At 38.8% G+C, this 144179-nt stretch overlaps 6 protein-coding genes across 6 annotated transcripts; 5 read left to right on the top strand and 1 right to left on the bottom strand.

Annotated features, from left to right (window-relative positions):
* Positions 1-8070: 8070 nt before the first annotated feature.
* LOC100672114 (olfactory receptor 6C2-like) lies at positions 8071-8965 on the top strand. Its single transcript, XM_064285144.1, has 2 exons — positions 8071-8401; positions 8502-8965. Exons 1-2 carry the CDS (start codon positions 8071-8073, stop codon positions 8963-8965), a joined length of 795 nt encoding a protein of 264 aa, XP_064141214.1.
* Positions 8966-39754: 30789 nt separating this feature from the next.
* On the top strand, positions 39755-40806 carry LOC100662071 (olfactory receptor 6C2-like). The gene has a single exon (XM_064285251.1). The coding sequence runs from the start codon at positions 39755-39757 to the stop codon at positions 40691-40693; it is 939 nt and encodes a 312-aa protein (XP_064141321.1). The 3' UTR covers positions 40694-40806.
* A 30587-nt stretch (positions 40807-71393) lies between these two features.
* Positions 71394-72406, top strand: LOC135231378 (olfactory receptor 6C2-like). The gene has a single exon (XM_064285250.1). The coding sequence runs from the start codon at positions 71468-71470 to the stop codon at positions 72404-72406; it is 939 nt and encodes a 312-aa protein (XP_064141320.1). The 5' UTR covers positions 71394-71467.
* Positions 72407-85255: 12849 nt separating this feature from the next.
* LOC135231311 (olfactory receptor 6C2-like) lies at positions 85256-121570 on the top strand. Its single transcript, XM_064285143.1, has 4 exons — positions 85256-85384; positions 86569-86773; positions 120308-120426; positions 120869-121570. The coding sequence occupies exons 1-4, from the start codon at positions 85256-85258 to the stop codon at positions 121568-121570; spliced, it is 1155 nt and encodes a 384-aa protein (XP_064141213.1).
* A 17118-nt stretch (positions 121571-138688) lies between these two features.
* Positions 138689-139085, bottom strand: LOC135231377 (copper transport protein ATOX1-like). The gene has a single exon (XM_064285249.1). The coding sequence runs from the start codon at positions 139083-139085 to the stop codon at positions 138876-138878; it is 210 nt and encodes a 69-aa protein (XP_064141319.1). The 3' UTR covers positions 138689-138875.
* A 3217-nt stretch (positions 139086-142302) lies between these two features.
* LOC100671248 (olfactory receptor 6C2-like) lies at positions 142303-143456 on the top strand. Its single transcript, XM_064285248.1, has one exon. The coding sequence runs from the start codon at positions 142303-142305 to the stop codon at positions 143173-143175; it is 873 nt and encodes a 290-aa protein (XP_064141318.1). The 3' UTR covers positions 143176-143456.
* The last annotated feature ends 723 nt before the right edge of the window (positions 143457-144179 follow it).

Raw genomic sequence — 144179 nt, 5'->3', positions numbered from 1 at the left:
TTATAAGATAAACATACAAAAATCACTTGGCTTCCTCTACATCAACAAAAAAGAACATCGAAAAGGAAATAACCAAATCAATACCATTCACAGTAGCCACCAAGAACATGAAATACTTAGGAATAAATCTTACCAAAGATGTAAAAGACCTATACAAAGAAAACTACAAAGCACTACTACAAGAAATTAAAAAGGGCCTACTTAAGTGGAAAAACATACCTTGCTCATGGATAGGAAGACTTAACACAGTAAAAATGTCTATTCTACCAAAAGCCATCTATACATACAATGCACTTCCGATCCAAATTCCAATGTCATTTTTTAAGGTGATGGAGAAACAAATCACCAGCTTCATACGGAAGGGAAAGAAGCCTCGGATAAGCAAGGCATTACTGAAAAAGAAGAAGAAAGTGGGAGACCTCAGTCTACCTGATTTCAGAACCTATTATACAGCCACAGTAGTCAAAACAGGCTGGTACTGGTACAACAGACACAGAGACCAATGGAACAGAATTGAGAACCCAGATATAAATCCATCCACATATGAGCAGCTGATATTTGACAAAGGCCCAGTGTCAGTTAATTGGGGAAAAGAGAGTCTTTTTAACAAATGGTGCTGGCATACCTGGATATCCATTTGCAAAAAAATGAAACAGGACCCAGACCTCACACCATGCACAAAAACTACTCCAAGTGGATCAAAGACCTAAACATAAAGACTAAAGCAATAAAGATCATGGAAGAAAAAATAGGGACAACCTTAGGAAGCCTAATACAAAGCATAAACAGAATACAAAACATTACCAAAAATGACGAAGAGAAACCAGATAACTGGGAGCTCCTAAAAATCAAACACCTATGCTCATCTAAATACTTCACCAAAAGAATAAAAAGACCACCTACAGACTGGGAAAGAATTTTCAGCTATGACATCTCCGACCAGCGCCTGATCTCTGAAATCTATATGATTCTGTTAAAATTCAACCACAAAAAGACAAACAACCCAATCAAGAAGTGGGCAAAGGATATGAACACACACTTCACTAAAGAAGATATTCAGGCAGCTAACAGATACATGAGAAAATGCTCTCGATCATTAGCCATTAGAGAAATGCAAATTAAAACTACGATGAGATTCCATCTCACTCCAACAAAAAAAAAATAATTTTTTTTTTTTCCAAGGCTGGCATTAATCCAAAAAACACATGGTAATAAATGTAGGAGAGGCTGAGGAGAGATTGGAACTCTTATACACTGCTGGTAGGAATGTAAAATGGTACAACCACTTTGGAAATCTATCTGGCGTTATCTTAAACAGTTAGAAATCGAGCTACCATACAACCCAGAAATCCCACTCCTCGAAATATACCCTAGAGAAATAAGAGCCTTCACACAAACAGATACATGCACACCCATGTTTATTGCAGCTCTGTTTACAATAGCAAAAAGTTGGAAGCAACCAAGGTGTCCATCAACGGATGAATGGGTAAATAAATTGTGGCATATTCACACAATGGAATACTACACATCGATAAAGAACAGTGACGAATCTGTGAAACATTTCATAACATGGAGGAACCTGGAAGGCATTATGCTGAGTGAAATGAGTCAGAGGCAAAAGGACAAATATTGTATAAGACCACTATTATAATATCTTGAGAAATAGTATAAACTGAGAAGAACACATACTTTTGTGGTTATGTGGCGGGGAGGGAGAGGGGGCAGGAGAGGTTTTTTTACTGATTCATTAGTAGCTAAGAACTGCTTTAGGTGAAGGGAAGGACAATACTCAATACATGGAAGGTGAGCTCAACTGGACTGGACCAAAAGCAATGAAGTTTCCGGGATAAAATGAATGCTTCAAAGGTCAGTGGAGCAAGGGAGGGGGTTTGGGGACTATGGCTTAAGGGGACTTCTAAGTCAATTGGCAAAATAATTCTATTATGAAAACATTCTGCATCCCACTTTGAAATGTGGTGTCTAGGGTCTTATATGCTAACAAGCGGCCATCTAAGATGCATCAATTGATCTCAACCCACCTGGATCAAAGGAGAATGAAGAACACCAAGGTCACACGATAACTAAGAGCCCAAGAGACAGAAAGGGCCACATGAACCAGAGACCTACATTATCCTGAGACCAGAAGAACTAGTTGGTGCCCGGCCGCAACCGATGACTGCCCTGACAGGGAGCACAACAGAGAACCCCTGAGGGAGCAGTAGATCAGTGGGACGCAGGCCCCAAATTCTCACAAAAAGACCAGACTTAATGGTCTGACTGAGACTAGAGGAATCCCGGCGGTCATGGTCCCCAAACCTTCTGTTGGCCCAGGACAGGAACCATTCCTGAAGACAACTCATCAGACATGAAAGGGGCTGGACAGTGGGTAGGAGAGAGATGCTGATGAAGAGTGATCTATTTATATCAGGTGGACACTTGAGACTGTGTTGGCATCTCCTGTCTGGAGGGGGGATGGGAGGATAGAGAGAGTTGGAAGCTGGCTAAATTGTCATGAGAGCCTGGAAGGGCTGACTCATTAGGGGGAGAGCAAGTGGGAGTACGGAGTAAGGTGTATATAAACTTATATGTGACAGTCTGACTTGATTTGTAAACGTTCACTTGAAGCTCAATAAAAGTTAAAAAAAAGACTAGACTTAATGGTCTGACTGAGACTAGAAGGACCCCAGAGGTCATGCTCCCCAGACCTTCTGTTAGCTCCAAAGAGGAACCATTCCCAAAGCCAACTCTTCAGACAGTGATTGGACTGGACTATGGGATAGACAATGATACCGGCGAAGAATGAGCTTCTTGGATCAAGCAGACTCATGAGACTATGTCGGCATCTCCTGTCTGAAGAGGAGATGAGAAGGTAGAGGGGGTCAGAAGCTGGCCGAATGGACATGAAAATAGGGAGTGGAGGGAAAGAGTGTGCTGTCTCATTAGAGGGGGAGCAATTAGGAGTATACAGCAAGGTGTTTATAAGTTTTTGTATGAGAGTCTGACTTGATTTGTAAACTTTCACTTAAAGGACAAGAAAAATTTAAAAAATAATAAAATAAAATAGAATAGCAAAAATAAGAAAAATAATAATAATATGGCCTTTCTTCAGATGAAACACACAGTGAAAAGGGTTATGGCAATAGATATTACAAAAAGTTTAAGGGTGAAAAAATACTAATCTTACATGGATTCTTCAAAATAATAAAAAGTAAAATAATTTACACACTTCTCGGCTAATACTAGAAAATTTGTTTCACCTAAACACCAAAAGCTGTGAAGGACAATACAAAGAAGAAAGTATTGAAGGCAATCTTGCACTTTAGCACATATGAGCAGAAGAAAGGAGGCTGTCCAGAAATGGCAGCATAGATAATAAAAAAATAATTTTATTCCAGCTAGCTGGGCAGTAATAAGCTTTAACAAAATGTCAAACATGTCCTGAAATCAGGCAATTATTTTTCCAGTTCATGGGATCCAAAACTTTCCATTGGTTCATATTTCCAAGAGTAATTCATAGAATACCTGAAAAAAGAAACCTAGAAAGAGAAAGGATGGAAACACAGACCAAGTCATTAGGAGAACATCAAGTCTAGAATTTAAATACTGATAGTTCTCTTAAATATTGGGGAAAGGAACAAGTTTAGTGTGAGGGAAAAAGCAGGATTTCTGTACTTAAATAAAGTTTTGTTCAAAACCTACAACCCCACCATGTGACATCTGACTGGCCAATTTTCTGCTTCCCACTTTGCTCCTCTGTAAAGTTAGGATGATTATTTTTTAGACTATATGAGATTTATGTCAAAGATAGATAAAATGTGTTAAGTGCCAAGCACAGTATCTAATCCCAGGGGAAATATAAAGATTCAACAAAGAAGACGAAATGGAATTCACATGGCATCAGACCACCTGCAGTGTCTGTGAGGACACGGTTCCCACTGCCACCTATGCTGTTGCATTGTTGATTCCACTGTTGATTCATTAGTAACATTTTCAATTGGGTCACCAAGGACTATTTTGTTGTTCAGCACAGATGCTCCCTATGAACTGGTAGCAAACTAAACATATAAAAGTTGCTACTGTAGACTATACAGGTAAACCTGTCTCCCTGCCCAGGGAAATCAGATGTACCTCTCTGCCAAACCCAGGGAGAAAAGTTCCTTTTCCTCTGCACCACTCTTTTGTTCCTTTTGAACTAACAGAGTACTGGCAAATCAGGAAATCAGGTGCCATTTTAGATGTGACAAGGGAAGAGGAGGCTGAATCTTGATGTATTAGGAGCAATAAATCTAGGTGAACGCTGTCTGATGTAAGACTTACTTGAGAGAGAAAGAGTGTGTGTGTGTGTGTGTGTACATGTATTAGGAGCAATGAAATCTAGGTGAACGCTGTCTGATGTAAGACTTACTTGAGAGAGAAAGAGTGTATGTGTGTGTGTGTGTGTGTGTGTACATGTGTCACACGTATTGAAAGAGGTCAGGGCAACAGTGAAGAGAGGTGAAGTGTAAGTTGGGGACTGAAGAAACTCAAAGCTCCTCACCAGCATAATGCTCTTCAAATTTTGGCTCCATCAAGGACCCCTGATGAAGCACTGTCAGAAAAGTAAGTATGCAATTCTCATGACATGTTTTTCCATGTTCTTTAAACAGGGAGGGTAAGAAATGTGGAATTTAGTTAATTACAATTGTTACTGCAAAAATGGAATCAACAGTTATTTTCAACTTCTTGTTCTTCTGAATAAACCTGATATTAGAATTTTCCTGCCATCATCACTTTATCCTTTGAAAGGGCCACACATAAATATCAGTTGAGGAGAATTTAATATTTAAGAGGCAAAATATGAAAGACAGAGGCAAAGACACTTCTTCCCAATAATATTCTCTATTGTTGTTTTGGTTAGGTGTCTACCGTCTGATTTCCAACTCATAGCATACCATGTGAAGGAGCAGAGCTGCCTAATGAGGTTTCCTAGGCAGTAATCTTTATGGATGCCGATCACCAGGGTTTTTCCCATGATGCTGCTGACCGGGTTCTAGTCATGAACATTTCAGTTAACATCCAAGTGCTTAACCATTGCACCACCAGGGCTCCCTTAAAAATATCTTCTAGTGTCGTAGAAATCAAACAATACAAATTACCTTACAGAGAATCTGGCCTTATTATCGACCATTTACTTTAATACCTTCTGCCACTTTGGGTAGCTAACCAATAGGTGAGCAGTTCAAATTCACCAGCCCCTCCCTGGAAACCCTATAGGGTGGTTCTGCTCTGTCCTATAGAATTGCTATGAGTCCGAATCGGAATCGACTCCATGGCAAGGGGTTTGTTTGTGACTTTGGGAAGGGAGGGCGGTGGCATTCATTTCTTGAATTTGAAATGTTCCGGACCATAGGACACCTTCTTCCAAGTGAAGACTGAATGAGACTTGTTCCAGACACACGTAAGATCAAGGTGTCTGAAATAAATAAAGGAACTCATTAAATAGGGAATCAATACAAGAGAAAAACTGAACTCAATCACTCTTACAGCTCCCAAAGGGAAAGGGACAGGAGGTAGTTTTGCATAAGTTAAGTCTTCAAGGGCTGCTTAAAGAAAAACACTGCCTATGGGAAGGTGGTAAAACGTGTTGCTTATTTAATGAAATTGTTGTTTCTAATTCTGACCCAAATTTAAAAAAAAAAAAAAATGTGACTTTCTACTCTCACAGCAACCTCTGCTAATTAAACCAAAGGAGACCATGATATGGATGCAGGAGGACAAAGCAGCCTTAAAGCCAAATGCTCTGCCACTACAAGCGTAGCTTGTTTTTAGAAGTAAAGTGGACTGAAACACTTCAGGAATTAAAAGAAGGTTATATTAGTTGTTTAACACATTCAATTAAAGGACACTCAAATGCTGATGTCATTTATTTCACAAGTCACTTCCCTCAAAATTAGAGATTAAAACCAAACCTAATCTATTGCTGTTGAGTCAATTCTGACTCATAGTGACCTTATAGGACAGGGTAGAACTGCCCCACAGAGTTTCCAAGGAGCACCTGGTGGATTTGAACTGCCAAACTTTTTGTTAGTAGCTGTACCACCAGGGTTTCCAAAATTAGAAAATAGTTGTTTAAAAACTGGTAATAGGTGATAACATTAAAACCTAAGAACTTTATAGCAGAGGGAAGGTTGAAGGAAGAACATCAATAGCCAGTATAAGGATAGAATGTACAACTGTTAACACAATCAGCTGCTAAAAAAAAGGCTGGCAGTTTGAGTCCTCCCAGAGGCTCCTCAGAAGGAAAGCCTAGCAATCTACTTCCGATGAACTTTTGGTTAGCAGCCAAGTGATTTGTCCACTGTGCCACCAGGGCTCCCACATAATAGCCTACAACAACTGAGAGAAGACAGTAAAATACAAATCACCACTAAGAGAGATTGCCAAGGAAAAGGCATGGAGTAGTTATTGCCCTAAAACCAAAGTTGCATTTTCACCGTTATCTCATCTTACTATATCCCTAAGCACGCACTAAAATGAAATATTATCTCCCATCAAAAGACAGAAAGCTCCTTGGGGGACACACTTATTCATGGTTAGTTCTCTAGTCTCTGATATTAAATATTTATCTGAATAAGTGAATTTTTATTATTTACTTGAGCAGTAGAAAGGAAGACAAAAGAACTTGAAGCATTTTAATTCTCAACTGGGAGCACACACACTGGGTAGTACTGGGTATATAGGGTTTCCCCAAAAACCCTGAGTTATCCCTAAAATTGTTCAATTTATAATAAATTTCACAAATAAAACACAAAGACATCTTATGAACCAATATATTATTTTTAAGTAACTGTAATCCGAGAAAGAATGCATTTACCACTCCTTCTTTCGCAGAATGGATACTTGAAGCACCTTTTTGCAACTTGAATCGCACCAAAGGCAAGTTTTGATTTGAAGGGGAAGAGATCTCCCTGAGCCATCCTCTCTCACAACTAATGGGATTCCTGAAAAAACATGTGCAGGGAGGCATGAAACTCCTGGGAGTACCTGAAAATGGTAAGCTTTAAGGAAAATGTGAGTTTTACAAAACCTGTTAATAAAAATTAGTCCATTTGACCAGTTTGTTACCAGACGATTCTTGGGCAAGTTACGTTTCTCAAGAACTCAGAGAATATAAGCAGCAGGGTTAGATGGCTGGTGGGAATTTAGTGGGGAGAGGCGATTTGAAGGGAGGAGCAGCAGCAATTGTTGAAAGGAGAGGTCACTAAGATATTCAGAGACAGATTCTGAAGACTGAGTGCTGCTCATAAGAGCAGGGAGGTCGATCTCACTGGCAGGGAGAGCAAGTAGCACAGACCATTCCCTCTGGGATCTGGCCACGCCCCCAAACTCCGTGACAGGCTTCCTCAGGTTTGTTCTCAGGACCCAGGAAGATGGTTCTTGTAACTCTTCAGGAAACCCTATACCTAAAAAATACTTTCACTGGTTTAAAAGTGCTTTCATGTACTTAAAAGCAGAAAATACACAACAAAGATACACCTTTGTATTTTTAATTTTTTGTTCCCAATTAGGAATAATTCTAGGTGGAAAGCTGTTATCCAGCCCTTTGCAGTTGTTTTATTTCAAAATACAGTCAGAGACCAGAATAAAATACTCCTTGACAAATTCTGCTCTGTTACAAAAGTGGAGCAGAAAAGAAGGTAGGGAAAAGCAAAGAAGAAGGAGGCAGAAGAAAAAATGTCAAAAATAATGGAATAAACTGTAACATTGATCAGACTTATGTCCCGAGGCAATGATAATGAGAAACAGCATAGGAAATGAGATGCATGATTACTGCTGTTTGTTTTCATTTGACATCTGTATAAATATCGTTTCTAATAAGGGAATTATAAGCCTTTGATTCATATTTAAATATTTCCAGTAAAATTCCAGAATCCAAATGCCAAATGCATTACATTAACACTGATTGCATCTTTACTTCATGCTCCATGCTGGCTTCTTATGTCGCTTGTGTCTTCAAGTCCAGTCATTTTTGACTTGACACAGGAGGTCATGACAAATCACACAGTGATAACAACATTCGTCCTGCTGGGGATGACGGAGGACCCGAAATTACAAATCGTGCTTTTGGTATTTTTATTTCTCACCTACTTTTTGTGTGTGGCTGGGAACATGACAATTATCACCCTCACACTTTTGCATTCCCATCTTCAAACTCCCATGTATTTTTTTCTCAGAAATTTCTCTTTCTTAGAAGTCTCATTCACCTCTGTCTGTATTCCCAGATTCCTGTACAGCCTGACAACTGGAGATAAAACTTGTACCTATAACGCTTGTGCCACGCAATTGCTTTTTGGTATCCTCTTTGGAGCAACTGAGTTTTTTCTCTTTGCTGCCATGTCCTATGATCGCTACGTGGCCATCTGTAAGCCCTTACATTACACAACCATCATGAACAACAAGTTCTGCACTACACTCCTTCTCTGCTGTTGGGGTGCTGGCCTGTTGATTATTGTCCCCCCCAGGCATGGGTCTCCAGCTGGAATTCTGTGACTCAAATCTCGTTGATAGTTTTGCTTGTGACGCATATCCTATCCTACAGATCACCTGTTCAGACACAGAGCTTATAGAAAAAGTTGTTTTGGCTTTTACTGTGCTAACACTGATTTCTACCCTACTGGGTGTGCTTCTCTCCTACACATACATCATCAGCACCATTCTAAAATTCCCTTCTGCCCAACAAAGGAAAAAGGCCTTTTCCACCTGTTCTTCTCACATGATTGTGGTTTCCATGAGCTATGGCAGTTCCATCTTCGCCTACATTAAACCTTCAAGAAATGAAGGAGTAGCCCTTAATAAGCTGGTGGGGCTGCTCTTTACTTCAGTTGTCCCTATGCTTAATCCTTTCATTTATACACTACGAAACAAGCAGGTAAAGGAAGCCTTCAAAGACACCGTAAAAAGGATTGCATTTCTCATAAAGAAGTAACAGATTGTTGGTGTTTTGAGCGTAAGTTATGTTTAAGTCTGAATAATCCATGAACATTTTACAAGAATTTGCCAAATATAAAGTTTCTTTCTATTCTGTAGATTTGTCAAACTACCTATCCCCATGAACATTTTTCTCTCATAAGTAGAAAAAAAAAAAATCGAGGTACTCAGTTCTCTTTCATGTCTATTCCCTATGGTTTTACCATTAATGCATTTATCTAAGACTAGGTTCTCAAGGTACTCTATTTTGTAAAATGGAAATCAAATGATAAAATCTAGTTCTGTGGATTCTAAAACCCAATAAACATTTTCCATTTGAGAACACTTCAATGTCTAACTTCCAATTTTTCAAGAGTAATTAAAAAATCTCTACTGAAACTTAAAATGTGATACAGGACAAAATTTTGTACTCCAGAGCTCTTCTTTCATTTTAAAATTTTCAGGATATTTCTGGATTATTTTCTGGTCCATTTGCAGGATTAAATAAAAGGAGTTAATGGGACAATCATAAAGATTGTGCAGAGAGCTTTCATCTTTCTTTTCAACGAATTTATTCACAAAAAAAGTTTCTACTGACTTACGTGAAAATTATTTGGATCTAGTTCTTCCTGACATATAATATCAGTAGAGAAGAGAAGGAACCACTTTCAAGTGTTAGATGCCTTGTACTGACAGTGACAGTGTTTACAAGTCTCAAGGAGAAAAAGCCCTGAATTTGGAGGCAAGATGTCTAGACCTTCATTGAATAATTTCTTCAACTATCCAGAATTCCATTATACCTTGTGTTAATGAAAATGTTCAGAGTCAAGAAGATTAATAAAAACAATAGATATTTTTCCTAATTTGAGACGAACACGTAAATGGGCATTTGGTTGGTTAGCATAGGCTGACTTCTGGAAATCAAATCCAAGCATAGTGTGAAAAAACTGAATGAACCTAAAGATGAAGGAGAAGAAAAGATAAGGAGGGAGAACAATATGAGTAACTTCGACCTACCCATTGTCATCAAGTCGGTTCTGTCTCATAATGATCCTATAGGACAGAGTAGAACTACCCCATGGGGTTTCCAAGGAACTGCCGAACTTTTGGTTAGCAGCCAAACCCTTACTTAACCACTGCACCACCAGGGCTCAACTTGGACCTAGTGACTATTCTTTCCATAAGATAATAAAAGCCTCTGTACATTTTCTAACTTTCCAAAAATATTGTTTATACTTCTAAATACATATCCGAATGTTATTTATATTTAATGAATATCATCTCATTGCTCAGATATACTTTATAACTTCATAATGCTTTCACAAATTCATAATAAGTCATGTCCATAGACTGTGCATATGTGCCATACACTTCAAAACTCTGGAGGCAAAAGGGCTTTGTTATCCACAAAGTTTCTCATTTTCTCATCTAAAAACCAAGAACACTTCACTAAATGTGTTAATTTCCTTTTTGATAATTGATCAAATATGCGTCTATAATATGTGTATATTCACTTAGCCGTTGGGTTAATTAATTATTTTGCCTGAGTTGTGACTCTATAGCAAACATACTCTATATACATAAATCTCATTTTTTGCAATATCTAGCTGTGTGCAATTTGTAAAAGCCCACTTTTTTGGATGATGGTAGACAAGGTTGAATACCTTCTGGACTTTCAAAGAGATAAGCCTGCCCCATTGGCCTTACTGGGCCTAACTGCAGTTGGATAGAACCAATATGGCAAATACAGGAGGTTCATGAAAGATAACCATTCAGATTCCATTCTGGATAATGAGCTTATCACCTCTCCTTCCTTCACTCACCTCACTAAGAGGGAACACCAGGGGGCGGCATTTTACAGGTCTTTCAAGTTTCAGCAGCAGTAAGAAGTAGCACAAAAATAAATGAGGTCACTCCTGGATGCATCTTTGGTTCCTAAAAATTACCTCAGGTTGTACTGGAATTGATCGTGGCTTTTCACCCTCCACAGGTTCATCAGAATATAGTAAGAATTCTGTCATTTAATTGTATGTGTAGGGTGGAGAAATTTCTCAAGGAGGGGAAAATACCTTAGACGTAGACAATATTAAAGAATTCCTTCTTGAAGAAGGGATGCCTATCATCATCTCTACACTAGCTGTCATTGTGCAATCAGATTTCACTGTGTGACCTGCACTCTTTTTGTAAGAAGTCTCCAAAAGATCAGCAACATAAAACTGTGCATGCTTTTAATATTTATAAATTATATCCTCATTGTACCCCAGAACATTTTCTCCAGCCATTATTGTGAAGTCACCTACCTCCTTTATAATGAGATATAACCCAGTTTGGTGTCATAGAGCTCACTGCTCACTTGTGATTGTTATCTGAACTATTAAGGAAATGAAAGCGTGGCCATGAAGATCCTTAAGGCACATGGTGAGAGAAGAAGTGAGAAGAGAAAATACATAGTTAAGGGAAGGAGGAAAAATATTTCTTCTGCTTCCATACTAGGCCTGTCACCATTCCTTCATTTGTTCATTCAGGAGTTATGTGCTGAGTGATTACTATGTGCCACAGTGTGGTTTTAGCACTGGAATATAGCACTGAACATATGGGACAAAATTCCTGATGTCATGGAGGGTATGTTTCACTATCAGAAGAGAAAAAGTGGATACTGAGAATGCAAGCAGGGCCTCCTTGTTTCATCCCTTTCCCTTGGGCCTTAAACCCTGCTTTGGTTATGGGCCTTGGGAAATCAAAATAAATACAAATCCTCAAATTAAATGACAATGATTTTATCACGCTGACTAAATTCAGGGCTGCTTGAATGATCGATTTGAATGGAAGCTTGGAGATCACTTTTGCAGTCCAGTCCATACAACGATTCCATTCAACCCTATGTTCCACGTCTCCTTATTGACACAGCCTACTGTTGTCCTGTATTGGATGCTACCATTGCCCCATCCTCACCAGTCTCTCTGTGACTGCTTTTCTCAAAAATGTATTCAACTTTTGTCCCTAAAGATGGCAACAAAAGCAACATTATCCCTTCAGAATCAAATCCCCCAGGAAACATACTGTTTGTCTGCACAATAGGCCCTGAAGTGGCTGCTCTGCAGAGAGACATAATCTTTATTTTTTGGATATTTAAAACCCTGCAAAAAAGAGAATGTATCATGCACTGAGTAATCAGCATCATTTTACTGAAAATAGAAGAAGCCCTAGAAACTCTCTGACATTCAAATTAGTTTTTGTGTATCATTTCATAAACAACTCTTCAAAGTATGGCTAATATTATGCATAGTAGTATAGAAAATTCAAAGATGTAAATCTGCCTCATAATAACAACTTAATATACATGATGTACACCATGGAAAGTTAACAAAACAAGAAATTTCACAAGGCAACAGACATTGAAGGGCTACATATAGGACACAGATCATGAGTGTTTTCAATACAGAAAAAAGGTCCATGTGGCCGAGGGAAATAATGACAGCTTTTATGTTATTTATTATGTGCCAGACACTGTTCCAACATGCAAGACAATAATAGAATACGATAATAGAAACAATTAAAAATCCTATGCATTGTATATTATTATCAATGTCAATATGTCATTATTAATAATTATACTGATATGCTATAACAATTATCCCCATATTACAAACAAAGAAACTGAGGCACAGAATCAAGCTCAGACACCTAATAGAGGGGAAAGATAAGTGTCGAACCCAGGTAATCTGGATCCAGAATCTATGCACATAACCAGAATACCATACTGCTTGCTAGTTTGCCACGTCCTATGAGCAGACAGGTGGAATTCCATTTACACTTGGGAGAGATTTATAGGGACATGAAAGCAAGCAGAGAACATTCTTGAGAAAGAAGTGAGTCAAGGAAACACATAAATCCTTACTTCGGAGAAAAATGTTCATCTGAAAAAGATATACAAGATATAATAATTGATAACATACAATAACAGATTAGTAAGAAAAATAAATGAACCCTGAGTGTGGACAAATGAAAATATACTACCATTGACAGAAATATGTAATTCTGTCATTACTCTGAGAAATTTCGTTGCCTAGAAGATATCAAAGAGCCAAGGCTTGGCAGTTTGGAACAGGTTGACTAGGTTACAGGAAAAACAGGTCTCCAGATGGAGAACTAGTATTGTAACTTTTGGTCCTTTCTCAAAATTGGTCTCTCTCCCTTCCGACGGACTCATTTCTTAAATTCACTACTCATATCCTTGCACGACCACCTAAAAATTCCTCTAAGGGTTTTTGTTTGTTTGTTTTTCTTTATAGGCATCTTCAAAGGCTGTCTATTGAGGAGAGATTAAAGTCAAAGTTCCTTAAAATAGCATTCCAGGACTTCTGTAATCTGACCTAAAAATTTCATCACACTTTTTAACCTACTCTAATAACCCCTCATATCTTTTTTTTAACCCACATGAAACCAGCTCTTTGCCTGGAAGATCCTTCCCCCTATTGTCCATTCTTTAAGGTAAAACACTTCAAAGAGAACTTCCACAAAACCCACCACCACCCCTTCCAATCAAGTTGACATCTATGCACATTTACTTTCCTTCCTGTTGCTACAGAGGGAAACTGATAGATAAATTTGCAATAAATGAGGTAGGATTGCCAACAAAAAAGCAGTGACAGGCATTATATAACAACAGATATTTATTCCAAGGCTTTTTAGATAATGTATTTTTCAAGCTTTTTGAATAATGAGAAAATATCTGAAATTGTTTTCCCCAATAACTGAGCTAACCTGCCAGGTGGCAAGAAATATGAATGGAGGATATATAGAGTAAGAGTGTTTAGGGAGGCAGAGGAGCCAGTTTCAAGAAATAATAACTGTAACACTACTTCTCCATCTAAAGGTGTGTTTTTCCCTATTACCTACTACTCAATCTGCTTCAGGCAAACTGCTCAAACTGGCCTTTTTGGTAGCTTCCAGGCAGCGGGATAACTCAGAGGGGAAGTAAAATCCACTCCTCCCTGACTCTCTGTATGTACTTGGGTATTTTTTTTGTTTGTTTTTATTTCTGCATTTTTTCCTTTTGTCTTTATTCCCACGTATTCAAATATATTTCTGTGGACATAACTGAGTAGGCCAAAGTAATTCTTTGATACACTAAATGAGCTAACTGAGCTCCTATCAAATGGATGGCAACCGGTTTGGTTTGCTTTTGGATCTAAGACCATTCCCTCACCCCCACCCTGCACAATAGACCTGACATCCAGTCACAAAGGCAATGCACCCATTTATTTCCCCATCTCTTCTGCACCTTACATCTGTCTATTAGGCCATTCCCATGACCTTACAAACATGCATGTAATTTATTCTAAAATTGCACTCTTATCTTCACCAATACTTGACCTACTCTCCCATACCTCTGTGGGATTTTTCGGTAATATTTCTATAAACAGTTATTTTATTACCTGTATTGCCTAAAAGTATGACATCAGAAGATAACACATTAACATTTTTTAAATGCTGCAGTTGTACAACATAGAATTTCATAGCCAGGGAAAATATCTCTCAAATACAAAAATAAACTTAAGATATTTCCAGGCCAAAAAAAAGAAAAGAAAAAAACAAAAGGCAGAGAACATGGATGGCTAGCAAACCTGTAGTAAAAGACATGTTAAGGAAGCTCTGCATAGGGAAGACAAATTACACCACGTGAAAAACTGGAATTACACAAAAGGACGAAGAGTGCATAAATGGTAAATATGTGTGTAGTTTCCCATAGGTCGGGGTGATTGATGATGCTGTTCTTGTTGGTAGCTGCCATCAAGTCAGACCCTGACTCATAGAGACCCCATACACAAAGAGATCTGACTCTTGGGATCCATTAGGGTTTTCTTACAGATTTTTGAAGGAGAACACTGGGCCTTCCTTTTGGGGATGATTGGTAAGGCTGAAATGTACCAACATACCAATTCCAAACAAACTGGCATTGTTTCGGGACTATGAACAAGTATATATGTAGTGATTAGTACAGTGTTTTTAAATAAAGAATCGTAGAGGAAAAACATGACCCTTTAGCAACTACCGTAGCTATTTTTGCAATGTTATTTGTTATGGTCAAAAATTCTCTCACGTTATGGAATAAATAGATCTATTGAAGTCCTGAGATGAATAGTGATCAAAAATCCTGTTTAATGTATAAGACTTTTGGGTGGTGGCTGCTAACTGAAGAGTTGGGGGTTCAGGGCCACCTATATGTACCTTGGAAGAAAGGCTTGGCAATCAACTTCCAAAAATGTACGCACTGAAACCCTAAGGAGCACAGTTCTACTCTGACACACATGTGGTCACCATGTGTCAGAGTCAGCTTGAGGGCAACTGGTTTCTAACCACTGGTGGATGGAAGAATGTTTTTTTCATTACCTGAGTACAGTAGAGTGAATTGCTTTTATATGGCCTTTCCAGCCATGGTCTTGTAACTTCCACAAAATAATTGACTGGGATAATGCAAATGAGGTGTGTAAAACACTTGCAGAACTGTGCAAATGAAGTGACTGTTCCCTACCAAGAGGATTGCTTTTGCCATTCAGCTAGGCTAAAAAGGGCTAATCCCATACAGATTCAGGGAAACCTCCCTACCATCAAGAAGTCTGGAGCAGAGCATGTAGTTTGGACCAAGGAGCCAGGGTCCCTGCTATGAGAACCTCATAGACCCAGAAGAAAGAGGAAATGCTGAAGACAGTGAGAGACAGCAGCTGTGAGCCTTCCTCATGCATGGAGAGGGAATTGAGTGCCTTCAGGCAAGAGGCTTGCTGGTGGAACCAAAAATTTCTAACACTTACTTCTGCAGGGCAAGAGGGGCCTAAGTGTGTCCTGTATAGGGGTGGCATGCACCTACTCCTGGGCAGGAGTGTCTGCGATAGCATGGCAGCAAGATAGCCCCACAGACCTGGGATAGCATGGTGGGGCCCAGCAGCAGAGGTTCAGGAGATCCTGTGCAGGGGTTTTCCACCTGGCAGCGAGGACCCATAAGGCCCAGAAGTAGAGTAGAAGCCGTGCTGATATGAGCACTGCGTCTGACCTGAACAACCATGTGCCTGTCCAGCTATGTAAGAATGGACATGGATAATTAGAGGAAGGATAAGAGTTTCCTCTTTGAAAATCTGTTGTTGTTTACTGTCTGTTCTATAGATAATAATAATGGAGTTCACTTCACCAACACTGTGAAACACTTTCATATGTCTTACTCGATCACAGATGAATGTAGCACCCACAGAATGTTTGATGCCAGTGGGTGTATGTGCCTCATTCCTAGCAGTCTAATGACTGCCTAGAAGTTTGAGGCATAGCTTGTCTGCATGTGCAATGCACACAGACAAACATGTACATACACTAACCATGTTATTTTCCCTCTATTTTGTTATATGCTGAAGTGTAGTTAGATTTCTTTTGGGATACAGAGCACAACTCTGTGATATTTTTTGATGTATGGATTATTAATGCTAGACACAAAGAGGCAGCACTCAATTCTATTTCTGCTTTCTTTTTCTTTTAAAATATTATTCAGAGATTAAAAACATGAAAAAAAAAACTCTCAGGTTTGTATAGTATTGAAAACCTCCTGAATTCACGACCCTAATACTTCACATGACCAATTCCTTGTTTTCTCTGAACTGTGAATTAATGACTTATAAATACAGCTATGGATTAATGATGGAGCATACGAAATGAAGCTGTTGCTGAAGTGTGAGAAATTGGTTAAGATGACAAGACTATACACAAGAACTAATAAATACCATCATGTTTTATCCACAACATATAAGTAAATTCCAAAGACACATATCCGGGGATTGTAATATCTTGGAAATATGAGTCCTTCAGGCCTTACCCCCTACAGTGTTTATGTAAATGCAATATTATCAAACAGGCAATTCTCCTGAGTAGTAAATTTTCTGTTTATTTTGGAGCACAGCAACATTTGCCTCTATCTCCCATTGTGAAATAGAAAGAGGGTGCTTGTCTCCAATAAAAGTCATATGATAGAAGGTGTGTCAATAGAATCATTTGGAGAAACTGGGGATATTTTCAAAAGGGGAAAATGAAGTATTACTAACTAGCTGAATGTTTCCTGGTCAGCAGAAACTTAAGCCCTAAAACTATAGACTAAAGTGAGAGAATGCTTGAAAGTAACTTACCCAAGTTAGTAACGTACAAGGGCAAGGACTCTGTCAGAGGTTTTTGATGAGGCAGGAACTGATCATGTATTACATGAGTTATGATGGAAAAGAAATTGAGAAGAATGAAAGAGGAAACAACAGCAGATGGACAGACATGTCCTTCTTCCCCACAACACGACTCTAAGCCACAAAACCTGGCCTAGTAAGAAGTATTGAATAGACATAACACTGAAGTTTTGATCTTGATCTGATGAACTTTTAATATCTGATAATGAGATACGGTTACAAAATGAAAATAACAAGAGCTATGGTATCCGCGTAAGAATTCATCAGTCAACTTTAGGGAACAAAGTAGGTTTGGAGTTAGTAGGTAGGTAAAAATAAAAAGATTTTTGAAATCTTTAAACACTTCAATCAATAATCAGATGAGAGAAAAGAATGATATGAAATAGATGGAAAATACTCATACGTTGGGATGTGGTTCAAATTTTTAAGTGCTATTAAATGAAACAGTCACCAATCATCTGTCAGTTTGTCCTACTGTTGTGGCTTGTGTGTTGCTATGATGCTAGAAGCTATGCCACCAGCATTTCAAAAACCAGCTGGGTCAGCCGTGGTGGACAATTTCAGGGGAACGTCCAGACTAAGATAGACTAGGAAGAGGACCTGTGAGACTACTTCTGAAAAGATTGGCCAAGGAAAACCTCGTGAATAACAGTGGGAAATTGTCTGATATAGTGCCGGAAGGCACTGGAAATGCAACTGCAGAAGAGATGCCTCCTCAAATTAGAGTCAACTTTAATGACATAGATTGAGTCAAGCTTTCAGGACCTTCATTTGCTGATGTGACATGAATAAAAGGAGAAGAAAAAGCTGCAAGCATCCTTTAATACCTGCAAAGTAAAATGTATGAATTATGAATCTAGAAAAGTTGGAAGTCATCAAAAATGAAAAGAACACATAAACATCAATATCCTAAGCATTAGTGAGCTGAAATGGAGGGGCATTGACCGTTTTGAATCAGACAATCATAGGGTCTGCTATGCCTGGTCTGCTATGCCTGGTCTGCTATGCCTGGAATGACAAATTGAAGAGGAATAGCGTCACATTCAATGTCAAAGGAAGGTTTCAAGGACTATCCTAAAGTACAGCTCAGTCACTGAATGTATAATATTCATACACCTATAAGGATGACCAGTTAATAAGACCATTATTCAAATTTATGCACCAACCACTAATAACTATGATGAAGAAATTGAAGATTTTTACAAATATCTACAGTCTCAAATTGATCAACTATAGAATCAAGATGCACCGACAATTACTGGCAATTGGAAACAAAGAAGAAGAATCAGTAGCTAGAAAATACGGCCTTGATGATACAACTGAAGCTGGAGATCACATGATAGAATTCTGCAAGACCAACAACTTCTTCACTGCAATTAACTTTTTCAACAACATAAAAGGCAACTATACATGTGGAAGCCACCAAAGAGAATGCACAGGGATCTAATTGGCTACATCTGTGGGAAAAGATGATGGAGTCAGAACGTGGCCAGGGGCCGACTGCGAAATAGACCATCAATTGCTCACACGCTTTTTTTTTTTTTTTTAAGATCAAGTTGAAGCTAAAGACTATTAAAACAGGACCACGACAGCCAAAATACAACCTTGAGTATAACCCACCTGAGTAATCTCAATAATAAATTTGACGTGTTGAACACTAATGACCAAAGAACAGACAAGCTATGGAATCACATCAAGGGCATAATACATGAGGAAAGCAAAAGTCATTGAAAAGACAGGGAAGAAAGAAAACACCAAAAGAGATGCCAGAAGAGACTCTGCAACTTGCTCTTGAATGTAGAGTAGCTAAAGCAAACAAAAGAAAGGATGAAATAAAAGAGCTAAACAGAAGATTTCAAAGGGCACCTTGAGAAGACAAAGTATTATAATGGAATGTGCAAAGACCTGGAGTTAGAAATAACAGTAACAACATAACAAACACAAATTTCAAAAAGGTAGTCTAAAAAACAAGTATTCTTTTATGGCCCTTTGGGGTATATAGGAAAATATATGGAGATCATGGGCTTATGGAGGAAAAATAAACCATGTTACCATCCTGTAGGTTTAAGAGCCATACACATAAAAGTCAGTGGAAAATTTTCCTATACATGAGTTTTTCCAAATTTGGTGTACTTGTTAACAATCTTGGGCAGCTGTTTAACAATTTACTTCTTATGCTCTACCAACTGTCATCAGTGGAGAAACGGCAGGAAACTCATACCAGCCACAAATTCAAGGCAGACTTTGGATGCCATGAGAAGGAAAGGTAAAGATGCTGAGCAAGTCCTACTTCCAGGCACAGAGGTCTGACTAAGATTAAACCAGGACCTCAAAGAAATCCCTGCCCCCATCACAAGTTGAGTATGCTTAACATCAAATTGCTGGAGGAGAGTGCAAGAGCTTTAGAGAGACAAACTCTCTGTGTCACAGGTGTGCAAGGACACCTGAAAATAGAACCGAGAGCATAACACTGAAGGAAATTCTCTTGCACACTATCCCACACCTAGGAAAATGGCAACAGCACCCCATTACTAAAAAAAAAAAAAAAAAAAAAATTCAAGCCTGTGGTTCACTGAAGATAATAGCAATAAGAAAACAAAAACCATGCTCAACTCCTGACTAAACTCACTCAGCCCTCTGCACTAACTGCCTGATAAAATAAGAGCATGTGGATTTCCACAGTTAAATACTATGTACCTCAGTAGCGAATCTTCTAAGCACAAAATGTCTAACAATCTAAAAAGAAAAAAAAAAGAGATGGAGGACGTGAGAGAGAAAGGATAGCGAAAGAGAACAAACGGCAAGAACTAAAGTAATTATCAAAGTCACAATTGATGATGAGTCAAATTTTGGAACTCTCACGCAGAAGCTTTAAAATAACTATGTTTAACATGTTCAAGGAACTGGTGGAAAATACAGACAAAACCCATGAGAAGAATGGAAACTTCAGCGGTAAAATGCAGATGATAAAAAAAAATAAAGTATAATGTTAGAAATAAAAAAAAAAAAAATTACCACAGTTGTAGAACTCTTTCAAATCTTTTCTTAACCAATTGGACAGGGCTTTAATGAAATAGCTAAGGAACGGGAAGACTTGTTGTTCTTGCATGTCACTGAGTCCATTTCGACTCATAGCAACCCCACGAACAAGAGAACGAAATGCGGCCTGGTCCTGTGCCATGCTCATACTCCTTGCTATGGTTCAGGCAGTTGGTGCAGCCACTGTGTCAGTCTATCTCATTGAGGGTCTTCCTCTTTTTTGCTGACCCTCTATTTTAACAAGCATGATGTCCTCCTCTAGGGACTGCCCCTCCTGATAACACACCCAAAGCACATGAGATGAAGTCTTGTCATCCTAGCTTAAAAGGAGCACGCTGCCTGTACTCCTTCTAAGACAGATTTCTTCATTCTTCTGGTACTCCATGGTATAGTCAATATTCTCCCCCAACACCATAATTCAAAGGCTTAGATTCTTCTTTTCTTTTCCTTATTCATTGGCCAGCTTTCAAATGCATACAAGATCATCGAAAATGCCATAACTTGGGTCAGGCTCAACATACTCCTAAAAGGGACATCTTTGCTTTTTAGCACTTCAGAGAGGTCTTTTGCAGCAGATTTGCCCAATGCATTACAACATTTGATTTCTTGACTGCTGCTTCTATGTGCATTGATTATGAATCATGTAAAAAGAAATCTTTGACCAGTTCAATATTTTCTCCATTTATCGTGGTGTTCCTTATTGGTTCAGTTGTAAGGATTTTTGTTTTCTTCACGTTGAGGCGTAATCCATACTGAAGGCTGTAGTCTTTGAGCAGTAATTGCTCAAGTCCTCTTCACTTTCAGTAAACAATGTTGTAAGGTCAATGTTCAACCATTTCAAGAGGTGGCATATGATTAGAAACCTACGGTACTGAAGGAAGGCATTGGTGAAAAACAAGGCTCCAGGAATTGATGGAATATCATTAGAGATGTTTCAACAAACAGATGCAGCGCTGGAGGTGCTCACTCATCTATGCCAAGAAATATGGAAGACAACTTCCCAGCCAACTGACTGGAAGAGATCCATACTTATGCCTAGTCCCAAGAAAGGTGATCCAACCAAATGTTGAAATTGTAGAACAACATCATTAATATTACACCCAAGCAAAATTTTGCTAAAGATTATTCAAAAATGGCTGCAGCAGTATATCCACAGGGAACTGGCAGAAATTCAGGCCAGTTTCAGAAGATGACATGCAACCAGGGATATCGTTCCTGATGTCAGATGGATCCTGGCTGAAAGCAGAGAATATCAGAAGGATGTTTACCTGTTTTTTATTGACTATGCAAAGGCATTCGACTGTGTGGATCATAGCAAATTATGGAGAACTTTGCGAAGAATGGGAATTCCAGAACACTTAATCCTGCTCGTGAGCAACCTTTACATAAATGAAGAGGTGGTTGTTTGGATAGAACAAGGGGAGACTGATTGGTTTAAAGTCAGGAAAGGTGTGCGTCAGGGTTGTAGTCTTTCACCATACCTATTTAATCTCTATACTGACCAAATAATACGAGAAGCTGGACTGTATGAAGAAGAACAGGGCATCAGGATTGGAGGAAGACTCATTAACAACCTGCATTATGCAGATGACACAACCTTACTTGCTGAAAGTGAAGAGGACTTGAAACACTTACTAATGACGATCAAAGCCCACAGCCTTCAGTATGGATTGCACCTCAACATAAAGAAACAAAAGTCCTCACAATTAGACCAATGAGCAGCATCAAGATAAACAAAAAAAGATTGAAGTTGTCAAGGATTTCATTTTACTTGGATCCACTATCAACAGCCATGGAAGCAGCAGTCAAGAAATCAAAAGACACATTGCATTGGGTAAATCTGCTGCAAAGGACCTCTTCAAAGTGTTGAGGAGCAAAGATGTCACCCTGAAGACTAAGGTGTGCCTGACCCAAGCCATGGTATTTTCAATCGCATCCTATGCACGTGAAAGCTGAACAATGAATAAGGAAGACCGAAGAAAAGTTGACACCTTTGAATTGTGGTGTTGGCGAAGAATATTGAATATACCATGGGCTGCCAAAAGGACAAACAGATCTGTCTTGAAAGAAGTGCAGCCAGAAAGCTCCTTAAAGGCAAGAATGGAGAGACTGCATCTTACATACTTTGGACAGGTTGTCAGGAGGGATCAGTCCCTGGAGAAGGACATCATGCTTGGCAGAGTACAGGGTCAGTGGAAAAGAGGAAGACCCTCAATGAGGTGGATTGACATAGTGGCTGCAACAATGAGGTCAAGCATAACGATTGTAAGGATGGCTCAAGGCTAGGCAGTGTTCTGTTCTGTTGTGCATAGGGTCGCTATGACTTGGAACTGACTCAACGGCACGTAACAACAACAACAACATCATCTGTACATCACAGATTGATAATGGGTCTTCCTCGAATCCTGATGCCACCTTCTTTATATAGTCTGGCTTCTTGGATTATTTGCTCAGCATAAAGATTGAAAAAGTATGAGGAAAGAATATAGAACTGACATATACCGTTTCTGATTTTAAACCAGTCAGTGTCCCCTTGTGTTGTTCTAACAACTGCCTCATAGCCTAGGTACAGGTTCGGCATGAGCACAATTAAGTGTTCTGGATTTCCCATTCTTCAAAATGTGAATAGCAGCAGAACATTTACTGGTACGGTGCTGGAAGATGAGGCCTTCAGGTTGAAAGGCACTCAAAATAAAACTGAGGAAGACATGCCTCCTCAAAGTAGAGTTGACCTTAATGACATGGACGGGGTAAAGCTTTTGGTACCTTCGTTTGCTCATGTGCCATGACTCAAAATAAGGAGAAAGAGCTGCAAACATCCGTTAATAATTAGAATCTGGAATTTGCAAAGTATGAATCTAAGAAAGTTGGAAGTCATCAAAAATGAAATTGAACGCATAAACATCAATATCCTAGGCATTAGTGAGCTGAAATAGACTGGTATTGACCATTTTGAAACAATCATTGTCTGCTATGCCTGGAATGACAAGTTGAAGAGAAATAGTGTTGCATTCATTGTGAAAAAGAATTCAAGGTCTACCCTGAAGTACAACGCTGGCAGTGATAGGCTAATATCCATATGGCTACAGGGAAAACCAATTAATAAGACCATTATTCAAATTTATGCACCACCCACTGATGCCTATGATGGAGAAATTGAAGATTGTGCAAACTTCTATAGTCTGAAACTGATCAAATATACAGTCAAGGTACACTGATAGTTACTGGTGATAGGAATGCAAAGATTAGTAGTTGGAAAGTATGGCCTTACTGATAGAAATGATGCCAGAGATTTCATGATAGAATTTTCTTTGCAAATACCTTTTTTCTGCAATATAAACAGGGTCCTCTCGGACCACAAGGACCTCCCTGGAGGGAAAACACAGAAATCAAATGGACTACATCTGTCCTCCTTTGCTCTGAATTGTGGATTAATGGGTAATAGATATAACTGTGGGTTAATGTTAGAACACAGGAAATGGAACTGTTGCAGAACTGTGAGAAATTGAATAAAGTATCACAGACTACAAACAACAACAGATAAATATCATAAAATTTTACACAGATCATCTAAGTAAATCCCAGAGACACATTTCCAGGTACTGCAAGATCTTAGAAAAAGAGTACATCAGCCCGTAATCCCACTATGTGTCTCAGACATAAAGGCAGCGTGGTTGAAGAGAAAGTTTCCTGCGTAGTAAGTTTTCAGCTTACCTGGGATTACAGTAACAGTTCCTTCTATGTCTCATTGTGAAATAGGAAAAGACTGCTTATCTCCAATAAAAGTCAAGCCATGGAAAGTATGCCAAGATAACTGTTTGGAGATACTGGAAGTATTTGTAAAAATGGGACAATGAAGTATTATTAACTAGTTGAAGGCTTGTCCATTAGCAGAAAACCAGGTTTAAATACAGTAGATTAATGTGAAAGAGCAATTGAAAGTACCTTACTCAAGATGATAACTTTCCAGGGCTGGGGAAGTAGGCGGTTTATGTGGGAAGTAGGAACTGACCATATGTTACAAAAGTTGAGAAGGAAAAGAAATGGAGGGGAATGAAAGAGAAAGAAACGATAAATGGGTAAATATGTCCTTCTTTGCCACAGCAGCTCTCTAAACCCCAAAAGAACCTACTAAGAAGTGTTGACATTATTATGGCATAAAAGTTTGATTTTCATTTCATGTGTTTTTCATATCTGATAATGAGATACAAGTGCCAAAATTAACTAACCAGAACTATGAGATCGGCTTAAAAGTTATCAGTCAACTTTAGGAAATATAGGACATTTCTGACAGTAGGTGAATAAATGCAAAGGCTTTTTTTAAAATAATTTATATTGTGCTTTAAATTTTTTTAAGTGCAAGTTTACAAATCAAGTCAGTCTGTCACATATAAGCTTATATACACCTTACTCCATACTCCCACTTACTCTCCGCCTAATGAGTCAGCCCGCTCCCTCCTTCCAGTCTCTCCTTTCGTGACAATTTTGCCGGTTTTTTAACCCTCTCTACCCTCCTATCTCCCCTCCAGACAGGAGATGCCAACACAGTTTCAAGCCTCCACCTGATACAATTAGTTCACTCTTCGTCAGCATCTCTCTCCAACCCATTGTCCAATCCCTTCCATGTCTGATGAGTTGTCTTCGGGACTGGTTCCTGTCCTGGGCAGAAGGTTTGGGGAGCATGACCGCCGGGATTCTTCTAGTCTCAGTCAGACCATTAAGTCTGGTCTTTCTATGAGAATTGGGGGTCTGCATCCCACTGTTCTCCTGCTCCCTCAGGGGTTCTCTGTTGTGCTCTCTGTCAGGGCAGTCAGAGGTTGTGGCTGGGCACCATCTAGTTCTTCTGGTCTCAGGACGGTGTAAATCTCTGGTACATGAGGCCCTTTCTGTCTCTTGGGCTCATAGTTGTCATGTGACCTTGGTGTTCTTCATTCTCCTTTGATCCAGGTGGGTTGAGACAAATCGATGCATCTTAGATGGCCGCTTGTTAGCATTTAAGACCCCAGACGCCACATTTCAAAATGGGATGCAGAATGTTTTCATAATAGAATTCTTTTGCCAATTGACTTAGAAGTCCCCTTAAGCCATAGTCCCCAAACCTCCACCCTTGCTTCGCTGACCTTTGAAGCATTCAGTTTATCCCGGAAACTTCTTTGCTTTTGGTCCAGTCCAGTTGAGCTGAACTTCCCTGTTTTGAGTATTGTCCTTCCGTTCACCTAAAGTAGTTCTTATCTACTAACTAATCAGTAAATAACCCTCTCCCCCCCTCCCTCCCTCCCCTCCTCGTAACCGCAAAAGTATGTGTTCTTCTCAGTTTGTACTATTTCTCAAGATCTTATAATAGTGGTCTTATACAATATTTGTCCTTTTGCTTCTGACTAATTTCACTCAGCATAATGCCTTCCAGGTTCCTCCATGTTATGAAATGTTTCACAGATTCATCACTGTTCTTTATCGATGTGTAGTATTCCATTGTGTGAATATACCACAATTTATTTACCCATTGATCCGTTGATGGACACCTCGGTTGCTTCCAGCTTTTTGCTATTGTAAACAGAGCTGCAACAAACATGGGTGTGCATATATCGGTTCACGTAAAGGCTCTTATTTCTCTAGGGTATATTCCGAGGAGTGGAATTTCTGCGTTGTATGGTAGTTCTATTTCTAACTTTTTAAGAAAACGCCAGATAGATTTCCAAAGTGGTTGTACCATTTTACATTCCCACCAGCAGTGTATAAGAGTTCCAATCTCTCCGCAGCCTCTCCAATATTAATTATTTTGTGTTTTTTGGATTAATGCCAGCCTTGTTGGAGTAAGATGGAATCTCATTGTAGTTTTAATTTGCATTTCTCTAATGGCTAATGATCGAGAGCGTTTTCTCATGTATTTGTTAGCTGCCTGAATATCTTCTTTAGTGAAGTGCGTGTTCATCTCCTTTGCCCACTTTTTGATTGGGTTGTCTGTCTTTCTGTGGTTGAGTTTTAACAGAATCATATAGATTTTAGAGATCAGGCGCTGGTCGGAGATGTCATAGCTGAAAATACTTTGCCAATATGTAGGTGGTCTTTTTACTCTTTTGGTGAAGTCTTTAGATGAGCATAGGTGTTTGATTTTTAGGCCTCCCAGTTATCTGGTTTCTCTTCATCATTTTTGGTAATGTTTTGTATTCTGTTTATGCCTTGTATTAGGGCTCCTAAGGTTGTCCCTATTTTTTCTTCCATGATCTTTATCGTTTTCGTCTTTATGTTTAGGTCTTTGATCCACTTGGAGTTGGTTTTTGTGCATGGTATGAGGTCTGGGTCCTGTTTCATTTTTTTGCAAATGGATATCCAGTTATGCCAGCACCATTTGTTAAAAAGACTATCTTTTCCCCAATTAACTGACACTACTAGTCCTTTGTCAAATATCAGCTGCTCATATGTGGATGGATTTATATCTGGGTTCTCAATTCTGTTCCATTGGTCTATGTGCCTATTGTTGTACCAGTACCAGACTGTTTTGACTACTGGGGCTGTATAATATGTTCTAAAATCAGGTAGAGTGAGGCCTCCCACTTTCTACTCTTTTTCCGTAATGCTTCACTTATCTGGGGCTTCTTTCCCTTCCATATGAAGTTGGTGATTTGTTTCTCCATCACATTAAAAAATGTCATTGGAATTTGGATCAGAAGTGCATTGTATGTATAGATGGCTTTGGGTAGAATAGACATTTTTACTATGCTGAGTCTTCCTATCCATGAGCAAGGTATGTTTTTCCACTTAAGTAGGTCCTTTTTAGTTTCTTGTAGTAGTAGTTTGTAGTTTTCTTTGTATAGGTCTTTTACATCCTTGGTAAGATTTGTTCCTAAGTTATTTTATCTTCTTGGGGGCTACTGTGAATGGTATTGATTTGTTGATTTCCTCTTCGATGTTCTTTTTGTTGATGTAGAGGAATTCAAGTGATTTTTGTATGTTTATCTTATAACCTGAGACTCTGCCAAACTCTTCTATTAGTTTCAGTAGTTTTCTGGAGGATTCCTTAGGGTTTTCTGTGTATGAGATCATGTCATCTGCAAATAGAGATACTTCTACTTCCTCCTTGCCAATCCAGATGCCCTTTAGTTCTTTGTCTAGCCTAATTGCTCTGGCTAGGACCTCTACCACAATGTTGAATAAGAGCGGTGATAAAGGGCATCCTTGTCTGGTTCCCATTCTCAAGGGAAATGCTTTCAGGCTCTCTCCATTTAGAGTGATGTTGGCTGTTGGATGCCCTTTATTATGTTGAGGAATTTTCCTTCAATTCCTATTTTGGTAAGAGTTTTTATCATAAATGGGTGTTGGACATTGTCAAATGCCTTTTCTGCATCGTGTGGTTTTCATCTTTTGTTTTATTTATGTTGTGGATTACATTAATGGTTTTTCTGATATTAAACCAGCCTTGCATACCTGGTATAAATCCCACTTGATCAGGGTGAATTATTTTTTTGATGTGTTGTTGCATTCTATTGGCTAGAATTTTGTTGAGGATTTTTGCATCTATGTTCATGAGGGATATATGTCTGTGATTTTCTTTTTTTGTGATGTCTTTACCTGGTTCTGGTATCAGGGATATGGTGGCTTCATAGAATGAGTTAGTCAGTATTCCATCATATTCTATGCTTTGAAATACCTTTAGTAGTAGTGGTGTTAACTCTTCTCTGAAAGTTTGGTAGAACTCTGCGGTAAAGCCGTCCAGGCCAGGGTTTTTTTTTTTTTTTGTGGGGAGTTTTTTCATTACCATTTCAATCTCTTTTTTTGTTATGGGTCTATTTAGTTGTTCTACTTCTGATTGTGTTAGTTTAAGTACGTAGTGTTTTTCTAGGAATTCATCCTTTTCTTCTGGGTTTGCAAATTTGTTAGAGTACAATTTTTCATAATAATCTGATATGATGCTTTTAATTTCAGTTGGATCTGTTGTGATGTGGCCCATCTCGTTTCTTATTTGGGTTATTTGTTTCCTTTCCTATATTTCTTTAGTCAGTCTGGCCAATGGTTTATCAATTTTGTTAATTTTTTCCAAGAACCAGCTTTTGGCTTTGTTAACTCTTTCAATTGTTTTCTGTTCTCTAATTCATTTAGTTCAGCTCTAATTTTTATTATTTGTTTTCTTCTGGTGCCTGATGGATTCTTTTGTTGCTCGCTTTCTATTTGTTCAAGTTGTAGGGACAGTTCTCTGATTTTGGCTCTTTCTTCTTTTTGGTTGTGTGCATTTATCGATATAAATTGGCCTCTGAGCACTGCTTTTGCTGTGTCCCAGAGGTTTTGATAGGAAGTATTTTCATTCTCATTACCTTCTATGAATTTCTTTATTCCCTCCTTAATGTCTTCTATAATGCAGTCTTTTTTCAGCAGAGTATTGTTCAGGTTCCAAGTATTTGATTTCTTTTCCCTGAGTTTTCTGTTATTGATTTCCACTTTTATGGCCTTGTGGTCTGAGAAGATGCTTTGTAATATTTTGATGTTTTGGATTTTGCAAAAGTTTGTTTTATGACCTGGTATATGGTCTATTCTATAGGATGTTCCATGTGCACTAGAAAAAAAAGTATACTTTGCAGCTGTTGGGTGGAGTGTTCTGTATAAGTCTATAAGGTCAAGTTGGTTGATTGTAGCAATTAGGTCTTCCGTGTCTCTATCGAGCTTCTTACTGGATGTCCTGTTCTTCTCCGAAAGTGGTGTGTTGAACTCTCCTGCTATAATTGTGGAGGTGTCTATCTCACTTTTCAATTCTGTTAAAGTTTGTTTTATGTATCTTGCAGCCCTGTCACTGGGTGCATAAATATTTAATATGGTTGTATCTTCCTGGTCAATTGTCCCTTTAATCATTATGTAATGTCCTTCTTTATCCTATGTGGTGGATTTAACTTTAAAGTCTATTTTGTCAGAAGTTAATATTGCTACTCTTCTTCTTTTTTGCTTGTTGTTTGCTTGATATATTTTTTCCTTCCTTAGAGTTTTAGTTTGTTTGTGTCTCTAAGTCTAAGGTATCTCTTGTAGGCAGCATATAGACGGATTGTGTTTCTTTACCAGACTGAGACTCTCTGTCTCTTTATTGGTGCATTTAGTCCATTTACGTTCAGTATAGTTATAGATAAGTATGTGTTTAGTGTTGCCATTTTGATGCCTTTTTATGTGTGTTGTTGACAATTTCATTTTCCCACTTACTTTTTTGTGCTGAGATGTTTTTCTTTGCAAATTGTGTGATCCTCATTTTCATAGTATTTGACTTTATGTTTGCTGAGTCATTATGTTTTTCTTGGTTTTTATTTTGAGTTATGGAGTTGTTATACCTCTTTGTGGTTACCTTTATATTTACCCCTATTTTTGTGAGTAAAAACCTGACTTGTATTGTCCTATATCGCCTTGTATCCCTCTCCATATGGCAGTTCTATGCCACCTGTATTCAGTCCCTCTTTTTGATTATTGTGATCTTTTATATATTGACTTCAATGATTCCCTGTTTTGAGCATTTTTTTCTTTTTAAAATTAATCTTAATTTGTTTTTGTGATTTCCCTATTTGAGTTGATATCAAGATGTCCTGTTTTGTGACCTTGTGTTGTGCTGGTATCTGATATTATTGGTTTTCTGACCAATTTCCTTTACTATTTCTTGTAGCTTTGGTTTGTTTTTTGCAAACTCTCTATGCTTGTGTTTATCCCTAAATATTTTAATTTCACCTTTATATTTCAGAGAGAGTTTTTCTGGGTATATGACCCTTCGCTAGCAGTTTTTCTCCTTCAGTGCTCTATATATGTCATGCCATTGTCTTCTTGACTGCATGGTTTCTGCTGAGTAGTCTGAACTTATTCTTATTGATTCTCCTTTGTAGGAGCAAAAAAAAATTTTTTTTTTTTTTCTAGGAGACCATTCTTTTATCCCTGGCTGCTTTTAAAATTTTCTCTTTATCTTTGGTTTTGGCAAGTTTGATGATAATATGTTTGGTGATTTTCTTTTTGGATCAATCTTATATGGGGTTCGATGAGCATCTTGGATAGATATCCTTTTGTCTTTCATGATGTCAGGGAAGTTTTCTGCCAACAGATCTTCAACTATTCTCTCTGTATTTTCTGTTATCCCTCCCTGTTCTGGGACTCCAATCACAGGCAAGTTATTCTTCTTGATAGGGTCCCACATGATTCTTAGGGTTTCTTCATTTTTTTTTAATTCTTTTATCTGATTTTTTTTCATCCATATTGGTGTCAATTCCCTGGTCCTCCAGATTTCCCACTCTGCATTCCAATTGCTCGAGTCTGCTCCTCCGACTTCTTACTGAGTTGTCTAATTCTGTAATTTTACTGTTAATCTTTTGGATTTCTGAATGCTGTCTCTCTATGGATTCTTGAAGCTTATTAATTTTTCCACTATGTTCTTGAATAATCTTTTTGAGTCCTTCAACTGCTTTATCAGTGTGTTCCTTGGCTTTTTCTGTAGATTGCCTTATTTCATTTCCGAGGTCATCCCTGATGTCTTGAAGCATTCTTTAAATTAATTTTTTATCTTCTGCATCTGGCAATTCCAGGATTGTATCTTCATTTAGGAAAGATTTTGATTCTTTACTTTGGGGAGTTGTAGAAGCAATCATGGTCTGCTTCTTTATGTGGTTTGATATCGACTGCTGTCTCCAAGCCATCTCTAAGATATGGTAGTGATTTATTCTATATTTGCTCACTGAGTCTTATCTTGTTTTGTTTTCTTTCAATATACGTAGATGAGCTACTAGTTTGCGCTGTCTTGATTTTTGTAGCCCTTGAATCACTTATGTCCTATTACCAGTTGGTTTGGGCTGTTACCAGATATATAAGCCTGAGAATCTATTCACTATTCTTGAATAGAATCTGATTTTGGGTCATCAAGTGTGTGGTGCAGACTGTCACCTATCCACCTAGAGAAGTGGTGGTGATAGTTGTGTGCACCAGATTCTAGTAGCAGCTGGGGTTCACACTCCAGGGGCGCAGGATGCTGACAGGCTTCCCCCAAGTGCCAGTGAGGTAGGTGTGTCTCTATTCCTAAAGCACTTTTGTGGGTGGGCTCTGCAGCTGTACCTTAAGCACCCAATGCAAGTACCTCTATAGATTGGTAGGTGTCACCCTCCTTAGACCCCTAAGGCAGGAGGCTTGGTGGTCTGGGGGAGCTTCAGCCCTCAGTTCCCCATTGTGGGTCAGTGAGGGCTCTGTTGAATAGGCAGAGATATCAGACCTGAGAAACTTGTCTTTCCAGTAATCGGCTAAAACAATTACACTCAGATCCCTATCAGTATTGCCTTTGCCACCTTGTTCCCTGCAGGGATGAAAGCCCAAGATTGTGGATCATGTATGTTTGGCTAGAGCTGGTTCTGTGTTTTTAGTCCAATTAGGGAAGGATTTTTTGTCCCTGGGTTTTTTGTAGCTGCTTCTCTCAGGCCAGGAGAATGGGTTAGGAAAAGACCAAAAAAAAAAAAAAAAAAGAAAAACCACAGCACACTTCACTCTCTGGCTCAGGAAATTCCAATGTTAATGAAGCCACCTGGGAAGGGGAGGGGAGGGTTCAGATGAATACGAGAAAGTAGCACCCCGGAATATAGTCAGAGTTACTTGTCTTGCTTGGGATGACTGTTTTATCTGAGATTCCCGAAGGGTGGGTCGACTGTGTGCGCTGGCTGGGTAGAGATTGCCCCTGAGTGTCAGGTCTGCATCCCATGCTTGCACTGTCTCAGAAGCTGTGGTCAGTTCCTCAGCTCTCAGTCCAAAGCCCAGCGCCAAGGTTCCCTGGCAGGGACGCTGCACTCCAGGCTCCAAAATCAGTCGCTGCCTCCTGGTGACTTCTCCTCCTGTCAGCTGCGTCGCTGCGCTGCCTGCGTGCACTGGCTGGGCTTCCCCCGAGGTCACTTCTGGGGGCTAGGGCTGCATCCCATGTTTGCGCCGTCTCAGGATGCCGTGCTCAGCTCCCCTGCACCCAGTCCAAAGCCCGGCACCAAGGTTTCCTGACTGGGACGCTGGCTCCAGTCTCCGAAAACAGTCGCTGCTTCCCCGTGATTGTTCGTTCTCTGTCTCTGTCACTCAGGTCAACTCTTTAGATCTGTGTCTGATGGTCAGGGTTCATAGATTACCATGTATGTGATGGATTCACTTGTTTTTCCGAGTCTTTGTTGTAAGAGGGATCCGAGGTAGCTTCTACCTAGTCAGCCATCTTGGCCCCCTAGACATTTTAAAAAACACAAAAAAATTCAATCGATAATCATGTAAGAAAAAGAAGCATATAAAATACATGGGAGAGAATGTATTCTCACATTGGGATGTGGTTCAAACAGTTCAATGCCACTATAAGAAACACAAATTTAAAAAGTTAGTCTAAATGACAAACTTTTTTATGAGACTTTGAGGTATATAGGAAGATATGGAGGAGATAATCGGAGGAGACAACTTGAAGAAAATAAACCATGTTACAACATATAAATTTAAGAACCCTATTTATAACGGTCAGTGGAAGGTTTGCCAAGACATGAGTTTTAGCAACTTTAGTGTGCTTGTTATGCTCTACCACCTGTTACCACTTGGGAAAGAAAAGGAAACTCCCACCAAACGCCAACCACAGATTCATGGCAGAGTTTGGATTCCATAGGGGGGTGGGGAAGGGCAAAGATCCTGAGAAAACCTTATTCCCAAGGCCCAGGCACAGAGAGTTGACTAAGATTAAAGCCGGACCAGGGCCTTAGAGACACTCCCTGTGCCCACCACAAGCTAAGCATGATGAACAATAAACAGCAGTCTATTGCTAGAGGAGCGTACAAGACCTTTAGAGCGACAACTTCTCTGTGACCCAGGTATGAAAGGAAAGCTGAAAACTGAGCAAACATCGCGCTGTTGTTGTTAGGTGTCTTTGAGTCGGTCTGACTCAGAGAGACCCTACGTGCAACAGAACGAAACACTGCCCAATCTTGCACCAAACTTACAATTGTTGTTGTGGTTGGGCCCATTGTTGTAGCCACAGTGTCAACCTATCTCATTGAGAGTCTTCCTCTTTTTCACTGACCCTCTATACTACCAAGCATGATGTCCTTCTCCAGGGACTGGTCCCTCCTGATAATGTCCAAAGTATGTGAAAAGAAGTCTTGCCATCCTCCCTTCTAATGAGCATTCTGGTTATACTTCTTCCAAGACAAGAGAGCAGAGGTGCCATCCCGGTGGACCTGGAAGGAAGAACTGAAGCCCAGGGCTAAGGGACCTCCACCCAGAATCTACAGCGTGTGACCAGCACCCAGAATCTGGAGGGCAGGACCTTTGTTTAACAGTCTTGGATAACAGAGGATACTTTTCAAGATTTGAGAGCTAACATACTGTGTTCTGCTGGCTTGCTTGGTGCCTGTTATACCTACTTTACTGTCAATTTCTTCCCTTTGTACTGGAGATGTCTACCTTGTGCCTGTTCCACTATTGTAACTTGGAAGCAAATAACTTGTACTCCAGGTTTCAGAGATGAAGAGGAATTTTCCTCCCATGACGGAATTTTCATTTAAGCCTTTTGGGATATATGATGGAGTGAATGTGTTTTACATGTGGGAAGGACATGAATTTTGGGGGATGTTAAAGATTGGAACTTGTCTCCCCAAAATATGTGTCAACTTGGCTAGGCAACGGTTCCCAGTATTGAGTGGTTGTCATCCATTTTGTGATGATGTAATTATCCTATGGGTTCTAAATCCTAGCCTCTATGCCTAAGATTGTGTTAATTTTTGGGAAGTTAGCTGTCTGTTATCTTAATGAGGAAGGATTAGAGGCAATTATGTTAATGAGGCAGGACACAATCTACAGGATTATGTTGTATTTTGAGTCAATCTCTTTTGAGATATAGAAGAGAAGAGGGGGACCTCATTAACACCAAGGAAGAAGAGCCAGGAGCAGAGTACATTCTTCGGACCCAGGGTTTCTGCTCTGAGAGGTCCTAGAACAGGGGAAGATTGATGACAAGGGGATTATCCCAGAGCGGACATACAGAGAAAGACTTCCCCTGGAGGTGGCATCCTGAATTCAGACTTTTAGCCTACATGGTGTGAGAATGAATTTCTGTTTGTTAAAGCTAGCCACTTGTGGTATTTCTGTTATACCAGCACTAGATAACTAAGATGCTGTATTCATGATATAGTACATTTATGATCATGTGTTTTCTAACTAAATATGATATATATCAAGAAAATGTTTATTAAAACACAATAATACGGCCTTCCTTCAAATGAAACACACAGTGAAGAGGGTTGTAACAATAGATTTTACCAAAAGATTAACAGTGGAAAAATATTAATCTTACATGGATTCTTCAAAATAAAAAAAGTAAAATAATTTACACACTTCTCAGCTAATATTATAAAATTTGTTTCACCTTGATACCAAAAGCTATAGAGGACAATACAAAGAAGAAATAATTGAAGGCAATCTTGCACTTCACCACATATGAGCAGGAGAAAGGAGACTGTCCAGAAATGGCAGCATAGACAATAAAAACATAATTTTATTCATGTTAACAGGGCAGTAATAAGCTTTATCAAAATGACAAACATGTCCTGAAATCAGTTCTTGTGATCCAAAACTTTCCATTGATTCATATTTCCAAGAGTAGTTCATAGCATACCTGAAAAAAGATAACTAGAAAGGGAAAGGATGGAAACACAGACCAAGTCATTAGGAGAACATCAAGTCTAGAATTTAAATGCTGATAGTTCTCTTAAATATTGGGGAAAGGAACAAGTTTAGTGTGAGGGAAGAAGCAGGATTTTTGTATTCAAATAAATTTGTGTTCAAAACCTACAACCCCACCATGTGACCTCTGACTGGCCAATTCTCTGCTTCCCACTTTCCTCCTCTGTAAAATTCGGATGATTATTTTTCACACTATATGAGATTTATGTCAAAGATAGATAAAATGTGTTAAGTGCCAAGCACAGCATCTAATTCTAGGGGAAATAGAAAGATACAACAAAGAAGACGAAATGGAATTCACGTGGCATCAGACCACCTGCAATGTCTGTGAGGACACGGTTCCCACTGCCACCTATGCTGTTGCATTGTTGATTCCACTGTTGATTCATTAGTAACATTTTCAACTGGGTCACCAAGGACTATTTTGTTGTTCAACGCAGATGCTCCCTATGAACTGGTAGCAAACTAAACATATAAATGTTGCTACCATAGACTATACAGGTAAACCTGTCTCCCTGCCCCAGGAGATCAGATGCACCTCTCTGCCAAACCCAGGGAGAAAAGTTCCTTTTCCTCTGCACCACTCTTTTGTTGCTTTTGAGCTAACAGACTACTGGGAAATCAGGAAATCAGGTGCCATTTGAGATGTGGCAAGGGAAGAGGAGGCTGAAACTGGTCACAATGTATTAGGAGCAATGAAATGTAGGTGAACACTGTCTGATGTAAGACTTACTTGAGAGAGAGAGAGTGTATGTGTGTGTGTGTGTACATGTGTGCACTTGTTTTGAAAGAGGTCAAGGCAGCACTGAAGAGAGGTGAAATGTGAGTTGGGGACTGAAGAAAAACAAAGCTCCTCGCCAGCATCATGCTCTTCAAATTTTGGTTCCATCAAGGACCCCTGATGAAGCACTCTCAGAAAAGTAAGTCTGCAATTGTTGTGACAGACTTTTCCACATTCTCTAAACAGGGAGGGTAAGAAATGTGTTATTTAGTTAATCGTAATTGATACTGCAAAACAGGAGTCAACAGTTATTTTCAAATTGTTGTTCTTCTGAATAAACCTGATATTAGAATTTTCCTGCCATCATCACTTTATCCTTTGAAAGGGCCACCCATAAATATCAGTTGAGGAGACTTTTAATATTTAAGAGGCAAAATATGAAAGACAGAGGCAAAGACACTTCATCCCAATAATATCCTCTGCTGTTGTTTTGGTTATGTGTCTGCGATCTGATTTTTAACTCATAGCAATACCATGTGATGGAACACAGCTGCCTAATGAGGTTTCCTGGGCAGTAATCTTTATGGATGCCGATAACCAGGGTTTTTCCCATAATGCTGCTGGCTGTGTTCCAATCATCACCATTTCAGTTAACATCCAAGTTCTTAACCATTGCACCACAAGGGCTCCATTAAAAATATCTTCTAGTGTCATAGAAATCAAAAAATACAAATTACCTTACAGAGAATCTGGCCTTATTATCGACCTGTTATTTTAATACCTTCTGCCACTTTGGGTAGCTAACCAATAGGTCAGCAGTTTGAATTCACCAGCCTCTCCTAGGAAACCCTATGGGGCAGCTCTACTCTGTCCCATAGAATTGCTATGAATCGCAACCGAGTCAATGCCAAGGGGTTTGTTTGGCCACTTTGGGAAGGGAGGGAGGTGGCATTCATTTCTTGAATTTCAAATGTTCTGGACCTTAAGACACCTGCTTCCAATGAAGACTGAATGAGGCTTGTTCCAGACACACGTGAGATCAAGGTGTCTGAAGTAAATAAAAAAAAAAAAAAAGGAACTCATTAAATAGGGAATCAATACAAGAGAAAAACTGAATCTCAGTCACCCTTACAGCTCCCAAAGGGAAAGTGACAGGAGGCAGCCTTACATAAGTTAAGCCTTCAGGGGCTACCTATCGATGTTAATGAAAAACACTACCTATGGGAAGGTGGTAAAATGTATTGTTTATTTAATGAAATTGTTGTTTCAAATTTTGATGCAAATTAAAAAAAAAAAAAGTAACTTTCTACTCTCACAGCAACCTCTGCTAATTAAACCAAAGGAGACCATGATATGGATGTAGGTGGACAAAGCAGCCTTAGAACCAAATGCTCTGCCACTACAAGCTTAGCTTGTTTTTAAGAAGTAAAGTGGACTGAAAAACTTCAGGAATTAAAAAAAGATTATATTAGTTGTTTAACACATTAAATTAAAGGATATTCAAATGCTCATGTCATTTATTTCACAAGTCATTTCCCTCAAAATTAGAGAATAAAACCAAATGAAATGTATTGCCGTTGAGTTGATTCCGACTTTTAGTGACCTTATAGGACAGAGTAGGACTGCCCCATAGAGTTTCCAAGGAGCACCTGGTGGATTTGAACTGCTGACCTTTTGGTTACCAGCTGTAGCACTTAACCACTATACTACCAGGGTTTCCCAAAGAAGAGGATAGGAGTTTTAAAACTGGTAACAGGCAGTAACATTAAAGCCTAAGAACTTTATAGCAGAGGGAAGGTTGAAGTAAGAACTTCAATAGCCAGTATAAGGATATAAGGTACAACTGTTAACAGAGTCAGCTGCTAAACAAAAGGCTGGCAGTTTGAGTCTTCCCAGAGTTTCCTCAGAAGAAAAGCCTAACAATCTACCTCCAAAAACTCAACCATTGAAAGCTCTATGGAGCACAATTCAGATTAGACACAAATGCAGTCACAGTGTGTCAGAATTGACTCAACAGTAATTGGCATTGGTAATATGACAGGAGGGAAAGAAGAAAGGAAAGAGAATTCGGTGTGTGAAATGAACCTGACCTATCACTCAGTCATGCCTATGAAAATCTTCACTGTGCAGCTTCCTAGTACTGGGAAGATACCACCTTTCCAGTAAACCATTTCTACCATGATCTGACATGGGTTTCCTGGTCATAAACATGTCTATGAACCCTGAACAAAACAACTTGCTACTCAGCTTATAGTGAGAGCTGACATTACGAACTCTAAATCCATCCCCCCCCACAAAAAACACACTGCCATTGTGTCAAATCCAACTCATATCCACCCCGTAGGACAGAGTAGACCTGCTCCATAGGGTTTCCAAGGCTGGAAATATTTACACAAGCTGACTGCCAAATCATTCTTCCATGGAGGGGCTGGTAGATTTGAACCGATGAACTTTTGGTTAGCAGCCAAGTGCTTTATCCACTGTGCCACCAGGGCTCCCACATAATAGCCTACAACAACTGAGAGAAGACAGTAAAATACAAATCACCACTAAGAGGGATTGCCAAGGAAAAGGCATGGAGTAGTTATTGCCCTAAAACCAAAGTTGCATTTTCACCGTTATCTCATCTTACTATATCCCTAAGCACGCACTAAAATGGAATATTATCTCCCATCAAAAGACAGAAAGCTCCTTTGGAGACACACTTATTCATGGTTAGTTCTTCAGACTCTGATATTAAATATTTATCTGAAGAAGTCAATTTTTATTATTTACTTGAGGAAGAGAAAAGACAAAACAACTTAATACATTTTTAATTCTCAATTGGGAGCACATATATTGGGTAATACTGGGTACTTAGGGTTTCCCTATAAAACCCTGAGTTAGGCCTAAAATTGCTCAATTTATAATCAATTCCACAAATAAAACACAAAGACATCTTAAGAGCCAAGAACCAATATATATTTTTAAGTAACTGTAACCCGAGAGACAATGCATTTACCAGCTCTTCTTTTGCAGGATGGATACTTGAAGCACCTACCTGCAACTTGAATCTCACCAAAGGCAAGATTTATTTGAAAGGGAAGAGATCACTCTGAGCCATCCTATCCCACAACTAATGGGATTCCTGAGAAAACATGAAATAGTAGTGTGCAGGGAAGCGTGAAACTCCTGGGAGGAGATGAAAATGGTAAACTTCAAGAAAAATGTGAGTTTTACAAAACCTGTTAATAAAAATTAGTCCATTTGACCAGTTTGTTACTGAACGATGCTTGGGCAAGTAACATTTCTCAAGAACTCAGAGAATATAAGCAGCAGGGTAAGAGGGCTGGTGGGAAATTAGTGGAGAGAGGTGATTTGAAGAGCGGAGCAGCAGCAATTGTTGAAAGGAGAGGTCACTAAGATATTCAGAGACACATTCCGAAGACTGAGTGCTGCTCAGAAGAGCACGGGAAATCGATCTCACTGGCAGGGAGAGCAAGTATCACAGACCATTCCTTCTGGGAGGACAGGGTTCCTCAGGTTTATTCTCAGGTCCCAGGAAAAGGTTTCTTGTAACTCTTCAGGAAACCCTCTACCTAAAAAACACTTTTACTGGTTTAAAAGTGTTTTCATGTACTTAAAAGCAGAAAATACACAACAAACATGCCTTTGTATTTTAACTTTTAAAATTTTAACATTTTAAATACAAAGATGTTATCCAGCCCTTTGCATTTATTTTATTTCAAAATACAGTCAGAGACCAGAATAAAATACTCCTTGACGAATTCTTCTGTTTTACAAAAGTGGAGCTGAAAAGACGGTGGGGAAAAGCAAAGAAAAGGAGGCAGAAGAAAAAATGTACAAAATAATGGAATAATCTATAACATTGAGCAGACCTATGTCCCTACGCAATGATAATGAGAAACACCGTATGAAATGAGATACATGATTCCTGCTGTCTGTTTTCATTTGACATCTGTATAAATATCATTTCTAATAAGGCAATTATAAGCCTTTGATTCATATTTAATTATTTCCAGTAAAATTCCACAATCCAAATGCCAAATGCATTACGTTAATACTGATTGCATCTTTCATTCACGCTCCATGCTGGCATCATGTCACTTGTGTCTTCAAGTCCAATCATTTTGACTTGACACAGGAGGTCATGACAAATCACACAGTGATAACAACATTCATCCTGCTGGGGATGACGGAGGACCCAAAATTACAAATTGTGCTTTCGGTATTTTTATTTCTCACCTACTTTTTGTGTGTGGCTGGGAACATGGCAATTATCACTCTCACACTTTTGGATTCCCGTCTTCAAACTCCCATGTATTTTTTTCTCCGAAATTTCTCTTTCTTAGAAGTCTCATTCACCTCCGTCTGTATTCCCAGATTCCTGTACAGCCTGACAACTGGAGATAAAACTTGTACCTATAATGCTTGTGTCTCACAATTGTTTTTTGGTGTCTTCTTGGGAGCAACTGAGTTTTTTCTCTTTGCTGCCATGTCCTATGATCGCTACGTGGCCATCTGTAAGCCCCTACATTACACAACCATCATGAACAACAAGTTCTGCACTACACTCCTTCTCTGCTGTTGGGGTGCTGGCCTGTTGATTATTGTGCCCCCTCTTGGCATGGGTCTCCGGCTGGAATTCTGTGACTCTAATCTCATTGATAGTTTTGGTTGTGACGCATATCCTATCCTACAGATCACCTGTTCCGACACAGAGCTTATAGAAAAGGTTGTTTTGGCTTTTGCCGTGCTAACACTGATTTCTACCCTACTGGGTGTGCTTCTCTCCTACACATACATCATCAGCACCATTCTAAAATTCCCTTCTGCCCAACAAAGGAAAAAGGCCTTTTCCACCTGTTCTTCTCACATGATTGTGGTTTCCATGAGCTATGGCAGTTCCATCTTCGCCTACATTAAACCTTCAAGAAACGAAGGAGTAGCCCTTAATAAGGTGGTGGGGCTGCTCTTAACCTCAGTTGTCCCCATGCTTAACCCTTTCATTTATACACTACGAAACAAGCAGGTAAAGGAAGCCTTCAAAGACACCGTAAAAAGGATTGCATTTCTCATAAAGAAGTAAGAGATTGTTGATGTTTTGAGGCTGTTTTGTTTAAATCTGAATAACCCATGAACATTTTACAAGAATTTGCCAAATATAAAGTTTCTTTCTATCCTGTAGATTTGTCAAACTACCTATCCCCGTGAACATTTTTCTCTCATAAGTAGAAAAAAAAAAAAATCGAGGTACTCAGTTCTCTTTCATGTCTATTCCCTATGGTTTTACCATTAATGCATTTATCTAAGACTAGGTTTTCAAGGTACTCTATTTTGTAAAATGGAAATCAAATAAATAAAATCTAGTTCTGTGGATTCTAAAACCCAATAAACATTTTCCATTTGAGAACACTTCAATGTCTAACTTCCAATTTTTCAAGAGTAATTAAAAAATCTCTACTGAAACTTAAAATGTGATACAGGACAAAATTTTGTACTCCAGAGCTCTTCTTTCATTTTAAAATTTTCAGGATATTTCTGGATTATTTTCTGGTCCATTTGGAGGATTAAATAAAAGGAGTTAATGGGACAATCATAAAGATTGTGCAGAGAGCTTTCATCTTTCTTTTCAACGAATTTATTCACAAAAAAATTTCTACTGGCTTACGTGAAAATTATTTGGATCTAGTTCTTCCTGACACATAATGTAAGTAGAGAAGAGTAGGAACCACTTTGAAGTGTTAGATGTCTTGTACTGACACTGACAGTGTTTACAAGTCTCAAGGAGAAAAAGCCCTGAATTTGGAGGCAAGATATCTAGACCTTCATTGAATAATTTCTTCAACTATCCAGAATTCCATTATACCTTGTGTTAATGAAAATGTTCAGAGTCAAGAAGATTAATAAAAGCAATAGATATTTTTTCTAATTTGAGAAGAACACGTAAATGGGCGTTTGGTTGGTTAGCATAGGCGGACTTCTGGAAATCAAATCCAAGCATAGTGTGAAAATACTGAATGAACCTAAAGATGAAGGAGAAGAAAAGATAAGGAGGGAGAACAATACGAGTAACTTGGACCTACCCATTGTCATCGAGTCGGTTCTGTCTCATAATGATCCTACAGGACAGTGTAGAAGTACCCCATGGGGTTTCCAAGGAGCTGCTGGTGGATTTGAACTGCCGACCTTTTGGTTAGCAGCCAAACCCTTAACCACTGCACCACCAGGGCTCAACTTGGACCTAAAAAAAAGTGACTATTAATTCTTTCCATAAGATAATAAAAACCTCTGTCCGTTTTCTAACTTTCCAAAAATATTGTTTATACTTCTATATACATATACAAATGTCATTTATATTTAATGAATATCATCTCATTGCTCAGATATACTTTATAACTTCATAATGCTTTTGAAAATTCATAATAAGTCATGTCCAGAGAATGTGCATATGTACCATACACTTCAAAACTTTGGAGGCAAAAGGGCTTTGTTATCCACAAAGTTTCTCATTTTCTCATCTAAAAACCAATAACACTTCACTGAATGTGTTAATTTCCTTTTTGATAATTAATCAAATATGCATCTATACTATGTGTATATTCACTTAGCCGTTGGGTTAATTAATTATTTTGCCTGAGTTGTGACTCTATAGCAAACACACTGTATATACATAAACCTCATTCTTTGCAATATCTAGCTGTGTCCAATTTGTAAAAGCTTTGGATGATGGTAGACAAGGTTGAATACCTTCTGGACTTTCAAAGAGATAAGCCTGCCCCATTGACCTTGCTGGGCCTGAGTGCAGTTGGATAGAACCAATACTGCACATGCAGGAGCTTCATGAAAGATAACCATTCAGATTCCATTCTGGATAATGAGCTTCTCACCTCTCCTTCATCCACTCACCTCACTAAGAGGGAACACCAGGGGGCGGCGTTTTACAGGTCTTTCAAGTTTCAGCAGCAGTAAGAAGTAGCACAAAAATAAATGAGGTCACTCCTGGATGCATCTTTGGTTCCTAAAAATTACCTCAGGTTGTACTGGAATTGATCGTGGCTTTTCACCCTCCACAGGTTCATCAGAATATAGTAAGAATTCTGTCATTTAATTGTATGTGTAGGGTGGAGAAATTTCTCAAGGAGGGGAAAATACCTTAGATGTAGACAATATTAAAGAATTCCTTCTTGAAGAAGGGATGCCTATCATCATCTCTACACTAGCTGTCATTGTGCAATCAGATTTCACTGTGTGACCTGCACTCTTTTTGTAAGAAGTCTCCAAAAGATCAACAACATAAAACTGTGCATGCTTTTAATATTTATAAATTATATCCTCATTGTACCCCAGAACATTTTCTCCAGCAATTCCTGTGAAGTCACCTACCTCCTTTATAATGAGATATAATCCAGTTTGCTGTCATAGACCTCACTGCTCACTTGCGATTGTTATCTGAATGATTAAGGAAATGACAGTGTGGCCATGAAGATCCGTAAGGTACATGGTGAGAGAAGAAGTGAGAAGAGAAAATATATAGTTAAGGGAAGGAGGAAAAATATTTCTTCTGCTTCCATACTAGACCTGTCACGTTCTTTCATTTGTTCATTCAAGAACTATTTGCTGAGTGATTACTATGTGCCAGTGTGGTTTTAGCACTGGAATATAGCACTGAACAGATGGGACAAAATTCCTGATGTCATGGAGGGTATGTTTCACTCTCAGAAGAGAAAAAATGGATACTGAGAATGCAAGCAGGACCTCCTTGCTTCATCCCTTTCCCTTGGGCCTTAAAACATTCTTTGATTATGGACCTTGGGAAATCAAAATGAATACAAATCTTCAAATTCAATGACAATGATTTTATCACTCTGACTAAATTCAGGGCTTGAATGATTGATTTGAATGGAAGCTTGGAGATCACTTTTGCAATCCACTGAATACAATGATTCCATTCAACCCTATGTTCCACGTCTCCTGATTGACTCAGCCTGCAGATGTCCTGTGTTAGATGCTACCATTGCCCCATCCTCACCAGTCTCTCTATGACTGCTTTTCTCAAAAATCTATTTAACTTCTGTCCCTGAAGATGGCAACAAAAGCAACATTATCCCTTCAGAATCAAATACCCCAGGGAACGTACTGTTTGTCTGCACAATAGGCCCTGAAGTGGTTGCTCTGCAGAGAGACATAATCTTTATTATTTGGATATTTAAAACCCTGCAAAAAAGAGAATGTATCACGCACTGAGTAATCAGCATCATTTTCCTGAAAATAGAAGAAGCCCTAGAAACTCTCTGACATTCAAATTACTTTTTGTGTATCATTTCATAAACAACTCTTCAAAGTATGGCTAATATTATGCATAGTAGTATAGAAAATTCAAAGATGTAAATCTGCCTCATAATAACAACTTAATATACATGATGTACACCATGGAAAGTTAACAATACAAGAAATTTCACAAGGCAACAGAGATTAAAGGGCCACACACATGACACAGATCATGAGTGTTTTCAATACAGAAAAAAGGTCCATGTGGCCGAGGGAAATAATGATAGCTTTTATGTTGTTTATTATGTGCCAGACACTGTTCCAACATGCAAGACAATAATAGAATACGATAATAGAAACAATTAAAAATCCTATGCATTGTATATTATTATCAATGTCAATATGTCATTATTAATAATTATACTGATATGCTATAACAATTATCCCCATATTACAAACAAGGAAACTGAGGCACAGAAGCAAGGTCAGACACCTAATAGAGGGGAAAGATAAGTGTCGAACCCAGGTAATCTGGATCCAGAATCCATGCACATAACCAGAATACCATACTGCTTGCTAGTTTACCATGTCCTATGAGGGGACAGGTGGAATTCCATTTACACCTGGGAGAGATTTATAGAGACATGAAAGCAAGCACAGAACATTCTTGAGAAAGAAGTGAGTCAAGGAAACACATAAATCCTTACTTCGGAGAAAAATGTTCATCTGAAAAAGATATACAAGATATAAATAATTGATAACATACAATAACAGATTAGTAAGAAAAATAAATGAACCCTGAGTGTGGACAAATGAAAATACACTACCATTGACAGAAATATGTAATTCTGTCATTACTCTGAGAAATTTCGTTGCCTAGAAGATATCAGAGAGGCAAGGCTTGGCAGTTTGGAACAGGTTGACTAGGTTACAGGAAAAACAGCTCTCCAGATGGAGAACTAGTTTTGTAACTTTTGGTCCTTTCTCAAAATTGGTCTCTCTCCCTTCCTACGGACTCATTTCTTAAATTCACTACTCATATCCTTGCATGACGACCTAAAAATTCCTTTAAGGGTTTTTGTTTGTTTGTTTTTCCTTATAGACTTCTTCAGTGGCTGCCTATTGAGGAGAGATTAAAGTCAAAGTTCCTTAAAATAGCATTCCAGGACTTCTGTAATCTGACCTAAAAATTTCATCACACTAACCTACTCTAATAACCCCTCATATCTTTTTTTTAACCCACATGAAACCATCTCTTTGCCTGGAAGATCCTTCCCCCTATTGTCCATTCTTTAAGGTAAAACACTTCAAAGAGAACTTCCACAAAACCCACCACCACCCCTTCCAATCAAGTTGACATCTATGCACATTTACTTTCCTTCCTGTTGCTACAGAGGGAAACTGATATATAAATTTGCAATAAATGAGGTAGGATTTCCAACAAAAAAACAGTGACAGGCATTATATAACAACAGATTTTTTCCCAAGGCTTTTTAGATAATGTATTTTTCAAGCTTTTTAGGTAATGAGAAAATATCTGAAATTGTTTTCCCCAATAACTGAGCCAACCTGCCAGGTGGCAAGAAATATGAATGGAGGATATATAGAGTAAGAGTGTTTAGGGAGGCAGAGGAGCCAATTTCAAGAAATAATAACTGTAACACTACTTCTCCATCTAAAGGTATGTTTTTCCCTATTACCTACTACCCAATCTGCTTCAGGCCAACTGCTCAAACTGGCCTTTTTGGTAGCTTCCAGGCAGCGGGATAACTCAGAGGGGAAGTAAAATCCACTCCTCCCTGACTCTCTGTATGTACTTGGGTATTTTTTTTGTTTGTTTTTATTCTGCCTTTTTTTCCTTTTGTCTTTATTCCCACGTATTCAAATATATTTCTGTGGACATAACTGAGTAGGCCAAAGTAATTCTTTGATACACTAGATGAACAATCTGTGCTCCTATCAAATGGATGGCAACTGGTTTGGTTTGCTTTTGGATCTAAGACCATTCCCTCACCCCCACCCCACACAATAGACCTGACATCCAATCACAAAGGCAATGCACCCATTTATTTCCCCATCTCTTCTGCACCTTACACCTGTCTATTAGGCCACTCCCATGACCTTACAAACATGCATGTAATTTATTCTAAAATTGCGCTCTTATCTTCACCAATACTTCACCTACTCTCCCATACCTCTGTGGGATTTTTCGGTAATATTTCTATAAACAGTTATTTTATTACCTGTATTGCCTAAAAGTATGCCATCAGAAGATAACACATTAACATTTTTTAAATGCTGCAGTTGTACAACGTAGAATTTCATAGCCAGGGGAAATATCTCTCAAATACAAAAATAAACTTAAGATATTTTCAGACCAAAAAAAAAGAAAAGGAAAAAACAAAAGGCAGAGAACATGGATGGCTAGCAAACCTGTAGTAAAAGACATGTTAAGGAAGCTCTGCATGGGGAAGACAAATTACACCACGTGAAAAACTGGAATTACACAAAAGGACGAAGACCGCATAAATGGTAAATATGTGTGTAGTTTCCCATAGGTTGGAGTGATTGATGATGCTGTTCTTGTTGGTAGCTGCCGTCAAGTCAGACCCTGACTAATAGAGACCCCATACACAAAGAGATCTGACTCTTGGGATCCATTAGGGTTTTTTCACAGATTTTTGAAGGAGAACACTGGGCCTTCCTTTTGGGGATGATTGGTAAGGCTGAAATGTACCAACATACCAATTCCAAACAAACTGGCATTGTTTCAGGACTATGAACAAGTATATATGTCGTGATTAGTACAGTGTTTTTAAATAAAGAATCGTAGAGGAAAAACATGACCCTTTAGCAACTACCGTAGCTATTTTTGCAATGTTATTTGTTATGGTCAAAAATTCTCTCACGTTATGGAATAAATAGATCTATTGAAGTCCTGAGATGAATAGTGATCAAAAATCCTGTTTAATGTATAAGACTTTTGGGTGGTGGCTGCTAACTGAAGAGTTGGGAGTTCAGGGCCACCTATATGTACCTTGGAAGAAAGGCTTGGCAATCAACTTCCAAAAATGTACGCACTGAAACCCTAAGGAGCACAGTTCTACTCTGACACACATGTGGTCACCATGTGTCAGAGTCAACTTGAGGGCAACTGGTTTCTAACCACTGGTGAATGGAAGAATGTTTTTTTCATTACCTGAGTACAGTAGAGTGGATTGCTTTTATATGGCCTTTCCAGCCATGGTCTTGTAACTTCCACAAAATAATTGACTGGGATAATGCAAATGAGGTGTGTAAAACACTTGCAGAACTGTGCAAATGAGGTGACTGTTCCCTACCAAGAGGATTGCTTTTGCCATTCAGCTAGGCTAAAATGGGTGAATCCCATACAGATTCAGGGAAACCTCACTACCATCAAGAAGTCTGGAGCAGAGCATGTAGTTTGGACCAAGGAGCCAGGGTCCCTGCTATGAGAACCTCCTAGACGCAGAAGAAAGAGGAAATGCTGAAGACAGTGAGAGACAGCAGCTGTGAGCCTTCCTCACACATGGAGAGAGAATTGAGTGCCTTCAGGCAAGAGGCTTGCTGGTGGAACCAAAAATTTCTAACACTTACTTGTGCAGGGCAAGAGGGGCCTAAGTGTGTCCTGTATAGTGGTGGCATGCACCCACTCCTGGGCAGCAGTGTCTGTGATAGCACGGCAGCAAGATAGCCCCACAGGCCCGGGATAGCATGGTGGGACCCAGCAGCAGGGGGCCCAGCAGCAGAGGTTCAGGTGCAGGGTTTTTCCACCTGGCAGCGAGGACCCGTAAGGCCCAGAAGTAGAGTAGAAACTGTGCTGATATGCACACTGCGTCTGACCTGAACAACCATGTGCCTGTCCAGCTATGTAAGAATGGACGTGGATAATTTGAGGAAGGATAAGAGTTTCCTCTTTGAAAATCTGTTTTCTATAAATAATAATAATGGAGTTCACTTCACCAACACTGTGAAACTCTTTCATACGTCTTACTCGATCACAGATGAATGTAGCACCCACAGAATATTTGATGCCAGTGGGTGTATGTGCCTCATTCCTAGCAGTCTAATGACTGCCTAGAAGTTTGAGGCATAGCTTGTCTGCATGTGCAATGTACACAGACAAACACGTACATACACTGACCATGTTATTTTCCCTCGATTTTGTCATATGCTGAAGTGTAGTTAGATTTCTTTTGGGATACAGAGCACAACTCTGTGACATTTTTTGATGTATGGATTATTAATTCTAGACACAAACAGGCAGCACTCAATTCTATTTCTACTTTCTTTTTCTTTTGAAATATTATTCAGAGATTAAAAACATAAAAAAAAACTCTCAGGTTTGTATAGTATTGAAAACCTCCTGAATTCACAACCCTAACACTTCACATGACCAATTCCTTGTTTTCTCTGAACTGTGAATTAATGACTTATAAATACAGCTATGGATTAATGATGGAGCGTACGAAATGAAGCTGTTGCTGAAGTGTGAGAAATTGGTTAAGATGACAAGACTATACACAAGAACTAATAAATACCATCATGTTTTATCCACAACATATAAGTAAATTCCAAAGACACATATCTGGGGATTGTAATATCTTGGAAATATGAGTCCTTCAGGCCTTACCCCCTACAGTGTTTATGTAAATGCAATATTATCAAACAGGCAATTCTCCTGAGTAGTAAATTTTCTGTTTATTTTGGAGGACAGCAACATTTGCCTCTATCTCCCATTATGAAATAGAAAGAGGGTGCTTGTCTCCAATAAAAGTCATATGATAGAAGGTGTGTCAATAGAATCATTTGGAGAAACTGGGGATATTCTCAAAAGGGGAAAATGAAGTATTACTAACTAGCTGAATGTTTCCTGGTCAGCAGAAACTTAAGCCCTAAAACTATAGACTAAAGTGAGAGACTGCTTGAAAGGAACTTACCCAAGTTAGTAATGTACAAGGGCAAGGACTCTGTCAGAGGTTTTTGATGAGGCAGGAACTGATCATGTATTACATGAGTTATGATGGAAAAGAAATTGAGAAGAATGAAAGAGGAAACAACAGCAGATGGACAGACATGTCCTTCTTCCCCACAACACGACTCTAAGCCACAAAACCTGGCCTAGTAAGAAGTATTGAATAGACATAATACTGAAGTTTTGATCTTGATCTGATGAACTTTTAATATCTGATAATGAGATACGGTTACAAAATGAAAATAACAAGAGCTATGGTATCCGCATAAGAATTCATCAGTTAACTTTAGGGAACAAAGTAGGTTTGGAGTTAGTAGGTAGGTAAAAATAAAAACATTTTTGAAATCTTTAAACACTTCAATCAATAAACAGATGAGAGAAAAGAATGATATGAAATAGATGGAAAATACTCATACGCTGGGATGTGGTTCAAATTTTTAAGTGCTATTAAATGAAACAGTCACCAATCATCTGTCAGTTTGTCCTACTGTTGTGGCTTGTGTGTTGCTATGATGCTAGAAGCTATACCACCAGTATTTCAAAAACCAGCTGGGTCAGCCGTGGTGGACAGCTTCAGTGGAACATCCAGACTAAGACAGACTAGGAAGAAGGCCCTGTCAGACTACTTCTGAAAAGATTGGCCAAGGAAAACCTCGTGAATAACAGTGGGGAATTGTCCGATATAGTGCCGGAAGGCACTGGAAATGCAACTGCAGAAGAGATGCCTCCTCAAATTAGAGTCGACTTTAATGACATAGATTGAGTCAAGCTTTCAGGACCTTCATTTGCTGATGTGACATGAATAAAAGGAGAAGAAACAGCTGCAAGCATCCTTTAATACCTGCAAAGTAAAATGTACGAATTATGAATCTAGAAAAGTTGGAAGCCATCAAAAATGAAAAGAACACATAAACATCAATATCCTAAGCATTAGTGAGCTGAAATGGACTGGCATTGACCGTTTTGAATCAGACAATCATAGGGTCTGCTATGCCTGGTCTGCTATGCCTGGAATGACAAATTGAAGAGGAATAGCGTCACGTTCAATGTCAAAGGAAGGTTTCAAGGACTATCCTAAAGTACAGCTCAGTCACTGAATGTATAATATTCATACACCTATAAGGATGACCAGTTAATAAGACCATTATTCAAATTTATGCACCAACCGCTAATAACTATGATGAAGAAATTGAAGATTTTTACAAATATCTACAGTCTCAAATTGATCAACTATAGAATCAAGATGCACCGACAATTACTGGCAATTGGAAACAAAGAAGAAGAATCAGTAGCTAGAAAATACGGCCTTGATGATACAACTGAAGGTGGAGATCACATGATAGAATTCTGCAAGACCAACAACTTCTTCACTGCAATTAACTTTTTCAACAACATAAAAGGCGACTATACATGTGGACCCCACCAGATAGAATGCACAGGGATCAAATTGGCTACATCTGTGGAAAAAGATGATGGAGTCAGAAAGTGGCCAGGGGCCGACTGCGGAATAGACCATCAATTGCTCATACGCAAGATCAAGTTGAAGCTAAAGACTATTAAAACAGGACCACGACAGCCAAAATACAACCTTGAGTGTATCCTACCTGAGTAATCTCAATAATAAATTTGACGTGTTGAACACTAATGACCAAAGAACAGACAAGCTATGGAATCACATCAAGGGCATAATACATGAGGAAAGCAAAAGTCATTGAAAAGACAGGGAAGAAAGAAAACACCAAAAGAGATGCCAGAAGAGACTCTGCAACTTGCTCTTGAATGTAGAGTAGCTAAAGCAAACAAAAGAAACGATGAAATAAAAGAGCTAAACAGAAGATTTCAAAGGGCACCTTGAGAAGATAAAGTGTTATAATGAAATGTGCAAAGACCTGGAGTTAGAAATAACAGCAACAACATAACAAACACAAATTTTAAAAAGGTAATTTAAAAAACAAGTATTATTTTATGGCCCTTTGGGGTATATAGGAAAATATATGGGAGATCATGGGCTTATGGAGGAAAAATAAACCACGTTACCATCCTGTAGGTTTAAGAGCCATACACATAAAAGTCAGTGGAAAATTTTCCTATACATGAGTTTTTCCAAATTTGGTGTACTTGTTAACAATCTTGGGCAGCTGTTTAACAATTTACTTCTTATGCTCTACCAACTGTCATCAGTGGAGAAACGGCAGGAAACTCATACCAGCCACAAATTCAAGGCAGACTTTGGATGCCATGAGAAGGAAAGGTAAAGATGCTGAGCAAGTCCTACTTCCAGGCACAGAGGTCTGACCAAGATTAAACCAGGACCTCAGAGAAATCCCTGCCCCCATCACAAGTTGAGTATGCTTAACATCAAATTGCTGGAGGAGAGTGCAAGAGCTTTAGAGAGACAAACTCTCTGTGTCACAGGTGTGCAAGGATACCTGAAAATAGAACCAAGAGCATAACACTGAAGGAAATTCTCTTGCACACTAGCCCACACCTAGGAAAATGGCAACAGCACCCCATTACTAAAAAAAAAAAAAAAATTCAAGCCTGTGGTTCACTGGAGATAATAGCAACAAGAAAACAAAAACCATGCTCAACTCCTCACTAACCTGACTCAGCCCTCTACACTAACTGCCTGATAAAATAAGAGCATGTGGATTTCCACAGTTAAATGCTATGTACCTCAGTAGCGAATCTTCTAAGCACAACATCTAACAATCTAAAAAGAAAAAAAAAAAAGAGATGGAGGATGTGAGAGAGAAAGAAGGATAGCGAAAGAGAACAAACGGCAAGAACTAAAGTAATTATCAAAGTCACAATTGATGATGAGTCAAATTTTGGAACTCTCAAACAGAAGCTTTAAAATAACTATGTTTAACATGTTCAAGGAACTGGTGGAAAATACAGACAAAACCCATGAGAAGAATGGAAACTTCAGCGGTAAAATGCAGATGATAAAAAAAAATAAAGTATAATGTTAGAAATAAAAAAATAAAATTACCAGAGTTGTAGAACTCTTTCAAATCTTTTCTTAACCAATTGGACAGGGCTAATGAAATAGCTAAGGAACTGGAAGACTTGTTGTTCTTGCATGTCACTGAGTCCATTTCGACTCGTAGCAACCCCACGAACAAGAGAATGAAACGCTGCCTGGTCCTGTGCCATCCTCATACTCCTTGCTATGGTTCAGGCAGTTGGTGCAGCCACTGTGTCAATCTATCTCATTGAGGGTCTTCCTCTTTTTTGCTGACCCTCTATTTTAACAAGCATGATGTCCTTCTCTAGGGACTGCCCCTCCTGATAACACACCCAAAGCACATGAGATGAAGTCTTGTCATCCTAGCTTAAAAGGAGCACGCTGCCTGTACTCCTTCTAAGACAGGTTTCTTCATTCTTCTGGTACTCCATGGTATAGTCAATATTCTCCCCTAACACCATAATTCAAAGGCATCAATTCTTCTTTTCTTTTCCTTACTCATTGGCCAGCTTTCAAATGCATATAAGGTCATCAAAAATGCCATAACTTGGGTCAGGCTCAACATACTCCTAAAAGGGACATCTTTGCTTTTTAGCACTTCAGAGAGGTCTTTTGCAGCAGATTTGCCCAATGCATTACAACATTTGATTTCTTGACTGCTGCTTCTATGTGCATTGATTACGAATCAAGTAAAACGAAATCTTTGACCCGTTCAATATTTTCTCCATTTATCGTGCTGTTCCTTATTGGTTCCGTTGTAAGGATTTGTGTTTTCTTCATGTTGAGGCGTAATCCATACTGAAGGCTGTAGTCTTTGAGCAGTAATTGCTCAAGTCCTCTTCACTTTCAGTAAATAAGGTTGTAAGGTCAATGTTCAACCATTTCAAGAGGTGGCATATGATTAGAAACCGACGGCACTGAAGTAAGGCACTGGTGAAAAACAAGGCTCCAGGAATTGATGGAATATCATTAGAGATGTTTCAACAAACAGATGCAGCGCTGGAGGTGCTCACTCGTCTATGCCAAGAAATATGGAAGACAACTTCCCGGCCAACTGACTGGAAGAGATCCATACTTACGCCTAGTCCCAACAAAGGTGATCCAACCAAATGTGGAAATTGTAGAACAACATCATTAATATCACACCCAAGCAAAATTTTGCTAAAGATTATTCAAAAATGGCTGCAGCAGTATATCAACAGGGAACTGGCAGAAATTCAGGCCAGTTTCAGAAGAGGACGTGGAACCAGGGATATCGTTACTGATATCAGATGGGTCCTGGCTGAAAGCAAAGAATACCAGAAGGATGTTTACCTGTTTTTTATTGACTAATTTTTTTTTTTTTTTTTATGCAAAGGCATTCGACTGTGTGGGTCATAGCAAATTACGGAGAACTTTGCGAAGAATGGGAATTCCAGAACACTTAATCCTGCTCGTGAGCAACCTTTACATAAATGAAGAGGCAGTTGTTTGGATAGAACAAGGGGAGACTGATTGGTTTAAAGTCAGGAAAGGTGTGCGTCAGGGTTGTATTCTTTCACCATACCTATTTAATCTCTATACTGACCAAATAATATGAGAAGCCGGACTGTATGAAGAAGAACAGGGCATCAGGATTGGAGGAAGACTCATTAACAACCGCGTTATGCAGATGACACAACCTTACTTGCTGAAAGTGAAGAGGACTTGAAACACGTACTAATGAAGATCAAAGCTCACAGCCTTCAGTATGGATTGCACCTCAACATAAAGAAACAAAAATCCTCACAACTAGACCAATGAGCAGCATCATGATAAACAGAAAAAAGATTGAAGTTGTCAAGGCTTTCATTTTACTTGGATCCACAACCAACAGCCATGGAAGCAGCAGTCAAGAAATCAAAAGACGCATTGCATTGAGTAAATCTGCTGCCAAGGACCTCTTCAAAGTGTTGAGGAGCAAAGATGTCACCCTGAAGACTAAGGTGTGCCTGACCCAAAGCCATGGTATTTTCAATCGCATCCTATGCATGTAAAAGCTGGACAATGAATAAGGAAGATCGAAGAAAAGTTGACACCTTTGAATTGTGGTGTTGGCAAAGAATATTGAATATACCATGGGCTGCCAAAAGAACAAACAGATCTGTCTTGAAAAAAGTGCAGCCAGAAAGCTCCTTAAAGGCAAGAATGGCGAGACTGCATCTTACATACTTTGGACAGGTTGTCAGGAGGGATCAGTCCCTGGAGAAGGACATCATGCTTGGCAGAGTACAGGGTCAGTGGAAAAGAGGAAGACCCTCAATGAGGTGGATTGACACAGTGGCTGCAACAATGAGCTCAAGCATAACGATTGTAAGGATGGCTCAAGACCGGGCAGTGTTCTGTTCTGTTGTGCATAGGGTTGCTATGACTTGGAACTGACTCAACGGCACCTAACAACAACAACAACATCATCTGTACATCACAGATTGATAAAGGGTCTTCCTCGAATCCTGATGCCACGTTCTTCATATAGTCTGGCTTCTTGGATTATTTGCTCAGCATAAAGATTGAAAAAGTATGATGAAAGAATATAAAACTGACATATATCTTTTCTGATTTTAGACCAGTCAGTGTCTCCTTGTGTTGTTCTAACAACTGCCTCTTAGCCTAGGTACAGGTTCAGCATGAGCACAATTAAGTGTTCTGGATTTCCCATTCTTCAAAATATGAATAGCAGCAGAACATTTACTGGTACGGTGCTGGAAGATGAGGCCTTCAGGTTGAAAGGCACTCAAAATAAAACTGAGGAAGACATGCCTCCTCAAAGTAGAGTTGACCTTAATGACATGGATGGGTAAAGCTTTTGGTACCTTCATTTGCTCATGTGCCATGACTCAAAATAAGGAGAAAGAGCTGCAAACATCCGTTAATAATTAGAATCTGGAATTTGCGAAGTATGAATCTAAGAAAGTTGGAAGTCATCAAAAATGAAAGTGAACGCATAAACATCAATATCCTAGGCATTAGTGAGCTGAAATAGACTGGTATTGACCATTTTGAAACAATCATTGTCTGCTATGCCTGGAATGACAAGTTGAAGAGAAATAGTGTTGCATTCATTGTGAAAAAGAATTCAAGGTCTACCCTGAAGTACAATGCTGGCAGTGATAGGCTAATATCCATATGCCTACAGGGAAAGCCAATTAATAAGACCATTATTCAAATTTATGCACCACCCACTGATGCCTATGATGGAGAAACTGAAGATTGTGCAAACTTCTATAGTCTGAAACTGATCAAATATACAGTCAAGGTACACTGATAGTTACTGGTGATACGAATGCAAAGATTAGTAGTTGGAAAGTATGGCCTTACTGATAGAAATGATGCCAGAGATTTCATGATAGAATTTTCATTGCAAATACCTTTTTTCTGCAATATAAACAGTGTCCTCTCAGACCACAAGGACCTCCCTGGAGGGAAAACACAGAAATCAAATGGACTACATCTGTCCTCCTTTGCTCTGAATTGTGGATTAATGGGTAATAGATATAATTGTGGGTTAATGTTAGAACATAGGAAACGGAACTGTTGCAAAAGTGTGAGAAATTGAATAAAGTATCACAGACTACAAAGAACAACAGATAAATATCATAAAATTTTACACAGACCATCTAAGTAAATCCCAGAGACACATTTCCAGGTACTGCAAAATCTTTGAAAAAGAGTACATCAGCCCGTAATCCCACTATGTGTTTCAGACATAAAGGCAGCGTGGTTGAAGAGAAAATTTCCTGGGTAGTAAGTTTTCAGCTTACTTGGGATTACAGTAACATTTCCTTCTATGTCTCATTGTGAAATAGGAAAAGACTGCTTATCTCCGATAAAAGTCAAGCCATGGAAGGTATGCCAAGGTAACCATTGGGAGATACTGGAGGTATTTGCAAAAAGGGGACAATGAAGTATTACTAACTAGTTGAAGGCTTGCCCATTAGCAGAAAACCAGGCTTAAATGCAGTAGATTAATGTGAAAGAGCACTTGAAAGTACCTTACTCAAGATGATAACTTTCCAGGGCTGGGGAAGTAGGAGGTTTATGTGGGAAGTAGGAACTGACCATATGTTACAAAAGTTGAGAAGGAAAAGAAATGGAGGGGAATGAAAGAGAAAGAAACGACAAATGGGAAAATATGTCCTTCTTTCCCACAGCACCTCTCTAAACCCCAAAAGAACCTACTAAGAAGTGTTGACATTATTATGGCATAAAAGTTCGATTTTCATTTCATGTGCTTTTCATAACTGATAATGAGATACAGGTGCCAAAATTAACTAACCAGAACTATGGGATCTGCTTAAAAGTTATCAGTCAACTTTAGGAAATATAGGACATTTCTGACAGTAGGTGAATAAACGCAAAGACATTTTTTTTTAATAATTTTTATTGTGCTTTAAGTGAAAGTTTACAAATCAAGTCAGTCTGTCACATATAAGCTTATATACACCTTACTCCATACTCCCACTTACTCTCCCCCTAATGAGTCAGCTCGCTCCCTCCTTCCAGTCTCTCCTTTCATGACAATTTTGCTGGTTTCTTAACCCTCTCTGCCCTCCTATCTCCCCTCCAGGAGATGCCAACACAGTTTCAAGTCTCCACCTGATACAATTAGCTCACTCTTCGTCAGCATCTCACTCCAACCCATTGTCCAATCCCTTCCATGTCTGATGAGTTGTCTTTGGGACTGGTTCCTGTCCTGGGCCGACAGAAGGTTTGGGGACCATGACTGCCGGGATTCTTCTAGTCTCAATCAGACCATTAAGTCTGGTCTTTTTATGAGAATTTGGGGTCTGCATCCCACTGTTCTCCTGCTCCCTCAGGGGTTCTCTGTTGTGCTCCCTGTCAGGGCAGTCAGAGGTTGTGGCCGGGCACCATCTAGTTCTTCTGGTCTCAGGATGGTGTAAATCTCTGGTTCATGTGGCCCTTTCTGTCTCTTGGGCTCATAGTTATCATGTGACCTTGGTGTTCTTCATTCTCCTTTGATCCAGGTGGGTTGAGACAAATCGATGCATCTTCGATGGCCGCTTGTTAGCATTTAAGACCCCAGACGCCACATTTCAAAATGGAATGCAGAATGTTTTCATAATAGAATTCTTTTGCCAATTGACTTAGAAGTCCCCTTAAGCCATAGTCCCCAAACCTCCACCCTTGCTCTGCTGACCTTTGAAGCATTCAGTTTATCCAGGAAACTTCTTTGCTTTTGGTCCAGTCCAGTTGAGCTGAACTTCCCTGTTTTGAGTATTGTCCTTCCATTCACCTAAAGTAGTTCTTATCTACTAACTAATCAGTAAATAACCCTCCCCCCCTCCCCCCCCCTCGTAACAACAAAAGTATGTGTTCTTCTCAGTTTGTACTGTTTCTCAAGATTTCATAATAGTGGTCTTATACAATATTTGTCCTTTTGCCTCTGACTCATTTCGCTCAGCATAATGCCTTCCAGGTTCCTCCATGTTATGAAATGTTTCACAGATCCGTCACTGTTCTTTACCGATGCGTAGTATTCCATTGTGTGAATATACCACAATTTATTTAACCATTCATCTGTTGATGGACACCTTGGTTGCTTCCAGCTTTTTGTATTGTAAACAGAGCTGCAACAAACATGGGTGTGCATATATCTGTTGGTGTAAAGGCTCTTATTTCTCTAGGGTATATTCAGAAGAGTGGAAATTCTGGGTTGTATGGTAGTTCTATTTCTAACTTTTTAAGATAACGCCAGATAGATTTCCAAAGTGGTTGTACAATTTTACATTCCCACCAGCAGTGTATAAGAGTTCCAATCTCTCCACAGCCTCTGCAACATTAATTATTTTGTGTTTTTTGGATTAATGCCAGCCTTGTTGGAGTGAGATGGAATCTCATTGTAGTTTTAATTTGCATTTCTCTAATGGCTAATGATCGAGAGCATTTTCTCATGTATCTGTTAGCTGCCTGAATATCTTCTTTAGTGAAGTGCGTGTTCATATCCTTTGCCCACTTTTTGATTGTGTTGTTTGTCTTTTTGTGGTTGAGTTTTACCAGAATCATATAGATTTCAGATATCAGGCGCTGGTCGGAGATGTCATAGCTGAAAATTCTTTCCCAATATGTAGGTGGTCTTTTTACCCTTTTGGTGAAGTCTTTAAATGAGCATAGGTGTTTGATTTTTAGGAGCTCCCAGTTATCTGGTTTCTCTTCATCATTTTTGGTAATGTTTCGTATTCTGTTTATGCCTTGTATTAGGGCTCCTAGGGTTGTCCCTATTTTTTCTTCCATGATCTTTATCGTTTTAGTCTTTATGTTTAGGTCTTTGATCCACTTGGAGTTAGTTTTTGTGCATGGTGTGAGGTATGGGTCCTGTTTCATTTTTTTGCAAATGGATATCCAGTTATGCCAACACCATTTGTTAAAAAGACTCTCTTTTCCCCAACTAATTGACACAGGGTCTTTGTCAAATATAAGCTGCTCATATGTGGATGTATTTATATCTGGGTTCTCAATTCTGTTCCATTGGTCTATGTGCCTTTTGTTGTACCAGTACCAGACTGTTTTGACTACTGCAGCTGTATAATATGTTCTAAAATCAAGTAGAGTGAGGCCTCCGACTTTCTTCTTCTTTTGCAGTAATGCTTTAATTATCAGGGGCTTCTTTCCCTTCCATGTGAAGTTGGTGATTTGTTTCTCCATCATATTAAAAAATGTCATTGGAATTTGGATCGGAAGTGCATTGTATGTATAGATGGCTTTTGGTAGAATAGACATTTTTACTATGTTAGGTCTTCCTATCCATGAGCAAGGTATGTTTTTCCACTTAAGTAGGCCCTTTTTAGTTTCTTGTAGTAGTACTTTGTAGTTTTCTTTGTATAGGTCTTTTACATCTTTGGTAAGATTTATTCCTAAGTATTTTATCTTCCTGGGGGCTACTGTGAATGGTATTGATTTGGTGATTTCCTCTTCGATGTTCTTTTTGTTGATGTAGAGGAATCCAAGTGATTTGTGTATGTTTACCTTATAACCTGAGACTCTGCCAAACTCTTCTATTAGTTTCAGTAGTTTTCTGGAGGATTCCCTAGGGTTTTCTGTGTATAAGATCATGTCATCTGCAAATAGAGATAATTCTACTTCCTCCTTGCCAATCCAGATGCCCTTTATTTCTTTGTCTAACCTAATTGCCCTGGCTGGGACTTCTAGCACGATGTTGAGTAAGAGCAGTGATAAAGGGCATCCTTGTCTGGTTCCCGTTCTCAAGGGAAATGCTTTCAGGCTCTCTCCATTTAGAGTGATGTTGGCTGTTGGCTTTGTATAGATGCCCTTTATTATGTTGAGGAATTTTCCTTTGATTCCTATTTTGCTGAGAGTTTTTATCATAAACGGGTGTTGGACATTGTCAAATGCCTTTTCTGCATCAATTGATAAGATCATGTGGTTTTTGTCTTTTGTTTTATTTGTATGGTGGATTACATTAATGGTTTTTCTAATATTAAACCAGCCTTGCATACGTGGTATAAATCCTACTTGGTCGTGGTGGATTATTTTTTTGATATGTTGTTGAATTCTGTTGGCTAGAATTTTGTTGAAGATTTTTGCATCTATGTTCATGAGGGATATAGGTCTGTAATTTTCTTTTTTTGTGATGTCTTTACCTGGTTTTGGTATCAGGGAGATGGTGGCTTCACAGAAAGAGTTAGGTAGTATTCAGTCATATTCTATGCTTTGAAATACCTTTAGCAGTAGTGGTGTTAACTCTTCTCTGAAAGTTTGGTACAACTCTGCGGTAAAGCCGTCCAGGCCAGGGTTTTTTTTTTTGTTGGGAGTTATTGGATTACCATTTCAATCTCTTTTTTTGTTATGGGTCTATTTAGTTGTTCTACTTCTGATTGTGTTGGTTTAGGTAGGTAGTGTTTTTCTAGGAATTCATCCATTTCTTCTAGGTTTGCAAATTTGTTGGAGTACAATTTTTTGTAATAATCTGATACGATGCTTTTAATTTCATTTGGATCTGTTGTGATGTGGCCCATCTCATTTCTTATTCGGGTTATTTGTTTCCTTTCCTGTATTTCTTTAGTCAGTCTGGCCAATGGTTTATCAATTTTGTTAATTTTTTCAAAGAACCAGCTTTTGGCTTTGTTAATTCTTTCAATTGTTTTTCTGTTCTCTAATTCATTTAGTTCAGCTCTAATTTTTATTATTTGTTTTCTTCTGGTGCCTGATGGATTCTTTTGTTGTTCGCTTTCTATTTGTTCAAGTTGTAGGGACAGTTCTCTGATTTTGGCTCTTTCTTCTTTTCGTAAGTGTGCATTTATCGATATAAATTGGTCTCTGAGCACTGCTTTTGCTGTGTCCCAGAGGTTTTGATAGGAAGTATTTTCATTCTCATTGCATTCTATGAATTTCTGATTCCCTTCTTAATGTCTTCTATAATCCAGTCTTTTTTCAGCAGGGTATTGTTCAGTTTCCAAGTATTTGATTTCTTTTCCCTAATTTTTCTGTTATTGATTTCCACTTTTATGGCCTTGTGGTCTGAGAAGATGCTTTGAAATATTTCGATGTTTTGGATTCTGCAAATGTTTATTTTATGACCTAGTATATGGTCTATTCTAGAGAATGTTCCATGTGCGCTAGAAAAAAAACTATACTTTGCAGCTGTTGGGTGGAGTGTTTTGTATAAGTCTATAAGGTAAAGTTGGTTGATTGTAGCACTTAGGTCTTCCGTGTCTCTATCGAGCTTCTTATCCTGTCCTTCTCTGAAAGTGGTGTGTTGAACTCTCCTGCTATAATTGTGGAGGTGTCTATCTCACTTTTCAGTTCTGTTAAAGTTTGTTTTATGTATCTTGCAGCCCTCTCATTGGGTGCATAAATATTTAATATGGTTATATCTTCCTGGTCAATTGTCCCTTTAATCGTTATATAGTGTCCTTCTTTATCCTTCGTGGTGAATTTAACTTTAAAGTCTATTTTGTCAGAAATTAATATTGCTACTCCTTTTCTTTTTTGCTTGTTGTTTGCTTGATATATTTTTTTCCTTCCTTAGAGTTTTAGTTTGTTTATGTCTCTAAGTCTAAGGTATCTCTTGTAGGCAGCATATAGACGGATCGTGTTTCTTTATCCAGTCTGAGACTCTCCATCTCTTTATTGGTGCTTTTAGTCCATTTATGTTCAGCATAATTATAGATAAGTATGTGTTTAGTGCTGTCATTTTGATGCCTTTTTATGTGTGTTGTTGACAATTTCATTTTCCCACTTACTCTTTTGTGCTGAGACGTTTTTCTTTGTAAATTGTGTGTTCCTCATTTTCATAGTATTTGACTTTATGTTTGCTGAGCCGATACGTTTTACTTGGTTTTTATTTTGAGTTATGGAGTTGTTATACCCCTTTGTGGTTACCTTAATATTTTCCCCTATTTTTCTAAGTAAAAACCTAACTTGTATTGTCCTATATCGCCTTGTTTCCCTCTCCATATGGCAGTTCTATGATACTTGTATTTAGTCCCTCTTTTTGATTATTGTGATCTTTTACATATTGACTTCAATGATTCCCTGTTTTGAGCATTTTTTTCTTTTTAAAATTAATCTTAATTTGTTTTTGTGATTTCCCTATTTGAGTTGATATCAAGATGTCCTGTTTTGTGACCTGGTGCTGTGCTGGTATCTGATATTATTGGTTTTCTGACCAATTTCCTTTAGTATTTCTTGTAGCTTTGGTTTGTTTTTTGCAAATTCTCTAAGCTTGTGTTTATCTCTAAATATTTTAATTTCACCTTCATATTTCAGAGAGAGTTTTTCTGGATATATGATCCTTCGCTGGCAGTTTTTCTCCTTCAGTGCTCTATATATGTCATGCCATTGCCTTCTTGCCTGCATGGTTTCTGCTGAGTAGTCTGAACTTATTCTTATTGATTCCCCCTTGTAGGAGACCTTTCTTTTCTCCCTGGCTTCTTTTAAAATTTTCTCTTTATCTTTGGTTTTGGCAAGTTTGATGATAATATGTCTTGGTGATTTTCTTTTTGGATCAATCTTATATGGGGTTCGATGAGCATCTTGGATAGATATCCTTTCGTCTTTCATGATGTCAGGGAAGTTTTCTGCCAACAGACCTTCAACTATTATCTCTGTATTTTCTGTTATCCCTCCCTGTTCTGGGACTCCAATCACAGGCAAGTTATTCTTCTTGATAGAGTCCCACATGATTCTTAGGGTTTCTTCATTTTTTTAATTCTTTTATCTGATTTTTTTTCATCTATATTGGTGTCAATTCCCTGGTCCTCCAGATCCCCCACCCTGCATTCCAATTGCTCGAGTCTGCTTCTCTGACTTCTTATTGAGTTGTCTAATTCTGTAATTTTACTGTTAATCTTTTGGATTTCTGAATGCTGTCTCTCTATGGATTCTTGCAACTTATTAATTTTTCCACTATGTTCTTGAATAATCTTTTTGAGTTCTTCAACTGCTTTATCAGTGTGTTCCTTGGCTTTTTCTGCAGATTGCCTTATTTCATTTCCGAGGTCATCCCTGATGTCTTGAAGCATTCTATAAATTAGTTTTTTATCTTCTGCATCTGACAATTCCGGGATTGTATCTTCATTTGGAAAGATTTTGATTCTTTAGTTTGGGGAGTTGTAGAAGCAATCATGGTCTGCTTCTTTATGTGGTTTGATATCGACTGCTGTCTCCAAACCATCTCTAAGATATGGTAGTGATTTATTCTATATTTGCTCACTGAGTCTTATCTTGTTTTGTTTTCTTTCAATATACGTAGATGGGCTACTAGATTTCGCTGTCTTGATTGTTGTAGCCCTTGAATCACTTATGTCCTATTACCAGTTGGTTTTGGCTGTTACCAGATATATAAGCCTAAGAATCCATTCACTATTCTTGAGTAGAATCTGATTTTGGGTCATCAACTGTATGGTGCAGACTGTCACCTATCCACCTAGAGATGTAGTGGTGATAGTTGTGTGCACCAGATTCTAGTAGCAGCTGGGGTTCACACTCTGGGGGAGGGGAGGTGGCAGGATGCTGACAGGCTTCCCCCAAGTGCCAGTGAGGTAGGTGTGTCTCTATTCCTAAAGCACTTTTGTGAGTGGGCTCTGCAGCTGTACCTTAGGCCCCCAATGCAAGTACCTCTACAGACTGGTAGATGTCACCCTCCTTAGACCCCTAAGGCAGGAGGCTTGGTGGTCTGGGGGAGCTTCAGCCCTCAGTTCCCCATTGTGGGTCAGTGAGGGCTCTGTTGAATAGGCAGAGATATCAGACCTGGGAAACTTGTCTTTCCAGTAATCAGCTAAAACAATTACACTCAGATCCCTATCAGAATTGCCTTTGCCACCTTGTTCCCTGTAGGGATGAAAGCCCAAGACTGTGGATCACATATGTTTGGCTAGAGCTGGTTCTGTGTTTTTAGTCCAATTAGGGAAGGATTTTTGGTCCCTGGGTTTTTTGTAGCTGCTACTCTCAGGCAAGGAGAATGGGTTAGGAAAAGACCAAAAAAAAAAAAGAAAGAAAAAGAAAAGAAAAACCACAGCGCACTTCACTCTCTGGCTCAGGAAATTCCAATGTTAATGAAGCCACCTGGGAAGGGGAGGGGAGGGTTCAGATGAATACGAGAAAGTAGCACCCCGGAATATAGTCAGAGTTACTTGTCTTGCTTGGGATGACTGTTTTATCTGAGATTCCCGAGGGACAGGTTGACTGTGTGCACTGGCTGGGTAGAGATTGCCCCCGAGGGTCAGGTCTGCATCCCATGCTTGCACTGTCTCAGAAACTGTGGTCAGTTCCTCAGCTCCCAGTCCAAAGCCCAGTGCCAAGGTTCCCCAGCTGGGACACCACACTCCAGGCTCCAAAACCAGTTGCTGCCTCCCGGTGATTCTCCTCCTGTCAGCCGCGTCACTGTGCTGCCTGTGTGCACTGGCTGGGCTTCCCTCGAGGTCACTTCTGGGGGCTAGGGCTGCGTCCCATGTTTGTGCCATCTCAGGATGCCGTGCTCAGCTCCCCTGCACCCAATCCAAAGCCCGGCACCAAGGTTTCCTGACTGGGACACTGGCTCCAGTCTCCGAAAACAGTCGCTGCTTCCCCGTGATTGTTCGTTCTCTGTCTCTGTCACTCAGGTCAACTCTTTAGATCTGTGTTTGATGGTCAGGGTTCATAGATTGCCATGTATGTGATCGATTCACTTGTTTTTCCAAGTCTTTTTTGTAAGAGGGATCCAAGGTAGCTTCTACCTAGTCAGCCATCTTGGTCCCCTAGACATTTTAAAAAACACAAAAAAATTCAATCGGTAATCACGTAAGGAAAAGAAGCATATAAAATACACGGAAGAGAATGTACTCTCACATTGGGATGTGGTTCAAACAGTTCAATGCCACTATAAGAAACACAAATTTAGAAAGTTAGTCTAAATGACAAACTTTTTTATGAGACTTTGAGGTATATAGGAAGATATGGAGGAGATAATGGGAGGAGACAACATGAAGAAAATAAACCATGTTACAACATATGAATTTAAGAACCCTATTTATAACGGTCAGTGGAAGGTTTGCCAAGACATGAGTTTTAGCAACTTTAGTGTGCTTGTTATGCTCTACCACCTGTTACCACTTAGGAAAGAAAAGGAAACTCCCACCAAACGCCTACCACAGATTCAAGGCAGAGTTTGGATTCCATAGGGGGGTGGGGAAGGGCAAAGATCTTGAGAAAACCTTACTCGCAAGGCCCAGGCACAGAGGGTTGCCTAAGATTAAACCTGGACAAGGGCCTTAGAGACACTCCCTGTGCCCACCACAAGCTAAGCGTGATGAACAATAAACAGCAGTCTATTGCTGGAGGAGTGTGCAAGACCTTTAGAGCGAGAACTTCTCTGTGACCCAGGTATGAAAGGAAAGCTGAAAACTGAGCAAACATCGTGCTGTTGTTGTTGTTAGGTGTCTTTGAGTCGGTCTGACTCAGAGCGACCCTACGTGCAACAGAACGAAACACTGCCCAATCTTGCACCACCCTTACAATTGTTGTTGTGTTTGGGCCCATTGTTGTAGCCACAGTGTCAATCTATCTCATTGAGAGTCTTCCTCTTTTTCACTGACCCTCTATACTACCAAGCATCATGTCCTTCTCCAGGGACTGGTCCCTCCTGATAATGTCCAAAGTATGTGAAAAGAAGTCTTGCCATCCTCCCTTCTAATGAGCATTCTGGCTGTACTTCTTCCAAGACAAGAGAGCAGAGGTGCCATCCCGGTGGACCTGGAAGGAAGAACTGAAGCCCAGGGCTAAGGGACCTCCACCCAGAATCTACAGCGTGTGACCAGCACCCAGAATCTGGAGGGCAGGACCTTTGCTTAAATAGTCTTAGATAATAGAGGATACTTTTCAAGATTTGAGAGCTAACATACTGTGTTCTGCTGGCTTGCTTGGTGCCTGTTATACCTACTTTACTGTCAATTTCTTCCCTTTGTATTGGAGATGTCTACCTTGTGCCTGTTCCACTGTTGTAACTTGGAAGCAAATAACTTGTATTCCAGGTTACAGAGATGAAGAGGAATTTTCCTCCCATGACGGAATTTTCATTTAAGCCTTTTGGGATATATGATGGAGTGAATGTGTTTTACATGTGGGAAGGACATGAATTTGGGGGGATGTTAAAGATTGAAACTTGTCTCCCCAAAATATGTGTCAACTTGCCTAGGCCACGATTCCCAGTATTGAGTGGTTGTCATCCATTTTGTCATGATGTAATTATCCTATGTGTTCTAAATCCTAGCCTTTATGCCTAAGATTGTGTTAATTTTTGGGAAGTGAGCTGTCTGTTATGTTAATGGGGAAGGATTCGAGGCAATTATGTTAATGAGGCAGGACACAATCTACAGGATTATGTTGTATTTTGAGTCAATCTCTTTTGAGATATAGAAGAGAAGAGGGGGACCTCATTAACACCAAGGAAGAAGAGCCAGGAGCAGAGTACATTCCTTGGACCCAGGGTTTCTGCTCTGAGAGGTCCTAGAACAGGGGAAGATTGATGACAAGGGGATTATCCCAGAGCGGACATACAGAGAAAGACTTCCCCTGGAGGTGGCATCCTGAATTCAGACTTTTAGCCTACATGGTGAGAGAATGAATTTCTGTTAAAGCCATCCACTTGTGGTATTTCTGTTATACCAGCACTAGATAAGTAAGACGCTGTATTCATGATATAGTACATTTATGATCATGTGTTTTTTAACTGAATATGATATATATCAAGAAAAAATTTATTAAAACACAATAATTCGGCCTTCCTTCAAATGAAACACACAGAGAAGAGGGTTGTAACAATAGATTTTACCAAAAGATTAACGGTGGAAAAATATTAATCTTACATGGATTCTTCAAAATAATAAAAAGTAAAATAATTTACACACTTCTCAGCTAATATTATAAAATTTGTTTCACCTTGATACCAAAAGCTATAGAGGACAATACAAAGAAGAAATAATTGAAGGCAATCTTGCACTTCACCATATATGAGCGGGAGAAAGGAGACTGTCCAGAAATGGCAGCATAGAAAATAAAAACAAAATTTTATTCATGTTAACAGGGCAGTAATAAGCTTTATCAAAATGTCAAACATGTCCTGAAATCAGTTCTTGTGATCCAAAACTTTCCATTGATTCATATTTCCAAGAGTAGTTCATAGCATACCTGAAAAAAGATAACTAGAAAGGGAAAGGATGGAAACACAGACCAAGTCATTAGGAGAACATCAAGTCTAGAATTTAAATGCTGATAGTTCTCTTAAATATTGGGGAAAGGAACAAGTTTAGTGTGAGGGAAGAAGCAGGATTTTTGTATTCAAATAAATTTTTGTTCAAAACCTTCAACCCCACCATGTGACCTCTGACTGGCCAATTCTCTGCTTCCCACTTTCCTCCTCTGTAAAATTCAGATGATTATTTTTCACACTATATGAGATTTATGTCAAAGATAGATAAACTGTGTTAAGTTCCAAGCACTGCATCTAATTCTAGGGGAAATAGAAAGATTCAACAAAGAAGACAAAATGGAATTCACATGGCATCAGACCACCTGCAGTGTCTGTGAGGACACTGTTCCCACTGCCACCTATGCTGTTGCATTGTTGATTCCACTGTTGATTCATTAGTAACATTTTCAATTGGGTCACTAAGGACTATTTTGTTGTTCAACTCAGATGCTCCCTGTGAACTGGTAGCAAACTAAACATATAAATGTTGCTACCGTAGAATATACAGGTAAACCTGTCTCCCTGCCCCAGGAGATCAGATGTACCTCTCTGCCAAACCCAGGGAGAAAAGTTCCTTTTACTCTGCACCACTCTTTTGTTGCTTTTGAGCTAACAGACTACTGGGAAATCAGGAAATCAGGTGCCATTTGAGATTTGGCAAGGGAAGAGGAGGCTGAAACTGGTCACAATGTATTAGGAGCAATGAAATGTAGGTGAACACTGTCTGATGTAAGACTTACTTGAGAGAGAGAGAGTGTATGTGTGTGTGTGTGTACATGTGTGCACTTGTTTTGAAAGAGGTCAAGGCAGCACTGAAGAGAGGTGAAATGTGAGTTGGGGACTGAAGAAAAACAAAGCTCCTCGCCAGCATCATACTCTTCAAATTTTGGTTCCATCAAGGACCCCTGATGAAGTACTCTCAGAAAAGTAAGTCTGCAATTGTTGTGACAGACTTTTCCACATTCTCTAAACAGGGAGGGTAAGAAATGTGGAATTTAGTTAATTGTAATTGATACTGCAAAACAGGAGTCAACAGTTATTTTCAACGTCTTGTTTTTCTGAATAAACCTGATATCAGAATTTTCCTGCCATCATCACTTTATCCTTTGAAAGGGCCACCCATAAATATCAGTTGAGGAGACTTTTAATATTTAAGAGGCAAAATATGAAAGACAGAGGCAAAGACACTTCCTCCCAATAATATCCTCTGCTGTTGTTTTGGTTATGTGTCTGCGATCTGATTTTCAACTCATAGCAATACCATGTGATGGAACACAACTGCCTAATGAGGTTTCCTGGGCAGTAATCTTTATGGATGCCGATCACCAGGGTTTTTTCCATAATGCTGCTGGCTGGGTTCCAATCATCACCATTTCAGTTAACATCCAAGTTCTTAACCATTGCGTCACAAGGGCTGCATTAAAAATATCTTCTAGTGTCATAGAAATCAAAAAATACAAATTACCTTACAGAGAATCTGGCCTTATTATCGACCTGTTATTTTAACATCTTCTTCCACTTTGGGTAGCTAACCAATAGGTCAGCAGTTTGAATTCACCAGCCCCTCCTAGGAAACCCTATGGGGCAGCTCTACTCTGTCCTATAGAATTGCTATGAATCGCAACCGAGTCAATGCCAAGAGGTTTGTTTGGCCACTTTGGGAAGGGAGGGAGGTGGCATTCATTTCTTGAATTTCAAATGTTCTGGACCTTAAGACGCCTTCTTCCAATGAAGACTGAGTGAGGTTTGTTCCAGACACACGTAAGATCAAGGTGTCTGAAGTAAATAAAGGAACTCATTAAATAGGGAATCAATACAAGAGAAAAACTGAATCTCAATCACCCTCACAGCTCCCAAAGGGAAGGTGACAGGAGATAGCCTTACATAAGTTAAGCCTTCAGGGGCTACCCATCGATGTTAATGAAAAACACTACCTATGGGAAGGTGGTAAAATGTATTGTTTATTTAATGAAATTGTTGTTTCAAATTTTGATGCAAATAATAAAAAAAAAAAAAAAAATGTGACTTTCTACTCTCACAGCAACCTCTGCTAATTAAACCAAAGGAGACCATGATATGGATGTAGGTGGACAAACCAGCCTTAGAGCCAAATGCTCTGCCACTACAAGCTTAGCTTGTTTTTAAGAAGTAAAGTGGACTGAAAAACTTCAGGAATTAAAAAAAGATTATATTAGTTGTTTAACACATTAAATTAAAGGATATTCAAATGCTTATGTCATTTATTTCACAAGTCATTTCCCTCAAAATTAGAGAATAAAACCAAACGAAACGTATTGCCATTGAGTTGATTCCGACTTTTAGTGACCTTATAGGACAGAGTAGAACTGCCCCATAGAGTTTCCAAGGAGCACCTGCTGGATTTGAACTGCTGACCTTTTGGTTACCAGCTGTAGCACTTAACCACTATACTACCAGGGTTTCCCAAAGAAGAGGATAGGAGTTTTAAAACTGGTAACAGGCAATAACATTAAAGCCTAAGAACTTTATAGCAGAGGGAATGTTGAAGTAAGAACTTCAATAGCCAGTATAAGGATATAAGGTACAACTGTTAACAGAGTCTGCTGCTAAACAAAAGGCTGGCAGTTTGAGTCTTCCCAGAGGCTCCTCAGAAGAAAAGCCTAACAATCTACTTCCAAAAACTCAACCATTGAAAGCTCTGTGGAGCACAATTCAGATTAGACACAAATGCAGTCACAGTGTGTCAGAATTGACTCAACAGCAATTGGTATTGGTAATATGACAGGAGGGAAAGAAGAAAGGAAAGAGAATTCGGTGTGTGAAATGAACCTGACCTATCACTCAGTCATGCCTAGGAAAATCTTCTCTCTGCAGCTTCCTAGTACTGGGAAGATACCCCCTTTCCAGTAAACCATTTCTACCGTGATCTGAAGTGGGTTTTCCTGGTCATAAACATGTCTATGAATCCTGAACAATACAACTTGCTACTCAGCTTATAGTGAGAGCTGACATTACGAACTCTAAATCCATCCCCCCCCCCACAAAAAACACACTGCCATTGTGTCAAATCCAACTCATATCCACCCCGCAGGACAGAGTAGACCTGTTCCATAGGGTTTCCAAGGCTGGAAATATTTACACAAGCTGACTGCCAATCTTTCTTCCATGGAGGGGCTGGTAGATTTGAACCAATGAACTTTTGGTTAGCAGCCAAGTGCTTTATCCACTGTGCCACCAGGGCTCCCACATAATAGCCTACAACAACTGAGAGAAGACAGTAAAACACAAATCACCACTAAGAGGGATTGCCAAGGAAAAGGCGTGAAGTAGTTATTGCCCTAAAACCAAAGTTGCATTTTTCACTGTTATCTCCTCTTACTACATCCCTAAGCACGCAGTAAAATGGAATATTATCTCCCATCAAAAGATGGAAAGCTCCTTTGGAGACACACTTATTCATGGTTAGTTCTTCAGACTCTGATATTAAATATTTATCTGAAGAAGTCAGTTTTTATTATTTACTTGAGCAAGAGAAAAGAAGACAAAACAACTTAATACATTTTTAATTCTCAATTGGGAGCACATATATTGGGTAGTATTGAGTACATAGGGTTTCCCTATAAAACCCTGAGTTAGGCCTAAAATTGCTCAATTTATAATCAATTCCACAAATAAAGCACAAAGACATCTTAAGAACCAATATATTATTTTTAGGTAACTGTAACCCAAGAGACAATGCATTTACCAGCTCTTCTTTTGCAGAATGGATACTTGAAGCACCTAAATGCAACTTGAATCTCACCAAAGGCAAGATTTATTTGAAAGGGAAGAGATCACTCTGAGCCATCCTCTCCCACAACTAATGGGATTCCTGAGAAAACATGAAATAGTAGTGTGCAGGGAAGCGTGAAACTCCTGGGAGGAGATGAAAATGGTAAACTTCAAGGAAAATGTGAGTTTTACAAAACCTGTTAATAAAAATTCGTCCATTTGACCAGTTTGTTACTGAACGATGCTTGGGCAAGTTACATTTCTCAAGAACTCAGAGAATATATGCAGCAGGGTAAGAGGGCTGGTGGGAAATTAGTGGGGAGAGGTGATTTGAAGAGAGGAGCAGCAGCAGTTGTTGAAAGGAGAGGTCACTAGAATATTCAGAGACAGATTCTGAAGACTGAGTGCTGCTCAGAAGAGCAGGGAGGTCGATCTCACTGGCAGGGAGAGCAAGTACCACAGACCATTCCCTCTGGGATATGGCCACGCCCCCAAACGCCATGACAGGCTTCCTCAGGTTTATTCTCAAGTCCCAGGAAAAGGTTTCTTGTAACTCTTCAGGAAGCCCTCTACCTAAAAAACACTTTTACTGGTTTAAAAGTGCTTTCATGTACTTAAAAGCAGAAAATACACAACAAACATGCCTTTGTATTTTAACTTTTTGTTCCTAATTGGGGATCATTTTAAATACAAAGCTGTTATCCAGCCCTTTGCGTTTATTTTATTTCAAAATACAGTCAGAGACCAGAATAAAATACTCCTTGACGAATTCTTCTGTTTCACAAAAGTGGAGCTGAAAAGACGGCGGGGAAAAGCAAAGAAAAGGAGGCAGAAGAAAAAATGTAAAAAATAATGGAATAATCTGTAACATTGATCAGACCTATGTCCTTACTCAATGATAATGAGAAACAGCATAGGAAATGAGATACATGATTCCTGCTGTCTGTTTTCATTTGACATCTTGTATAAATATCATTTCTAATAAGGCAATTATAAGCCTTTGATTCATATTTAATTATTTCAAGTAAAATTGCACAATCCAAATGCCAAATGCATTACGTTAATACTGATTGCATCTTTCATTCATGCTCCATGCTGGCATCATGTCACTTGTGTCTTCAAGTCCAATCATTTTGACTTGACACAGGAGGTCATGACAAATCACACAGTGATAACAACATTCATCCTGCTGGGGATGACGGAGGACCCAAAATTACAACTTGTGCTTTTGGTATTTTTATTTCTCACCTACTTTTTGTGTGTGGCTGGGAACATGACAATTGTCACTCTCACACTTTTGGATTCCCATCTTCAAACTCCCATGTATTTTTTTCTCCGAAATTTCTCTTTCTTGGAAGTCTCATTCACCTCCGTCTGTATTCCCAGATTCCTGTACAGCCTGACAACTGGAGATAAAACTTGTACCTATAATGCTTGTGCCACGCAATTGTTTTTTGGTATCCTCTTTGGAGCAACTGAGTTTTTTCTCTTTGCTGCCATGTCCTATGATCGCTACGTGGCCATCTGTAAGCCCCTACATTACACAACCATCATGAACAACAAGTTCTGCACTACACTCCTTCTCTGCTGTTGGATTGCTGGCCTGTTGATTATTGTGCCCCCTCTTTGCATGGGTCTCCAGCTGGAATTCTGTGACTCCAATCTCATTGATAGTTTTGGTTGTGACGCATATCCTATCCTACAGATCGCCTGTTCAGACACAGAGCTTATAGAAAAGGTTGTTTTGGCTTTTGCTGTGCTAACACTGATTTCTACCCTACTGGGTGTGCTTCTCTCCTACACATACATCATCAGCACCATTCTAAAATTCCCTTCTGCCCAACAAAGGAAAAAGGCCTTTTCCACCTGTTCTTCTCACATGATTGTGGTTTCCATGAGCTATGGCAGTTCCATCTTTGCCTACATTAAACCTTCAGGAAAGGAAGGAATAGCCCTTAATAAGGTGGTGGGGCTGCTCTTTACTTCAGTTGTCCCTATGCTTAACCCTTTCATTTATACACTACGAAACAAGCAGGTAAAGGAAGCCTTCAAAGACACCGTAAAAAGGATTGCATTTCTCATAAAGAAGTAAGAGATTGTTGATGTTTTGAGGCTAAGTTTTGTTTAAATCTGAATAACCCATGAACATTTTACAAGAATTTGCCCAATATAAAGTTTCTTTCTATTCTGTAGATTTGTCAAACTACCTATCTCTTTGAACATTTTGCTCTCATAATTGGAAAAAAAAAATCAAGGTACTCAGTTCTCTTTCATATCTATTCATTCTGGTTTTACCATTAACGCATTTATCTAAGACTCGATTGTCCAGGTGCTCTATTTTGTAAAATGGAAATCAAATAAATAAAATCTAGTTCTGTGGCCATATGGCCTACTTGTGATGTGGATTCTAAAACCCAATGAACATTTTCCATTTGAGAACACTTCAATGTCTAACTTCCAATTTTTCAAGAGTAATTAAAAAGTATCTACTGAAACTTAAAATGTGATACAGGACAAAATTTTGTACTCCAGACCTCTTCTTTCATTTTAAAATTTTCAGGATATTCCTGGATTATTTTCTGGCCCATTTGCAGGATTAAATAAAAGGAGTTAATGGGACAATCATAAAGATTGTGCAGAGAGCTTTCATCTTTCTTTTCAACGAATTTATTCACAAAAAAAGTTTCTACTGGCTTATGTGAAAATTATTTGGATCTAGTTCTTCCTGACATATAATATAAGTAGAGAAGAGCAGGAACCACTTTCAAGTGTTAGATGCCTTGTACTGACACTGACAGTGTTTACAAGTCTCAAGGAGAAAAAGCCCTGAATTTGGAGACAAGATATCTAGACCTTCATTTAATAATTTCTTCAACTATCCAGAATTCCATTATACCTTGTGCTAATGAAAATGTTCAGAGTCAAGAAGATTAGTAAAACAACAGATAGTTTTCCTAATTTGAGAAGAACATATAAATGGGCATTTGGTTGGTTAGCATAGGCGGACTTCTGAAAATCAAATCCAAGCATAGTGTGAAAAAACTGAATGGACCTAAAGATGAAGGAGAAGAAAAGATAAGGAGGGAGAATAATATGAGTAACTTGGACCTACCCATTGTCATCCGGTCGGTTCTGTCTCATAATGATCCTATAGGACAGAGTAGAAATACCCCATGGTGTTTCCAAGGAGCTGCTGGTGGATTTGAACTGTCGACCTTTTGGTTAGCAGCCAAACCCTTAACCACTGCACCACCAGGGCTCAACTTGGACCTAGTGACTATTAATTCTTTCCATAAGATAATAAAAGCCTCTGTCCATTTTCTAACTTTCCAAAAATATTGTTTATACTTCTATGTACATATACGAATGTTATTTATATTTAATGAATATCATCTCATTGCTCAGATATACTTTATAACTTCATAACGCTTTCAAAAATTCATAATAAGTCATGTCCAGAGAATGTGCATATGTGCCACACACTTCAAAACTGGAGGCAAAAGGGCTTTGTTATCCACAAAGTTTCTCATTTTCTCATCTAAAAACCAAGAAAACTTCAGTGAATGTGTTAATTTCCTTTTCGATAATTAATCAAATATGAGTCTATAATATGTGTATATTCACTTAGCTGTTGGGTTAATTAATTATTTTGCCTGAGTTGTGACTCTATAGCAAACACACTTTATATACGTAAATCTAGCTGTGTCCAATTTGTAAAAGCTTTGGATGAAGGTAGACAAGGTTGAATACCTTCTGGACTTTCAAAGAGATAAGCCTGCCCCGTTGACCTTGCTGGGCCTGAGTGCCGTTGGATAGAACCAATACTGCAAATGCAGGAGGTTCATGAAAGATAACCACTCGGCATCTATCCTGGACAACGAGCTTCTCACCTCTAATTCATCCGGTCACCTCACTGAGAGGGAACACCAGGGGGCGGCATTTTACAGGTCTTTCAAGTTTCAGCAGGAGTTGGAAGCACAAAAATAAATGGGGTCACTCCTAGGTACATCTGTGCTTCCTAAAAATTACCTCAGGTTGTACTGGAATTTATCTTGGCTTTTCACCCTCCACAGGTTCATCAGAATATAGTAAGAATTCTGTCATTTAATTGTATGTGTAGGGTGGAGAAATTTCTCAAGGAGGGGAAAATACCTTAGATGTAGACAATATTAAAGAATTCCTTCCTGAAGAAGGGATGCCTATTCATCATCTCTACACTAGCTGTCATTGTACAATCAGATTTCACTGTGTGACCTGCGCTCTTTCTGTAAGAAGTCTCCAAAAGATCAACAACATAAAACTGTGCATGCTTTTAATATTTATAAATTATATCCTCATTGCACCCCAGAACATTTTCTCCAGCAATTCTTGTGAAGTCACCTACCTCCTTTATAATGAGATATAACCCAGTTTGGTGTCATAGAGCTCACTGCTCACTTGTGATTGTTATCTGAACTATTAAGGAAATGAAAGCGTGGCCATGAAGATCCTTAAGGTACATGGTGAGAGAAGAAGAGAGAAGAGGAAACATATAGTTAAGGGAAGGAGGAAAAATATTTCTTCTGCTTCCACACTAGACCTGTCACCATCCCTTCATTTGTTCATTCAAAAGTTATGTGCTGAGTGATTACTATGTGCCACAGTGTGGTTTTAGCACTGGAATACAGCACTGAACAGATGGGACAAAATTCCTGATGTCATGGAGGGTATGTTTCACTCTCAGAAGAGAAAAAGTGGATTCTCTGAATTCTAGCGGAGCCTCCTTGGTTCATCCCTTTCCCTTGGGCCTTAAAACCTTCTTTGATTACGGGCCTTGGGAAATCAAAATATAACAAATACAAATCCTCAAATTAAATGACAATGATTTTATCACGCTGACTAAATTCAGGGCTGCTTGAATGATTGATTTGAATGGAAGCTTGGAGATCACTTTTGCAGTCCAGTCCATACAATGATTCCATTCAACCCTATGTTCCACGTCTCCTGATTGACTCAGCCTGCAGATGTCCTGTGTTAGATGCTACCATTGTCCCATCCTCACCAGTCTCTCTGTGACTGCTTTTCTCAAAAATCTATTTAACTTCTGTCCCTAAAGATGGCAACAAAAGCAACATTATCCGTTCAGAATCAAACCCTCCGGGAACATACTGTTTGTCTGCACAATAGGCCCTGAAGTGGCTGTTCTGCAGAGAGACATAATCTTTATTATTTGGATATTTAAAACCCTGCAAAAAGAGAATGTATCATGCACTGAGTAATCAGCATCATTTTCCTGAAAATAGAAGAAGCCCTAGAAACTCTCTGACATTCGAATTAGTTTTTGTGTATCATTTCATAAATAACTATTCAAAGTATGGCTAATATTATGCATAGTAATATAGAAAATTCAAAGATGTAAATCTGCCTCATAATAACAACTTAATATACATGATGTACACCATGGAAAGTTAACAAAACAAGAAATTTCACAAAGCAACAGAGATTGAAGGGCCACATACAGGACACAGATCATGAGTGTTTTCAATACAGAAGAAAGGTCCCTATGATCAAGGGAAATAATGATAGCTTTTATGTTATTTATTATGTGCCAGACACTGTTCCAACATGTAAGACAATAATAGAATGCAATAATAGAAACAATTAAAAATCCTATGCATCGTATATTATTATCAATATCAATATGTCATTATTAATAGTTATACTGATATGCTATAATGATTATCCTCATATTACAAACAAGGAAACTGAGGCACAGAATCAAGGTCAGACACCTAATAGAGGGGAAAGATAAGTGTCGAACCCAGGTAATCTGGATCCAGAATCCATGCACGTAACCAGAATACCATACTGTTCAGTAGTTTGCCATGTCCTATGAGGGGACAGGTGGAATTCCATTTACACCTGGGAGAGATTTATAGAGACGTAAAAGCAAGAACAGAACATTCTTGAGAAAGAAGTGAGTCAAGGACACACATAAATTCTTATGTCAAAGAAAAATGTTCATCTGAAAAAGATACACAATATATAAATGGCTCATATCCTACAATAACTGATTAGTAAGAAAAATAAATGAACCCTGAGCGTGGACAAATGAAAATATACTACCATTGACAGAAATATGTAATTCTGTCATTACTCTGAGAAATTTCGTTGCCTAGAAGATATCAAAGAGGCAAGGCTTGGCAGTTTGGAACAGGTTAACTAGGTTATAGGAAAAGCAGCTCTCCAGATAGAGAATTAGTATTGTAGCTTTTGATCATTTCTAAAAATTGGCCTCCCTCCCTTCCTATGGACTCATTTCTTAAATTCTCTACTCATATCCTTGCATGACCATCTAAAAATTCCTTTAAGGGTTTTTGTTTGTTTGTTTTTCTTTATAGACCTCTTCAAAGGCTGTCTATTGAGGAGAGATTAAAGTCAAAGTTCCTTAAAATAGCATTCCAGGACTTCTGTAATCTGACCTAAAAATTTCAGCACACTCCCCGACTCTAATAACCCCTCATATCTTTTTTTAAGCCACATGAAACCAGCTCTTTGCAATGCATTCTTAGCCCGGAATATCCTTCCCCCTATTGTCCATTCTTTAAGGTAAAACACTTCAAAGAGAACTTCCACAAAACCCACCACCACCCCTTCCAATCAAGTTGGCATCTATGCACATTTACTTTCCTTCCTGTTGCTACAGAGGGAAACTGATATATAAATTTGCAATAAATGAGGTAGGATTGCCAACAAAAAAACAGTGACAGGCATTATATAACAACAGATTTTTTCCCAAGGGTTTTTAGATAATGTATTTTTCAAGCTTTTTAGATAATGAGAAAATATCTGAAATTGTTTTCCCCAATAACTGAGCCAACTTGCCAGGTGGCAAGAAATATGAATGGAGGATATATAGAGTAAGAGTGTTTAGGGAGGCAGAGGAGCCAATTTCAAGAAATAATAACTGTAGCACTACTTCTCCATCTAAAGAAATGTTTTTCCCTATTACCTACTACTCAATCTGCTTCAGGCAAACTGCTCAAACTGGCCTTTTTGGTAGCTTCCAGGCAGCAGGATAACTCAGAGGGGAAGTAAAATCCACTCCTCCCTGACTCTCTGTATGTACTTGGGTATTTTTTGGTTTTTGGTTTTATTTCTGCCTTTTTTCCTTTTTCTTTTTGTCTTTACTCCCACATATTCAAATACATTTCTGTGGACATAACTGAGTAGGCCACAGTGATTCTTTGATACACTAGATGAACAATCTGTGCTCCTATCAAATGGACGGCAGCTGCTTTGGTTTGCTTTTGGATCTAAGACCATTCCCTCCCCTCCCTGCACAATAGACCTGACGTCCACTCACAAAGGCAATGTACCCATTATTTTCACCCATCTCTTCCACCAGTCTATTAGGCCATTACCATGACCTTACAAACATGCATGTAATTTATTCTAAAATTGCTCTCTTATCTTCACCAATGCTTCACCTACTCTCCCATTTCTCTGTGGGATTTTTCAGCAATATTTCTGTAAACAGTTATCTATATTCCCTACATTGCCTAAAAGTATGCCATCAGAAGATAACACAATAACATTTTTTAAATGCTGCAATTGTACAAAGTAGAATTTCATAGCCAGAGAAATATCTTTCAAATATGAAAATAAACTTCAGACATTTTCAGAACAAAGAAAAGGAAAAAAACAAAAGGCAGAGAACATGGATGGCTAGCAAACCTGTAGTAAAAGACATGTTAAGGGAGCTCTTCATGAGGAAGACAAATTACACCACATGAAAAACTGGAATTACACAAAAGGACGAAGAGTGCAGTAAATGGTAAATATGTGTGTAGTTTCCCATAGATCAGGGTGATTGATGTTGTTGCTTTTGTTGGTAGCTGCCATCAAGTCAGACCCTGACTAATAGAGACCCCATACACAAAAGGGATCTGACTCTTGTGATCCATTAGGGTTTTTTTTTACAGATTTTTGAAGGAGCTCACTGGGCCTTCCTTTTGGGGGTGATTGGTAAGGCTGAAATGTACCAACATACCAATTCCAAACAAATGGGCATTGTTTGGGGACTATGAACAATTATATATGTGGTGATTAGTACAGTGTTTTTAAATAAAGAATCGTAGAGGAAACACATGACCCCTGAGCAACTACAGTAGCTATTTGTGCAATGTTATTTGTTATGGTCAAGAATTCTCTCACATTATTGAATGAATAGATCTATTGAAGTCCTGAGGTGAAGAGTGATCAAAAATCCTATTTAATGTATAAGACTTTTGGGTGGTGGTTGCTAACTGAAGAGTTGGAGGTTCCGGTCCACCTATATGTACCTTGGAAGAAAGGCTTCGCAATCTACTTCCAAAAAATGTAGCCACTGGAACCCTAAGGAGCGAGGTTATACTCTGACACGCATGTGGTCACCACATGTCAGAGTCAGCTTGAGGACAACTGGTTTCTAACCACTGGTGGGTGGAAGAATGTTTTTTTCATTACCTGAGTAGAGTAGAGTGAATTGCTTTTATATGGCCATTCCAGCCATGGTCTTGTAACGTCCACAAAATAATTGACTGGGATAATGCAAGTGAGGTGTGTAAAACACTTGCAGAACTGTGCAAATGAGGTGACTGTTCCCTACCAAGAGGATTGCTTTTGCCATTCAGCTGGGCTGAAAAGGGCTAATCCCACAGAGATTTAGAGGAACCTCACTACCAACAAGAAGTCTGGAGCAGAGCATGTAGTTTGGACCAAGGAGCCAGGGTCGCTGCGCTGATAACCTCCTAGGCCCAGAAGAGAGAGAAAATGCTGAAGACAGTGAGAGATATCAGCTGTGAGCCTTCCTCACACATGGAGAGAGAATTGAGTGCCTTCAGGCAAGAGGCTTGCTGGTGGAACTAAAAAATTTCTAACACTTGCTTGTGCAGGGCAAGAGGGGCCTAAGTGTGTCCTGTATAGGGATGGCATGCACCCACTCATGGGCATCAGAGTCCGGGATACCACGGTGGCAAGATGGCCCCACAGGCCCAAGTAGCATCGTGGGACTCAGCAGCAGAGGTTCAGGAGATTCCGCTCAGGGGTTTTCCAGCTGGCAGCGAGGCCCCATAAGGCCCAGAAGTAGAGCAGAAGCCTCTAGAGCAGTTGAAGGTCCCTAAGTGCATAGTGGTGGCCAGAGGCAGTGGTGATATGAACACTGCGTCTGACCTGAACAACCATGTGCCTGTCCAGCTATGTAAGAATTAACGTGGATAAACGAGGAAGGATAAGAGTTTCCTCTTTGAAAATCTGTTATTGTTTACTGCCTGTTTTCTATAAAAAAATAATAATGAAGTTCACTTCACCAACACTGTGAAACCCTCTCATAACGCCTGACTCAATCACAGATGAACGTAGCACCCACAGAATATTTGATGCCAGTGGGCGTATGTGCCTCATTTCTAGCAGTCTAATGACTGCCTAGAAGTTTGAGGCATAGCTTGTCTGCATTTGCAATGCACACAGACAAACATGTACATACACTGACCGTGTTATTTTCCCTCTATTTTGTCTCAGATGTTGAAGTGTAGTTAGATTTCATTTGGGATACAGAGCACAACTCTGTGATATTTTTTGATGTATGGATTATTAATGCTAGACACAAACAGGCAGCACTCAATTCTATTTCTGCTTTCTTTTTCTTTTAAAATATTATTCAGAGATTAAAAACATGAAGAAAAATCTCTCAGGTTCGTATAGTATTAAAAACCTCCTGAATTCACGACCCTCACACTTCACATCACCAGCTCCTTGTTTTCTCTGAATTGTGAGTTAATGACTTATAAATACTGCTATGGATTAATGATGGAGCATGGGAAATGAAGTTGTTACTGAAGTGTGACAAAGTGGTTAAGATGACAAAACTATAAACAATAACTAATAAATATCAACATGTTTTAACCAGAACATCTAAGTAAATTCCAAAGACACATATCCCGGGATTGCAATATCTTGGAAATATGAGTCCTTCAGTCCTTACCCCCATGATGTTTATGTAAATGTAGTATTACCAAACAGAAAATTCTCTGGAGTAGTAAATTTTCTGTTTATTTTGGAGCATAGCAACTTTTGCCTGTATCTCTCATTGTGAAATAGAAAGAGGGTGCTTGTCTCCAATGAAAGTAATATGATAGAAGGTGTGTCAATAGAATCATTTGGAGAAACTGGGGATATTTTCAAAAGGGGAAAATGAAGTATTACTAACTAGCTGAATGCTTTCTGGTCAGCAGAAACTTAAGCCCTAATGCTATAGACTAACGTGAAAGGCTGCTTGAAACGAACTTACCCAAGGTAGTAACTTACTAGGGCAAGGACTCTGTCAGAGGTTTTTTGATGAGGCAAGAACTGACTGTGTATTACACTAGTTAAGATGGAAAAGAAATTGAGAAGAATGAAAGAGGAAGCAACAGCAGATGGATAGATGTCCTTCTTCCCTACAGCATGACTCTAAGCCACAAAACCTGGCCTACTAAGAAGTATTGATTTAGACATGACACTGAAGTTTTGATCTTGATCTGATGAACTTTTAATATCTGATAATGAGATCCAAAAACCCACCCACTGCCATTGAGTCGATTCCGACTCATAGAGACCCTATAAGGTTACAAAATGAAAATAACAAGAGCTATGGTATCTGCGTAAGAATTCATCAGTCAACTTTAGGGAACAAAGTAGGTTTGGAGTTAGTAGGTAGGTAAAAATAAAAACATTTTTGAAATCTTTAAAAAATTCAATCAATAATCAGTTGAGAGAAAAGAATGCTATGAAATAGATGGAAACTACTCATATGTTGGGATGTGGTTCAAATATTTAAAAGCTATTACATGAAAGAGTCATCCGTTGTCTCTCAGTTTGTCCTACTGTTGTGGCTTGTGTGTTGCTATGATGCTAGAAGCTATGCCACCAGTATTTCAAAAACCGGCAGTTCGGCCATGGTGGACAGTTTCAGTGGAACATCCAGACTAAGATAGACTAGGAAGAAGGACCTGTCAGACTACTTCTGAAAAGATTGGTCAGAGAAAATCTCATGAATAACAGTGGGAAATTGTCCTATATAGTGCCGGAAGGCACTGGTAATGTAACTGGGGAAGAGATGCCTCCTCAAATTAGAGTCGACTTTAATGACATAGATTGAGTCAAGCTTTCAGGACCTTATTTGCTGATGTGACATGAATAAAAGGAGAAGAAACAGCTGCAAACATCCATTCATAACTGCAATGTAAAATGTATGAGTTATGAATCTAGAAAAGTTGGAAGTCATCAAAAATGAAAAGAACACATAAACATCAATATCCTAGGCATTAGTGAGCTGAAATGGAGTGGCATGGACCATTTTGAATCAGACAATCATATAGTCTGCTATGCCTGGTCTGTTAAACCCAGAAAAACAAATTAAAGAGGAATAGAGTCACATTCATTCTCAAAGGAAGGTTTCAAGGACTATCCTGAAGTACAGCTCTGTCACTGGAAGTATAATATTCATACACCTATAATGATGACCAGTTAATAAGACCATTATTCAAATTTATGCACCAACCGCTAATAACTATGATGAAGAAATTGAAGATTTTTACAAATATCTACAGTCTCAAATTGATCAACTATAGAATCAAGATGCACCGACAATTACTGGCAATTGGAAACAAAGAAGAAGGGTCAGTAGCTAGAAAATACGGCCTTGATGATACAACTGAAGCTGGAGATCACATGATAGAATTCTGCAAGACCAACAACTTCTTCACTGCAATTAACTTTTTCAACAACATAAAAGGCAACTATACATGTGGACCCCACCAGATAGAATGCACAGGAATCAAATTGGCTACATCTGTGGGAAAAGGTGATGGAGTCAGAACGTGGCCAGGGGCCGACTGCGGAATAGACCATCAATTGCTCATACGCAAGATCAAGTTGAAGCTAAAGACTATTAAAACAAGACCACGACAGCCAAAATACAACCTTGAGTGTATCCCACCTGAGTAATCTCAATAATAAATTTGATGCATTGAACACTAATGACCAAAGAACAGACGAGCTATGGAATCACATTAAGGACATGGTACATGAGGAAAGCAAAAGTCATTGAGAAGACAGGGAAGAAAGAAAACACCAAAAGAGATGCCAGAAGAGACTCTGAAACTTGCTCTTGAATGTAGAGTAGCTAAAGCAAACAAAAGAAATGATGAAATAAAAGAGCTAAACAGAATATTTCAAAGGGCACCTTGAGAAGAAAAAGTATTATAATGAAATGTGCAAAGACCTGGAGTTAGAAATAACAACAACAACATTACAAATCTTTTCTTAACCAATTGGACAGGGCTAATGAAATAGCTAAGGAACTGGAAGGTTTGTTGTTCTTGTGTGTCACTGAGTGTATATCGACTCATAGCAACCCCACATTCAAGAGAACGAAACGCTGCCTGGTCCTGTGCCATCCTCGTAATCCTTGCTATGGTTCAGGCAGTTGGTGCAGCCACTGTGTCAATCTATCTCATTGAGGGTCTTCCTCTTTTTTGCTGACCCTCTATTTTACCATGCATGATGTCCTTCTCTAGGGACAGCCCCTCCTGATAACACACCCAAAGAACATGAGATGAAGTCTTGTCATCCTAGCTTAAAAGGAGCACTCTGGCTGTACTCCTTCTAAGTCAGATTTTTTGATTCTTTTTGTACTCCATGGTATATTCAATATTCTTCCCCAACAATAATTCAAAGGCATCAATTCTCCTTTTCTTTTCCTTATTCATTGCCCAGATTTCAAATGAATATAAGGTAATTGAAAATACCATAACTTGGGTCAGGCTCAACTTACTCCTAAAAGGAACATCTTTGCTTTTTAGCACTTCAGAGAGGTCTTTTGCAGCAGATTTGCCCAATTCACTACAACATTTGATTTCTTGACTGCTGCTTCTATGTGCACTGATTATGAATCCAAGCAAAAGGAAATCCTTGCCAACTTCAATAGTTTCTCCACTTATCATGGTGTTCCTTACTAGTTCAGTCATGAGGATTTTTGTATTCTTTATGTTGAGGTGTAATCCAAACTGAAGGCTGTAGTCTTTGAGCAGTAATTGCTCAAGTCCTCTTCACTTTCAGTAAGGAAGGCTGTAAGGCCGATGTTCAACCATTTCAAGAGGTGGCATATGATTAGGAACCGACGGTACTGAAGGAAAGCATTGACGAAAAACGAGGCCCCAGGATTGACGGAGTATCATTTGAGATGTTTCAACAAACAGATGCAGTGCTGGAGGTGCTCACTCATCTATGCCAAGAAATATGGAAGACAGCTTCCAGGCCAACTGACTGGAAGAAATCCATATTTATGCCTAGTCCCAAGAAAGGTGATCCAACCGATTGTGGAAATTATAGAACAATATCATTAATATCACACCCAAGCAAAATTTTGCTGAAGATCATTCAAAAATGGCTGCAGCAGTATATCAACAGGGAACTGGCAGAAATTTAGGCCACTTTCAGAAGAGGATGTGGAACCAGGAATATCATTACTGATATCAGATGGATCCTGGCTGAAAGCAGAGAATACCAGAAGGATGTTTACTTGTGTTTTATTGACTATGCAAAGGGATTCCACTGTGTGGATCACAGCAAATTATGGATAAAGTTGCGAAGAATGGGAATTCCAGAACACTTAATCGAGCTCATGAGGAACCTTTACATAGATCAAGATGTGGCTGTTCGGAAAGAATAAGGGGATACTGATTGGTTTAAAGTCAGGAAAGGTGTGCATCAGGGTTGTATTCTTTCACCATACTTATTTAATCTGTATGCTGAGCAAATAATCAGAGCAGCTGGACTATATAAAGAAGAACGGGGCATCAGGATTGGAGGAAGACTCATTAGCAACCTGCGTTATGCAGATGACACAACCTTGCTTGCTGAAAGTGAAGAGGACTTGAAGCACTTACTAATGAAGATCGAAGCCCACAGCCTTCAGTATGGATTGCACCTCAACATAAAGAAGGCAAAAATCCTCACAACTAGACCAATGAGCAGCATCATGATAAATGGAGAAAAGATTGAAGTTGCCAGGGATTTTATTTTACTTGGGCCCACAATCAACAGCCATGGAACCAGCAGTCAAGAAATCAAAAGATGCATTGCATTGGGTAAATCTGCTGCAAAGGACCTCTTCAAAGTGTTGAAGAGCAAAGATGTCACCCTGAAGACTAAGGTGTGCCTGACCCAAAGCCGTGGTATTTTCAGGTGCATCCTATGCATGTGAAAGCTGGACAATGAATAAGGAAGACTGAAGAAGAGTTGAGGCCTTTGAATTGTGGTGTTGGCGAAGAATATTGAATATACCATGGGCTGCCAAAAGAAGGAACAAATCTGTCTTGGAAGAAGTGCAACCAGAATGCTCCTTAAAGGCAAGAATGGCGAGACTGCATCTTATATTCTTTGGACATGTTGTCAGGAGGGATCAGTCCCTGGAGAAGGACATCATGCTTGGCAGAGTACAGGGTCAGTGGAAAAGAGGAAGACCCTCAATGAGGTGGATTGACACAGTGCCTGCATCAATGAGCTCAAGCATAACGATTGTAAGGATGGCTCAAGACCGGGCAGTGTTTTGTTCTATTGTACATGAGGTCGCTGTGAGTTGGAACTGACTCAATGGCACGTAACAACAACAACAACATCATCTGTACATCACAGATTGATAATAGGTCTTCCTCCAATCCTGATGCCACGTTCTTCTTCATATAGTCTGGTTTCTTGGATTATTTGCTCAGCATAAAGATTGAAAAAGTATGATGAAAGGATATACCCCTGACATACACCTTTTCTGATTTTAAAACAGTCAGTGTCCCCTTGTGTTGTTCTAACAACTGCCTCTTAGCCTAGGTACAGGTTCAGCATGAGCACAATTAAGTGTTCTGGATTTCCCATTCTTCAAAATATGAATAGCAGCAGAACATTTAGTGATACAGTGCTGGAAGATGAGGCCTTCAGGTTGAAAGGCACTCAGAATAAAACTGAGGAAGACACGCCTCCTCAAACTAGAGTTGACCTTAATGACATGGATGGGGTAATGCTTTTGGCACCTACATTTGCTCATGTGGCACAACTCAAAATAACAAGAAAGAGCTGCAAACATCCGTTAATAATTAGAATCTGGAATTTGCAAAGTATGAATCTAGGAAAATTGGAAGTCATCAAAAATGAAATGGAACACATAAACTTCAATAACCTAGGCATTAGTGAGCTGAAATGGACTGGTATTGATCATTTTGAACCAGACAATCATGGTCTGCTATGCCTGGAATGATAAGTTAAAGAGAAACGGCATCTCAGTCGTTGTCAAAAAGAAGATTTCGGAGGCGGGGCCAAGATGGCGGACTAGGTGGATGCTACCACGGATCCCTCTTGCAACAAAGACTCGGAAAAACAAGGGAATCGATCACATACATAACAATCTACGAACTCTGAACAACAAGCACAGACTTAGAGACGGAAAACGAACAAATACGGGCAGACAGTGACTGTTTTCAGAACCAGGAGACAGCGTACCAGGCAGGTGACCTTCGGAGCCTGATCTGGGGCAGAGCCCAGGGGGGCAGACGGCACAGAAAGGGGGCCCACCCCTTCCCCCCAAACCCATCCCGGAAGGAAGTCTAGCTGGTTGGCGCGGGCGGCGTAGAGGCGCAGCCGGAGGGAGAAGCACCCTGGAGGCAGTGACTGATCTGGGAGTGGGGAGGACAGCGTCCCAGCTGGGGTGCCGTCCTGCCGGGAGTTAGGTGAGAAGCCGACGGGGCGCGAGCGGGGGGGGGGTCAACTATATTTCCCTAAAGTGACCCCGGGGCAGGGCCCACACGTTCGTGCGGGAGGACGCACACCCAGTCCGCACGTGTGGCACGGCACACCGGAGGGAGAAATCCCCAGAAGTGACTGTTCTCAAAGCAGGGAAAGCAGCATCCCAGATGGGGAGCCATTCCTCTGGGATCTGGGCGCGTGCGCGGGCGGGGCGTGACTGCGGGGTCCATTTTTATTACCCTGAATTGACCCAGGGGGCGGGCCCACCTGGCCGTGTGGGTGACGCCCACCCAGTTCACGCGAGAGGTGTGGCGCACCGGAAGGAGAAGTCCCCGGGAGGAAGTGACTGGTTCCGGAACGGGGAAAGCAGCGTCCCAAACAGGAAGTCGTCCCGCTGGGATTTGGGCACGCGCACGGGCAGGGCGTGACCGCGGGGCCCAGTTATAATCGCCTGAATAGACCCTGGGGGCCGGCCCACCCGTTCGTGCAGGAAACGCCTACCCAGTGCCCATGAGCGGTGCTGCGCACCAGAGAGAGAAGTCCCCGGGAGGAAGTGACTGGTATCCGAGCAAGGAAAGCAGCGTCCTAGCAGGGGACCTGTCCCGCCCGGATTTTGGCGAACAGGGGCGGAGCGTGAACGCGGTGTTCAGCTCTATATTCTGTGGTGCTACACTCCTTTTTTTTTTTTTTACACTCCTAGCTCTCACATCCCTCTCCTACCCTCCCCAGGCGGCCCCATTAACATCCGAATACCCGGAGCCAGAGGGAGAATTCAGATAGGGATCTGACTGCATTTTTTTTTAGCCGACTACCTGGAAAATCTAGTTTCCCAGTGATGGCTCGGAGACAGCAGTCCATATCAAACCACATAAAGAAACAGACCATGACAGCTTCTCCAAACCCCCAAACAAAAAAATCAAAATCTTTCCCAAATGAAGATACAATCCTGGAATTATCAGATACAGAATATAAAAAACTAATTTACAGAATGCTTAAAGATATCACAAATGAAATTAGGATAAATGCAGAAAAAGCCAAGGAACACACTGATAAAACTGTTGAAGAACTCAAAAAGATTATTCAAGAACATAGTGGAAAAATTAACAAGTTGCAAGAATCCATAGAGAGACAGCATTCAGAAATCCAAAAGATTAACAATAAAATTACAGAATTTGACAACGCAATAGAAAGTCAGAGGAGCAGACTCGAGCAATTAGAATGTAGACTGGGACTTCTGGAGGACCAGGGAAACAACACCAACATAGCTGGAAAAAAATCAGATAAAAGAATTTAAAAAAATGAAGAAACCCTAAGAATAATGTGGGACTCTATCAAGAAGGATAACTTGCGAGTGACTGGAGTCCCAGAACAGGGAGGGGGGACAGAAAACACAAAAAAAATAGTTGAAGAAATCCTGACACAAAACTTCCCTGACATCATGAAAGACGAAAGGATATCTATCCAAGATGCTCATCGAACCCCATTTAAGATTGATTCAAAAAGAAAAACACCAAGACATATTATCATCAAACTTGCCAAAACCAAAGACAAACAGAAAATTTTAAAAGCAGCCAGGGAGAAAAGAAAGGTTTCCTTCAAGGGAGAATCAATAAGAATAAGTTCAGACTACTCAGCAGAAACCATGCAGGCAAGAAGCGAATGGGATGACGTATACAGAGCACTGAAGGAGAAAAACTGCCAACCAAGGATCATATATCCAGCAAAACTCTCTCTGAAATACGAAGGAGAAATTAAGATATTTACAGATAAACACAAGTTTAGAGAATTTGCAAAAACTAAACCAAGACTGCAGGAAATGCTAAAGGAGATTGGCCGGATGACCAATAATATCAGGTACCAGCACAATACAAGGTCACAAAACAGAACGTCCTGATATCAACGCTACTCAAATAGGGAAAGCACAAAAACAAACAAATTAAGACTAATTCTAAAAAATAAATAAATAAACAAAATAATACACACAACAGGAAATCATGGAAATCTATAGATAAACGATCACAATAATCAAAAAGAGGGACTAAATATAGGAGGCATTGAATTGCCAGATGGAAAGTGATACAAGGCGATATAGAAGGATACAAGTTAGGTTTTTACTTAGAAAAATAGGGGTAAATAAAAAGGTAACCACAAAAAGGAATATCAATTCCATAACTCAAAAAAAAAGCCAAGAAAAACGTAACGACTCAATAAACACAAAGTTAAACATTATGAAAATGAGGATCTCACAAGCTACTAAGAAAAACATCTCAGCACAAAAAAGCATGTGGAAAAATGAAATGCCCAACAACACACATGAAAAGGCATCAAAATGTCAGCACTAAAAACTTACTTATCTATAATTACGCTGAATGTAAATGGACTAAATGCACCAATAAAGAGACAGAGAGTCACGGACTGGATAAAAAAACACGATCCATCTATATGCTGCCTACAAGAGACACACCTTAGACTTAGAGACACAAACAAACTAAAACTCAAAGGATGGAAAAAAATATATCAAGCAAACAATAAGCAAAAAAGAAGAGGAGTAGCAGTATTAATTTCTGACAAAATAGACTTTAGACTTAAATCCACCACAAAAGATAAAGAAGGACACTATATAATGATAAAAGGGACAATTGATCAGGAAGACATAACCATATTAAATATTTATGCACCTAATGACAGGGCTGCAAGATACATAAATCAAATTTTAACAGAATTGAAAAGTGAGATAGACACCTCCACATATATAGTAGGAGACCTCAACACACCACTTTCGGAGAAGGACAGGACATCCAGTAAGAAGCTCAATAGAGACACGGAAGACCTACTTACAACAATCAACCAACTTGACCTCATTGACTTATACAGAACTCTCCACCCAACTGCTGCAAAATATACTTTTTTTTTCTAGTGCACATGGAACATTCTCTAGAATAGACCACATATTAGGTCATAAAACAAATCTTTCCAGAATCCAAAACATCAAAATATTACAAAGCATCTTCTCAGACCACAAGGCAATAAAACTAGAGATCAATAACAGAAAAACAAGGGAAAAGAAATCAAATACTTGGAAAATGAACAATAGCCTCCTGAAAAAAGACTGGGTTATAGAAGACATCAAGGAGGGAATAAGGAAATTCTTAGAACGCAACGAGAATGAAAATACTTCCTATCAAAACCTCTGGGACACAGCAAAAGCAGTGCTCAGAGGCCAATTTATATCGATAGATGCACACATACAAAAAGAAGAAAGAGCCAATATCAGAGAACTGTCCCTACAACTTGAACAAATAGAAAATGAGCAACAAAAGAACCCATCAGCCACCAGAAGAAAACAAATAATAAAAATTAGAGCTGAACTAAATGAATTGGAGAACAGAAAAACAATTGAAAGAATTAACAAAGCCAAAAGCTGGTTCTTTGAAAAAATTAACAAAATTGATAAACCACTGGCTAGACTGACTAAAGAAAAACAGGAAAGGAAACAAATAACCCGAATAAGAAACGAGAAGGACCACATCACAACAGAACCAAATGAAATTAAAAGAATCATATCAGATTACTACATAAAATTGTACTCTAACAAATTTGAAAACCTAGAAGAAATGGATAAATTCTTGGAACAATACTACCTACCTAAACTAACACATTCAGAAGTAGAACAACTAAATAGACCCATAACAAAAAAAGAGATTGAAACGGTAATCAAAAAACTTCCAACAAAAAAAAGTCCTGGCCCAGATGGCTTCACTGCAGAGTTCTACCAAACTTTCAGAGAAGACTTAACACCATTTCTATTGAAGGTATTTCAAAGTATAGAAAAAGACGGAATACTACCCAACTCATTCTATGAAGCTACCATCTCCCTGATACCAAAACCAGGTAAAGACATTACAAAAAAAGAAAATTTTAGACCTATATCCCTCATGAACATAGATGCAAAAATCCTCAACAAAATTCTAGCCAATAGAATCCAACAACACATCAAAAAAATAATACACCCTGATCAAGTGGGATTTATACCAGGTATGCAAGGCTGGTTTAATATCAGAAAAACCATTAATGTAATCCATCACATAAATAAAACAAAAGATAAAAACCACATGATCTTATCAATAGATGCAGAAAAGGCATTTGACAAAGTTCAACACCCATTTATGATAAAAACTCTAACCAAAATAGGAATTGAAGGAAAATTCCTCAACATAATAAAGGGCATCTATGCAAAGCCAACAGCCAATATCACTCTAAATGGAGAGAACCTGAAAGCATTTCCCTTGAGAACGGGAACCAGACAAGGATGCCCTTTATCACCGCTCTTATTTGACATCGTGCTAGAAGTCCTAGCCAGGGCAATTAGGCTAGACAAAGAAATAAAGGGTATCCAGATTGGTAAGGAGGAAGTAAAGCTATCACTATTTGCAGATGACATGATCGTATACATGGAAAACCCTAAGGAATCCTCCAGAAAACTACTGAAACTAATAGAAGAGTTTGGAAGAGTCTCAGGATATAAAATAAACATACAAAAATCACTTGGATTCCTCTACATCAACAAAAAGAACACCGAAAGAGGAAATAACCAAATCAATACCATTCACAGTAGCCCCCAAGAAGATAAAATACTTAGGAATAAATCTTACCAAGGATGTAAAAGACCTATACAAAGAAAACTATAAAACTCTGCTACAAGAAATTCAAAAGGACATACTTAAGTGGAAAAACATACCCTGCTCATGGACAGGAAGACTTAACATAGTAAAAATGTCTATTCTACCAAAAGCCATTTATACATACAATGCACTTCCAATCAAAATACCGATGTCATACTTTAAGGGAATAGAGAAACAAATCACTAATTTCATATGGAAAGGAAAGAACCCCCGGATAAGCAAAACATTACTGAAAAAGAAGAAGAAAGTGGGAGGCCTCACCCTACCTGATTTCAGAACCTATTATATAGCTACAGTAGTCAAAACAGCCTGGTACTGGTACAACAACAGGCACATAGACCAATGGAACAGAATTGAGAATCCACATATAAATCCATCCACGTATGAACAGCTGATATTTGACAAAGGACCAGTGTCAGTCAATTGGGGAAATAATAGTCTTTTTAACAAATGGTGCTGGCATACCTGGATATCCATTTGCAAAAGAATGAAACAGGACCCATACCTCACACCATGCACAAAAACTAACTCCAAGTGGATCAAAGACCTAAACATAAAGACTAAAACGATAAAAATCATGGAAGAAAAAATAGGATCTACCCTAGGAGCCCTAATACAGGGCATAAACAGAGTACAAAACATTACCAAAAATGACGAAGAGAAACCAGATAACTGGGAGCTCCTAAAAATCAAACGACTAGGCTCATCTAAAGACTTCACCAAAAGAGTAAAAAGACCACCTACAGACTGGGAAAGAATATTCAGCTATGACTTCTCCGACCAGCGTCTGATCTCTAAAATCTACATGATTCTGTCAAAACTCAACCACAAAAAGACAAACAACCCAATCAAGAAGTGGGCAAAGGATATGAACACACATTTCACTAAGGAAGATATTCAGGCAGCCAACAGATACATGAGAAAATGCTCTCGATCATTAGCCATTAGAGAAATGCAAATTAAAGAAAACAAAAAAGGAGATGGGGGATGAGAGAGAGAGAGAAGGATAACAAAAGAGAACAAATGGCAAGATATAAAGTAATTATCAAAGTCACAATTGGTGATGAGTCAAATGTTGCAACTCTCAAACAAAACCTTTAAAATAACTTTAATATGTTAAAGGATCTGGTGGAAAATACAGACAAAATGTATGAGAAGAATGGAAACCTCAGCGGTAAAATGGAAACGATAACAAAAGATAAATGATAAATGTTAGAAATGAAAAAGAAAAACACCAGAGTTGTAGGATTCTTTCAAATGTTTCATTAACCAATTGGACAAAGCTAATAAAATGGCTAGGGAACAGGAAGGCTTGTTGTTTTTCGCTGTCACTGAGTCCATTTCGACTCATAGTAACCCCACATACAAGAGAACGAAACGCTGGCGGATCCTGTGCCATCCTCACAATCCTTGCTATGTTTCAGCCCATTGGTGCCGCCACTGTGTCAGTCTATCTTATTGAGGGTCTTCCTCTTTTTTGCCGACCCTCAGTTTTACCAAGCATGATGTCCTTCTCTGGGGACTGCCCCTCCTGATAACACATCCAAAGCACATGAGATGAAGTCTTGTCATCCTTGCTTGTGATGAGCACTCTGGCTGTACTCCTTCGAAGACAGATTTGTTCACTCTTCTGGCAGTCCATGGTATATTCAAAATTCTTCCCCAACACCATAATTCAAAAGCATCAATTCTTCTTCTGTCTTCCTTATTCATTACCTACCTTTCAAATGCGTATAAGGTAATTGAAAATACCATAACTTGGGTCAGGCTCAACTTACTCCTAAAAGGGACATCTTTGCTTTTTAGCACTTCAAAGAGGTCTTTTGCAGCAGATTTGCCCAGTGCACTACATTTGATTTTTTGACTGCTATTTCTATGTGCTTTGGGTATGAATCCAAGTAAAATGAAATCCTTGGCAACTTCAATATTTTCTCCATTTATTATGATGTTCCTTATTGGTTCAGTTGTAAGGGTTTTTGTTTTCTTTATGTTGAGGTGTAATCCGTACTGAAGGCTGTAGACTTTGAGCAGTAAATGCCCAATTCCTCTTACTTCCAGGAAACAAGGTTGTATCATCTGCACATCACAGTTTAATAATGAGTCTTCCTCCATTCCTGGTGCCACATTCTTCTTCATATACTCTGGCTTCTTGGATTATTTGCACCACTTAAAGATTGAAAAAGTATGATGAAAGGATATAACCCTGACTGACGCACAATTTTTTCTGATTTTAAACCAGTCAGTGCAGAACAGATCATCAGTTGCTCATATGCAAATTCAAGTTGAAGCCGAAGATGTAAAACTTTGAGCATATCCTACCTGGAGAAACTTTGAGCATATCCTACCTGGAGGATATACCAAAAGGGAAGAATATGCTCAGCATTTCTCAAGCTGAAAGAACTCAAGAAAAAAAATCAGACCTTGAGATGCAATATTAAAGAATTCTATTGTCAAAAAAAAACTCCGTCTTATAGTGTCACTGAGTCAGAATCAACTTGAGGGAACTGGGTTCTGGGTTTATTGTCAAAACACTGAAGGACCATGGAAGGAATACACAGAGTCACTGTACCAAAAAGAATCGGTGAACGTTCAACCATTTCTAGAGTTAGCATATGATCAAGAGCCAATGGTACTGAAGGAAGAAGTGCAAGCTGCACTGAAGCCGTTGGCAAAAAACAAGGCTCTGGGAATTGAGGGAATACCAATTGAGATGTTTCAACAAACTCATGCATCACTGGGAGTATTCACTCACCTAAGGCCAGAAATTTGGAAGACAGCTCCTTGGCAAACCTACTGGAAGAGATCTATATTTTTGCCCATTGCAAAGAAAGATGATCCAACAGAATGTGGAAAATATCAAACAATATCATTAATATCACACACAAGTAAAGTTTTGGCACAGATCATTCAAAAGTGGCTGCAGCAGTATATTGACAGAGAACTGCCGGAAATTCAAACCAGATTCAGAAGAGGACATGAAACAAGATCTATGATGGTTGATGTCAGATGGATCTTGGCTGAAAGCAGAGAATGCCAAAAAGATATTTATCTGTGTTTTAACTGGAAGGTAAGTAATTTGAAGTTATTCAAACTGAAACAAAAAGAGAAAAAAAGCAACCTACCAAAAATAAATAAATAAAATAAAACCAGAATATCCAGGCTATGTAGTAAAGTCTCTAACATATGTGTAGTTGGAGTCCCAGAAAGAAATGGTGAAAGAGAAACCAAAACAGAGCATATTAAAACAGCTGATAACCACAGAGTAAATCCTAAAGACAGCCAAAAGGGAGATGGGGAACAAAGAAATAAAGGGCATCCAGACTGGCAAGGAGGAAGTAAAATTATCTCTATTTGCAGATGACATGATCTTATACACAGAAAACCCTAAGGAATCCTCCAGAAAACTACTGAAACTAGTAGAAGAGCTTGGCAGAGTCTCAGGTTATAAGATAAACATACAAAAATCACTTGGATTCCGCTACATCAACAAAAAGAACATCGAAGAGGAAATCGCCAAATCAATACCATTCACAGTAGCCCCCAAGAAGATAAAATACTTAGGAATAAACCTTACCAAAGATGTAAAAGACCTATACAAAGAAAACTACAAAGTACTACTACAAGAAACTGAAAAGGACCTACTTAAGTGGAAAAACATACCTTGCTCATGGATAGGAAGACTTAACATAGTAAAAATCTCTATTCTACCAAAAGCCATCTATATATACAATGCACTTCCAATCCAAATTCCAATGACATTTTTTAATGTGATGGAAAAACAAATCACCAACTTCATATGGAAGGGAAAGAAGCCCCAGATAAGTGAAGCATTACGGAAAAAGAGTAGAAAGTGGGAGGCCTCACTCTACCTGATTTTAGAACCTATTATACAGCCCCAGTAGTCAAAACAGCCTGGTACTGGTACAACAGGCACATAGACCAATTGAACAGAATTGAGAACCCAGATATAAATACATCCACATATGAGCAGCTGATATTTGACAAAGGCCCGGTGTCAGTTAATTGGGTAAAAGATAGTCCTTTTAACAAATGGTGCTGACATAACTGGATATCCATTTGCAAAAAAATGAAACAGGACCCATACCTCATACCATGCACAAAAACTAACTCCAAGTGGATTAAAGACCTAAACATAAAGACTAAAATGATAGAGATCATGGAAGAAAAAATAGGGACAACATTAGGAGCCCTAACGCAAGGCATAAACAGAATACAAAACATTACCAAAAATGACTAAGAGAAACCAGATAACTGGGAGCTCCTAAAAATCAAACACCTATGCTCATCCAAAGACTTCACCAGAAGAGTAAAAAGACCACCTACAGATTGGGGAAAAAATTTCAGCTATGACATCTCCGACCAGCACCGGATCTCTAAAATCTATATGATTCTGGTAAAACTCAACCACAAAAAGACAAACAACCCAATCAAGAAGTGGGCAAAGGATATGAACACACACTTCACTAAAGAAGATATTCAGGCAGCTAACAGACACATGAGAAAATGCTCTCGATCATTAGCCATAAGAGGAATGCAAATTAAAACTAGGGTGAGATTCCATCTCACTCCAACAAGGCTGGCATTAATCCAAAAAAACACAAAATAATAAATGTTGGAGAGGCTGTGGAGAGATTGGAACTCTTATACACTGCTGGTGGGAATGTAAAATGATACAACCACTTTGGAAATCTATCTGGCGTTATCTTAAAAAGTTAGAAATAAAACTACCATACAACCCAGAAATCCCGCTCCTCAGAATATACCCTAGAGAAATAAGAGCCTTTACACCAACAGGTATATGCGCACCCATGTTTATTGCAGCTCTGTTTACAATAGCAAAAAGCTGGAAGCAACCAAGGTGTCCATCAACGAATCAATGGTTAAATAAATAATGGTATATTCACACAATGGAATGCTACGCATCCATAAAGAACAGTGAGGAATCTGTGAAACATTTCATAACATGGAGGAACCTGGAAGGCATTATGCTGAGCGAAATTAGTTAGAAGCAAAAGGACAAATATTGTATAAGACCACTATTATAAGATCTTAAGAAATAGTATAAACTGAGAAGAACACATACTTTTGTGGTTACGAGGAGGGGAGGGAGGGAGGGTGGGAGAGGGTTATTTACTGATTAGTTAGTAGATAAGAACTACTTTAGCTGAAGGGAAGAACAATACTCAAAGCAGGGAAGGTCAGCTCAACTGGACTGGACCAAAGCAAAGAAGTTTCCGGGATAAACTGAATGCTTTGAAGATCAGCGGAGCAAGGGCGGGGGTTTGGGGACTATGGCTTAAGGGGACTTCTAAGTCAATTGGCAAAATAATTCTATTATGAAAACATTCTGCATCCCACTTTGAAGTGTGGTGTCTGGGGTCTTAAATGCTAACAAGAGGCCATCTAAGATGCATCAATTGGTCTCAAACCACCTGGAACAAAGGAGAATGAAGAACGCCAAGGTCACATGATAACTATGAGCCCAAGAGACAGAAAGGATCACATGAACCAGAGACTTACACCATCCTGAGACCAGAAGAACTAGATGGTGCCCTGCCACAACCTCTGACTGCCGTGACAGCGAGCACAACAGAGAACCCCTGAGGGAGCAGGAGAACAGTGGGATGCAGACCCCAAATTCTCATAAAAAGACCAGACTTAATGGTCTGATTGAGACTAGAAGAATCCTGGCGGTCATGGTCCCCAAACCTTCTCTTGGCCCAGGACAGGAACCATTCCCGAAGACAACTCATCAGACATGGAAGGGACTGGACAATGGGTTGGAGAGAGATGCTGATAAAGAGTGAACTACTTGTATCAGGTGGACACTTGAGACTGTGTTGGCATCTCCTGTCTGCAGGGGAGATGGGAGGGTAGAGAGGATTAGAAATGGGCAAAATTGTCATGAAAGGAGAGACTGGAAGGAGGGAGCGGGCTGACTCAGGGGGAGAGTAAGTGGGAGTATGGAGTAAGGTTTATATAAGCTTACGGGTGACAGACTGACTTGATTTGTAAACTTTCACTTAAAGCACAATAAAAATTATTTTAAAAAAATGAAGATGAAATATTAAGAATTATAATAGGACTGTAGTACAAGCATCATTTTAAGAGGTTCTTTAGACATGCAGATGTGATAATACCAGACAGAAACTCAGATACAAAGAAATGAAAATCTCAGCAGTGGTAAAATTAAATGAGATATAAAAGTCAGTTTTAGAACTACTTAATCATTCTAATGCTGTGATCTTTCAGAAGCAGATTGCCAGGCCTCACTTCCAAGTTGCCTCTGGGTGGGTTTGAACCACCAACCTTTTAGTTAATAGTCCAATGCTTACCCATTTGCACCAATTAGGGGCTTAGAAGGTGGCTATGAGTTGGAATCAACTCGATGGCAATGGGTTTGGTTTTTTATGGTTTAATCATTCTGAAAGATAACTGACTGTTTAAATTTTTGAAAGTGCCTGCTGTTTATAACATGAGCAAAACTAAAATGTACAACAAGAGTACGAAGAATGGGAGGAAGAAATTAGAAGTATAGTGTTGTATGGTTCTTATACAATATGTGAAGTTGTACAATATTATTTGAAAGTAGACAGTAGTTAAAGATGTATATATTAACCCATAATACCACCACTGAAAGATTGTTCTTATAAAGGTAAAGCTAATAATCCAAAAATGGAGATAAGATGAAATTGTAAAAATACTCAAGCAATTCTTTCTATTTCTATTCCAATGCCTTTTGGTGAGTGAACATTCTTGTATTTCAGTTTTTTTTTAATTTGTTGAGATACAATTATGGTCTGTACTGGTGAATTATTCATGTGCACTTAAAAATGTATGGCCTGCTCTTGTTCCGTGGTGTGATCTTTCTATAAATGTCAATTCGGACAAGGTATTCATTAGTACTACTCTAATCTTTATATCCTTTTTAATTTTCTGTTTACATTTTCTATCAATGAGACAAGAGTATTGAAATTTCTCAATATGATTACGTATTTGTCTGTTTCCCAATCCTCTACTTTGAGCACAGCTATCTATTCATATCTAACAGGATGCCTGGTACAGTATTTTATAAGACCTTCTATTTTATCCAATATGACAATCTCCACAGGAGTGGATTCAACTTTACCATCTTCCTAGGGTTTCCTATTTGTCCCATCTATTCACACACCCTAGAGTATCTAAATGTAAAAGACAGAGAAAATAAGTGTTGCTGAGGATTTGGAGCAACTAGAATTCTCTACACTACCAGTGGGAGAGTTGATTAGTACAATGGCTTTAGACAACTCTTTAAAGTACCTACTAAAGCTAAACATACAGCTAAGATCCAGCATTCTTACTCCTAGTCATATACCAAAGCGAAGGCAGTTCATATGTCCACCAAGTGACTTGTAAAAAAAAAAATTCATAGCAGCTTTGCCTATCATAGCCCTCAACAGGAAAAATTTTAAATCCATAAATAATAATAAAAAGAATATGTAGATATATATTCACACAATGAGAATAAGTAAACTATAACTATATGTAAGAACATGGATCATACCAATAAAACATAGAATAGAAGCAAAAACGTGATATGCTTCCATGTATACAAACTTCAAAAATTTTTAAAATCAGTTACAGAAAAGTCAAGATTACTGTCATCTTTGGACAAGAATTTCTGGGTATTAAGGGAGATCTTTTGAAAATATTCTGTCAGTTATCCGGTTCTTCTGGATACATGGATGTATTCACTGTATAAAAACTCACTAAGCTATATATTTACGATCATGCACTTTTCATTACAGATGATATACATTAATTAAAAATTTATTCAAAAATTATAATAATGGTCTTTACTCAAATGTAACACAGAGAAGTGGGTTTTACCAAATGATTTTACCAAACATTTAAAGGTGGGAAAACACCAGTCTTACATGGATTCCCCAAGCTAATAAAGAGTAAAATAACTTATACACTTTTCAGCTAATATTATAAAAGTGTTTCACCTTGATACCAAAATCTGTCAAGGACAATGAAAGCAAGAAATAAATCAGGCCAATCTTACACCTGACCACATATGAACAGCAAGAAGGAGAATGTCCAGAAATGACAGCAGAGCTGGCAAAAAAATAATTTGATTGAAGTTAACAAGGTAGTGATAAGCTTTAGAAAAATGTCAAACATGTCCTGGAATCAGGCAATTTTTTTCCAGTTCTTGAGGTCCAAAACTTTCCATCTATTCATATTACCAACAGTAGTTCACAGCATACCTGAAAAACAGATAACCAAAAAGGGAAAGGATGGAAACACAGACCAAGTCCAGAATTTAAATGTTGGTAATTCTCTTAAACACTGGAGAAAAGAAACAAGTTTAGTATGAGGGAAGAAGGAGGATTTTTATATTCGAATAATCTTTTCTTCAAATCCTGCAACCCTACCACGTGACATCCAACTAGCTACTTCTCTGCTTCCCAGTTTCCTCCTCTTTAAAACTAGAATGATTATATTTTACATTATAAGACAGTTCTGTTAAACAGAGATAAACTGTATTAAGTGCCAGGCACAGCATCTAATTCTAGAGGAAATATAAAGATTCAACAAAGAAGACAATGGAATTCACATGACATCAGACCACCTTTAATGTCCTTGAGGACACTGTTCCCACTGCTACAAGTGTTTTTGTATTGTTGATTCCACTGCTGATCCCTTAGTAACTTTTTAAACTGGGACACCTAGGACTATTTTGTTGTTCACTCAGGTGTTCCCTTTGAACTGGTAGCAAACTAAACATAAAAATGTTGCTATTACAGAATGTACAGGTAAATCTGTCTCCCTGCACAGGAAGATCATCTGCACTCCTCTACCAAACCCAGGGAGAAAAGTTCCTTTTTCTCTGCACTACACTTTTCTTCTTTTTAGGAAATCTAAGATCGGTTGCCATTTTAATTTGGCAAGGGAAGAGAAAGCTGAAACTGGTCTCAATATATTAGAAACAATGAAAACCTAGGTGAATATTGCCTGTTGTAAAACTTGCTTTGGGCAGGGTGTGTGTGTGTGTGTGTGTGTGTGTGTACAATAGTAACACGCTCAGCTGCCAAACAAAGGTTTGGCAGTTTCAGTCTACCCAGATTTTCCTCAGAAGAAATGCCCAGAAATCTATGCCAAAAAGATCAGCCATTGAAAACCCTATGGAGCACAATTCTACTGGGGCACAAATGCAAATAAATAAATCTGCTTCTCTAGCCATATGGCCAACTCACACTGTTGATTCTAAAAGCCCAGAGACCATTTCTCAATTATTGGAAAATATCGATATCTCACCTCTAATTTTTCAAGAGCTACTTAATATTACGTACTGCAGTTCACCCCCGCATGTCTGTCAGTTTGTCGTACTGTGGGGGCTTTCGTGTTACTGTGATGCTGGAAGCTATTGCCACCGGTATTCAGATACCAGCAGGGTCACCCACGGAGGACAGGTTTAGCTTATCATCCAGATTAACGCAGAAGAAGGACCCGGCAGTCCACTTCTGAAAAGCACTAGCCAGTGAAAAACTTCTAAATAGCAGTGGAACATTGTCTGATATAGTGCTGGAAGATGAGGCCCCTAGGTTGGACAGCACTCAAAAGATGACTGGGGAAGAGCTGTCTCCTCAAACTACAGTCGACCTTAATGATGTGCATGGAGTAAAGCTTTGGAGACCTTCATCTGCTGATGTGGTGCGAAACAAAATGAGAAGAAACAGCTGCAAACGACCATTAAAAATTGGAACCTGGAATGTACAAAGTATGAACCTAGGAAAATTTGAAATCGTCAAAAATGAAATGGAATGCATAAACATTGATGTCCTAGGCATTAGTGAGCTGAAATGGACTGGTATTGGCCATTTTGAATCAGACAATCATATAGTCTACTATACTGGGAATGACAACTTGAAAAGGATTGGTGTTGCATTCATCGTTAAAAAGAACGTTTCAAGATCTATCCTGAAGTACAACACTGTCAGTGATAGGATAATACCCATATGCCTACAAGAAAGACCAATTAATACAACTATCATTCAAATTTACTCACCAACCGCTAGAGCCAAAGATGAAGAAATAGAAGATTTTTATCAGCTGCAGCAGTCTGAAATTGATCGAACATGCAATCAAGATGCATTGATAATTACTGGCGATTGGAATGCAAAAGTTGGAAACAAAGAAGAAGGATTATTAGATGGAAAATATGGCCTTGGTGATAGAAACAATGCCAGAGATCGAATGATAGAATTTTGCAAGACCAATGACTTCTTCATTGCAAATACCTTCTTTAACCAACATAAACGGCGACTATACACATGGACCTTGCCAGATGGAACACACAGAAATCAAATCAACTACCTCTGTGGAAAGAGACGATGGAAAATCTCAATATCATCAGTCAGAACAAGGCCAGGGGCCAACTGTGGAACAGACCATGAATTGCTCATATGCAAGTTCAAGGTGAAAATGAAGAAAATCAGAACAAGTCCACGAGAGCGAAAATGTGACCTTGAGTGCATCCCACCTGAATTTAGAGACCATCTGAAGAATAGATTTGACACATTGAACACTAGTGACGGAAGACCAGACGAGTTGTGGAATGACATCAAGAACATCATCCATGAAGAAAGCAAGAGGTCATTGAAAAGACAGGAAAGGAAGAAAATACCAAGATGGATGTTAGAAGAGACTGAAACTTGCTCTAGAAGGTCAAGCAGCTAAAGCAAAAGGAAGAATTCATGAAGTAAAAGAACTGAACAGAAGATTTCAAAGGGCCTCTCGAGAAGACAAAGTAAAGTATTATAATGACACGTGGAAAGAGCTGGAGATGGAAAACCAAAAGGGAAGAATGCACTCGGCGTTTCTCAAACTGAAAGAACTGAAGAAAAAATTGAAGCCTCGAGTTGCAATAGTGAAGGATTCTGTGGGGAAAATATCAAATGACGCAGGAAGCATCAAAAGAAGATGGAAGGAATACGCAGAGTCATTATAACAAAAAGAATTAGTCAATGTTCAACCATTTCAAGGGATGGCATGTGATCAGGAGCCGATGGTACTGAAGGAAGAAGTCCAAGCAGCTCTGAAGGCATTGGTGAAAAACAAAACTCCAGGAATTGATGGACTACATCAATTGAGATGTTTCAAGAAACAGATGCAGCGCTGGAGGTGCTCACTCGTCTATGCCAAGAAATATGGAAGACAGCTTCCTGGCCAACTGACTGGAAGAGATCCATATTTATGCCTATTCCCAAGAAAGGTGATCCAACCGAAAGTGGAAATTATAGAACAATATCATTAATCTCACACCCAAGCAAAATTTTGCAGAAGATCATTCAGAAATGGCTACAGCACCTTATTGACACAGAACTGCCAGAAATTCAGGCCTGTTTCCGAAGAAGACGTGCAACCAGGGTTATCACTGCTAATGTCAGAAGGAGGATCACCTCTGTTTTATTGACTAAGCAAAGGCATTCGACTGTGTGGATCATAACAAATTATGGATAACATTGTGAAGAATGGGAATTCCAGAACACTTAATTGTGTTCATGAGGAACCTTTACATAGATCAAGAGGCAGCTGTTCGGACAGAACAAGGGGATACTGAATGTTTTAAAGTCAGGAAAGGTGTGGGTCAAGGTTTTATTCTTTCACCATACCTATTCAATCTGTATGCTGAGCAAATACTCCGAGAAGCTGGACTATATGAGGAAGACTCATTAACAACCTGCTTTATGCAGATGACATAATTTTGCTTGCTCAAAGTGAAGAGGACTTAAAGCACTTACTACTGAAGATCAAAGACCACAACAGCCTTTGGTATGGATTGCACCTCAACATAAAGAAAACAAAAATCCTCACAACTGGACCAATGAGCAACATCATGACAAAAGGAGAAAAGGTTGAAGCTGTCAAGGATTTCATTTTACTTTGATCCACAATCAACAGCCATGGAAGCACTAGTCAAGAAATCAAAAGACACATTGCGTTGGGTAAATCTGCTGCAAAGGACCTCTTGAAAGTGTTGAAGAGCAAAGACGTCACCTTGAAGAATGAGGTGCACCTGACCCAAGCCATGGTATTTTCAATTGTATCATATGCATGCGAAAGCTGGACAATGAACAAGGAAGAACGAAGAAGAATTGATGCCTTTCAATTGCGGTGTTGGCGAAGAATATTGACTATACCACGGACTGCCAAAAGAACGAACAAATCTGTCTTGGAAGAAGTACAGCCAGAATGCTCCTTAGAGGCAAGGATGGCGAAACTGTGTCTTACATACTTTGGACACGTTGTCAGGAAGGATTAGTCCCTGGAGAGGACATCACGCTTGGCAGAGTAAAGGGTCAGCAGAAAAGAGAAAGACCCTCAACAAGGTGGATTGACATAGTGGCTGCAATAACGAGCTCAAGCATAGCAACAATTGTAAGGATGGCTCAGGACCGGGCAGTGTTTCGTTCTGTTGTGCATAGGGTCGCTCTGAGTCGGAACCAACTAGACAGCACCTAACAACAACAACAACTGCAGTTTAACATGTGATATAAAAGAAAATTGTGTACTCTAGCGCTCTCCTTATTTTAAAATTTTTAGGATATTCCTAGATCATTCACTGGTCCACTTTCAGAATTAAATAAAAAGAATTAATGGGTCAATCACAAAGATGTTGGAGATAGCTTTCTTTTGTCTTTTAAATTTCTTTATTAACAAAAACGTTTCTACTGGCTTTCATTGAGATTATGTGGGTCTAGTTCATTCTTCCATATGATATAACTAGAGAAGGAAAAGAACCAGGCTTTCAAGTGTTAGGTATCTTCTACTGATTTTGGCTTTGATAGTGTTTTTTAGTGTTTACTTCAATGCTATATTCCAGCTATTAAAATTCTCTAATGATCAAGGCTTCCATTATACCTTGTGTTAATGAAAATGTTAAGAGTTAAGAAGAACAACAAAAACAATACATATAGTTCATAATTTGGGAAGAGCATGTTGATGGGCATTTGGTTGCTTAGAATAGGTTGACTTTTGGAGATAAATCCAGGCATGGTGTGAAAAAACAGAATGAACCTAATGATGAAGGCAATGAAAAGATTAGGAGGGGCAGTAAAAAGGTTGAATTGGACCTAAACCAAAAACCAGGTGCATTGGCCTTAGCAACTCTATAGAACAGAATAGAACAATAATTGTGAATTCTTTTTATAAGATGCTGAAAGCATCTACCCATGTTCTATCTTTCTGAAATACATGTTTATACTTTCACATGCATGTATGAATGTTATTTATGTTTAATGAACAGTACCTTCTTGTGCAGTTATACTTTAAAGTTTCATTGTGTTTCCAAAAATTCATTCAAAGTTGTGTTCATAGAAAGTGTGTATGCTCTGAATACTTCAAAACTCTTGGGGTGGGGGGAGAGGCAGCCCTATAATCCAAAGCCTTTCTCCTTTTGTCATTTAAAACCATTTAACAACCAACAAAATTCCACGAAATGTGATTTTTTTTTTTTTGGTAACTAACCTATCACGCATCTATAATACATGCATATTTATTTTGTAGTAGGATTGATCACTTTGCCTGAGCTGCCTCTCTTTAGCAAGTACAACCTATGTACATAAATCTCATTTTTTGCAATGCCCAGCTGTATCCAGTTCTAACAACTTTGGATGATAATGAACAAAGTTAAGTATATTGTGGAGAATCGAACGACGATAAACCAGCCCCACTGACCTTGCTGGACCTGAGTGCTATTGGATAGCGCCAATATGCAAATGCAGGAGGTTCGTGAGAGATACTCATTCAGCTTCTGTTCCGAATAAAGAGGCGTTCTCCTCTTCTTCATCCATTCACCTCACTAAGAGGGAACACCAGACGGTAGCATTTTGCAGGTCTTTGAAGCCTCAGCCTGGAGTTGGAAGTAGCACAGGAGATAACTGAGGTCACTCTAGGATGCACCCGTGGTGCCTAAAAATCACCTCAAGTTGTACTGAAATTGATCACGGCTTTTTTGCCCAGACTGATCAAGAAAATTATAACAACTATGACACTTAATTGTACATATAGATTGAAGAAGTTTCTAAAGAAGGGGAAAATACCTTAGATGAAGAAACTTTAAAGAATTCCTTCTTGAAGAAGGGATACTTATTCATCATCTCTCCACTACTTCTCGTTGTATATCAGCTTTGATTGTATGACCTGCACTCTTTATAAAAAGGTTTAAAAAGATCAATAATATAAAATTGTGCATGCTTTTAATATTTATAAATTATTTCTTTGTTGTATCCCAGAACATATTCTCCAGCAATTCTTGTGAAATCACCTTCTCCCTTTAAAATTAGATGAAATCAAATTTGGTGTCATAGAGCTCACTGCACACTTGTGATTGCTACCTGGATGATTAGGGAAATGACAGTATGGGCATGAAGACTTCTAAGGAACATGGTGAGAGAACATACAGTTAAGGGAAACACGGAAAATATTTCTCTCATTTCCATCCAAGATCTGTTATCATTCTTTCATTTATTCACTCAAGAATTCTTTGCTAAGTGATTACTTTGTGCCAGAATACAGCACTGAACAGCTAGGGCAAAATTCACTGGAATACAGCATTGAACGGATAGGGCAAGATTCCTGGTGTCATGGAGCTTTTGTTTTATTCTCAAAAGAGAAAAAGAGGATGCTGAGAACACAAGCAGGACCTCTCAAGTTCACCCCTTCCCTTGGGCTTTATAGCCCTTCTTTGATTATGGTATTTCTTAGGAAATTAAATACAATCTTCAAATTAAACGACGACTATTTCATCATGCTACTATAAATCCAAGGTTACTTTAATGAGGATTTGGGAGAAAGCTTGGAGTTCACTTTTACAGTCTACTCAGTTAAAAAGATGCAATTCAACTCTATTTTTCCTTATCTCCTTAGCATGCTGATGACCTTTGTTTGAAGTTCCCTTTGCAACTTCCTCACCCAGTTTCTCAGGGACTGCTTTTCTCAAACATCTTTTAACTTTTGTTCCTAAGGATGACAGCAAAGGCAACATTAATCTCTTGAGATTCAGGACACCAGGGAACACATTGTCAGCACAATTAATCCCTATGTGGTTGCTCTGAAGACAAACCTAATCTCTGTTACTTTGGATATTTATGGACTAGAAGGCAATGGGCTTTGGATATTTAAATCCCTGCAGAAAAGGTAACATGCCTCTTGTGAGTAATCAGCATTATTTTCCTGAAACTAGAAGAGCTTCAGAAATTCTCTGGAATTCAGATTCTGTTTTGTTTATAATTTTGGACATTTCTATTGAATGTTATGTCCAGTATTTTGCTAGGCAGTATGGAAAATGCAAGGAAGCAAATCTTCCTCGGGACAACAATTCAATATGGAAAGCATACACCATGAAATGGTAACAATACACAGAATTTCACAAGGCAACATAGATTGAAGTGCCACATATGTGGCACAGATCATGAGAGCTTACAATACAGAAGAAAATGCCCTGTGACCAAGGAAAATAATGATTTATATTATTTACTATGTGCTAGACACTGTTCCAAGTAAAATGTAGAACAACAATAAAATGAATTAAAAATCGTATGAATTTTATATTGCTATTATTACTATCAACATCAATATACTATTATTAATAATTATAATATGCTATTTTTTATGATGATTATTCCCATATTCAAATAAGGCAACTGAGTCACAGAATCAAAGTCACACACCTAATACTTTGGAAGGCTAAGACTTGAACCTAGGTAATCCGGATCCAGAACTCATGCATGTAACTAGAATTCCACATTGCTTGTAACCTGGCAGTTCCTGTGTGGAGACAGAATTTCACTTACACCTGGAAGAGATTTATAAAGGTGTAAAAGCAAACACAGAGCATTTGTGAGAAAGCAGTGGGTCAATCAAACACAAGGATCCTTACATCAAAGCAAAATGTTCATCTGAAAAAGGTACGAAAGTTATAAATGACCAAATCTGTCGCCTTTGAACCAGTTCTGACTCATAGCAACCCCATAGGACAGAGTAGAACTGCCCCATAGGGTTTCAAAGGAATGGCTGGTGGATTCAAACTGCTCAACTTTTGGTTAACAGCCTAACTCTGAATCACAGAGTCACCAGGGCTCTATACATCACCAATAACACTTAATAACTGATTTGTAAGAGAGATAAGGGAAAGCAGAAAATAAGGGACTCAAGGAGTTTGAGTGTGAATGACTGGCCATATACCACTCTTGACAGAAATAGGCAATTGTATCATTTCTCTGAGAAAGTTGATTGCCTAGAAGGTAACCAAAAGGTAAGTCTTGGCTGTTTGCCTGTTGCAGGTTGACTAGGTTATAGGAAAAAACATCTCTTCAGATGGAGAATTAATATTGTAGTTTTTCAACCTTTCTCCAAACTGGTCTGTCTGCCTCCCTGTAGACTTTTATTTCTTAAATCCACCAGTCATATTTCTTATATAATCACCCAAAACTGAATATGAGGTTTTTTTTCTAGATATCTTCAATGGCTCCATATTGAGGACAGATTAAAGTCAAAAGTTCTTCAATTTTAAGACTTTACCACAGCTTTCTTCATTAGAAAATGGAAAAACATCCCCATAGAAAGCTGTAATCTGACAAAAATCATCCAGACATAATGCGGCTAAATGATAGCCTTGGAGTCAAATGTTCTCCTTTGAGAAGCCAGATCCTTATTATTTGTTCTTCACACCTTATCAGTTGCCACGCAGTTTACATAAATAATGGGGGGGGGGGGGATTAAGGCATGGATTTCAGGTGCATTTGATGAATTCTGTGCCCTTATCATTTATATTTTTAAACTATAAAATTACAAAGAATTATTAATCCAAATTAACAAAAATAAGCCACTGATAAATATTTGCCTTTGATGTCCACAATAATTGCCTCAATCTGCAATTTTAACACACACCACACTTATTTCTGACTCAATGTAAAAAAGGTAGAAGAGGTATTCTGTTCTATAAATTCTCCAACATTCATTCTACCCCCACATACACATATGAACTTACACTAATGCTCAGGACAAGGGTAACATAAAAAAAAAGTAAAAGCTACAATATATTTGGTTTATATCCTAGATAAGGTAAATTCCCTAGTATTTTCTCTCTTTATGCCCACTTGGTATCATATCAATTATTAACACCAATGAAATACTTGCTTACACTCCTCGTAACTGAGAATTGGAATAGAAATATTTTAGGAATATCATATATGAATATGTATATGTACCCACCAAGCTAAGAGATATGGCATTGCTAATTTTACACTTTTAAAATGAAAAAGATTGTTATCATTTTATTAAATACATACTCAAGGGGTTCCATTGACTCAGGAAAAATAAACAAAGCAACCCGAAAGAAAAATTTTCCCTGAGATTAATGATCCAGAGAAACTAATTATGTTCAGTGAAACCAACTTGTATGACATAGTTTAATGAAAGTTGAAGGCTCAAGAAACCTAAAAAGAATGAAGGATTATTTAAAAAAAACAAAACTGTAAAAGAGCAAACAAGAACAAATTGTGGGCTACCATTACATTCATTTTGCTATTAAAGAATTAACAGCAATATTTTTATTTCCTGGTATACAATGACATTAGATTTACCACACTTAAAGAAATTTTTCAGGCCACAATCAATGACTGCCCTGACAGGGAACACAACAGAGAACCCCTGAGGGAGCAGAAGAACAGTAGGATGCAGACCCCAAATTCTCATAAAAAGACCAGACTTAATGGTCTGACTGAGACTAGAAGGACCCCGGTGGCCATGGACCCCAGACTTTCTGTTGGCCCAGGTCAGGAACCATTCCAGAAGACAACTTTCAGACATGGATGGACTAGACAATGGGTTGGGGAGGCATGCTGGTGAAGAGTGAGCTTCTTGGATCCTGCATGGAGGGGAGATGAAAAGGTAGAGGGGGTTAGAAGCTGGCAAAATGGACACGAAGAGAGAGAGTGGAGGGAGGGAGCAGGTTGTCTCATTAGGGGGAGAGTATGTAGCAAGGTGTATATCAATTTTTATGTGAGAGACTGACTTGATTTGTAAACTTTCACTTAAAGCACAAAAAAAAATTTATTATAAAAATTTTTTTCATTACACAAAACCTTCAGGTTGCTCCAAATGAAGTCATTTAATCATCATATGCTCCATGCAAATCAATTTGGTGAGAGACCCTATAGGACAGCTTAGAATTGCCCCTAAGGTTCCCAAGGAGTGGCTGGTGGATTTGAACTGCTCCAGCCTTTTGATTAGAAGTTGAATGCCTAACTACTGCAGGGTCAGGGCTCCTCTGCTGCAGAAAACCTCTTTAAAGTGTTAAAAAGCAAAGGTATCACTTGGATGACTAAGGTGTGCCTGAGTCAAGCCATGGTCTTTTCAATCACCTCATATGCATATGAAAGATGGACCACTGAAAAGGAAGACAGGAGTACAGTTGATGCATTTGAATGGTGGTGTTAACCCATTGCCATAGAGTCATTCCTACTAATAAGGACTCTATAGGACAGAGAGGAACTGCCCCATAGGGTTTCCTAGGCTATAATCTTTACCATAGGATTGCTAGGAGTCGGAATTGACCTAAACCAACAGGTTTAGTTTGGTTTTTAATCTTTACCAAAGTAGACTGCTACATCTTTCTCCCACAGAGGAACTGGTGGATTCAAACTGCCAGCCTTCCCGTTAACAGTCAACCAATCAAGAAAAATGGTGCTGGCAAAGAATATTGAATATAATGTGGACTGCCAGAAGAGTGAACAAACCAGTCTTACAAGAAATATAACCTGAATGTTCCTTAGAAGAAAGGAGGGCCAGACTTCATCTTGCTTACTTTTGACACACCATCAGGAAAGACCAATCACTAGAAAAGGACACCATGTTTACTAGAGGGTCAGCAAAAATGAAGGAAACCCTCAATGAGATGAATTGACACAATAGCTTCATGAGCAAAGATCATGGAGATGGCCTACTAGAGGACAATGTTTTGTTCTGTTATACATAAGGTCACCATGAGCTGAAGCCAACTCCAGGACAACAAAATACATAGTAGAGAAAACTCCAAGGCTGTTTCTGAGTTAAACAGAGAGGATTATTAAGGGTTCAAGATAAGCTTGAGCCAGGAATTACGTGTTCCATGAATACGAAACTGCGGAGTTCAAGGCACAGTGTGACCCCAGTACTCCGCAACATGTTTTCTCCTATTCAGGACGGGCGATTAAGAGCTTGACATAACTAACGCCATGATGAACCTTTAAGTCTTTTTTTCCTCTGCCTACCTTCTCCTTTCTGCATACTTTTGTTCATGATTCTGCATACCTTCCTTAATGACTTTGTTTTTATCTGTTCCACTGTCTGTGACTTATGAACCCCCACACAAACATTAGAGCCCAGATGTCTGGCCTGTAAATCTTTAGCCTGATAAGGAGGTTTTCAGCATGTACCTCTTTAGCCTGATAAGGAGTCTTTTGTAGGTATCTTGCAATGTGTAACTCATTTGGTCATCTGTGGGCTACATGGCAAAAGACACTTTCAACTCTTCTAACAGTCACATATAAGTTCTAATGTGAAACTGGCTTTCGGGAATCCATAGAGACAGGCTGTGTTGCTATTCGACTTTTCTTTGGTGCCACTTCCTAAATAAACTTTCTCTGTCTTTCTGACTTGGAGTATGTTTCATTGGCTCGACTGCTCCAGGCCATGGGCCTTAATCGGGCAACAATGATAATCACACAAACATTTTTATAGGGTCTAAACAAAGAATGAGGATGGGAGGGCAGGGACTGCAATATTCTGATTGATTTTCAGGCAATCAGGGGAGTTAGAGAGGAGTAAAATATAGGTGGACCCCAGTGATTCGTGACTTCCATTGCAGAGGTCTGTGCAGGCAGCAGGGTATATAAGGAGTCACAAGACAATTGTGGGACAAGCTTTTCTGGGCACATGCTACTAAACTGCTTTCTCAAGCATGTCTTTTCCTGGGAGTCTATGGTAAATGAGATTTTTTGATAATACTGTGTGTTAAGGCCCTTCTGGAACAGGCTGGGATATCCTGCATTGCTTGACCACAGAGGAAAATATTTTCTTTAGTTTGTATTTTTAAGAATGACCAAAGGTTAAACACAGGACAGAAAAACTGCTGTTAGAAAAGGGCAACTTTAAGATTCAAGATGGATTCCAGACTCATGGAAAGACTTACGGTGGAGTTAAGGTTCTGCTTTCAATTTGCTCTATCTACAAACACTAACCACCTCAGATTTTAGGCTCTCTTCCAAAAACAATGAAAAATGAAAAGATTATCTAAGGAATTCTTAGAGACACCTTCCCAGGACTTGCCATGTTGTGGGAAAATGGGTCCTTCAGCCCTTACCCCTGATAGCCAAGCAGGGAGGAGCTGCTTACCTGCCCTTCCTGTCCATTAGTAAACAAAACCTTAGGTGATGGCAAGGGGTGTGGCTCAATAGGGAGCCCCTAGACCAAAGGGAATCTGCCCCCTCCTGTGATTGTCCTCAAAGTACTGGGTGTGGCTCAAGCCAGTCAAACCCAGTTTAGTAGCCTACATGCCAAAGGGAAAAAAAATACAATTTGTCTTACTGTGCCTGCATGTCATGATAACCTACATAGTCCCCGTAATATTTGCACTTCCCTGTACGAGACCATCTAAAAGGTTCTGCCACCCTTTGATCGGAGACCTTTACATGAGGTGTACACCTCCTTGTTCCTTGCCTGTGAGCTTTTAATAAAGGCTCTTCCTCCCTCCTCAACTCAGCATGTCTTTATTGACAAGAAGCCACACAGAGGAGGACATGCTTTGGGTAACACCCCCACCATGCTTTTCAGATAAGATGAAATTCTCCTGAGTAGAAATTGTCAGATTACTTGGAAGTAGAGTAGCATTTTCCTCCCTCCCTGGGAAGAAGATAATGGGATTTGCCTCAAGTAAAATGTCAAGAAATGGTAGGTACTCCAATGAACCACTCAGAAATGAGGCTAACTGCAAAAAGGAAAAGCTGAGATATTACTACTTATCTGAAGACATGCTGAGAAGAGGAAATTCACCCCAAATGCGACAGATTACTGTAAGAGAGCTCTAGAAAGTTACCCCATGTGGTACTTACCAGGGCAAGGATTCCAGCAGGTACAGGCTTGTTGATGGAATAGTAGATGACCATGTATAGAGGAAGTGAGATGAAATGACAAGGAATGAAAAAAAATAACAGATCGATAGATACTTCCTCTTCCCCAGTGCGTATCCCTTAGCCACAAAGCGTCAGCTGATAGGAAGAAAGAACCAGTAACGTCGGTAGATACTGAAGTTGTGATCTCGACTTGATGGACACTTTATTGTTGAAAAAAATTATAATAATGAAATTACCAAAACGAAAGTAACCAATAAATAATCAATTAGTTCTTTGTATTTCTAGTTTAATGCTTTTTTGGTCAATAAACATTCATGTATATCAATTTTTTCAAATTTGTTGAGTTAGTGTTAGGGTCCAGAATAGGGTCTATGTTGGTGAATTTCCCATGCAAATTTACTAGGAATATGTGTCCTGCTGTTTTTTGGTGGTGTGACCCATAAATGTCAATTGGGACCAAGTGGATGATAATGTTATTCCAGGCTTCTATGCCCTTTCTAATTTTCTGTCTAGAGTTATATCATTTCCTGAGAGTGGGAATGAAATTTCCCACTGTAACTGTACATTTCTCTATTTTTTATTATTCCTCTTCTAAAAATATCTACGTGTTTATATTTGAAGACGATGTGTTATATCTAGAATATACTTGAGTCTTGTGTTTTATCCACCTATATCCTTCATTCTTGGTAGGGAGAAACACGTCTTTCAGTGTAGTAAAATCCCTGTATGTTTTGAGCTTGAAATAACAGTAATGAATTAACACATGAATACTTATTTCTTCTACCTGAGTAGAATGAACTATATGATCAGTAGGACAAAAGAGATGAACATTAGTTCTCCCCATCATTGAAATAAGACATTTAGACTAATTAAATTAAGACTAACAATCAGATATCTGAGAAGAGCTGCCTTGATTGGGACATATGAGTATATCCTGTAACACAGAAATCATCAGATGATTCCCAGCATATCCTCAACTAGTTTTCTCCTGAATTCAAATGAAGAAGGCAATAGACAATGTAAAGAGAACACGATGAGGACCAGATTGTGACTTTATCTTCTGCCTTTTTCTGTGGTGCAACTGAGACTATTATTTTTGCATTTCTTGTCTCTGTGGACACTACCCCCCACAGGTGCTGCTTACATTTTTATTTTCTTCTTTTTTTTTGACAAAGTTAATTTCCCTGTAGGTTTATTAGTGGTTTGAATAGGGCCACCTAGGACACTTTTGTTTTTCATTCAGATGTTCCCTGTATAGTTGAGCAGATTAAACCAATAAAACAGACACCATTTCTACTAATTAAAATTTATGGCAATACATTTTTTTGCTCAGAGATATCAGACTATCTTCATTTCTGAAGCCACGCAGAGTTGCCAACACTCGTTGGCCTTGTTTGTCCATTCCTTCAGTCACAGAATACAGGGAAATAGTATTTCTTAGTTTGATGAGATAGGAATCAGACTCTTTTTTAGTCTTTGTGAGAGTAAGAGCAGAGTGGTGCTGCTCTCTGCGCCATTGTGGCCCATGGAAACTTTGCGTATCACCTTTCATTTGCAGGCACTTTTACCAGAAAGAGCATGAGAGGCTTAAAAAGTATGCCAAAGTTTACTCAAAGATACCTACTGGTACCTGGTGTTTCTCAGACCCAAGGAGGAACTTTGGGTTAAATTGCCTAAAAAGTGATGGGGAACCACCAGAAAGTAAGTATGAAATGCTTGTCATATCTGTGCCTAAGGTTTGGAAGCTGGAATCGCGGAGGTTACATAAAAGTAGTCCCTAGGTAAAGGCAGCAAGCTCAGTGCTTTCTGCTAAAAAGTCTGAACCCAAAAAGTACCTTCATGCTCAGGGAAGACTTGAAAAGTAATTCCTGAAGTTTCACTCTGTTCTTTATAACACGGTATTTGAATCTGAACGTGACTCTTGACTAGTGTTCTTAGAAAGGATCAAGATTAAGGGTAAGGCCAGCTAGGTACACAATAAAATGCTAAAACATGAGAGTTAGATATCACCTTAAAGTGGTATTTGATAGTTTTAAGCGCTCTGATAAATGGTTATCTAACTTATATTGAAACTTTCCAGTTCTTTTCCAGCCCATTCCTGGGCTTCCTCAGCCCTAAAGGAATCCATAATAATTAAAGACATATTAATTAGGTTAGATGCTAGGACCTGGAGCTTCTGAAGATAATTGTCTTTTTACTATTGCATTCAGACAAATAATTCACATGTTCAATAAATACATGCTTGCTATGAATTTAAAACATTATATAGCCAGGGAAATAGGATGATGATGATTCTTTTTTTTTTTAGTGAAATATACTATTTAAAATTAGCCAATAAGCGTTAAAGTATTTTAGCTCACTTAAGAGAAAACCCCAACAGAAACAATATTAGTTAGGACTACCTTTTAGTAAAAAATACTTAAAGTAATTCCCAAAAGAATAATACTGAAATCCCCAAGGCTTTAGGGAACCAAGATTATCAGATACTAGTGTTGGAAGTATACACTGGTACGCATTTCCTAATTGATTAGTTTGACAATAAGAATCAAAAGTGCTTTAACTCAATATTTCCTTTTTGACTAGGTCTCAAATGCAGAATTAATCAGACAGATGAAAAAGATTTATATACTAGGGCCATCATGAAAATATTATTATGTAACAAATGGAAGCAACCTAAATGTTCAATATTAGAACTATAACTTTTACAATTTTCTTGTATATATGATAGAGAAATGAAGAGCAAGTCAAATTGTGTTTTTGAGTTGTGGTGGACTCCTGGTGATGTGATTATAGATTTTTCTTTATTATGTTTTTCTGTTGTTTCTAAATATATGTAGTAAATGAATATGTACTAATTTTATTACGGAGGATGAAAGTAATGTTCTTCTCCTTGCACCAAAAAAAATGATGAATAGTAGATTTCCATAATTTAAAACTGTCTGTTATTGATAGCGGGAAGTAAAACATTTATGCCACATTCTCTAAAACTCCAGTTTTAAATATAATTTCTTTGCACTAATAGTTTCCCTCTTAAAGCACTCATTCAAACAATCCTGTGAAATTCACAAATTTTATTCTAGCTGTTTCCTCAAAATGGAGGACTTAAGTGTTTTTTTTCAGTCATGCTTTAAGTGAAAGTTTACAAATCAAGTCAGTCTCTCATACAAAAATTTATATACATTTTGCTATATACCCCTAGTTGTTCTCCCCCTAATGAGACAGTACACTCCTCTCCACCCTGTATTCCCATGTCCATTCAGCCAGCTTCTGTCCCCTCTGCCTCCTCATATTCCCTCCAGACAGGAGCTGCCCACATAGTCTCATGTGTCTACTTGACCCAAGAACCTCACTCCCTACCAGTAACATTTTCTATCTTATAGTCCAGTCCTATCCCTGTCTGAAGAGTTGGTTTTGGGAAAGGTTCCATTCTTGGGATAACAGATGGTCTGGGGACCATGAACTCCAGAGTCCTTCCAGTTTCAGTCAGACCATTAAGTCTGCTCTGTTTATGAGAATTTGAGGTCTACATCCCACTGCTCTCCTGCTCCATCCGGGATTCTCTGTTGTGTTCCCTGTCAGGGCAGTGATTGGTTGTAGCTTAGCACCGTCTAGTTCTTCTGATCTCAGTCTGATGGAGTCTCTGATTTATGTGGCCCTTTCTGTTTCTTGGGCTCATAATTACCCCGTATCTTTGGTGTTCTTCACTCTCCTTTGCTCCAGATGAGTTGAGGCCAAATTGATGCATCTTAGATGACCACTTGCTAGTGTTTAATACCTCAGACACCAGTCACCAAAGTTGGATGAAGAATGCTTTCTTAATAGATTTTATTATGTCAGTTGACCTAGATGTCCTCTGAAACCATGGTGCCCAGACCTCCGCCCCTGCCACTCTGGCCTTCGAAGCATTTAGTTTACTCAGGAAATTCCTTTGCTTTTGAATTAATCCGGTTGTGTATTGTCTTTCCCTTCACCTAAAATACTTCTTGTCCACTGTCTAATTAGTGAATACCCCTCTATCTCCCTCCCTCCCTCCCCACTCTTGTAACCATCGAAGAACATCTTCTTCTGTGTTTAAAGTATTTCTTGAGTTCTTATAATTGTAGTCTCATGCAATACTTGTCCTTTTGCAACTAACTGGTTTCACTCAGCATAATGCCTTCCAGGTTCCTCCAGGTTATGAAATGTTTCACACATTTGTCATTGTTCTTTATCAATGTGTAGTATTCCATTGTGTGAATACACCGTAATTTATTTACCCATTCCTCCATTTATGGGCACCTTGGTTGCTTCCATCTTTTTGCTATTGTAAACAATCCTGCAATGAACATGGGTATGCATATATCTGCAGGATTCGATGAGCCTCTTGGATAGATATCTTCTCATCTTTCACAATATCAGGGACGTTTTCTGCCAACAAATCTTCAACAATTCTCTCTGTCTTTAATGTTATCCCTCTCTGTTCTGGTACTCGAATCACTCCTAGGTTATTTCTCTTGATAGGGTCCCACATGATTCTTAGGGTTTCTTCATTTTTTTCAATTCTTTTATCTGATTTTTCTTGGAACGTATTGCAGACAAGTGTTTTATCATCAATCTTACTAATTCTCACTTCCATTTCCTCAATCCTGCTCCTCTGTCTTTCTACTGAATTGTCTAATTCTGAAATTTTATTGTTAATCTTCTGAATTTCTGATTGCTGTCTCTCTATGGACTCTTATAGCCAATTAATTTTTCATTATGTTCTTGAATAACCTTTTTAAAGATCTTCAACCATTTTATCTGTGTGTTCCTTGGCTTGATCTGTGTTTTGCATGATCTCCTTCTTGATCTCTTGAAGAGTTCTGTATATTAATCTTTTGTGTTCTACACCTTGTAATTCTAGGAATATATCTTCGTCCAGAAGATTCTTTGATTCTTTGCTTTGAGAGCTTGTTGAAGCCATCATGTTCTGCTCCTTTATGTGAATTTGATATTGACTGTTGTCTCCAAGCCATCTATAAGTTGTTGTATTAATTTATTTTATGTTTGCTTACTGTATCCTAGTTTCTTGCTTTGTTTTGTTTTGATATGCCTAAAGAGGCTGCTTGAGTAAGCTAGTTTAATCATTTCGACCTTTGAAGCTCTAACGTCCTATCACCAGATGGCTAGAGCTGTTACCAGGTATATGATTCTAGGAGTCCATTCTTTTTTCTTGTATGGATTCAGCTCAGGTATCCAAGTAGTTCATCAAGTGTGTGGTAGAGACTCTGTCCTACAGTCTTAGAGGGGCAAGGGTGATTGCTGTAGGCACAGGTATCCAGTTGCAGTAGGGGGTCACAATCTGAACAAGGCAAGGGGCTAACAACTGTCCACCTGATTGTCTGTGAGGAAAGCGTGTCCCTGTTCCCCAGAGTGCACAGGTGGGTGGGTTCTGCAGCCAAACCATGGGCACCCAGTGCTTATGGTTGTAAAGACTGGGAGGCACCACTTATCCTTGGACCCCTGTTGTGGGTGGCTAGGTGATGTCTGTGGAAAGACCAGTCCTAAGCCCCCCGATGTGGGAAGCTGAGGACCCTGTTTAATAGCCAAAGTGGTATCAAACATCAAAAACCCACCTCACCACCACACAGCTGAGACAGGTGAAGTCACATCTCAAGCATATATACCATTGCAGTCACAAGGGCCTGATCTCCTGAAATGGGCCCACACAGATCCATGCAGGGTTAAAGGCATTCAAAGCCTGCGACCATTTGTGCCTGGACAGGAGCCACTTCTGCCCTGAGCTCCCCAGCTTAGTGGAGGTGGCAGATTATCTTTTTCCCCTGTTGTTAATTTATTCCTTCTCCAAGGCCAGGAGAATGGCTCAGGGTACGCAGTAGGGCTTATCTCCGGCCCAGGGAAATCAACAGCTCTGAAGCTGGCTGGGGGTCTGGGGGGTGCAGTAAAATAGACACAAGTACTTAGCTTTTGCCAAGAGCACTGTTCTTCTCTGGTTCTGGAGGTGTGAGTAGACTGTGTGGCTCACTCTCTCTCCCTGATGAAACTACATCCCCAATGCTACATCCAGCCCCAGGGTGGTTGCTCAATGGGATCGTGGCTGAGGGGTGCTGATTCCTGCTTTGTCAGGTCCCCCAACTGCTCGCTGCTTCTGAACCGTCTTTCCCTCCCCCTGCCACTCAGCCTGGTTTCCTAACTTTGACTTTGATGTCCAGGGCTCCTAGCTTGTCATATATACATATGTTTCACTTGTTTTGGGGGGTCTTTTTTGTAAGAGGGATCACCAGAAGCATCTGACTACTCCACTCTCTTGGCCCCACCTCAAAGATTTTATTTTTTTTAAGATTTGTAAGGGAGGCAGAATAATTTAAGAGAAGGAGATGCCACCCAGTGATTATTTGGAGGTCACTGGAGGCCATCATGAAGGCACTGCATTATACAGGCAAGGAAAGAGGAAGAGAAGAACATCAGGGGCACTAACTGATAAAATGTGTGGTTCCTGGGAAAGCACCACTTCCTAGTTTAGTAGAGCAATCTCTGTGTGAACGTGCATTACTTAAAGGTTGCCAACACTCAGGCAAACTGTTTATCCCATTAGTCTCAGTCACCAGCCTTTTTCTACAAAGGTGTCTTTAACTCTGTCGCACTGGGGCAGCTCCCCTCAATAGAAATAACAAACAAAATTATGCCTTCCCTAAACTTAGAAAAAACAACACTTATGGTATTTTGGGTGGTAATATCTTCAAATGTCATATAAAAACCATTCATATTACAAAATAGTGTCTCAAGGGAGGATTTATTGAAGAAACCCAGATGCCCTGGTGATATTCTGAGTGGATAAGAAACATTTGAAAAGCCAACATTTGAATTAATTAATGATTGTTGAAATAGCCAAAAATTCTAAAATTAGAGCTTTCCTGGAAATGCCATAGCTGTGGATCTAGTTTGACCTGGGATAAAACTCAGCCCTGACACTTCTTAGAGGTGTGATATTGCCTCCATTACTGGAATGGGTGAGTGAATAGGTAAATACGAGGAATGAAAAATTACTCAAGAGCTTCCTGGGAGGTAGAGAAAAGATGGCTTCTTTTTCACAATCCTCAGAAGGAAGCAGTCTTTTAGGAAAACTCGTAAGGGGATATGTTGGCTTTTAAGAGTATCTGTGGAGCCCCTGACTGGGGCAAATGGCTAATGCACTCAACCACTAATTGAAAACCTTGTGTTTCAGTCCACCTAGAAGCACCTTAAAAGAAAGTCCTGGCTATCTACTTTCAAAAAACCAGCCACTGAAAGCCCTGTGAAGCACAGTGTCATTCTAACACACTTGGGGTCACCACTAGTCAGAATCAACTCCAGGGCAAGTGGTTTGGTTGGGTTTAAGAATATCCATACCTAACTGTAAAATTATATTCTCCACATCATACACAAAAAAAGAAAGAAAAAGTCCATAGCCATCAAGTCAATTCAATGGCAACCCCATGTGTTACAGAGTAGAATGGCTCCATTCAGTTGGCTTCGTATGCATCACTCAGGAGCCTTATGTCATACATAATCCTTGTTAAATATTAATGCCTGGTGATAATTGTTCTTTGGGGGACTAAACGCAGAGTCAGAGTCCATCCTTGGACCAGAGTGCTGATGGGCAGAAATGTGCAGTGTAATAGGGGCAACCATGATTAGTAACATGCCCAAGGGTAAGGTGAGCCTTTGAAGAAGGGAATCATGGCAAAGAGGTCAGCTTTTTTCCCAAGTGGATTCTACCACCTCTTTCCATCTTGGATATAGATGGCAGACTCAGAAGGCACTGTGAACATAAATAGCTATGCATAAAATGCAAGTCCCCAGTGAGGATTATGGAAGTCTAAGACAGGACTGTGTTTTCTAGGAAAGACCATAGAACATCCTATTTGTTGGGAAGGCATGGTATGGGATGGGTGGGATATTAGGCATCACATGGAGATCACCTTATTGCTTAAATCCTTTAAGTTCCAACAAATCTCTTATCAGGAAGCCTATACACAATGCAAATTCAGAAAAGGAGGCAAAGCAGAGGCATAGGAGAGAAACAGAGTGGAATATTTCAGCATGCTATCATGAAGGAAGCATGAAGAAGAAATTATTTAGGAGTATGTGACTCGGGATTTAATGACAACCCTGGGACACTACCACAGTTCAGCCAAACGGTGAAGTTAAGCAGGCCTTATTTGAGGGGAACAAGGGTTGCAAAGCATTAAAAATAGTACAGATAAGCCACTGGTGGGAACACATTACCATAGTGTATGAGAACAACTTGATGCACTGCCCTGACAAATGGGGAAATGAAATTTTTACGAAGATCATTTTTTTTTTTCCATTTAGCCAATATTTATGCAGCCCCCACTGGGGATACCATGATGCCTGCCTTCCTCTCAGTGGACTGTGAGATCCTACTGGAAATCAGAAAGATATTTTTCCTGAACCTCATTCTGAAGCCCTGGGTAAAGCAGAGTCCAGGGAAATGAAGCAGGGTGCAGCCACTTCTACATCAACATTGCTGATGATCAAGTAAAAGAAAAAAAAATGTGCTTTTACTGTCTTGATTGAATTTTCTACATTTAGCATATTGAAATATTGTTTTTATAGTCTATTCCCCAGATTCAAAGCTTGTGATTTAAGACACAAGCTCATTACATAGCTAAAATCACTGATGAGAAATCGTTCTGCAGTAACAAAATTCATCCTGCTAGGACTAAGAGATGACCCACAACTACAAGTTTTTCTAATGGTATTTCTGTTCCTTACCTACATTTTCACCGTTGCTGGAAATCTAATCATTATCCTCCTCACACTGGTGGACGTTCATCTCAAAACACCCATGTACTTTTTCCTTTGCAATTTCTCCATCTTAGAAATAATATTTACAATTGTCTGTGTTCCTAGATTCCTGTACAGCATGACACTGGGGACAAAAGTGTTACCTACAATGCTTGTGTAGTCCAATTATTTTTTGTCATCTTTGTCGGGGCAGCAGAAATCTTTCTTCTAACTGTCATGTCCTATGACCACTATGTGGCCATCTGCAAGCCTCTGCGCTACACCACCATCATGAATGACAGGGTGTGCACCATATGTGTCCTTGGCTGTTGGCTGACTGGGTTACTTGTCATACTCCCACTGCTTAGCCTGGGAGTTCAGCTAGATTTCTGTAACTCCAATCTCATTGACCATTTTGGCTGTGATGCATCCCCTCTTCTGAAGATTGTTTGCTCAGACACGCAATTTGTAGAACAAGTTGTTTTAACCATGGATGTGCTAACCCTCATATTCACACTAGTGTGTGTAATTGTATCCTATACATACATCATCAAGACCATCTTAGGACTGCCCTCTGCTCAGCAAAGAAAAAAGGCTTTCTCTACTTGTTCTTCCCATGTGATTGTAGTTTCCCTCACCTATGGAAGTTGCATCTCCATCTATATCAAACCAGCAAAGGAAGGAGTGGCCCTTAATAAGGTGGTATCATTGCTCAACACCTCGTTTATCCCTTTGATGAACCTTTTCATTTACACTCTACAAAACAAGCAAGTCAAACAAGCCTTCAAGGACTCATTAAAAAAGATTGCATTTCTTTCAGAGCATTAGGAGATTTTAAGTTTTCAATAATATTTACCTATAATTGTTTCTTCTTTCACTGTGTGTTCTAATTCAAATCTACACTAGGGTTTCATTAACCACTAAAGTTTTTTTTTTTTTTAGTTACTCTTAGAACCCCAGACTAGCATAAGCTTTACAGTCTTATTTCAAACAGACCATTCATAATGACTCATTGTCATAAGCAGACAGGAAAATGGATTTCCAAAGTCCACATGAGGTCTCGTCATCGTTACAGCTGAAACACAAAAAAGACAGCAACAAAAATTTGAGATCTATTTCTCCCTATTCATTTCTTTTTCAGGACAACAATTATCTCAGGATTCTTTCCTGGTCTAAAGTGCACTGCCAGAGAAAAATGGGTGAGTTAATTAATTTATTCCTTACTTTTTGTATGCAAACTATCCTGCTACAGGAACCCTGTAAAAGAGCTCAAAGCTTTAGGTTTCTCCATAGCCAGCAAGAGAGAAGAATAAAGATGGAAATATTTCATCACACTAAATTTGTTCTATTAAAGTGGAACTTAAAGTTTTTTGTAAAGGATAAAAGCAAGGGGAGCCCCTTCTTAACATCTCCTTTCTAACACAAAATATTCATAAAGAAAAAATGAGAGCAAAGGAATAATTGAAGAAGCCTAAAAGCCAACAAGCACCTAAATTTATATTTCTGCCTTATGTAAATAATTCACAGCAAACAGTACTGTTGATCTTACTTAGGTATCTTCTAGATATCAGTGCATTTGGCAAATGAAACGTCTTCATCACCAAAAGAAAAAATAACCCAGTGAGTACTTAAATGACCATTTCTGAAATCCTAACAAATATCTTGGCATTTACAGTCCAAAATATCACACCCTGGGCTCACAGGTCTAGAATCCTAGCACTTGTATTTTTTCACAAGACTATAACATAAAATAAATCTCCTAACAGGTTTTTAACAGGCCAGGTGAATGAGGGCATTTCCTCTATTATGAACGAAGGACGCTAAAGTTGAGAACAAGGTGAAGAGCTCATCAAACTCTACACAGTTCTTTTAGTGTCAATTTACACATACAGCTGAAACAAAAATTAATAAGTCATAGTATTCTAATAGAATGTTAATACCAGTATTCCCAAGTTAGTGTTCTAGGATTGGATATTTTTCCTTATGAAACAGTAAATCAAAGGAAAAGATTCTTTTTCTCCCAACGTCTGTCCTCAAATCCAATAGATGATAATACATCTGTGTAAATATTTTTCTAAGATCTCATTTGTCTCAAATTTGAACCCATGGAGTCAGGGTCTATTCCTGTGAATTTCAATATTTGCTGCACCCAGCACCTCATGGTCCCAGCCCAGTGCCACAGACATTTCACAAAAACTTTAAGTCAGTGCTTTGAATATCTTCTTTGAGAATCACCTGAAAACCTTCTTAAAATACAGATTCTTATTCAGTTTGCCTGAGGTAGAACTTGAGACTTTGCATTTCTAATTAGCTCCCAGGTGATACTGTTGCAACCAATCTGATGACCAGAATTTGAGTAGCAAGACTTTAAGATGATGACAGGTAATGTCAGGTCTACTGAGATATTCAAATAACCAGCTCTTGTCTCCTTGTTAGGTGATGGTGCCTGCATCTAGGAATACCTTGGAGCAAACTTACAAATGTAGTAGCTTCGTGAAAGTTAGCCACCTAGTCTGGACATCGACAACACAGTTTTCTACAGTAACTTGAACTTCTTTTTCCTTTCCCTGTGTCATATCACTCACAGGGAGGAAAGCTTACTAAGAGGTAAAATACAGAGCCATGAAACCCCAATATATGCCTATTTGGCATCAAAGATGATGAGAGTTGTGCACATTTTAGTTCTGATTTTCACAATATCTTTAACTGATAGCCATCAACTTTACCAACAGCTGTAAAAAAAATTATACCTTTCATGTACTAAGCTAAGGGGATGTAGTATGGGCAGGGTTGGGCAATATACTGACAAAATACTTCTACTTGTATCTCCAAAAGAGCAATAGTTTGGGATTCTCTGAATAATTTCTGACATATAAATCCCCTGTATATAATTATCTCAGACTTCTAAATCTATCAAAATTGTCTCTGCATTTATACCTTGTTTCTTTCCTTTCTATCACCACTCTCATCTAAAGTCTTACCATCTCAACACTAGTATTGTTATAAAATGTCCTCGTCGATCTCCTTATATCTCACCTTTTCTTCTAATAATCCCACAAACCATCTCAAGATTTCCTTTCTCTGATTAGATCCTTCTAATAGGTCTTAATTATCTAGGGGGAAAATACACAAGTTTTATAGCCTGCATTAAAATTCTGGGAAATGAGATGCCCCTCAAAAACTACCACCTATCCAAAGTTATTTTATATCCTTGCATCCTCTGTATAAACTGTTATCATTATATTTTCCAAATTAAAAAAAAAAAAAAAACCCTCTTCATTACCATGTCCAAATCCAGAGCTCTAGAGAGCAACTTTACCTCAGCATTCCCAAGTACATTCAGCCACCACTCCTCTCCCTTAGTTAGAAACTTCTAAGGAATGTCTGCCCTGTAGAACTCCAGTCTGGATACCAGGGAATTTAGTACACGAAATGATTTTGTCATTACAAAATACTGTTCTTCTTTTTTTTTTCTCCTGCACTTGATTTAATTTGGGCATGTTTGCAATTCATTCCTGACCATCCTGACAAATGCACATCCAAGGTAGACTAGAAAAGTGATTTACTTCAGACAGCCACTTTAGATCATTGAGACTTCCCCTTGGAATCTAAATTGGCTGTTTGCCGTAACTCAAATCACCTTTGTACTCCGATAGGTATTAAGGTGAATAATATAATTTAGTAGAGTAATATAATGTAATACAGTAGATAATATTTATCTGCTAAAATATTTATTGACCAACTAGAGCTTACAAAAAGGTGGAAGGATTTGGGGAAGTGGAGATCTGATAGGGACAGGGTAAGAGAATCAGAAAAAGAGACACTAACAAGCCCATTTAGAGTCTTAATGATCTAAATTGTCTGACTGCAATAATCAAAATCACCTTTCTGCTCTAATTTGGGTGTGCATTTGTGGGCATGGGTGGTGAGGAGTGAACTTTGAAGATGCTTAAATTAATTCTAGAGCTTTGTCTATTGATCTCCACATTTAGAAAATGCCTACTGTGGTGGTTTCCAGCACTACCTAATCTTTTTCCTCTTCTTCATTTTTTCTAAACCAAGCACAGCAAAAAGAAAAAGAAGAAACAGACTAAGGCCTGCTAGAAATCACCATAGGCATTTTCTAAAAGTGGAGATCAGTAGACAAAGCTCTAGAAGTACCAAGTACAAATACTGGCAATTTTCTGCTTATACCAGAATATTATTTGAAATAAATCCTCTAAAAGCTCTCATATTTCCCGATAAATAACAAGTTTCAGGTTTGAAAGCAAAGTGAAATAAATCATTAAAAAGTTTCATATGGGAGAAAAAAAAAACCTACAGATGCATTTTCAGTTTGATTATTGCTGATAAATGAAGGCTAATTCCTTAGTATCAACTATACTCAGTCATGCTTTCATCAATTCATTTAGAAAATACTTATTGAAGAATTAGAGCTTAAAACAGGGTGGGAGGATCTGGGGAAGTGGAAGTCTGGATAACGGCAGAGTAAGAGAATCAGAGAGAGACTCTAATGAGCCCATTTCAAGCACTGACCTCATCCCTGCCACCATGTCCTTTTTGTTCATACTCTCATTGGGCAAAGACATGGGTAGCAAGAAAAATAGGCTGACTGATTACCCAAGGAGTGGGTAATCTGGTCCACTTGATTATCAACTTGTTTTTCCACTGAGATTGCTCTCTAGTGATCGTTTTCATGGGAGGCAAATATATTCACACCTCTATGTCAAGTTTGAGAGGTCAAACCACATACCCCTTCCCCTTAGTCCTCTCAGTTATCAATTGCTTTTCTTTCAAAGCTCGCAGTATACAATCAATCCATTAGCCACAAACCATGAATTCGCGTTGCTTGGGGACAGCCCCAGCAAGGAAGACCGTCGCTGTGTATCCTGGCAGATAATCCGAAGAACTGGCACATACCCCTTTCCAGATTCATGAGTTTATTCAGGGAAACTTACTGACGTGGGCAAGCAGCTGCTCTCCAGTGGTGGTTGGCTGGAGTATTTTCTACAGCTACCTAGCAAGGGATCCAAGCTTATGTACCACTCGAGCTGGGACCAAGGTTCATTGTTTTTCTCCCACGTCCTTGGGAGTCAGTGTTCCCAGAGACTTCACATCAAGGCCCAGATGTTTTCCTTCCTGTCGCTAAGTCATTCCTCAGCCTTGGCCGCTGGCCCAGTCATGCCACTCCCAGTGTTGTACCTTTGCCTGAGTCCATCCCAAATTCATCCCCAGCAAGCTTCAGGGAAGAGCAAAGTTGCTTCCATTAGGAGGGAATGCATATAGCTGAATAGCTATTACCATACAGTGTAGATCCATACATTTGACCATCTCTTCTTCCAGGCAAAATGAACAACCATGTACATGGCTCAAAGTTTTTGCTGGTAAGATTTCTTTTCACTGCATCTCTTCAGTGCCAACACTATAGCTGCTTACACTCAGGAAGTTTAAGTGTTTCATCCAAAACCATCTTTAAATAATGCTTGACTTTTCTATTTTTCAGTTAACTGGTCATAGGAATTAATCCTTTTTTTTTTTTTTTTACTAAGGATATAAGTTGAAAGACAGAAGGCAATGTACCAGGAGTGGGTGGAATGGGAATCTGAGCCACTTACTTGTGCAACTTATTTGTGACTTAAGAACTATCTCAAAATAAAGCCAAACGCATGTATACCGCTATCTCTTGATGATGGAATACTGTATGAACACCCAACCTTATGGCTCGGTTTGTCAGAAACCAGCAGTTACTAATAGTTCGGTCAGGTTGCATGGTAACTTGGCGATTCATGGTAAAGCAAGTCTCTGTCAGGACCCTGTAGCAAACAAGAAGCTCTTTCTCAAAAGAATCATTAACTGCAAATAATGATACAACTTTGCCCCAAAATCCTAAAGGCTCATGCTATGATTCAGCTACAGGCCCCAACCAATGTTTTCATACAGCATCTCTATACCATAAGATACTTCAAGCAATGTAATATCTGCAGGAACATACAGTCTAAGTGATAGAGAAGCAAGGGTGCCTGGAGCTGGTGCAAAGCCTTTGTATGGCTCTGAGCAGCACTCAAAACTGACATCTTTTTTGGTTATTCAGGTTATGGGTGAGAATACCACATTCAAGTGAGGCATATGTTGCCTTCAGAATCAAAAGAGGCCCAATGGCCATGCTACAACAATTTGCTTGACACCTTGGAAGGAATATCTCGACATATCCTAGACCACTAAAAAAAAAAAATATCCTAGACCACTGGACCCCTAGAAATCTCATTTAGAGAGAAGGCTATTAAAATTAGGTAGCATTTTATTTCCAACTCATTAACATGCATATGCTTTTGTGGTACTCACTATGTCCTGCTTATCAGGTCCAAAGAGCATTATAGCATCAAAGTATTAGAATAGAATGGTGTCATACAGAATGGATAAACAAGGTCCCTGCAGGCTAGAAGTCTGGAGACCTATTATACCTCTAATGTAGGGGAGTCCCTGGGTGGCAGAAGTGGTTAAACACTCAACTACTAGACAAAAGGTTGGTGGGTCAAACTCACCCAGAGGCACCTCAAAAGAAAGGCTTGGTGATCTGCTTCTAAAAGGTCACACCCTTGAAAACTCTATGGAGAAGCTCTACTTTGCACACATGGGGTTGTCATGACCTGGAATCAACTCACCTGCAACTAACAATAACAACAAAGTGGGATAGTGAAGATATGTCTCTGATCATGCCAGCTAAAAACATAATTTTCCTGTTGGCCTTTACTAGCAGGTATAAAAAAATAAGCAAATGATAGATCAATACCTGCATGCCAGACTTTTCTAGCCTTGTTCTGAGATAGTTCTTAAGGCACAAATAAGTTGCACAAGTGAGTGGCTCGGATTCCCATTTCTCCTACACCTGCTACATTGCCTTCTGTCTTTCAACCTGTTCCCCTAGTATCATGGATTAATTCCTATGACCAGCTGACTAATAAATAGGAAATTGAGGCATTGTTTAAAGATGGTTTTGGATGATTCAAGTCAGACTTCAGTCCACCACACCTAAAGCTTTTCAACCTACACAAATAAGATAACATTTTAGTAGGCGGTCCAACTATTTAAATCCAGGGATATCATGATTATTTCATCAACATCAGAGATCTCTGTGGGTCAAACCTTCTTGATTATCACCTTGGCTTTGCTGCCCATTATATTAACCACATATACCTGTCTCTCAGGTGTAAGTATTATGTGGCCCCTGCGTAAATGGACCCTTTTATCTCACTGAATTCAGGGATCACTTTTTTAATAACACCTTTTCCTATTTTGATCTTGGACTTCATAGAATAGCCAAAGAGGACTTCAAGAGGCCAGGGCCTCCTTAAACAAGGTGTTTCTTAAAGGCTGTTGAAGGAAATGTTCTCTAGACTCCCCTGGGAATCTTGTTAGACAGTAGGTGAGTAGGTTCTACATAATAAATCCGATCCAGTATCCCAATCTCCCTAAATCCAGGGATGCTTGCCTCTACAGCATAACAAGGAAGTTCTGGAATCTCAATTTCATTCAGTATAGGACACATTTGGGTCCAAGTAGAGCCACTCCCAAACATTTGAGATAGCTCCTTGAATACAGATTCCCTGGTTATAGCATTCATATCAGTAAATTCAGGCCAATCCACTGCTAATTTTCTTCTTCCCTGATCCAAATAGTTTATGATCCATTCCCACAGGTATTTCTCAGTTTTCTGTTGATAGAAATTATCAAAATCTTGAAATTCTGTCAGTGTATTATGGTATCTCCTCCCAGGTTGCCTTGTGTATTCAATGCTCTGGAGTATGTTGGAACTTGAACCTGGTTATCAGGCTCTAAGTAACAAGATAAAGTTAGAATGAGTCTTACACAAGTCCAGTATTCTTCTGAAAGAAAATTACCTTAAAAGAGGTCATTGCAGTTTCTTCAGGCAAAAGGAGATAAACTCTTGAGGCAGGATATAAATGCCTGCTTTTCTGGCAAAGGAAGATGGTCAGAATATGGCGCTTCAGAGGAATCTACCATTATGTGCCCTCCCAATTTATAGGATCTCATTAATTCTCAATTAGTGTTATAACTTTAAGATCACTCACCCTGGGGGTTGCGAATTCAACTGTATTGAAATTAATTCTTTCACAAAATTCGACCTGGGTTGGTTTCCAGGAGTTTCAATCCTGCAGCCACAGGAGATAGGGGCTTCTTTCAAGGAAGTCATAGATTTCTGATTCATTGCTCATAGTTGGAGCTGAGAAATTAATATCTTAAGCCAATCGTTTTTTTTTTTCTTTTCCAAGTTCTCTAGCTTACTTAGAAACAAATAACCATGTCACATTTATATTCCTTATTTCCACTAAAATAATTTATGTCAGCAGCTACTTGCCAAAAACAATTCTTAAGGGCAGCACACGTTCAAGGAGTATCAAAATCAACTCCATCCTCTGCCTTTTATGAGAGGAGCTGCAATGTATTGTGGCCATTTCTGAAATTTTAATTAAATGTGTGCTTAAGTCATATCTAAGCCAGATTGCAAGCTCATGGATCTTATGTCATTCCCTTCTGCAGGCCTTCCTTGATATTCTTGACACCAACACCCAATCCCAAATATCACTTCTCCTAGGTAGCAAAGAGTATTTATCTCATAAGGTGAGGGAGCAAGCCTTTGCTGCTGCCAAATACATACCTGGATAACTCTAAAGATTATTTGGGTGTAAACACCATTATAATTCTTATAATACTTTTAAACTGGATATGAGCTTTTAAAAACAGTATTGAAAAGAGTTTTAAGAGGAGATAATATCTGAGAAAAAATCATAAGTAATGAAAGAAAAGAAGTGGTTACAGAAATATTTATAAAAAGCAGAGTAGCAAGTTATCATGATGATTTTCAAAGGTGAAGAGCTTTACAAAATGTTTTAATATCAGGAAAAACAGGATAAAAAGAGAATGGGTGCAAACTGAGATGGCATAACAGGGACCATACGTGCCCTTTCAGCTTAAACCACTAAAAATCCAAACAAAATATATAAAACCATAGTTTTCCAGATATTAAACACCAGGAAATGAAGGACAGTGATCCCTGAGAGACATTTCTCCAGCTCACTGCCTGGAGACTGTGCAAGAAAGGGGAACTCATGTGGACCTCACCATCCACATCAACTAGAGTTGAGATGGAGGTGGGAGTCCAAGGAAGGCTAGAGACTGGAGGTCACAGGAAATGGTACCAAGAAGTGAGAAAAGTATAGAGGGAGATATCCAGTGATCTACTGAGGGTCCCTCATAAATACCAATTAGCTTATGTATGGGAAAAAATTATATCAGATTGAAGAGAGAACCACCCAAAAGACTGCAATGAACAATATTCTGAGTTCACACTGGAATGGAAGTAGTTCTTATTCACACTCAAACATGATAGAAAAATCTCCTAATTTACGTGGCATTAGACAGAATATTCAGAAGGATTTTATTTTGATATTGGGGGAGGGAGTAACATTAGACTAAGCACTGGTCTGGTCCAGTGTCACACAGATTAACATAAAATCTGAAAGGACCAAACTAATTCCAAGTGACATAAATAACAAAGAAAAGAATCTTTACAGGAATGTAAATTCATCCAGACTTCAAAAAGGTAAAATACATAATGTCTAATGTATAGTGAAAAATTACGAGGCATGAAAAGAAGTAGAAAATTCAACCTAAAATGAGGAGATCAATCAATACAAATAGACCCAAAAATGACAGATGAAATAATTAAAAGAAAAGGACATTAAAAGAGTGATTATGTTGAAGAAGCTAAAAGAAGTGTTAAGCAAGTTAAGTAAAAACATGGAAACTATTAAAAACATCCAAACTTCTAGAAATGAAAACTAAACTGTCTGAGAAAAAAAAGAAACACCAGATGAGTTTAACATCAGTAAGGTGCTGCAGAAATAAAAATTAGTGAAATGGGAGAAATAGCATTAGAAACCATCCGAAGTGAAACACACAAGGAAAAAACATGAAAAAGAAAGAGTGAACAGAATATTATGGAAGTATGAGACAAATTCAAGTGGCCCAATACATTGTATAAGTGGGATCCCCTAAAAAAAGAAAGACAGGAGGAACAGAAGAAATAAAAAAAGAAACGAGGGAAAATGTTTTAAATTCAGTGGAAAATGTACATCTACTGATCAGGGAAGAGCAACTAGGAGTATATAGCAAGATATATATAAATTTTTATATGAGAGACTGACTCGATTTGCAAACTTTCACATAAAGCACAACAAACCCTGAGCTCACACGCACAAAAAAGAAGATGAAGCATCATAAAGTTACTTAAAACTCGATAAAATGAGAAGATCTCACAAGATGACAAAGAGTAAAATCTTATTACATAAAAACGGAATGACAGCATGCTTCCTGACAGAAACAGTGTAAGTCAGAAGGCTGCCGAGCAACATCTTTAAAGTAGGGGGAGACAGGGGAATGGCAACTTAGAATTCTATACCCAACAAAAAAGATTTTCGAAATTCAAGGTGAAATAGAGACATTGCAGAAATAGAAAAAGCTAAAATAATTCATCACCAGCAAATACGCTCTACAAAAAATGTTAAGTCCCTCAGAAGTAAATTGCAACCAGATAGTAATACGCACTTACCAAAGGAATGAACAACACCAGAAAAGGTAACAACCTGAACAAATATAAAAGAGTTATTTTCTTAATATTTAAATTACCTAAAATGATAATTGAGAGTTTAAATCCTACACACACACACACAAATACATAAAATATTGTGAGTTTAAAGCATATGAGAACAATAGCACAAAGGCCAGGAAGGAAGAGAGAGAAGTCACCTTTGCAAGGTTCTTGACTATATATAAAGTGGCCTCTCATTAGCTGACGGTAGATTGCAATAAGTGTAATATGTATACTATAAATCTGAAAGAATCACAAAAATAACATAACACAGAGTTATATAGCTAATCAGCCAACAAAGGGAACAAATGGAATTAACCCAAAAGAAAGAAGAAAAAGGAAACCAAGAACAAATGGCAATACTAGAAAACAATCAGTAAGACAGTAGATTCAAACCCAACCAAATTAATAATCACTTCTAACGCAAGCAATCTCAATGCCTCACAGCAAAGGTAAAGATAGATTGGGGGGGAAAAAAAGAGGCAATTCTTTTCTGCCCTTGAGAAAGCAGCTTTTAATATAAACACAGAAATAGGTTAAGAGCAAAAGAATAAAAAATATATAATTACAATTTTTTTTTTAATTTGAATGGCCATGTTAATACCAGACAAAATAGATTTAGAGCAATGAATGTTAATGGGATAAAGACTGACAACAGCAACTCGAAAGATGAGACAAGAACTTAGGGGGCAGTGAGTTAATGTTAATGGGGAAGGATCAACTCAGAAAAGAAGGGTGAGAACGCTTGTGCAACTCAACGAGTGTCAATGTCACTGAATCGTACATGTAGAAACTGCTGAATTGGAGTGTTTTGATGTGTATATTCTCAACAACAACAAAAATAAAATAATTTTTGTAAGACTGTCATTTCTTACTGAAAAAGAGGTTTATTCTTCAAGAGAGCATAAATAACCTAAATGCTTATGTATATATAACGCTTCAAAATATGTGAAGCAAAAATTGATAAACCTTCAAAGAGAAAAAATCCAAAACCATTCACAAAAATTTCCACATTCCTGTCTCAATAATTGATTGAACCAAAAACAAATAAACAAACCAACCCAATGCTGTTGAGTGGGTTCCAACTCATAGATACCATATACAACACAGTAGAACTGCTCCATAGGGTTTCCAAAGCTGTAATCTTTATGGAAGCAGACTGCCACATCTTTCTCCAGTGAAGTAGCTGGTGGGTTCCAGCTGTCAACATTTTGATTAGAACCAAGCGCTTAACCCCTGTGGCACTAGGGCTCCTTTCTGATTAAACCAGTACCCAGAAATTTGCTAAGTGTATAAAAGACTTCAACAACACTAACCTCATATATGATCAAAATGACATTTATTTCAACCAAAAAGTAAAGAGTTTTTCTAAACTTTCACAGAATATTTATTAAGACAGTTAATATTCAGGGCTATAAAACAAGTCTCGATAATTTAAAAGAATTCAGATTATACAAAACATGTCATCTGACCAAATGAAATCAGTAGCATAAAGATTCTGGGCAACACCAATCATTGGAAGACAAATATCAAAATTGGCAGGGCCCAGCTAAAGCAGTGTACACAGGTTAATGTACGCCTCTATAACAATAATAGTGATTAAAATAATTATGAGATGGATGGCTGTATGAAGGGCCTTGAGTATGCTCAAAGAAAAGGGCAAATTAAAAGCACTGATTTTAAAGCATAGGTGGATATCAGTAATCGTTTCAAGCAGTTGTGAAAAAATCTTCCAAAAGGTTGCAGTTTCAGCGCTACTTAAATTCACACACCAGGCAGGCCTCTTATGCAACAATAAGGAAACTGCTAGAGAGGAAATAGGACTCAGAGGTAAAGGAAACATTTGGATACAAACAAATGAAGCTAAAAACTTCAGCAGTACATGCAGGACATAGCTTCCACAGAAACAACCATTTCCATTATGGACTGATTCCAGAAACAGGGCTGGTAGGCAGAAGAATCAGTTAGCATTAGGTTCAACTGCATATAAAAGAAAACACAAGAGAATCCAGACATAAATCCATCCACATATGAGCAACTGATATTTGACAAAGGCCCCAAAACAGTTCAATGGGGAAAAGAGAGTGTCTTTAACAAACAGTGCTGGCATAACTGGATATCCATCTGCAAAAAAATGAAACAAGACCCATACCTCACGCCAGGCACAAAAACGAGCTCAAAATGGATCAAAGACCTAAATATAAAATCTAAAATGATAAAGATCATGAAAGAAAAAATAGGGACAACATTAGGAACCCTAATACATGGCATAAACAACATACAAAACATTACTAAAAACGCAGAAGAAAAACTGGAAAACTGGGAGCTCCCAAAAATCAAACACCTGTGCTCATCCAAAGACTGCACCGAAAGAGTAAAAAGATTACCTACAGACTGGGAAAAAGTTTTTAGCTGTGACATTTCCAGTCACAGCCTGATCTCTAAAATCTTCATGACACTGCAAAAACTTAACTACAAAAAAATGAACAATCCAATCAAAACATGGGCAAAATATATGAACAGACACTTTACTAAAGAAGACATTCAGGTAGCTGACAGATACAGAGGAAATGCTCATGATCATTAGCCATTAGAGAAATGCAAATCAAAACTACAATGAGATTTCATCTCACTCCAACAAGGCTGGCATTAATCCAAAAAACACAAAACAACAAATGTTGGAGAGGCTGTCGAGAGACTGCAACAATTATACACTGCTGGTGAGAATGTAAAATGGTACAGCCACCTTGGAAATTGATTTGATGCTTCCTTAAAAAGCTAGAAATAGAACTCCGATATGATCCCACAATCCCACTCCTTGGAATATATCCTAGAAAAATAAGAGCCTTTACATGAACAGATATATTCACACCAATGTTCATTGCAGCACTGTTTACAATAGCAAAAAGATGGAAGTAACCAAGGTGCCCATTGACAGAAGAATGGAAAATAAATTACGGTATATCCACACAATGGAATACTACGCATTCATAAAGAACAGTGATGAATCCGTGAAATATTTCATAACACAGAGGAATCTGGAAGGCATTATGCTGAATGAAATTAGTCAGTTGCAAAAGGACAAATGTTGTATGAGACCACTATTATAAGAACTCAAGAAATAGTTTAAACACAAAAGAAAAAATTCTTTAATGGTTACTAGAATAGGGAGGGAGGGAGGGAGAGATGTATTCACTAATTAGATACTAGACAAGAACCATTTTAGGTGAAGGGAAAGACAACACACAACACAGGAGAGGTCAGCACAACTGGATGAAACCAAAAGGAAAGAAGTTTCCTGAATAAACCAAATGCTTCAAAGGCCAGAGTAGCAGGGGAGGGCACTTGGGGACCATGGTTTCAGGGAACATCTAGGTCAAATGGCATAATAAAATCTATGAAGAAAACATTCTGCATCTCACTTTGGAAAGTGGCATCTGGGGTCTTAAATGCTAGCAAGCGGCCACCTATGATCATCAACTGGTCTCAACCCACCTGGAGTAAAGGAGAATGAAGAACACCAAAGACACAAGGTAATTACGATACTCAAGAGACAGAAAGGGCCACATAAATCAGAGACTACATCAGCCTGAGACCAGAAGAACTAGATGGTGCCTGGCTACAACTGATGACTGCCCGCCCTGACAGGGAACACAACAGAGAAGCCCTGAGGGAGCAGGAGAGCAGTAGGCTACAGACCTCAAATTCTCAAAAAGACCAGACTTAATGACCTGACTGAGACTAGAAGGACCCCAGATGTCATGATCCCCAGACCTTCTGTTAGCCCAAGACAGGAACCATTCCCAAAGGCAACACTTCGGATATGGATTGACTGGACTAGGATAGAAAATGATACTGGTGAGGAATGAGCTTCTTGGATCAAGTAGACACATGAGACTATGTGTGCAGCTCCTGTCTGGAGGGGAGATGAGAAGGCAGAGGGGGACAGAAACTGGCCGAATGGACACCAAAATAGAGAGTGGAGAGAAGGAGTGTGCTGTCTCCTTAGGGGGAGAGCAAATAGGAGTATATAGCAAGGTGTGTATAAATTTTTATATGAGGGACTGACTTGATTTGCAAACTTTCACTGAAAGCACAAAAAAAAAATTAAAAAAATAGATATAAATCAATGGGCAAGCAAGGACTTGGCATACATACAACTTTTATGTACAAATGAAATAATTTTGAAATCAAGACAAACTCAGTAAGACACAAATCAAAATAAAGATTGAAGAATGAAAAAGCCATGACATAATTAACAGACTGACAATAAGGCACAAAACAGTATTAAATATACTACAAATGTTTTCATTATTAATATAAAATTTAATGAAAAGGTAAAAAATTATTTTTAGAAGTTAGTGTAATTATAAATTAATATTAATAGTCTGAAAGGTTAAAAAAACATAGAACACTAGGTATAACTTCCATATTCGAAAGGAGAACAGAGAAATGAAAACATAGCAAACAGCCAGAGATATTAAAAAGAAAAACATGAAAGTAAGGACAAACATTCTGTGATGTTTAATTTTATGTGTTACTTGGGTAGACTATGATTCCCAGTTGCTTCACCGAACACTAGTATGCTTGTTATTCTGGAGTAATTACCTGAGCTTTTATGGAGTAGTTATAGATGATTTAATCAGTTGACCTTAAGTAAAACAGATTGCCTTCCATAAAGTAATCTAACATAATGTAATATAATTACTTCACATCCAATATAATGTAATATAATTATCTCCCGTAATAATCAAATCAATCAATCAAACAGGGAAAACAAAGTTTCCCAAAGGTGTGTTTGCCTCAAGACTATAAACAGATATTTTGGTAGGCCTATCCCGTCACTCTTTCCATCTCCTGACCTACACAGGTTGGGACACAAGGAATATCTAGCTTATCACGTGACCTACAGATTTCAAACTTGCCCTCCTTCCACAAATGTATGAGCCAGCAAGAGTCTCCAGCCTATTCCCTGTCCCACAGATTTTAGGCTTGCCAGGCCCCCACAATCTCCTGAGCCAATTCCTTGAAGAATATGTATCTCACTGTGCTGTTTCTCTAGACACTAAGACACATTCACTTATAGTAATAATAGTGACTAGATTTTACCCCCACTTAAAAGCAAATGAATCAAAAAATCAGAGAGACCATTCACATATGTATGGTTTAGTTTATTACAAAATGATAGGCAAAAATTTATCAGCTAAATAAAAACAAATGCTGTCAAGGACAATACAAGGCAGTCATCACTCAGGAAAATGTAGTACATTACCACAAATGAACAGCAGGAAGGAGAGTTTCTAGAAATGGCAGCAGAGAAAATAAAAAAAATAGTTTTATTCAAGTTAACTGGGCAGTAATAAATTTTAGCAAAATAGGAAACAAGTCCTGGAACTAGGCAATTTTTTACCAGTACTTAGGATGCAAGACTTTCTTTCCATTGATTCATATTACCAAAAGTAGCTTGTAATGTAATATCAGAACATCAAGTCTGCACTTTAAAATCTTGTAGTCCTCTTAAATGTTGGAAAAAGAAATGAGTTTAGTGGAGGGGGCGGAGGGGAAGGAGAAGCAGAATCTTTGTATTCAGATAAACTTTTGTCCAAAACCTGCAACCGCTGTGTATCATCTGACTAGTCATTTCTCTACTTCTCAATTTCCTTGCCTTTAAAGTTAGAATAATTACTCTGACTTTACACAAGATTCAGGTCAAAGATAGATAATATAAATTAAGATTGAAGACCAGGATCAAAACCTTAAGGAAATATAAAGAGTCAACACAAAAGAGATAATGGAATTCACACTACATCAGACCACTCTCCATGTCTCTGAGGAGAACACTGTTCCCACTGCTACCTGTGACTTTTGCGTCGTTGATTCCACTGCCAACTCATTAGTAACTTTTGAAATTGGGTCACCAAGGAATATTTTCTTGTTCACTCAGATGTTCTCTGTGCACTGGTGGCAAACTAAACATATAAAAGATACGCTGCCATTAAAGAATTTGCAGGTCAAGCTGCACTCCTCAGCAGGAAGATCAGATGTGCCCCTCTTCCAAAACCAGGGAGAGGGGTTCCTTTTTCTCTGCACTACCCTTTCCTTCCTTTTGAACTAAGAGAGTACTGGGAAATCTAGGATCAGGTGCCATTTAGACTTGCTGAGAGAACAGGAGGTTGACACAGCTCTCAATATATCAGGACAATAAAAATCTAAGCTAGGACTGTTTATTGGAAGACTTGCCCGCTAGAGGGTGTGTTTTTGTGACTGTGTGTGTGTCTGTCTGTCTGTCTGTGGGTGTGTGCACAAGCTTCTGGACAGAATGGAGCTGAATGGAGACAGATGATGCAACTTGTGGACAGGAGCATACACAAGCCTCCCCACCAGCCTGCTGCCTTCAAATTGTGGTTCCATCAAGGGCTTCTGATGAAGCACTGTCAGAAAAGTAAGTATGCAATTGTCATATTTTTCCATACTCTCTAAACATAGACAGAGGCTAAAAAATCTGATTTCAGTTCACTGCAATTGAGACTGCAAAAAAAAAGGAGTCAACGGTTATTGCTAATATGCTGTTATTCTGAACAAATCTCATGTTAGAGTTTTCCTGCCATGATCAACCTATCTTTAGAAAAAAAACAGCCGTAAGTATCAGTTGAAGAGACTGTTATTACTTAAGAGGCAAAATATGAAGGGCAAAAGAAAAGACATTCTCCTCTCAAAATATTCCACAGTGTCATAAGAATCAAAGAACATGAGGATTAGAAATGACCTTACAGGGAACCTGGGAAGTGCTGTTCAACTCCTTCTTGGACTTCAAATATTCCAGTCTATAGGAATCCTATTCCCAAATGAAGACTGATTGAGGATTGTTCCAAACATAAGTGAGGTCACGGTGTCTGAAAAATGTAAAAGAATTTATTAAATAGGGATTCAATAAAAGAGAAAAGCTGAACCTCAATCACACTTGTAGCTCCCAAAGTGGCAGTGAGAGGAGTAGCTTTGTATAGGTTAGCTCCTCAAGATCTACCTGTTGATGTCAATGAAAACGCTACTTGGGGAGGTGGCAAAATGTATTGTTTATTTAGCAAAATTGATTTTCAGACGTTAAATGATCCAAATTATATTAAAAAACAAAAAGTAGCTTTCAGCTTTCAAGGAAACCACTTGTAGTTTAACCAAAATGAGAATGTGATGTGGCTTCAGGTGGACAAAAAGCAAAACAAGCAGCCTTATATTCAAATGATCTCTCACCACAAGATTAGCTTCATTGCTAGAACTAATTTTTTTTTTTTTTTTTTTTTTGACATCTTCAACAAAGCAGCTTGTCTTTATTGCAGGGAAGCTAGTGAGGAGCAAGCAGGGCGAGTGAGGGTCCCCGCAGGAACTCCCATCACTGAGCAGGACTGCCAGGTCCCAGGTCTGTCTGCCCACTTTGGTCCATCCTCCGGGCCAGGGGCCAGGACCCTGCTACTTGGGGCCGAGGTAGGAAACGGCTTTTCCTGTTTTCTTCAAGGTCTCCAGCAGAGTGTCCACACTGTGCTCAGAGGAGTTGATGCAAACCTTTTTGTTGGGCAGGTCAACGTCAGACTGAACTCCTTCCAGCTTGCTGAGGACCCGACTGAACGCATTAGAGCAGCCCTCACAGGTCATGTCCACGGAGAACTCGTGCTTTGGCATGACTGATGGCGACAGCCGCGGCAGCGCCTTTTCTGGCTCCGAGGGCTAGCTCCGGCCGCTAGAACTAATTTTGATTTAACAAGTTTCATGTATTAAAACAAGATTATATTATTTATCTAACACATTAAACTAACGGGCATTAAAATTCTAAAGTGATTTTTTTCTCAAGTCATTCCTATCAAAATTGGAGATTAAGAATTTTCAAAAGTGGAAACAGACAATAATTTTAGAGCCTAGGAAATTTGTAGAAAAAGGAAGAATAGAGAAAAAATGTCAATGACCGGTACAAAGATAAAAGGTTAACACACTTGGATGCCAACTGAAAGATTGGTAGTTTGGTCCAAGATTGGTAGTTTGGTCCACCCAGAGGCACCTCAGAGGGAAGGACTGGTGATTTACTTCCTTAAAATATGTCGTTCAAAACACTATGGAAAACCGTTCTACTATGACACACACGAGATGACCTTGAGTCAGAACTGGCTCGACAGCAATTGGAATGGTAACATGGTAGGAAGAAAGAAAGGAAAGAAAGAAGGCTGAAAGGAAACAAGAATTAGAAATGTAGAAATCAGCTTGACCCATCATTTAGTACCTGTTGAAGTCCAGTTGATTCCGACTTATAGCAGCCCTATAGGACGGAGTAGAACTCCCCCATACGGTTTTTAGGGAGCTCCTGATGGATTCAAACTGCTGACCTTTGGGTTAGCAGCCATAGCTCTTAACCACTAAGCCACCAGGGTTTCCATCACTCAGTAGGCCTATCAAAATCTTCTCTGTGTGGCTTCACAGTACTTCACAAGATACCATCTCTCCAGTGAACCATTTCTCCCATGAGGTGAGTTAGGTTTCCTGATTCCATAAAATCTATGTGAACGCTGAGCAACGCATCTTGCTAACTCAGGTTAAGGTGACAACTGACACTGCCAACTTTAATAGAAAAAAAGCCTAGAGGAACTGAGTGAAGACAGTAAAATAGGAATAACCCACTGCCGTTGAGTCGACTCCGACTCATAGCGACACCAGTATAATGAAGAGTGATTGTCAAGGAATAATAATAATAATAGTTTTCACCCCAGAGGAGTCCTGGTGGTACAGTGGTTAAGCACTCTACTGCTAATCAAAAAATCATTGATTCCAACCCACCAACTACTCCATGGGAGAAAGAGGCAGCAGCCCACTTTCGTAAAGATTTACAGCCTTGGAAACCCTATGGGACAGTTCTACTCTGTCCTGAATGGTCACTATGAGTCAGAATCAACTCGACAGCAATGGGCTAGTTATTAGCCCAAACACAAAATTTCATTTTCATTGTTATCTTACTATGTCTCTAATCATACACTGAAATGAAATATTATTTCCCATCGGAAGACTGAAGTCTCCTTTGGAGAGAGACTTGTTCATGGTTAGATCTCCAGTCTTTGATGTTATGCTCTGTAAATAATAGGTGATCATTAAATATTTATCTGAATGAATGAATGTTGATTATTTACTTGAGCAATAGTAGAGAAGAGAAATAAGGAAATCTAGTGTATTTTTGATTCTCACACACATTGGGAAGAATTGGGTAGATAGGGTTTCCCTGAAAACCCCTGAGTTACACCTAAAATTGCTCATTTCAAAATCAATTCCCACTAATAAAACATGAAGACATATTATGAGTCAATATATTATTTTTCATTAATGGCACCCCCAGTGAGAATGTATTTACCAGATCTTCTTTTACAGGACGGATGTTTGAGAGTGGCTCCTCACAATGTGAATCAAACTGAAAGAAAGCTTTGACAGGAAGGCTAGTAGATCTTCCTGAGCCCCCAGGAAATGGAATAATAACTGGGAAAACGTAGATATTAGAATCCAAGGAGGCGGAAAACTGGTAGGAGGTCCTGACAGTGGCAAATGCCAAGGAAAAACTGGGTTTATTAAAATTTGTGTATAAAACTTGAATCATATGGATCAGTTTGTTCATGGGTATTGTTTAGAAAGATTACAGGTATTAAGAATTCAAAGAACTGTAGAGTTAGTGAGTTGGCAGGTATATTAATAGGAAAAGGTGATTTGAGGAGGAGGGCAGAAAAAATTGTCAAAAGGAAGGGTCACTGAAATGTGTCTGAAACAGATTCTGAAGATCTGGGTACTGCTGAGGAGAACACTCAAGATGAGCAGGCTGGCAGAAAAAGCAAGTACCAAAGACCATTCCTTCTGGGTTGGTGCCATGGCTCAAAGCACCAGGACAGCACAAACCAGGCATATTCCAGCAAAAAAGCTCCTCACATCTCTTCAGGAAACGCTCCGCCTATGCAACCATGTTATCAGGAGGGTCCAATCCCTGGAGAAGGACAATGTGTTTGGTAAAGTACAGGGTCAGCAAAAAAAAAGAAGACCCTCAATTAGGTGGGTTGACACAGTGGCTGCAAAAATGGGCTCAAGCAAAACAACGATTGTGAGGATAGCGCAGGACCAGATTGTGAGGACGGAGTAGTGTTTCATCCTGTTGACGTAGGGTCGCTATGAGTTGAAACCAACTCAATGGCACCTAACAACAGCCAGAACAAGCAACCACTTTACTGGGTTAGAAATGCTTTCGTTTGATTAAATACAGGAAAGACAAAACAAAGATATAACCTTGTATTTTAAACATTTTTCTTCCTAATCTGAGATAATTTAAAGTACAAAGACATGATCTAACCCTTTGAAGATATTTTGCTTATGTTAAATATAATCAGAGACCAGCATAAAATACTACTGGACAAATCCTACCCTGTTATAAAAAGTGAGCAGTTCAGTAAGATGGGAAAAGCAAAGAAAAAGGTGACTGGAAACAAAACAAAACAAAAACGTTTAAAAAAATATAATAATCTGTAAAATAGGGGGTGCTAATAGCTGTGCTATGAGTTGTGTCTTTTTTTTGTTGTTGTTGTTTGTTTGTTTTAATAGCTGTGCCACAAGGCAATAATATTGAGAAATAGTGTATGAAACAAGGTATGTGATGAGTGACTTGTTTTTTGTTTTAGTTGCCAGCTTTATAAAGAGTGTTTCTAATCAGGGAATTATAAACCTGAGATTCATATTTAAATATTTCCAGTAAACTTCCATTATCCAAATGTAAAATGCACTAGAATAATACTGCTTGCATCTTTCATTCAGGTTCCACGCTAGCTTCCTTCTTACAGCCCTTCTCTCTTCAGAGCCAATCGCTCTTGACCTGACACAGGTAGTGATGAGAAACCATACCGCCATAACAGCATTCATCCTGCTGGGGCTGACAGATGACCCAATTCTACAGATTGTGCTTTTGATATTTTTCTTTCTCACCTACATTTTGAGTGTAACTGGGAACCTGACAATTATCACCCTCACACTTTCAGATTCTCACCTTAAGACTCCCATGTATTTTTTCCTCCGAAATTTCTCTTTCTTGGAAGTGTCATTCACCACTGTCTGTGTGCCCAGATTTCTGTACACCCTGACAACTGGAGACAAAACAATTACCTATAATGCTTGTGCCACACAGATGTTTTTTGTTGTCCTCTTTGGAGTCACCGAATTTTTTCTCCTTGCTGCCATGTCCTATGATCGCTATGTGGCCATCTGTAAGCCCCTGCATTATACAACCATCATGAACAGTAAGGTCTGCACTACCCTTCTTCTCTGCTCCTGGTTTGCTGGCCTGTTGATCAGCCTCCTACCTTTTAGTATGGGTCTCCAGCTGGAATTCTGTGACTCAAATCTCATTGATAGTTTTGGCTGTGATACATATCCTGTTTTACAGATATCCTGCTCAGACACAATGCTTATAGAAAAAAATGCCTTGGGTTTTGCCGTGGTAACACTAATTATTACCCTAATTGGTGTGGTTCTTTCATACACATACATTGTCAAGACCATTCTAAAATTCCTTTCTGCCCAACAAAGAAAAAAGGCCTTTTCTACATGTTCTTCTCACATGATTGTGGTTTCCATGACCTATGGCAGCTTCATCTTCATCTACATCAAGCCTTCAGCAAAGGAAGGAGTGGCCCTTAATAAGATGGTGTCAATGCTAGCCACTTCTGTTGCCCCTTTGCTTAACCCATTCATTTATACACTTTGAAACAAACAAGTCAAAGAAGCTTTCAAAGGCACTGTTAAAAAAAATTGCATTTCTCACAAAGAAGTAAGAGACAATTAATGCTTTGTGGCCGAGCTTAAATCTGAATAACCCATAATCATCTTTCATGACATTACCACACACATTGTTTCTTCCTATTCTGTACAGTCATCAAGCTAGACTTTCCCCTCAAATATTTTTCTATTACGATCAGAAAAAAGAAAAAAATCAAGCTATTTAGTTTACCTTCTTTTAATCTTACTTTATTAAGAATAATAAATTTATGCATTTATCAATGAATGCATTTATCTCAGGCTGGATTCTGAAAATTCTCAGTGATATAAAAAGGAAATGCAATTAAATAAAATCTGCTTCTGGCCATATGAAGTACTCATGATGTGGATTCTAAAAGGCCAGAGAACATTTCTTACTTGTTGGGAATATTCAATGTTTAGGCTCCAGTTTTTTTAAGAGTAACTGGAAATTCTTACTGCAGCTTAAACCATGGTATGAAACAAAATTGGGCACTCCAGAGCTCTCCTTTTCAATGTAAAAGTTTCAGGATATTTCTGCATTATTTCCTAGTTCATTTTTAGGATTAAGTAAAAAGGCTTAATGGGAAAATCACAAAGACAATGGAGAGAGTTTCTTCTTTCTTTTAAATTAACTTACTCCCTTTTGGGACATTATTTGGGTTTAGTTTATCTCGTGGAGCCCCTGAATGGTGCAAACAGTTAAGTATTAAACTACTAGCTGCAAGGTTGGTGGTTTGAACTCACCCAAAGACACCTCAGAATACAAGCCTGGATATCTGGTTCCAAAAGGTAACAGCCTTGAAAACCCTATAGAGTAGTTCTACTCTGAATACGTGGGATCGCCATGAACAGAATCTACTAAGCGGTAACTAACAACAAAGAGTTCATCCTGACATGTGATATAAGTAGAGAAGAAAAACAGCCAGACTTTCAAGCGCTGGATGTCTTCTACTGACATTGACATTCATAGTG

Source organism: Loxodonta africana, chromosome 4 (genome assembly GCF_030014295.1).
Source record: "Loxodonta africana isolate mLoxAfr1 chromosome 4, mLoxAfr1.hap2, whole genome shotgun sequence".
NCBI lineage: Eukaryota > Metazoa > Chordata > Mammalia > Proboscidea > Elephantidae > Loxodonta > Loxodonta africana.
Note: the sequence above shows the minus strand (reverse complement) of the source record. Positions and strands in the feature narration are given on the sequence as shown.

Coding starts and splice junctions, on each gene's coding strand:
- LOC100672114 (XM_064285144.1), top strand. CDS start 8,071: ATGACGGAGGACCCGAAATTACAAATCGTGCTTTTGGTATTTTTATTT. Junction 8,402..8,501: donor TGATCGCTACGTGGCCATCT/GTAAGCCCTTAC, acceptor TGTCCCCCCCAG/GCATGGGTCTCCAGCTGGAA.
- LOC100662071 (XM_064285251.1), top strand. CDS start 39,755: ATGACAAATCACACAGTGATAACAACATTCATCCTGCTGGGGATGACG.
- LOC135231378 (XM_064285250.1), top strand. CDS start 71,468: ATGACAAATCACACAGTGATAACAACATTCATCCTGCTGGGGATGACG.
- LOC135231311 (XM_064285143.1), top strand. CDS start 85,256: ATGAATAGCAGCAGAACATTTAGTGATACAGTGCTGGAAGATGAGGCC. Junction 86,774..120,307: donor GTTCAGCTCTATATTCTGTG/GTGCTACACTCC, acceptor TTTTCCATTTAG/CCAATATTTATGCAGCCCCC. Junction 120,427..120,868: donor ACCTCATTCTGAAGCCCTGG/GTAAAGCAGAGT, acceptor CTGTGTTCCTAG/ATTCCTGTACAGCATGACAC.
- LOC135231377 (XM_064285249.1), bottom strand. CDS start 139,085: ATGCCAAAGCACGAGTTCTCCGTGGACATGACCTGTGAGGGCTGCTCT.
- LOC100671248 (XM_064285248.1), top strand. CDS start 142,303: ATGAGAAACCATACCGCCATAACAGCATTCATCCTGCTGGGGCTGACA.